The sequence below is a fragment of the Phalacrocorax carbo genome, chromosome 2 (assembly GCF_963921805.1).
Source record: "Phalacrocorax carbo chromosome 2, bPhaCar2.1, whole genome shotgun sequence".
NCBI lineage: Eukaryota > Metazoa > Chordata > Aves > Suliformes > Phalacrocoracidae > Phalacrocorax > Phalacrocorax carbo.
Window position 1 is genome coordinate 8,948,907 of NC_087514.1, and position 144,179 is coordinate 9,093,085.

At 44.8% G+C, this 144,179-nt stretch overlaps 1 protein-coding gene across 2 annotated transcripts; it reads left to right on the forward strand.

Annotated features, from left to right (window-relative positions):
• The first annotated feature begins 26,603 nt into the window (after positions 1–26,603).
• Positions 26,604–109,051, forward strand: ST3GAL1 (ST3 beta-galactoside alpha-2,3-sialyltransferase 1). 2 transcript variants are annotated; one of them, XM_064442052.1, is made up of 8 exons: positions 26,604–26,783; positions 26,967–27,057; positions 84,452–85,254; positions 94,344–94,540; positions 96,373–96,552; positions 101,015–101,060; positions 103,529–103,648; positions 105,525–109,051. In XM_064442052.1, exons 3-8 carry the CDS (start codon positions 84,886–84,888, stop codon positions 105,696–105,698), a joined length of 1,086 nt encoding a protein of 361 aa, XP_064298122.1. In that variant the 5' UTR covers positions 26,604–26,783; positions 26,967–27,057; positions 84,452–84,885; the 3' UTR covers positions 105,699–109,051. The 2 variants fall into 2 exon arrangements, with proteins under 2 accessions (XP_064298122.1, XP_064298121.1); XM_064442051.1 differs by lacking the exon at positions 26,967–27,057.
• Positions 109,052–144,179: the final 35,128 nt, after the last annotated feature.

Below are 144,179 nucleotides of genomic sequence, written 5' to 3' on the forward strand. Positions count from 1 at the left end.
ACATTTTAACTAGCACAGCAGCAAGAACCCAGATGGCTCACCTTCCAGGTGAGTCTCTGAGTATCTGACACTGTTGATCCCTCTCTTGCTTCTCATTCTCCTGTTTTCTAGCTCAGGAAATAGCTCAGGGAATAATTACTTAATCAGTGCAAAAGACAATATTATTAAGAAAAATAATAAGAGAAAAACAGATTGAGGATGCATGTACAGTGTCCTGGGAGCTGTGATCCAAGAAGCAGGTGAAACCCAAGACATTGCTTAAACTGGCTTCTTATATCACACCTGTCTGTAGATGGGCAAACTTACATTAAGGTGCAGGCTGTGCAGAAATTTGGGCTACTCCACAGTATGGGGGGTCAGGACACTGTTATGGACCCCATGGGGCCCATCTGAGGTCACTGGACATACTGGTGGAAAGGGAAGTGGTGGACTGGGAGTCTCTCCCAGAAGGACACATTGAGGGGCTGCACAAGTGCAGATGCTTGCTCCAGTTTTTCTGACATCTCCCTGCAATGAACTTTCATGTTTTCACTCACTCACTGCAGATACAGGGCAAACTGAAACCCTAACACAGGCTACAGCCATGTTGAACAAGCATCCTGGCTTGTATCAGGAATAGTGTGGCCAGCAGGACCAGGGCGGGGATGGTGCCCCTGTACTCGGCACTGGTGAGGCCACACATCACATACTGTGTTCAGTTTTGGGCCCCTCACTACAAGAAGGACATTGAGGTGCTGGAGCATGTCCAGAGAAGGGCAACAAAGCTGGTGAAGGGTCTGGAGGTCATGTCTTATGAGGAGCGGCTGATGGACTTGGGGTTGTTTAGTCTGGAGAAGAGGAGGCTGAGGGGAGGCCTTATCGCTCTCTACAACTACCTGAAAGTAGATTGTAGTAAGGTGGGTGTCGGTCTCTTCTCCCAAGTTACAAGTGACAGAATGAGAGAAAATGGCCTCAAGTTGCACCAGGGGAGGTTTAGGTTGGATATTAGGGAAAATGTCTTTCCTGAAAAAGTGGTCAAGCATTGGAACAGGCCGCTCAGGGAAGTGCCTGAGTCACCATCCCTGGAAGTATTTAAAAGACATATAGATGTGGTGCTTAAGGACATGGTTTAGCGGAGGACTTCGCAGATTATGGTTGGACTCGATGATCTTAAAGGTCTTTTCTAGTGCAAATGTAAAATACGTAAACAGCTGTGTTGGTTTCGGCTAGGATAGAGTTAATTTTCTTCATAGCAGCTTGTATGGTACTCTGTTTTGGATCTGTGACCAAAATAGTGTTGATAACACAGGGATGTTTTTGTTACTGCTGAGCAGGGCTTACACAGAGCCAAGGCATTTTCTGCTCCTCACCCCACCCCACCAGCGAGTGGGCTGGGGGTGCACAGGAAGCTGGGCGGGGACACAGCCAGAACAGTTGACCCCAACTGACCACAGGGATATTCCACACCATATGATGTCACGCTCAGCATATAAAACTGGGGGAAGAAGAAGGAAGGGGGAGACATTTGACGTGATGGGGTTTGTCTTCCCAAGTAAACATTACGTGTGATGGAGCCCTGCTTTCCTGGAGACGGCTGAACGCCTGCCTGCCCATGGGAAGTGGTGAATGAATTCCTTATTTTGTTTTGCTTGGGCATGCAGCTTTTGCTTTACCTATTAAACTGTCTTTATCTCAACCCATGAGTTTTCTCACTTCTATGCTTCCAATTCTCTCCCCCATCCCACTGGGGTGGAGTGAGCAAGGAGCGGTGTGGTGCTTAGTTGCTGACTGGGGTTAAACCACGACAAAAGCTAAAATGTTGCTGCTGATAATTTTCTCCTTACCCAAACATATCTCAGAGGCTAAGACAATATTTGGACAGTCCCTCTTATAAACTCCCAGAAGTGGTGTTAATACTTTACCTTCTTCCTCAGTTGCATGAGAAGAAAGAGACCGGAGACACAAAGAAGCTCTTCACACACTGCAAACTGCATTCTGAACTCCATTATGGGATTATGTCCTGGTAAAGTGCTACAGGTCATCCATTGTCAGCCTGTTCTTAAATCCTTCACCAACTTAGTTGATTAACCTCATACTAAACAAGAAAGGGAGAAAAAATCAAGGAGAGGAAAGTGAAAAGGTTTGTGAGAGGCAGCTGCCAGAGCGTCCTGGAGACACAGGACAAACCCCTCAGCACCACATGAATCACCCATACTTACCTGTTGCCACAGGCAAGAGACAGTTTTCCAGATTATTAGGTTGTGTTGTGAGGAGGGATGGTGATGGTATTTTCGTGACGTGCCAAATACTGTTAAATGAAGAAGACAAAATCTGGAGAAAGCAAAATAAATCAAGAAAAGATGGAAAAGGGACACAGCTGTTTTCTTATTAATTAGGCAGGGTCCGTTGTGTCTATGTGCTGACAGATGTATCCATGACCAGTCCTGATATTTTTTTTATAAAGAGAGAATGTAATGTGATATTTGCTAAAAATCACAGTAAGCAATATTTGAAGAGAGATTTTGGTCCCATAGCAACACCAACCAAGAATTATACTATAAAAGACATTAACATGGCTAACAATTTCTATCGTACTTAGGGTCATGTAAAAATTGCCCCAAGCACCATCACTTTAAGGTGTTTCTATGAAGAACTTGAATTTTATTTCCCCTCTTTGTGAAGACCAACCTAAAAAAAAGCCTGCTAAATCTTTGGGGTTGTGGGGGAATCTAAATGGGCATGAAAAGATAGATTATCCCTTCAGAGACATTCACTGTGCCAGCATACAGAGCAGCATGTGATTGAATAGTCCAGCTGTTGGGTAGCTAGAATATGCAAAGTTCGGTTGAGACCTCGCTCCCCCATATCATAATTAGTCAATTGTTTGTATGTGCTGAACCAGCGCTGAACACTTTCCCCAGCAGCCAGCTGGGGTGTGGAAGATATGGATTTTCAGTCCTGGACTTGAGTGAATTTGAAAATAAGGTGTGCAGGGCTGAGTCTCTCTGGCACTGACCACCGATTCCTCACTCACGAACTTCTCCAGCTGAAGGCATAATTTCATCCAAACAGTAGTTTCTGGAGATACGGTCAACTCAGTCAGTGGAACCAAGATGGCTTGTTAGCTGACCAATCTACTCTGGGGAGAACTAAGTGCTCCCTAGGCTCCACTGGATTTCCATTGACTATAATGGGAGTGTGGTGGGTTGACCCTGACTGGACGCCAGGTGCCCACCAAAGCCACTCTGTCACTCCCCCTCCTCAGCTGGAAAGGGGAGAGAAAATATAATGAAAGTCTTATGGGTCGAGATAAGGACAGGGAGAGATCATTCAGTAATTACTGTCACAGGCAAAACAGACCCAACTTGGGAAAAAAATTAACTTTATTTATTACCAGTCAAATCAGAGTAGGATAATAAGAAATAAAACCAAATCTTAAAAGCACCCCTCCCTTCTCAGGCTTATCTTTACTCCAGATTTCCTCTGCCTTCTCCCCTCCATGTGGCGCATGGGGACAGGGAATGGGGGTTGCAGTCAGTTCATCACATGTCGTTTCTGCTGATCCTCCTCACTCTCTTCCCCTGCTCTAACGTGGGGTCCCTCCCATGGGAGACAGCCTGCCATGAACTTCTTGAACCATGGGCTGCTGTTCTTCACGAACTGCTCCAACGTGGGTCCCTTCCATGGGGTGCAGTCCTTCAGGAACAGACTTCTCCAGCGCAGGCTTCCCATGGGGTCACAGCCTCCTTTGGGCATCCACCTGCTCTGCTGTGGGGTTGTCCACGGGCTGCAGGTGGATATCTGCTGCACTATAACCTCCATGGGCTGCAGAGGGACAGCCTGCCTCACCATGGCCTTCACCACAGGCTGCAGGGGAATCTGCGCTCTGGCACCTGGAGCACCTCCTCCCCCTCCTTCTTCACTGACCTTGGTATCTGCAGGGTTGTTTGTCTCATATATTGTCGCTCCTGTCTCCAGCTGCTATTGCTGTTGCTCAGTAACTTTCCCCTCTTCTTAACTATGTTATTCCAGAGGCACTACCACCATCGCTGATGGGCTCGGCCTTGGCCAGCAGGCAGGTCCATCTTGGAGCCAGCTGGATTTGGCTCTATCAGACATAGAGGAAGCTTCTGGCAGCTTCTCATAGAAGCCACCTCTGTAGCCTCTCCACTACCAACACCTTGTCACACAAATCCAATACAGGGAGTTAATTACCTACCGCATAAATAGATGCCTACGTTAGGTATCCTCACCTAGAGCTGATTTACACTCTAAAGGTCCACACTGCAGAGGTATGTATCTGAGCTAAGGACCTACACCCCGTTTAGTGTCAATAAGAGAGAAAAGGAAACATCTGTGGAGCTATTTGTCACCTCCTGATGTTTGTGTCTGAGCAAGTTTTTGTGTCTGAATGACCCTCTGCAGATGCCTCCACCAACTTCAAAGGGACTTTGGTTCAATGTGAATGACCTCACTAGAGATAACTAATGTAGCTGAGGTGAAACCCACCTCTGACCAGCTCTAACCCAGACCAGAGTGTCCCCTAATTGAGGCAAACTCCTGAGCTTTAGCTTCACCTAGGCACTGGAGGGTTCCTGATGCCAATTTTCCTGTTCATCATCCTCTTCCTTGTTTTTAATGCTTTTGCTTTTTTTTCCTTCTGACACCAAGGTTCCTGGATTAATCAGACTCTCCTTTTAATAACACTTCTGCAAACTTCTGACTAAAGGGGAAGTCAACATGCTGCCAGACACCAACGCATCTTTGCAGTAAGAGTGGACAACAAGCAATGTGCTTGTCTGATCCCCTCCCAGCAAGGCTACCTTTAAGTCAGCTTGGATGAATCAGAATTCCATACCTGTGTTTGCCACTGGTGAGTACATTTGTTTCATTTCTTAAAAAAAAACAAGGTGGGACTTTGGAAAGAGCAGCAAAATGAGGATCCCAGCTTATCGACCCTCTCATTTTCCCAAAAAAGAACAATTTTTCCCGTCTTTATCAATATGTAAAAGATGCTAAGCAAACCTTGCCAGTGAGAAGGCAAATACCAAAACCTGATAAATTCTTCTATCACAACCACATTTTTTGAAAATCTGTCCAGTACTGTAGAGGCTTTTTCGTACTTCTGGTTGGTCCTATATGGCTCAGGGCAGTGCTGTGCAGATACACCCAAGCAATATCTGAACACACCAGCTCAGATATTGAAAGCAGACTAACCTTGCTAATGAAGTCTTCCAACCAGGCAGTTAGCCCTCCTGAAAAGCAGGACAAACCAGACAGGAAAGGCTGGCTGTCTCATTCAGAATCATTGCAGTTTCTTTATGTGCTATTGCACTGCTCTGCATAGATACCCTTTGACTTACAAGCTTCATTTATTTCGCTGAAATTAATGCAACAGCATGCAGTTACTATGGTGATGTGGGCTACCTAACTATCTTAGGCTACATCCATACTCATGTGTGAACTGGTTCTTGCTGTGCCTGAAGTTTGCTGGCTCCTGACTACTACCAGACTGCAAACCAACATGTGAGAATGGCTGGATGATCAGGGAATGTGAATATAGCTTAAACAGAGATATTTGCTCTTCAGTAACTATGGGCTTGTTTGGGTGTCTCTATGTGCCTATAGGGGACAAGCACAAATGACCTGTGATCTTTATGAGGAAAGCGGTGACACAACCCATGTCTCCCAGCCTCATTGCTCATGTACCAGTGTATGTTGCTTTAATTTTGCCAGCCCCCTGCCTTAAACACAGCAGATAAGGGTACTTCTGAGTTATCCTCTTGACTCCAAAAGGCACGACTTCCCAGTAGGTGGAATTCACCCGGTGACAAGATCCTCAAAGTCTCTGAAATACCTTGGATGCTGGAATACCCTCTATATCCAGGGCTTCATGAGATTTAACAGATACACAGTACTTACATTGGTCCACTGCATAAAGGGCTCAATTTGTAATTACCATAAGCAAGTAGAGGACTTCCAAGAGCTTTAATGATTTGTCTGCAGCTAGGAGAAGGGAGAACTTAATCAAAACCATGATTTGCTGTGAGTTACCCACTCAGCTGTTGATGGTGTCTGGCTTTACCCTGCTGCTTGCTCATAATCTCTGGAGCCTCAGATACATGAACATTGCCATGGAGATTTTATCTCACTCAACCTTTTCTTCAGAAATAAGTCTTTGCGTCCACTGATGGCTCAGAAAGCAGATTTCTTTGCCTGGTGCAGCTCACCGTGGCATAAAAAGTTGTACTGTGACATCTTATGAAAATGAACAGAGTTGCTGTCATATACTTTAACAGGGACTGTCTCCCTGCCTGGGTGGCACAGAAATGTTTACTCTGTTCAGAGATTAGAGAACATCTGTAGAGCTTTCCACTGATAGGAATGCGTCACTTCACAGCAGGCTGTTTGCTGAAGCACCCTATCATTGCCCTAACTGCTCTGTCCGCAGCCTTGTGCTGCCCAGAGGAGGAAACAGGAGTGGGGCCTATTGCATGGTTGCTGTTGCAAGAAAGCAAAAAAGCGAAAGCATAGCTCTGGGTAATGGTAGTGGTGACGGGGAGATGCTGAGTCTTCCTAGCAGGTCTGCTTCTGACTTACCTGCTCCTTGGTGCACTCACCAGTGTCAGACCAATACAGACTACCAGTGCAGAAACATATTTATGGCCAGATCTTAAAAAGTGTCTGTAGATGCAGAAATCTTGCCAAAATTAGGAAAAAAAAAAAAAGAAAAAAAAAAAAGAGAGGCTAGGGGGATCAATGTAAGTTGGATGCCTAAGTAGCTGGGGATCTTAAAAATCGCACTTCCTTTCTGTATTTGTAGGTATTAAGTAACTTTGAAAACTAAGCTGAGATTTATAGATGTATTTGAAAACTTTATCTATGGAGGGTTATATCTTTGGATGTTCTTCCAATTCCCAATGAGTCTGAAGCTCTTCAGGTGCTCTCCAACAGCCAGCGCAGAGAGCAGAGGGAGCTCTGAGCTGCAGAGACAGTTCTCTGTGGGGACCTATCAGGGTGACAAAATGTTCACCCACAGTTATGGGAAAGAAGACAAATGAGTGTCTCAAGCTGTTTCAAACGTGCTTCCTAAAGAGGGGACGGGGGTGAGAAAATGGAAAGCGTGCCGAGAGGGGAGGCTTCAACACATCAAGTTCTCTAGCAACACAAAGCCAACAACTTCAGGCTAAATTCGCAGATTGTTTTAGCTGGTCTAAAAAAGCGCAGTGATCATGCAACAACAAGCCCACTGGGACATGCACTGATGTATCTGAGCTTTCGACTCTGTCACACCTCTGCTTTTTGAAGTGAACTGTCTCTCATGAACCCCCTCCTTGCACAGAACAGAACGGCCCTGCTGGTTAACATGCTGTGCTCCCTCACACAGACTTTCCTCTTATTCTCCTTTGTTTTATTTTTCCCTCAGTGAAAGAATTTATTTTAATGCCATTTAAGCTGAAGGAGTCTAGTGGCTGTTACTGTGCGCTGTAAATGTGCTGCCCTCCTGGTGCAGCTCAGCCTTCCCCCACCCGTGGCAGCAAAAGAAACCAAGAGAGAGATGGGAATGAGATCTGAGCTACACTAAGAGGTGATTATTTTAAAAAGCTCATTGAACAGTCCATTTGGCAGTACATGTGTCACCTGCCAATAAAACTGGAAAGGAATTTTCTCTTTTATCTAGCACACAGCAGTGATTTTTGTCTTAGTGAAATGTAATATAGGTGACTGCCCAGTTCAGGGTGTGCTTGCCTGCTCCCAACACTGCAGACCAGGAGTTACTGCTGTATTTTGCTTCTTAGGCAAAGAAAGAGAAAAAAAAATGCTCTCCAAAATAAAGAAGAAGAAGACTGGACCTCTAGGCAAAAAGAAATCCAGTGGAACCACACAACGCCTCTCCCCTTATCTCTGTATGTCCACACTGTCTCGGCGTGAGTTGCACAATGGCCAGTTCATGTCCCTAGTACAGCAAATTAGCTTTGTCATGTACACTGACCAGTCCGACCCACCCACATCGGAGCAGAACCAAAGTGAGGGTTTGGTTATTCAAAACACTTCGTAGCCATAAAAGTCTGAAACATAAATGGAAATCCCCATTTTTGAGGTACAGGAACTAGGCTACAGCTAGAAGGCAAAGTATTTAAAACCCAGACCCAAGCAGTCCTAAATTTTTCTCAAGGCTGATAGTACTGTGATGCTTGAGACACCAAGAACACCTGAGGTCCCATGAGTCAATGAAAGCTTAGCTGGAAGCAAGCACTATGTGGGGCAAAAAGAAGAGTAAGAGTGGCAGTAAGGCCAGCAGGAGTCATCACGGTCATGTCTGCTGAACTGCTACATAATGTACACCAGTGTTTCACCAATGCTTCCCATATCATGGCTGAGCATGCCTGTCTTTGGGTTGGCACAGTGCCAGCCTAAACTCTAAGCCTTCAGTAAAGATGTCAAGTGATGGTCAACACCCCAGTGCCCTCAGGAAGGAGATGTTAGAGGGTGGGCATGACTTTGGCCTGGAAAACCTCTCAACCCGCTGCTTTCATGTTCTAACTAGGACTAACCACCTCTTGGCACAAGGAGCATACTTCCCTGATGTTTTCTACTTACTCATTAGCTTGGTTGTGACAAGCTTTCTCCTTATTTATGTTGTAAATACATTTAGATTCAGTTTCCAGACACTGGTCCTCACTGGGTACGGTGAAGTTGGAGTTATACATAAGAAGTATAAGGTGAGCTCTGCCTCCAAAGTCTACACCTGCTTAAGGAGTGGTGCAGAAAGAGTGGTTTAAGGTGAATTCAAGAGCTCCAAGGCAAAATCTGGTTTGGCTGGCAGGATATGTAAGGTATTCAGAACCCTGCACTTTGACAAGGTTTCTGCTTCTCACCTGCAAGCTGAGCATCCGAAATCTCTCCTCAGATCCTCAGTGTGCTGTGATCTGCAGGCACGGAGCACTGCCCCCTCCACGAGAGCTCTGTGCAGCACTGTGCGGGGTTACCAGTCACCTCACATGGCTGCGAAGTGGTAGCCAGGGCCCCGAGTCAACCTGCACTGGGGCAGTTTTGCTGCGGGGTGGGGAGGAAGCTTTGCTGTGTGTTGGTTTTTCTCTTGAGTTTAATGTAACCAAATGCACTCAAGAGTTTCTTACCATTTCACAATAATTCCAAATTCAAAAAGGGTGAACTAGGTTATCCCAAAATCTCCACACGAATGTTAAAATAACTCTATATTCAAAGTGATAATAAATATTGGAGTGGTTTTGCTTGTCTTCTGCTTTCTGAACCTTCAGAGCACATTCAGTACGTGTTCTTATCAAAAATTAGAAATGGTATGTATAAATAAAAATACAGTTAATGTATATTTATATTATGTATAAGAATTATATATATATATAATTTTAAATACATAACTATTAATATAACTATATATAATATTATGTATATTACATACACTTTATTATATAACTATATATATAACATGAAAGATAAAAATATTATTTTTCTAAATTATGAGATATTGCTCTGTAGAGCATTTTGCTGGGATAGTGTTAATTTTCTTCATAGCAGCTCACATGGGGCTGTGTTTTGGATCTGTGACCAAAACAGTGGTGATAACACAGGGATGTTTTTGTTGCTGCTGAGCAGGGCTTACACAGAGCCAAGGCCTTTTCTGCTTCTCACCCCACCCCACCAGTGAGTGGGCTGGGGGTGCACAAGGAGCTGGGAGGGGACACGGCTGGGACAGCTGACCCCAACTGACCACAGGGATATTCCACACCATGTAACGTTATGCTCAGTATATAAAGCTGGGGGAAAGAGCAGGAAGGGGGACATTTGGAGTTACGACATTTGTCTTCCCAAGTAAAGTGTGATGGAGCCCTGCTTTCCTGGAGACGGCTGAACACCTGCCTGCCCATGGGAAGCAGTGAATGAATTCCTTATTTTGTTTTGCTTGGGCACGCAGCTTTTGCTTTACCTATTAAACTGTTCTTATCTCAACCCACAAGTTTTCTCACTTTTACTCTTCCGATTCTCTCCCCCAACCCACTGAGAGGGGCTAAGCTGCCTACTGGGGTTAAACCACAACACCCGCAAATCAGCTATTTACAGAAATGGGGGATTTCAGTGAAACACTGATGAGAAGCCCAAGATAGACAGCAGTTCTACGCACTGTTTGCTCAAATAGTGGCAGTGATTTTTCTCCCCTTCAGATTTTATTATAGATGAAGCCATAGCACGGACCAGTTCTAAAACTGCTGCATAAATATTGTGTGTTACATCAGCAGTTTGAATGCTGGGCATTCAGAAATGACAATTCAGCTTTCTAATCTGAGCATGAAAAGTAAAAACTATTTCCAAAAGTCTGTTTGTAACTGGTGTATGCAACGACATCCAGAAATCCAGTGTCAGTGTTAAAATTTGGACTCCATAGTCTTTAATTTGCAGAAACACATTCAGTCTCTGCATATGCTACCTTGGGAGATGAAGGTCCATCTGAAAAAGACTATAAATTTGAAAAATAACTCTCATAAAAACTAATGTGATTTATGTAAGCACATTAAGGGGAAAATACCCTGAACAGTTGGTTTAAGTACTTAGACTTCCTAACTTAATATTTCCATATGGTTACATTGTAATTTTAGATTTTTAGTGGCTTCATACTCTTCTTTGTTAAATTTGAGAAACAAATCAAGGCACTGGCACAGAGAAATTAAGGAACAAATACTCCTGCAATGAGTATTTGATTGTTCCCACATGAACCAATGATTCTTTCTACAAATTCCCCTAATCCTCTAGGAAACATTATTCCAATTGTCACAGGGTTGTTTGTGTGATGTTGTGAACATATGATTATAAAAATCTTCTGATATAAATAGCAGAAAAATAAGGGAAGAAATGAGAAACCTACATTTTATATTTTTTTAAAAAAAGCAGGATTATATTAGCTAAGAAAGATTAGTTTCAAAATACCAGAGATGGTTTGAATTCTTGCTGAATTATTTCTTGCCTCTAACACTTTCACATTTATCCCACAAGATTTTCACTTTTGCCTAGTCTTTACTACCACCACTAAAAAAACTTGTTTTATCTGTAGCTTTCAAACTGGCTTATGTGCCAGTTTTTAAATGTACCAAACATTTTGAAAATGATTATTTAAACCAAGAGAACCCATTGTGTGAACCTTCTTAAATCAATGGAAGCCCACAATATATTGGTTTAACTGAAGGTGATCACTACCAAGTAAAATTAAATAGTTACAAATCACTTTCAGAGCAATGTGGAGGGAGCTGCAGGGGGGTTTTGTGGTCTCACTGGAATCATCTCGGCTCGCTGACCAAAATAGCGTGCAGCAAAATTTAACAAGAAAAATCAATTCTTTGGAGGAATCTCTTCTCTACCATGATCCATTCTTGCTTTCCTAAAAAGAAAGCCATGTGAGAAGGCAACATCATAAACAGCCAGTACAATCTGCCTTCATTATCTGTATTGGACCAGTTAATAGGTAAAGATGAGGTTGACATGAGATGATAGAGTAAGTGTAGGCTGAAACTTGGTTCTCTGCCATGGCCTGTACATCTTCGGGGACACAACCACGAGTAAGAAAAAATGGCAACACTTGTCCAACAGTGCTGTTCATTTTCCTGAAAGTGGCTGCAGTCAGAACTAGTAAACATGATGGAGTGAAGAAGACAGTGGTGGAGAGTGGGCAAGACAGAGGGAAGAGAGAGACAGACAGGGATGAGATGCCTGAGCTGTCCCTACAGTCCCTCAAAGAGAACAGCAGGACTCTAAAGGGAAAAGGGAACCTGGTCAGATAGATGAATCCTTTGCCTTTTGTTGCAGAGATTGCGCAATTCTTAGCTTGTCTTCTTCAAGAGGCAGAGAAAAAAAAAGCCATTGAGAATGGATTCATTGCGTTCTGCTTTATAACTCAACAGATGTAAGTATTTACTTAAAAATAAAAACATCTGGCAGCTGTCTGGCTGGGCTAGTGGCTGAGCCTGGTATGATTAGATGCAGCTGAATGGCTAATGCTAGAAAACCAAGCTGGATGGAAGGAGCTGAAGTCTGTGATGCTGTAGTGGATGTTAGTATCAGAAAAATGGAAAACAGATATGGAGCAAAAATATCAGGTTTAAGAGTTTCATAACGTGCTCTTTTTGCAGAAGGACCACAGTTATTAAGGCATTTTCTCATCAGTGCCACATGTATCTCATTACAAAGGTACAATCAATAGAAAGTACAGACTATAGACAATATATATATCGAAATCCAGCTATCGCCCTAACCAGATTTTCAGTGAACTGCTCCAGTGGGCACTCCCAGCACATAAGAGTGAGGCCTCCTCATACATAGGCATTAAAGCCATGCATCTGCTGGAGATGCTGCAAAGCCTCATCAGTGTGATGTGCAGAGGATAAAGCCAAGGAATTGATTCAAAGCTGGGAAAGTAACTTCGCCAGAGAGTCAGATTCATCTTGCCTAAGTCCAGAGGTCTATAATGCAGGCAGTGACATGAGAGGTAGTCAGCACTGGCTTCCTTGACTGTTGCTAGAGAGAAATAGAAATGCTGCAAAGTACATTTATCTAGTCTGTTTTAAACATCCACTTTAAGATGAGATGAGCTTCACCCTGGAAAGACTCATTTCTCTGTGCTGTCTCCAAAGGGAAATGATGGTGACTAGTGCTGCACAGCCATCTGTTGGGTAGAAGTTCACATCTGGTCAGATATATCCCACGTGAGAGATTAAAAAAGCTCAATCTACTTAATTCATCAGAAGCAGATCACAGTACTAACTCGATTATAGCATGGAGGACCTTCAAACAAAGACAATTCTCTTTCCAGTGGGCATTGTTATCCAGCAGAGAGAAACAAAAATTAACAGTTGTAGGCTCAAGCCAGATATATGCAAAGAAAATACAAAATGAGGCTTTTTGTACAATGAATGAAACAAACCATTGTCAAACAGCAGCAAGAGAAGAGGTGGCTTCTTTGCCCCTGGGAGCCTCTGATGTCTTTCTGGAGTGTCTGTTCAGACTTTGCAGGAGCACCTTCTTCCACTTTACAACGGTTAACCGAATAAAAGCCCTATGGACTGTGTTACTCCAGAAATCAGATCAGATACCTTGTCTGTATCTTCTGGCTGATTTCTGTCTTAAATTTATTTTAAAGCTTACATACTTCCTTATACCTAAATGTCCACAATCTCCTCTGTTCTCCAGGGGAAGTAAGTAAATAAAAAATACAGCAGGTTATTTTGTTTGCTAAAAAAGAGGGCTAATCCTTTTTGAACATAGCTACATTCTACATAGCTATGGAATGATCACAAGGATTTGGTCTGCACAGATAGGAACAATTTTGCAAGCAAAATAGGACAAGCCTTCTGACCAGCTATGCCTAGAAGCAATGGTTCCTCAGTCTTGCACTTCCTTCAAGTGACAAATAGCGATTAGAGGGATTGAGTTTTTTTCAGCCCCTTTCAGATAGCACCAGTGTCCATAACCTTCTAGTTTCTAAGATAAAGAGAAATCGTTGACCTGCATTTCAGGCTCAGTTCAGATCTTGGAGAATTCAGTAGACCATGTCCTACTGCCTCATGTAAATTGCTGCCAACCAGCTCTTCTGACTCTGTTGTGGAGCAGGGTTAAGGCATCATGGGAGCATCAGGGAGGTGGTGCATGTGCTCTGTCCTGGTGTCTTTATACATATTGTTTCCTGCTTTGCTCATTTTCCTTGGTGTAAAACAAGAAATAGTTTTGCATGAAGCTGTATCTCTCTTCTCAGTGCTCAGAGACACAAGAGAAGCCCATAAAGATGGTATAGCAGCTCCTAACGCAACTGCTCTTCAGGGAGGAGTGGCTGGAGTATAAGTTGCAGTAGGTAATATGTATTTCTTTTTAACTTGTAGTACAAGCCAGCTGCAGTAGACAATATGTGTTTGTACTAAATAGGTCCTTGACGCTTGACAGGGACTGCTCCGGATTATGACAGTGTAAATGATATCATCCAATGATGATGGTACCTAGTCTTTAATACAGTATAGAGATGGGAAGTGGAATAACAGAGAAACGTCATTTTGTATGCATTAGGATGGGTGTATTTCTGAAGAAAAGAAAGGCAGGTTGTTATATCACTGAGAAGATCTATGAAGATACCATGGGAAAAATTGGTATGTAACAGCCCAGTACTTTATTTCTTAGACATGTTCCTATGATGTGCACTTTACGGTTAATACTGGGATGGAACTTTTAATGATGTGAGTGGTAGAAGAAGGGAAAGACACAATAAGTGTCCTGCAAAAGAAAAGGTGAAGGTAGATCCCTGGATGATACATATCATCATAGATCTATGGAAGGTGACAAAAAGGTGATTTGTGCTAGCTGAGGGTGGAGCCTTTGCATCTGAAGTTATTGATAGACCAAGTTTTAATGCTCAGGCGCACAGTGGGAGAGTTCACCACCAGGGAAAAATGTCTTCTTGGGGAAATAGAAGACTGGGACAATTGCAAAGGCATTCCAATCTTGGATGAATTCATGAAGCTTACTTTGAAATGCATCCTTATTTTAATTAACGGTACAATTACATGTTAGGTTTTCTTACAATTTTTTTTACAATTACAGCCTGTACCACAGCAGGTGTTTTCCCCCCACGTATCACTTTTTTTGACTTCTCAAACTGCTCAAAGTATGGTGCAAGTAAGGAAAGAGATAAAAGGTACATTTGATAACACAAACTATCAGTAACAAAGGAAACGGAACCATAGCTCGTGTTATGCTGTGGAAAAACTACTGTGCTGTACAGGCTAGCTTCTTTTTTTTTTTTTTAATGAAAAATCCTTCCTCCACCCAAACATAAACACTTAGAAACTGCATTTTGGAATAATTTATCTGTGGAAAACTTTAACATTGCAGTCAGTATGTGACTGACTCAACAGCACTTCCCAAGACAAGCAGGTCCCTATTTTCAGCCTTCTTTGGGCTGGTCATAACCTCAGCACTCTTGTAGGGGCAAACCAGGCATCCCGTTGTCCATCAGAGAGGTCAAGAAGGGGTCCTGGATGGTGGCCTTTGCTAGGGCCAGCAGAATCTCTGCCAAGCTGTTTAATATCTTTGTTTCTCACTACTTTTAGTGCAATATAACTGATGCCACCTGCTAGAGATCTATATCTTTAAGCATATGCGATATCAAGCTACGCTTGATAAGGAGATATGGGTCTAATTCATTAAAGCAGGCTGTTTTCTCATACAGGAAACCATATAAAATATTCCCCAGGAATGCATCAAACCCCATATGTAAACATTGGAGAATTTGCACTCCCTTCTCAAATGGAGGCTTTCCTGCATCTTCTTGCCTTTTGTATGATAGTTAGTAACATTATATCAATTTACAACCGGAATACATCCCTCTCCAGCTAATACTCATTCCTCCTTTAGCTCTTATGCATTCCTGCCTTTCCTGATATTTACTTCCCAATCAATCGACAGCAATTGGATTCCTCTTCAGCTTTCATTTTGCAAGGCTGAGCAAATCTCGTTTGCCCATTTCACGGCTTTGTCCTTCTGGCAGCTTAGAGTCATCTTGTATACCACAATCTTTCCCCTCTTTAATTGGAAGTACGTAAAGAGCTCTTATCTCAAGGCAGATGGTTTTATTCATTCCTAAGGATGAGGTTCACCTCACTTACCTTCCCTTAAAGGGCACCTTGACAACTCCCTCAGATTTGCTGACTGCTTTCCAGCCATGAAGCAGGTAACCCCCCAGCCCAGGTAACTCATCCTACACACCCAAGAGCTGTGCTTTAGCTGGCTACCTCCTCTTTCTGAGTGGTGGGCTTATCTTTTGACCTGGCTTGGACGACAAGACAACCTTCTGCCTCTGCGATAACATGGAGATGTGCTATGTAGCATTTTTAACTACAATGGACATGCACCCTGCTCCACGGCTCGGGGAGAGACCCATTTCTGAACCCTGGCTGCATGCAGAGCCTTGTAGATCAGCTGAACTGCTGCAGTGGTGAAGGTGAGCTTTAAACTGAAAGAGGGTAGATTTAGATTTGATTTTAGATTTGAATTTAGATTAAATTTGGTATAAGGAAGAAATTCTTCACTCTGAGGATGCTGAGGCACTGGCACAGGTTGCCCAGAGAAGCTGCAGATGCCCCATCCCTGGAAGTGCTCAAGGCCAGGCTGGATGGGCTTTGAAAACCTGGTTTAGTGGAAGGTGTCCCTGCCCATGGCAGGGGGGTTGGAACAAAATGATCTTTAAGATCCCTTCCAACCCAAACCATTCTATGATTCTATGGTAAGATAAACAATAACAAGACTACAAAAACAGTTCCCCAGTTGCAGAAGAGAGAAGTTGGGTAAACTAAGGAATTGCTTTAATGACTAGAGATGAGAGCTGGACAAAAGATTTCAAAGGCTTGAAAATAGACTTTCTATAAACTAGACAGGTGCTATATGCAGAACATAGCCTACATATAAAAACTGAAAAAAAAGTGATTTAGAAAACAATTAATGTAAGCTTACACAGTGTGATTTCTTAGAGTAAATTTAGAAGAAAAAATGTTTTAAGATCTGGAGATAAATACAAAATGGAATAAAAGGCAAAACTGTGTTTATCAGAGAGAGATTAAACAAGATTAATTTGTAAGTTTATTTGAGATAAGGAGTGATTCTCAGGAAAAGATTAATGTAGTAGATTGGGTTTATCTGGTCTTTGATGAAGCAGATGAAACAATGCTACTTAGACAATAGGCTGTTTTCTTGGAATCTAAGGGTGGAACAAGGCTGGTGGTCCAAAGCCCATGTGCACTGAGCATGAACTATGAGAAGTTACAGACAGAGCCTTTGATGTTTTATGTAAAAGTAGATCCAAAATAGCTTCTTAAGAAGATATGGGAACTTTTGCACTTTTCTCAGTCTCCTACCATCTCATTGGATGTACTGGTTTTGCCTGGTGTTGAGGTGCTCACCTTCACTACTGCAGCAGTTCAGCTGATCTACAACCTAGCATAGGAACTCAATGTAGGTCCTCTCCTCATTGGCTCCTCTATCACTTGGAGATGGAAGTTATTATCAGTGTATTCCAGGAACCTCCTAGATTGCCTATGCTGTACTGTGCTGTCCCTCCAACAGATATCAGGGAGGTTGAAGTCCCCCATGAGGATCAGAGCCTGTGAACGTGAGACGGCTCCTATCTATTTATAGAAGGCCTCATCTGCTTGGTCTTGCTGGTTGGGTGCCCGGTAGCAGACTCCACTATAATGTCACCTGTCCCTGCCCTCCCTTTAATCCTGACCTGTAAGATCTCAGTCAGCTCCTCACCCATCCCCAGGCAGACCTCCATGCACTCCAGCTGGTCCCTGACACAGAGGGCAACACCCCTTCCTCATCTCCCCTGCCTGCTCTTCCTAAAGAGCCTGTATCCTTCCATTCCAACACTCCAGTCATAGAAGCTCTCCCACCACATCTCTGTGATGCCAGTAAGAACTTAGCCCTATAGGCATGTGCACGTCTCTAACTCCTCTCGTGTATTCCCAATGCTATGTGCCTTTGCATAGAGGTATTTAAGCTGGACCCCTGGTGAAGCTGGCTTACTGGCTGGAGTGGCTGGAATTCCTTTGTGCTGCTCTTCAGGTGCTTTCCTGCTGACTTGTGATCCTTCTCCAGGCTCTGGTCATCTATTGCTGGCACTGGCATCAAACTGGTAGGAGTGGGATGGATTGAGGTTGCCTTTCCCTGGCAACTTTAGTCTAAAGCCCTCTTCACCAACTTGACAAGCCTATGACCAAAGATGCTCTTCCCCTTCTCTGACAAATGGACCCCATCTGCCCCTAGTAGACAAGGTTTCTAAAAGCAAGTCCCATGGTCTAAGTAGCCAAACCCTTGGCTGTGGCACCAGTCCTGTAACCATTTGTTGATTCACCAGATTCCACCGGCCCTTTCAAACCCCTTCCCTTTGACCGGGAGGATTGATGAAAATACCACCTGCACTCCAGAGTCCCTTACCATGGCCCCCAGCACTCTGTAATCCTTGATACTCCTCAGGCTGCTCCTGGCTGTATCACTGGTGCCCAGATGAAACAACAGCAGCAGATAATAGTCAGTGGACTGTACGAGGCTTCGGTAGTCTCTCAATGACATCCCTGACATGATGTCCTGGTCAGCAGCACACCTCTAGAGAGTGTATCAGGTTGGCAAATGGGTGCCTCCGTACCTCTCAGAGGAGAGTCACCTACTACTATCACCTCTTAGTTGCGCTGGTTATTATACGGGGAGCAGATCAGGATGCCTTACTCAGCTTCAGCATCTCTCTTAGTGACAGGTCTTTCCTCTTCAGGCTGCAGAGAGGTGAGACGGTTCTGTAAGGGCAGCTCAGGCTGCAGGGGAATCTTCCTCCTGCTGGTCTTTGCTGTTGCAACCATCCATTCTTCTGCATCATTGGCCCCCCTCCCTTTTGTGTGTGCCAGTGGGAGAGTTTTTGGCTGTTTGGCTGTGGTCCCACTGCAGACTGCACTTGGAACCAGCTAGCTATCTCCTTCTCAGCCTCCCTGATATTACGCAGCATTCTCACCACCTCCTGCAGCTCAGCCACCTGCTGCAGGAGCTTCTCCACCTGGGCACACCTTCTGCAGGCAGGACTGCCGGCTGTCCCTGCCCCAGGAGGAAGGTGTAGGCAATTTCTGCAACCTGAGGTCTTCACTGCAGCAGCTCCATCAGGGTGGAGGCATCGTCCACCGCTGGGGTAGGTGGTGCAGACCCCCTAGCCAGAGCTGCAGTCTGTGCTCTCAGACGAGGGCCCACCATTCTGCCTTGAGGGTCAGGTAAGATGAGTGCCCTTGACCTGTGCAGGTGGTCACAGAACAATGCCCGGTTGCTGTGTTATGTGTACTTCAAGTCTCCCACTCAGCAAGTGGAATGTTGCTCCTTCAAAGAGGCACCCTCCCTACTTGCCCTTCCATGCAAATAGCCATGCCATGCCCTGTTTGCCCACCCTGTTCTCAGTGCGCCTGGTCGCAGCACTCCCTGGGGCTGTTTTTTGTGGAAGTGGGGAGTGTCCGCCCTTAGTTCTGTCCCCACCCAGGCCACGTCAGCCACTCTCATGGGAGCTGCCATCTCCTGAAGTGTCTCTGCACGCCCCTGGGGTTTCCCCTGCTGAGGAAACCACCCTGTACACCATGTTCCCCTGCTCCACGGTGGAATGTGACTGCACTGGAGCTGATCACCTCTACCATGCTACTTAAGTGGAAAAAAGTCATGATCAGTTACTCCAAAGCCATCTTTGATGACAAGCTCTTCTCTAATCGCTGATTTGTTAATACCAGATCTAAACCAGCTGACTTAGTGATGCTTTAGTGAAGAATTCTGCTAGCTTTTGCACACAGAAATAATACGACCTCAGTATTTTCTAGTCTACATCTGGGAAATTTATTTCTAGACCTATTTTTTTTTCTCAGATACTCTATCCTACACCAAGCTCCAGGCTGTGGGTTAACAGCAGATTTTCAGCACAACCTCTCATGATCCCTCCCTGGAGGGATCCTGGCCACACCATTTATCCCTGCCCAGCCCATCCCACCAGCTGGAAGGGACTGCAAAATGTTATTTTAACCTATATATCTGGCAAGAAAAAAAACTTTTCTATCCTATATTGCTTTTCTACCATTCAACATAAATGCCTTTTCGTACCAAATTAGGCTATGTGACTAACATCTGTCAGGTGTGGTTCATTGTTTTACGCATAATTTTCCCAGGGGATGACTTCCACATGCAATTAGTGTTTTGTTTTGTTAGTGTGTTTAACTTAATGCAGCATGTACAGCCCTCGGTATGTGTGCGATGTCCTTTGAGGAAAAGCATTTATCTTGAAAACTGCATGGTGGCACAGCCTGCGTGCTTCTGTGACATTCAAGAGAGATGAAATGGTTAGCTGGTGCTGATCAGACAAGCACGTAAGCCTGACTTTGAAAGGGTTCTTCTGCGTTACTACATTTATTTTGTTTGAGCCACAGAAAAAATGCATTCTTGTCAAAATGTTTCTTTAACAGGCTTTGCTTGCCATTCTTCTTGTGGGCTGAAAACTCAAACATAAGCCTAATAGACACTTCAACCTAATCAACAACATTTATTTTCTGAGTCTAAGCCTAATTTCACCTTCCGGTTTATTCCTGACTATCCTGGGGGATAGCTGAAATTAAAGAAAATGAAATGATGCTAATAACTTCACAATCAGTTAACGCAAACATTTTCAAGTCTTTGCTAGAGAAAAGCTGAGGATTTTCAGCTAAAGCGACTGGGAATAGAAGGTGCTCAAAGAGCTGTGGGATCAAGATGCATGAAGGTAAATCAGGTGAATTTTACTGTTGTGACTTTCCATAGGTGATGCCTGAATTGCCAAGAAGGGTCATTTATGTTGGGGAGACTGGACATGCTACATGTGTATGAAGCACCTAAAAAGGATAACGTATCTGTCTCTGCCATATATTTACTTAACTTTGTCTCCATTTTATGTGCTTATGCCATTCATTTGTTCTGCAGTAAATTATTGATGGCTGATGAATGTTCCTACGTTAGTTTAACTTCCTGTATACTGACACAGGTACTACAGTTTTATCTATTTTAATATACTCACAGTGTTTTATTCTTCTTTAGTGTTTACTATTCCTTTCAGGCTTTATGTTGTCCTTATAGCAAAAATGGTATTTATCTAAGAGTACGAAAGCAAAGAAGTATTTCATGGCTAGGACTGGTTTTTATATGAGTTTGCTTGAGCTCCAGATCTGCTGAATGGTTCTGCAAATGCAGCTGTGCTGTTTACCGTGTGGTTGTACGTGCCGCAATACCGAAAGGTTTTTCTGACTTTCTCAGGTATTTATTGAGAGGAGGTTGTGCCATATCACAACCTTCACACACAGCAGATGCTCCCGTATACAGCACTAATGAGTCCTAGAAGGTAAAAACATGTCTCCGTGTAATAGTTTGGCCTCAGAAGAAATCCTGCTTTGATGTCAAAGCTGTCCCAGATGCAGTTCTGCACCTAGGTGCTGTGAAGCAGGTGCTGAGAGCACCGGCTGTATGTCAGCAGCACCGAGCTCTTGCAGCTCCTTGCCATTTGAACTCCAAGAGCAACCAGGGAAGGATGTTGGATGTTTTTTGTTTCTTTCCTCTTTGCTTTCAACACACCTCAGGTCAGAGTCTGATTCTGTGAAGTGTGGAAGCTGAGGATGTGATCTAAAAGCCCGTTTTAAACTTCTGAGCTCTTACCAGTTGCCTTTAGTGGGCTTTGGATCAGGGGAGGCTATCTGAAGTATCTGTCAGAAGTGCAGGGTGTTGTTTGCAAAAAAAAAAAGAAAAGACGACCAATCCAGACAAGATAAAAACTGTCTCTCTGTTATCATGAAGTCAGTTGCCATTGGTTAGCGTTATAAAGTTTGTTCTCACTGTGTATAATGTGCTACTGGAACAAGTTATGTAAAATAAGGGCAGTACCTCTTATACATTCACATACAGAACATATTTTATCTCTTCAGTGGAGGTAAGATATAACATATATGGCATATGTAGACCATCTGTCTCTCTTACCAATCAGACTAAACAAATTGTGCAAAGTCCGTTTGTGGTCAATATTCTTTGTTTCATGTCATTAAGTTTTGTTGGAAGCATTTAATCTCTTTCACAGATAGCCATGCTGATCAATAGGGGCATCTCTGTACAATACATAGCAAACATGAATCATTAGCTACCCAAAAATATATAGACTTACCAGTAAATCACTTTGCCCTATAAAGGCATCCACCTGTGTAGAGCTTGGTCCTGGACTGGGGACATAACTGGCAAGGTCAGTAACCACTCCCGCTCTGTTCAATTGTGAGAGCAATTATCCAGCGACACTTTGGCTTGCGCAAAGAATGGTCCCCTTCGACAGAACTAGCAGGGGAAGCTGGGAATGGGGCATTAGTTGGCCACTCTCCTGGATCCTCTCCTCTTCCCTCCCGTTGGGAGCACAGTGCAGCGGTAGCACTTAGCACATCTTTTAGAGCAAGCCAACCATTTCTGAAACACAATTTATCTACACAGGAGAGGAGAAATAGCTTCTTGGCAACCGCATACACACCAAATGCTGATTTTCTGTTTTAACTTCTTCTTCTTGGCCTGGACACAATAGCAGTTGGCTTGTTTGAAAGACGACAGATTACCTACTGAAGGGAGAGCAAATGAGAGGAGAGCAAACACAAGCCCAAATCGGCACTGCCCCCGTGCAGTGCCTAACCTTACATCTTGCTGAAATCCTTGAAACTGGTTTGGTGCCCTGTCCTGGTTTTGGCTGGGATAGAGATGATTTTCTTCCTTGTAGCTGGTAGAGTGCGATGTTTTGGACTTAGTATGATAATAATGTTGATAACACACTGTTGTTTTAGTTGTTGCTAAGTAATGCTTAAACTAGTCAAGGACTTTTCAGCTTCTCATGCCCTGCAAGTGATAAGCTGGGAGGGGGCACAGCCAGGACAGCTGACCCAAACTGGCCAAAGGGATACTCCATACCATATGACGTGATGCTCAGTATATTAACTGGGAGGACTTGGCCTAGGGGCAGTGACCGCTGCTTGGGGATGGACTGGGCATCAGTCAGCAGGTGGTGAGCAATGGCATGGTGCATCACTTATTTTGTATATTCTATTATCATTGTTGTTGTTGTTGTTATTATTATTTTCCCTTCCTTTTCTGTCCTGTTAAACTGCCTTTAACTCAACCCATGAATTTTACTTTTTCTCTCCCCCATCGCCCTGGGGCAGGGCAGGGAGTGAGCAAATGGCCGGATGGTGTTTAGCTGCCTGGTGGATTAAACTACAACACACCCAAAGAGCTTTTAAAATAATCAAAATTATTTATTTTTAATTGTAAATCTGGGATAACTATAAAATAGAAATGAAAAGCTGGATAATACGGAAAAACATGGAAGAGTGTGGAAACCAGTCCTTAAAGCTGAAACCCAGACTTATTTTGAACGCCCACAGAGTAGGTGCCTCCTCCCTTTGCTGTTGCGAGGAGTTAGGAAGGGACAAGAAATTAAATGCATAAAAGGTGAATCTCTGGTTATTTACTAGCAAGGTGACTAAGCTGGTGTTCCTGGGCACTACATTGTTTAAGAAGTTAACAGGAGATTAGCAAAATCAACATTAAAAAAATAGCCAAAAGCCAACATGTTGTGACATCACAGGCTCATGCCTCCTTCTCCAACACCACCGGGGTCCAGCCCTTTTGTGGTATCAGGTTAAACAAATTAGAGCTCCCCTGTCTCTACCTCGGGATGAGGCTTTCTGAGATAGGACAGCCAGACTTTCGCCCACATCTGTTTTGCCTATGTGTGTTAAGAGGAAGAAGCAGTGAAATTGCTTCATTCCTCCTCTTTCCTGATCAATGCTGGTGATAAAGATTTCCTTCTTATGGCTTTTAGACTCCAGCACACCGCTGTGTAGAGGCATAGGAGGACTCAAATCTGAGTCTTCAATAAAAAAGAGGTTTGGTTCCAGCACAGCATGTTTGTAAAATATCTACTAACAAGACAAAAAAATATTGGTCTGCATGGCCTGTAAAACATATGTTAAAAATTCTGCATCATAGACCAGCTTTAAATTATTCATTTTTAATTCCTTCAGCCTTGAAGGGCCTTTAAACACTGACTATGAGAAACAATCCTACCACTGAGGGAACAGCCATAAAATAAAATACTGGCTACTTAAAAATATAGAGAAAAATGCTTTACTTAGACACAGTTTCTGAATTTTAAAATATGAATAAAGGGTTGGATCCCCACTCGGTGAAAGCTGATACGGCTCCTTTGATGTCTGCATAGCTATTCCCCATCAGCAGCTGAAAGCCCTGGCCCAGAGTTTAGAATAGCTATCGTTTCTCTACATAAGAAGACAAGCGAGATTTGCATCGTTAGTTCAAACTATTTCATATTCACTGAGCTGTTGAGGAAATACTGTCTGTGAAACAAAACCTGGACTTTTTCCCAAAAACATCTAAATGACACTTGTTAGGGAAATGCTGCACTATAAAGGGGAGTGGATCCAACCCTCCAGGTTGGACCCTGCTGTAATTACTATGGCATTATCAGGGAGCACTCGCTACCTGCTCACTCCTTGGGGTGCGTCGGTGAAATTTAGAGCATCCAAAGGAGTTAACTGAGTGCAACACTGGTATAACAAAGAAAAATAGGTTCCACACTTGCTGTTTCGGGAGGATTCATTCTTGTTCTCTCCTTGGCTCAGCCGAGCACTGGCAGAGACTTGAGGAACTTCTCCATGCTCCATCTGTATCTCTGTGTCATGCCTCCCCGGGGCAGCCCTGGGGCAAGCACACTCCTATTCTGCCTTGCTCTACAGAAAGGAGCTTTTCTGACCAAAAACAGCCACTACAGAGCTCTCTTCCATATCTCCTCCTTGCAGCTTGTAACCAACGTGGGTGTGGTTGCTCGGACGGGTGCACCATGCCTTACCCCTTGTGTACTCCAGAGAAGCAATGCACAGATAGGACGCAGAATGCAGAGAACACTTCATGTTATTCCCTGCTCCCTTTCTTCAGTCATAGAATCATAGAATGATTCGGGTTGGAAGTTCCAACCCCCCTGCCATGGGCAAGAACACCTTCCACGAGATCAGGTTGCTCAAAACCTCATCCAGCCTGGCCTCCACAACTTCTCTGGGCAACCTGTTCCAGTGTCATCTTGATTAACTATCATTAATTAGGACAACCTTGACTGCAGGGTGCTTTCCTTCATACAACTGCTAGACACACTACTAAAACTTTATATACTGCATATATATATCACCTGTTCTACTAGAATCATCCTTTTCCTCAGTTAAACTCATGGACAGACCGGGTGTGTTACAACAGGTAGTGAAATGCAGAGTGCTCAGCCTTTTCCTTCCCCCGTCACTGTTGCTTTTATAGGATATTTTTCAGAGATCTCACCAGCCTCTCACTCCCTCCATCACCTCAAAAATGCTGGGAGATCTCCGAACCTGATGCACAGCCTTCTTGCTGGTGAGCTGTTCCCCAGCGATTTCTTCATAAACAGACCCACTCACCCACAATCATCAGGAAGAAAATGAAGCAGCAAATTCAACCAATTAGCCTGAAGGTATGAGAGTATAAGTCGAGAGGGTTACAGAAGCTGTCACAGGTGATCAAGCTGCAGGTCCTCAGGGTCGTATCCCACCTCCAGCAAAGAAGCAAGCAGCTCCTGGGAAAAAGCAGTGAAAAGCTATTGAATGCACTGTTTCCCCCACACAGTAATTCCTTGTGTTGATACATTCTTTGTAAAAAAAGTCTAGCTTTTTTTTTTCACCCTCATTACTTCAGATTAAATCCCTTCCAAGCCCTGTTTATGAAGGATATAATACTTTGTTGCTCTGCAGTATCCACAGGCAGGATTTAGTGATGGGCTGAGTCCCTTAAAGGTTTTGCATGGGCTCAAGCTCCTAAGCAGAAGGCTCAGCCTGTCACAGGTACTCACACCCGAATGCAAATATCTGCACAGTGCGGTACGCGATGTGACACCGGTCTAAATTCACACTTAAGCTTTTACTAATATAACTCTATGGAAACAAGCTCAGTGATGATTGATGACTTACAGCTCCTACGTAGTGCGTTACAGTTTCCAGTGGAAGTATGTTGTGCTGCATGTAATAAACCAACAACGTGGGCAGTTTCGCTAAGTAGATTAATAACCTCTAAACTCATCTGCTTCACAAAGGGAGTTATGCACCGGCTGTCCAGCGTTAAGGAACATGTTTTTCAGAGCTCAGGAGTACGTTCTCCCCTCTGTCTTGTGCTGTGGATGTTTACTGTGCGTGTTACACTGCCCACGGGGAGGGGGGGGATGACTGGAAAGAAGACCAGAGAGATCTTTTGCTGCTTTGGAGGTGCTATAACCTCCCCGCTTCTCCTCTTGGCTCCAGTCTTTACACATCGACACTAAAAAAGCCAGCATTATGTTGTTAAATAGTTTTAGCAGACACTTTATCAGTTGAATGCATCTGTCTGGGGGATTCTTTAATGATGCTGTATTCTTTTTAATTCTGCAGCGTTTTATAGTCACCTTAAAAATGTCTGATGCTGGACCGAAAGGTGTTATTTACTGTGCGCTATTTTTTTTTTTTATTATTATTAATGATGGAACATACGTTTTCTCCTCCGAGGAGCACTGCATTTCGTTTCACTTTCCCTGCTGTGACCACCTCTGGGATCCATACAGCCCAATTCGGATACAGGAGTTGCGGGGGGGTGCGGGGGGTGGGGGGATGAGAACGCAGGCTTTTCTGGGCGCTGACCCTCTAGGGAGGGCTTGTTGGGAGCAGGAATTTCATGCCGGCGCAGCCCAGGGGGAAGTTTGGGTCGGCGGCCGGGACATCCCCGCCCTCCCCACGCCCCCGGGGACGGCCGCGGCCCCGACGGGCTCCGCCGCGCTCCGCCGCGCAGCCCCGGGGGGCGGGCGGGCGGGAGGGAAGGGAAGGGAAGGGAAGGGGGGCCGCCCCGGCACCGCCCTGCCCGGCTCCGAGGAGGAGCCGCCGGGGCCCCCGGCGCCGTCCACGTGGCTGGGGGCGCGCTATATGAGCGGGCAGGAAGGCCTGGCGCGGAGGGGAGGGAGGGACGGGGCGCCCGGAGCCGCTCCGCGGGCAGCGCCGGCGGACGCCGAGGCGGCGGCGGCGGCGGCGGCGGCGGCGGCGGCAGCAGCGGGGACTGACCCACCGCCCTTCCCTGGCCATGGGGCTTGGCGGCCCGCCGGCCCCCCGCGCCCCGCCGTGAGTACCGCGGGACCCCCCACCCCGCCGCCACCCCCTTCTTCCTCCTCCTCCTGCCGCCTCTTCGCTTACCTGCAAATCCTCCCGCTACCCGCCGCTGCAGAAGGCGCGGCGGGAGCCTCCCCCTCCCTTCCAGTGCCTCATTCGGCTGTTAAGTTCTTTTTATTTTTATTTTTTTTAAAGTATTATTAATATTACTTAGAAGCAGGGGGTGGCCCCGGCGCGGGCGGAGCTGGCAGCGTCCTCCGGCGGGTGCCCCGGCGCTCCCGAGCGGGTAAGCTTCGCCCCATCCAGCCGGGATCTCCCCGGCGCCGGGGGGCAGAGGGGGGCTGCGGCTGCAGGGGTGGGCGCCGGGGCGAGGCGCGGCTCCGCGCGGTGCGGGGGGACGCGCCCCGCAGGCTGCCCCGCGGCATCCCCCGCTCCACCGGGGACCGGGTCTGCCCCGTGCCCTGCGTGGAGGGGCCGCTCCGCTGCAGGGTGGGCGCTGGCAGGCGGGGAGCAGCCGGAGGGACCGGCCCGGCGGAGTCCTGATTTTTTTTGTGTTTATTTTTCTCCCCCTTGGGTAGGCTGTGGGGGGAGAGAGGAAAGCCAGCATTACTCCCTTAGAGGGGAAAAAAAGCAGACTAGCGGTCTTAGGTACCCGCTCGCACATCTCTGCTTGGAGAATTAATTTCCATTGGAGTATAAATAACTAATCTTCGAGGTCAGCAGTTTAGTTGTTGGCTGTGCTTTTATTACACTTCATATATTTGTCTCTATAGCAAGCATACATCCCAGGTCCTCGCTGTGATTAATTTTAATCTTGGCATAAATGAAAACAAACTGGTAAAAAAAATGCCTTGATGCGTATTTACTCATTTGAGACACACAAGATTTTTCAACTCTTTGTAACGGTAGGGCTCGTATGTATCCAATACGCTGAAATAACTCATTGTATACATAATTGTAAGTCTGAATTATATATTTGCCCACTGGGCACACATGTTAAAGGAAAAACCTCCCTAATTATGGATCTTGCAGAGAGATTGGAAGGGTGACAAAGCCCTTGTAATCTTTTGGGTCAATTTTCATAAGCTCCAAAAGCTCTTTTTGAAAAGGAAATTAAATTTCAGTGTGGAAAGGGGACAGGAAATTCAAGGATATAAAAAAGAAAGTCCCTATTCTACTTTGATCCTGTTCTCAGGAGTTCATTTATGTTGGAGCTCTTCAGTGACAGGAGTAAAAATGAAGAGTTGCCTTTAACTGGACTCTTCCTGCCTCTTGGCAGTTCGGAAGATACTCGATTAGCAGCACACTCCTCCCGTATATTATTTACACGGTTTTAGCTGGAGGGGTGGCTCTGTGTGAAGCATCTGCTTTGAAATATTTGGATCACTACATCCATAGCGTCCCGTGCAGTCTGTGCCAGCCAGTGCCTTCTGCAGCTGATATGTTCACCCCTCCTTGATTTTTACCGCTCGATCCAAAGCTGGTGGTGCTTTGCCCGCTGTTCGTAATGCCTCGACAGAGCTGCTCTCATGTTAGGAGAAGTTGCGGTTGGCCCTGGGTGGTCTTTCCTCCTTTTGGCAATGGCACAATGGTTATCTGCAGGGCATGGCTGCGCTTCAGTCCTTTCTGGCCCCATCTGAGAAACTGATAGTTTTTAATCTGTTGAACACATGTTCAGGCAGTGGCTGGGTATAGAGGGAGGGAATGGTTGGATGTAAATAAAAAAAGTGTATTTGCTTATTGTTAAAGGCACTTGTTTTCTTGATTATCCTGGAAACAACAAAACCCCAGCGTAGGTCTACGGTGGACTTGGCGCTCTGTACCTCTGCCAATTTCTCACTTCATTTACTCTGTTTTGGTGCTGCTGTAGGGTAGCATTTCAGTGGCAGCAGGCTTAAATCCTGTGCCTCAACAAAGTCCCGGTCTACGATCCTGCCAAACCAGCTTTAAAGCTACCACTAGATTTTTAAAGTGCACTTCTGCCTGACACACATTTGTTTTACCTTTCTGTTAGTAGCATGTAAGGGCATAGTCTCCGAAAGAGCAAAAGAAGACAAAAATCCAATTCCTTATTCATTTGGCTCGCTCGCTGGTTGCACAGTCTGATTGTGCAGTGGAGACAGCGAGTTGCCCTGTTTGTATGAATTTTTCACACATCCCAGCCAGAAATGAACTTGCAGCCTTATTTGCAGCTTTTCTTCCCAACTTGATGATATTAATAACGATAACGGCATCTCACTTGAGGAAGGTAGCTTTTAAAGTGAAACATCATTCCGTATAAGAGTTTGTGTCAATTTGCTTTTTTGTTTATGTAAAACTGGGAGTAGTTTGAGGGGAAGTTAGGGTCATGCAGATGGCAGTTCCATGTTCTAGCTTATAACAGCATCTTTTATGCCAAGTGCATTGCAAACGCTACTGTTAAATGATAGCAGTAATACGTTTTTATTAGGAACTTCTTTTAGAAGTATTTTCAAAAGTGTGGTGAAGCAGAAGTGTGCTTTAAAAAGCAACGGAGTAAGAGCAAATCGAGCTTCACAGTAAATTTATAGTGCTGTTAATCCCACCACCTGGTGGAGCTTTTCATGGCACCGGCTGAGGGAACGCTGAATAAGGATGCATTTTTTTGTCTTGTTTCAACACTGTCAGACACTACATGAAGAGTTAACTTTTTTCTCATACCAGACTTAATTAATTTTCTATATCTTCTATATATATTCTACACTTCACAGAAGGCAGCACAGGACTATCAATGTCTCATCTGAAAAAGCACTCCTCTATAGATAGGTGAATCAGTGAAGGAGATAAATTTCTTCCTTCCTGTCCTTGTCTCCCACCTTTCCCCACCTTTCCCCACCTTTCCCCACCTTTCCCCACCTTTCCCCACCTTTCCCCACCTTTCCCCACCTTTCCCCACCTTTCCCCACCTTTCCCCACCTTTCCCCACCTTTCCCCACCTTTCCCCACCTTTCCCCACCTTTCCCCACCTTTCCCCACCTTTCCCCACCTTTCCCCACCTTTCCCCACCTTTCCCCACCTTTCCCCACCTTTCCCCACCTTTCCCCACCTTTCCCCACCTTTCCCCACCTTTCCCCACCTTTCCCCTTCAATATGATGCATAGAGCATGACTAGAACCTGAGCATCCAGATGCTATTAATTTTCACCTAGGACCAATTCTTAAATGGAAGAATAATTTTTAATAGCCAGCCCCTCTTCCAAGATAATCTGATGAAACAGAATCACAGAATGGCAGGGGTTGGAAGGGACCTCTGGAGATCACCTTGTCCAACCCCCCTGCTTGAGCAGGCACACCCAGAGCAGGGGCACAGGAACGCGTCCAGGCGGGGTGTGAATGTCTCCAGGGAAGGGACTCCACAGCCTCCCTGGGCAGCCTGTGCCCCTGCTCTGGCACCTGCACAGGGAAGGAGTTTTTCCTCATATTCATGTGGAACTTCCTGTGATCCAGCTTGTGCCCATTGCCCCTTGGCCTGTCATTGGGTACTATTGAAAAAGAGCCCAGTCCCATTGTCCTGACACCCACCCTTCAGATATTTATAAGCATAGATAAGATTACCCCTCAGTCATCTTTTCTCCAGGCTGAACAAACCCAAGTCTCTCAGCCTTTCCTCACAAGGGAGATGTTCCAGCCCTCTGATCATCTTCATAGCTCTCCGCTAGACTCTTTCCAGTAGTTCCCTGCCTTTCTTGTACTGGTAAGCCCAGAACTGGACTCAGCACTCCAGATGTGGTCTCACTAGGGCAGAGTAGAGGGGGAGGATAACCACCCTTGACCTGCTGGCCACACTCCTTTAAATGCATCCCAGGATACCGTTGGCCTTCTTGGCCACAAGGGCACATTGTTGGCTCATGATCATCCTACTGCTCACCAGCACTCCCAGGTCCTTCTCAACAGAGCCGCTCTGCAGCAGGTCAGCCCCCAGCCTGTACTGGTGCCTGGGGTTGTTCCTCCCCAGGGGCAGGACCTTGCACTTGCTCTTGTTGAATTTCATGAGGTTCCCCTCGGCCCAGCTCTCCAGCCTGTCCAGGTCTCGCTGGATGGCAGCCCAGCCTTCTGGTGTATCAGCCACTCCTCCCAGCTTGGGATCATCAGCCAACTTGCTGAGGTTACACTCTGTCCCTTCATCCAGGTCATTGATGAATATGTTGAACAGGCCTGGACCCAGCACAGACCCCTGGGGAACACCACTAGTGACAGGCCTCCAACCAGACTCTGTACCATTGATTATAGCCCTCTGGGCTCTGAAGTTCAGCCAGTTCTTAATCCACCTCACTGTACACTCATCCAACCCACACTTCCTTAGCTTGCCTATGAGGAGGTTATGGGAGACAGTGTCAAAAGCCTTGCTGAAGTCAACATAAGCAATATCCTCTGCTCTCCCTTCATCTACCCAGCCAGTCACGCCATCACAGAAGGCTATCAGGTTGGTCAAGCATGATCTCCCCTTGGTGAATCCATGCTGACTACATGCCTGCAGGTAGTCAGAAGCAGAAGAAGAGAAGATGACCTCCAGGATGAACTGCTTTATCACCTTTCCAGGGACGTAGGTGAGGCTGACTGGCTTATAGTTTCCCGTGTCCTCCTTCTGCCCTTTTTGAAGATTGGAGTGACATTTGCTTTCCTCCAGTCCTCGGGCACCTCTCCTGTCCTCCATGACCTTTCAAAGATGATGGAGAGTGGCTTAGTGACAGCATCCACCAGCTCCCTCAACACTCATGGCTGCATCCCATCAGGCCCCACGGGTTTGCAAGGATCCAGTATGCATAAGTGATCTCTAACCCAATCCTCAACCAAGGGGAAGTCTTCCTTTCTGCCAATTTTCTCTCACCCCTGGGGCTGAGATGCCTGAGGGCCAGCCTTAGCAGTAAAGACTGAAACAAAGAGGGCATTCAGTAACTCTGCCTTCTCTGCATCCTGCATCACTGAGACACCCACCTCGTTCAGCAGCAGGCCCATGGTTTCCCCAGTCTTCTTTTTACTGCTATTGTATTTGAAGAAGCTCTTCTTGTTATCCTTGACATCCCTTGCCAGGCTTAGTTCCAAGTGGGCCTTGGCCTTCCTCTTTGCATCTCTGCACACCCTGACAACATTCCTATATTCCTCCCAAGTGGCCAGCCCCTTTTTCCACATACTGTGAACCTCCTTCTTCCATTTGAGTTTCTCTAGAAGCTCTTTGCTCATCCATGTGGGTCTCCTGGCTCCTCTGCTTGACTTCTTCCTCCTGGAGATGCACTGATCTTGAGCTTGGAGGAAGTGGTACTTGAATGTTGACCAGCTCTCTGGACCCCGCTACCTTCCAGAGCCCTAGCCCATGGGATTCCTCCTAGCAGGTCTTTGAAGAGGCCAAAGTTGGCTCTTCTGAAGTCCAAGGTTGTAATCCTACTTGCTGCCCTGATTCCACCATGCAGGATCCTGAGCTCCACCATCTCATGGTCACTGTGGCTACCCCCAACTGTCACATCCTCAGACAGACCTTTGCTTTTTAGTATAAGGTCCATCAACATGTCTCACCTTGTTGGCTCCTCTATCACCTGTGTCAGAATTTATCCTCGATGCTCTGCAGGAGCCTCCTGCATTTTGCACACCTCACCTTTCAGTGCAAGCTCAGTTAGCTTTGGACTAATAATTTTGATATAAATATTGCTATAAAATATTTGCTAAACAGCCTGTGTACAGGAGAGAAGCAGCCACAGTTTTCACTGCTCTGAGATTACTAGTATGGGTTAAAACATGGGTGTAAATTCCACTGAATTAGGTAAGATGTGGCAGAGATACTTTTGGCCCTCTCTAAAGAATGCAGTCCTCCCTAACTGCATCAAAACCTGTCGCATTTATGTTACACCTATTAACTGCTAAATGAAAATATAAGTCAGAGGTATGGAATCTAAAAATAACTTTAGGAGTATCTGTCAGCTCATACTTCAGAGCAGAATTACTTAAAACAGTGAGAAACTTCATCGTTCCATACAGGTGTTTCCTGTGCACTGTGATTAATGTAAGAGACACATAGTGCCTGTGTCAGCAGACAACAGACTAATGGAGGCTTTGGCTAGCCTAGGAAGGTTTCATGGCAGGCACAGTACACCTGATCCCACCACTGAGATGGATAAATGCCTTTGCAGTCCATCTGGAACAGGTCTGCATCCCTCTCTGGGCTAGCCTGGTGTTTGAAGATTGATCCAACTCATCTTCCAGTAGGTATCTGTTCTGTATCCCCCTGGAGGTATCTGCTCCAGGGAGCTGTGAATCATGAACCAGGTTCAGGGGTCTTTGCTTCTTAACCATCGTCACCTAGTGTCTTTTGAACTGTGCTGAACTATCTGTACTGGCCTTCTGGAGCTGGTCCAGAAAGGTGTGAGTCTCTGACTCCTTTTGTCATATTTGCGACCTCTGGAAGAAGGTGGCTTTGATGTCTAGGGAATCTCTAGTGGGATCTGAAACCTGCGTTTGGCAGCTGAATTGACCCTGTGGCAGCTATGTGTGCTTACTGGGCACTAACCTTGAAGTTATGAAATGGATAACATTATCAACATAAGTGGCCTCTATTTAGGAGGAAAGTTTGTTGCAGAGAAGTTGCCTCCTGCCTCATATGACTCCTCTTGTTCTGATAAGGGTTCTGGGCCGTCCTGGCTCTCATTAACAGCAGCCACAGAGGAACTGCCATCACCCTTCTGGTCACCTTTCCCACTCTTACCCCACCCTCTTCTGTCCACTGGTGCTGAGCATCCTGTGCTTTGGTTTGTAAGCAGCGAACTCAAGTCACTTCACAGAAAATGTCCTGTAAGGCTTTGAAAAGCTCCTATAAGTCAGGGCTGCACAACACCACAGCTGTGAAATAGACATGGAATGTGGAAAAAAGGGGCCTTGGGGGACAGAGAGCTCTTTTCAAAAGAAACTCCCAATACCGTGGGTAGAAGTTTGCTTTAAAGCATGAGTTAAGATTAGGGGTGTCATCAATTGTAAAGACTGTAGTAATTGTTAAATGTAGTTTTGGGGGGGTGGGGAAAGGACGGTGGAAAGCAATTCGTTCCTGGCTCTGCTGCACTTTGAAGTACTCTCAGTTAAGTTGCTTCATCTGGACGGACTTGTGCGTCCTTCCTCTGGGAGAAGACAACTTGTGCCCTGCGTACGAGATGACAAAGCCTTTGGGCAGAGGCGGGGTGTATTACTTCAGGAAACCTGTAAACCTCATAAAACCACAGCTGTTTCTGTTGGCCGATCATGAGGTATCACAGCGTGCAAAAGAGGCACAACATAAATGGCTGTATTCTGTGTCTGGTGACAAATATTCTTGCTCTAAGGACATCATCACCACAGAGCCTTTTGTTTTTGTAGTAGCTTTTCCGTTTCTTTGGAAGACTTCCTTCCCATCAGTAGTTTTTGATGCAGGCTCAGCCATCCATAGCTTGCAGCCCTGAAGGATTTGGGTGAAGGAGGGAGTGGCTGTGGTCGGACCCCACAGGGTCCAAACATGACCACCTTCACCTTGCTGGTGCCTGACACAGGACTGCTGCTGGCATGGAGGTGACCACCCATATTCTGGGTATCCCTAAAACTCCGCCAAGCCAGATCAGTCCTTATCCATCCCTTTGGAGGATCGCTCTGCAGAGCAACAACCAGCACAGTGAAGCCGAGGTACTAAATTGCTGCAATTTTAAAATGTCTCTGGACTAGATAATTGCTGCTGACATTTTCGCAGGATCAGTGGATATTTTATTTTTTTCTGGCTGTGGTACACCAACACAAACCAAAGGTTGTTCCTTTTAAAGGACACTAACTTATTTCTGGAGGCTGGATCTTCAATCAATGACTTAATCTTACGTATCTGAAATGCTGTGTGTGCTGACACACCACAGTGCTGTACCAGCTCGACAAAAAAAATTAATTCTATCAAATCTGCAAGCTCAGTTACTATGACCCTGCTAGGGAAGTATAAGGCATCACCTCCATTTTTTTTTTAAGTAGGAATCAGGTTCCCTATCTCCAGATCAAATTCGATGCACAATGCACATGTCCAGATCTGGATTTTTTTCTACGGTACCTGCTTACATCCTGCATGCAAAATCATAGATCTAATTGGAAGATGTCATCTGAACATTTGGGTTGAAACATACTGGTTTGAGTCCTGCAGTCAGTCCTTTGGGATTAGTCTTGAAGCAGAGACCTGTGTTACTTCATCCTGAAAGTTCGACAGTCATATGTAAAGAGCACAGTGTAGGGCCTGCAACTTCAACAGGAGCTGACCTTACAGCATTTGTCGCTTTTATCACAGAATCACAGAATGGCGGGGGTTGGAAGGGACCTCTGGAGATCGTCTTGTCCAACCCCACTGCTTGAGCAGGCACACCCAGAGCAGGGGGCACAGGAACGCGTCCAGGTGGGGTTTGCATGTCTCCAAGGAAGGGACTCCACAGCCTCCCTGGGCAGCCTGTGCCACTGCTCTGGCACCTGCACAGGGAAGGGGTTTTTCCTCATATTCATGTGGAACTTCCTGTGATCCAGCTTGTGCCCATTGCCCCTTGGCCTGTCATTGGGCACTATTGAAAAAGAGCCCAGTCCCATTGTCCTGACACCCACCCTTCAGATATTTATAAGCATAGATAAGATTACCCCTCAGTCATCTTTTCTCCAGGCTGAACAAACCCAAGTCTCTCAGCCTTTCCTCACAAGGGAGATGTTCCAGCCCTCTGATCACCTTCATAGCTCTCCGCTGGACTTGCTCAAGCAGTTCCAAATCCTTCTCAAAATGGGGGGCCCAAACCTGGACTCAGTACTCCACATGAGCTCTCATGAGGGCAGAGTAGAGGGGGAGGATAACCACCCTTGACCTGCTGGCCACACTCCTTTAAATGCATCCCAGGATACCGTTGGCCTTCTTGGCCACAAGGGCACATTGTTGGCTCATGATCATCCTACTGCCCACCAGCACTCCCAGGTCCTTCTCAACAGAGCCGCTCTGCAGCAGGTCAGCCCCCAGCCTGTACTGGTGCCTGGGGTTGTTCCTCCCCAGGGGCAGGACCTTGCACTTGCTCTTGTTGAATTTCATGAGGTTCCCCTCGGTCCAGCTCTCCAGCCTGTCCAGGTCTCGCTGGATGGCAGCCCAGCCTTCTGGTGTATCAGCCACTCCTCCCAGCTTGGGATCATCAGCCAACTTGCTGAGGTTACACTCTGTCCCTTCATCCAGGTCATTGATGAATATGTTGAACAGGACTGGACCCAGCACAGACCCCTGGGGAACACCACTAGTGACAGGCCTCCATCCAGACTCTGCTCCACTGATCACGACAATGACAACTTACATTGCATCTGAAGCTGTCAGGGTGTGATAAGGGCATCCATGCCTATATCTTAATTTCTTTTAGTGTGATGGGATATGGTGATGCCTTTTACATGACCTGCCTTTGGGCAGTATATAGGCTGCAGCCTGCATTAGTGCGAGACTTCAGCTATAACAATATTGCTCCATGCATCTAACGCTTTTTCTTACTAGATCTTGATTTAAACCAGTTTGTGCAGATGATCTGACTTAGATTTTTTGGTGACAAAGTTGAGAAAAATACTGGTTTACACTGAATCAAAGAAAACCTTAATTATATAAAGGCAGGTCAAGATAATTATGGTTTTGATCAAGGATGCATTCTTGCTTTTGGGGTTACTTAATTCCAAGTCCATTACAAACTCTCAGGTGGTCAGAATGACTCATTTTGAAAGAGCCAAGAAGAAAGCTTTCCTTCAGAAATGTCAGAATGATTCCTCTGAATTTGATGTGACCTTCATCGACACAGTTTATGTTGGCCAACGGCGGTACTGATATTATACCTGAATTTGGTGTTTTGTTTCTTGTCTCTTTGAGACTATTTTTGTATTGAAGTTATTATTCTTCAGAAGGTTCACCCAACTTTTCTTTTCAGGGGCAATTCTGTGCATTTCAAATAAAGGAAGGTTCTTTCCGGCTTCTTGGCCTAATGCTTATTAGAAGAATTAGAAATCTTCGTTCTTAATCTCTCTTTTCTCTTTCTTCCTCCACATCCTTTGCTTCAGCTAAAACTTGCTCTTGTTGAGAAGCAGTGACTGTATGATCAGGTCTCCTGTGGCTTCACTCTGTCTTGCAAACAGACCTGCTTAATTAAGCCAAATAGTTGGCTTAATTCTAGCCTAAAATTTCATCCTGAAAAGTAAAAATGAGCTTTTGCTTGCCCTGTATCCCATTAACAAAAGTTCAGCATCAAACTTCAAATGTTAATGCTGAGGGCTACCTAATATCTCTGGGTGATCAAGCAGTAGCACCAGTGGAAACACAAAGCAGGTAGATACTAAGTTGGCAGACAGGACATGGAGGCACATACAGTTCAGCAGCTGAGAATGCCATAACCTTTGAAATGAAGTTATGATGAAGTTCTCTCTCATGCTCTGGAGATTATGCTGTAATGGCAACACAGAAATGCAAGGAAAATTGCATTAGCCTTTTTAAAAGGTTAGTAGTTAAACAGACCTTTGCAAAAACTTCTCTTTTTTAGGAAGGCAATATTCAAATGTAAACTGACTGATAAAATATCACATGGAAATCAAAATCTTATTTTATGGTGCTAAGAGGAGGAAAACAGTTTGGAAGGGTAGTGTGGGGATGTTTTATAAATTTGGCAAAAGGCAGCTCCTTTCTTTTTGGGCTGCCAGAAATGCCTGTGGTGTGGCTTACCTGTGTAATTGGGGACCCTGTAATGGATTCACAGGGAGTGCCCAGGCAGGAGGTGCAGCTGTGGGGCCAGAGGATACACCTTTGCTTAAAGATCTCAGGTGGAAAAACTGATCTCCAATGATATTATTCTGCTGGCTGCAGTGCAGCTACATGAGGTGCCCATAGAAATGCAAAGTGTGTGTGAGATACTGACAGCTTCTTCAGAGCTTCAAGGAGAGTTTTCCTATCTCCATTTCTCTCCTTCCTGAGTAGACACTGACATGTCCTTCAGTCCTGCTGTTCTGGCACCCTTCTGTGGTTTTTGTCCCTGTTTTACCTGTGTTCTACCTCTCATCCGTCCTGTTTCCACAACTGCTCCTTGCTACAGGAGAGCAGACTATTTCTGTGGCTCCCACCACTCCCTTACCTCTGCCGTGCTTTGTTCTCTGTGTGCCAAGTCAGAGGGAACCAAGACATAGGGAGGACCGGGGACACTTAAACTTTGCATCTGAGGACAAGCGTGTGGCAGTGGGAGGGCATACTTGTTGCTGAGAACCTGGCGTTGGCTTGGAGAGATGAGCCCTGTTCTGTCTCAGCTCTCTGTTCCAGTCTTGCCAGCTGTAAATGAGAGTGTTTCAGTTTCCTGCAGGTTGAGTTCAACCTGAAAAATGCATGGAGACTCCAGTAAAGTTACAAATGTTGCCCTTTTGACCAACAGCTTGATTTTGAATCAGGAAAGTAATAGGAAATCTTCAACTGCTTGGACAGAAGAGTTTTAGAGATGGGATGGTGGCTTTAGCTGTTCACTGAATGCCACTCCATTGAGTAGTGCAGTCATCAGAGATGTGCAAAAGCAGTGCTGATGCAACAAAAATCACCTATATTTCTGCTTTGTCTACTACAATGAAGTTATCACCGTAGCGCTGCAAGGCTGTGCAATTCGGTGCCTTTTCCATGTGGCTGTTGGTGTGCTGCTTTTCATTGCTTGGTTCCTGAGCCCTTACAGAGAGATATAAAGTGTTATTGACTCACTGTGGCTGTCGCAGCAGATTTCCTGTGAATATTGCAAAAATATGCAAAAATAGATATGCAAAATTAAAAATGGCTTCCGACCAGAAATGGTAGAGGGAAAGCATGTATCGTGGTAACAGGATGCGTGAAATAGCAGCAGCTACACAACCCTGATAAAACTGTGGGGACGCTGGAGCATAGCCGTGCTGCCGTCTCAAATGGCCACTTCATTAGCTTGCTAGGGCAGCGAGATGTATGTGTAGTCTGGGAGACAACCTAATAAAGCAAACCCATTAAAAAGAGTACTGATTACGGTCAAAATTTGCCCCAGGCTACCAGATTAGGTTTGATAGGACTTGTTTAAGTATATATGTAGTTCTGTGCTTTTTTGGCCCCTTTGAGAAACTGGAAGTGTTTCATTCACCGGTAGAATATGTGCACTGTAATATTTGAGGACAGTGGAGAATTGTGATGCATATTCTAGCCTGGGGAAAAATGGGGTGGTTTACATCTCCTACAAGTCAGAATTTCACTCAAGTTACAGGAAATTAGCATGATAGAAATTGAGACACCTACATCTACTTTTTTTTTTTTTTTAATGGTCCTTTAAAATGATGGAAGTTTTCAGAAAAAAAAACATATATTGATCAATATATATGTTGGTCCTCCAAGTGTTTTTGTGAGTTGACACAATGCTTACAGTTCAGACAGTTTAATTACACCAACAAGAGTTGGGTGTAAATGCCAAGTTAAGATGCTGATTTGTGCCCTACCTGGGCTTCTCCTAAAGCTCTGTAACTCTGCTCTGTAAAATGGCCAATGCTTCAAAGAGAAACAAGCCTCGGGCAGCGACATAAGTGGTTGTGAGGCTAAAGAGTGAAGGAGCAGGAGATGGATGCTGGTTGTTGAAAAAAAACAAGGCTGTTAAAAAATACAAGGTGATACAGTAATTGCAGAAGTGCCTAAAACATTTGCCAGTAGCAATGAAACAGAGGACGTTAGAATAAGTTGCTTCTCTGCAAGGCGAGAGTCTCCTGTCAATACCAAGTTGAGTGTAAGTATTGTATTGGCAGAGGATGTTGCTGTGTAACTGCAGTTCATTTTTGGGATATTTTTAATAAGGGAAAAAAATGGAAAAGATGGAAAAGAATTGATAGGTTAGAATTACCATCCCAGCTCGTTTGGAGGGGGGTGTCTGTGTTTCATGCAGCACTGGGCGAAGAGGCTGCTCGTTTCTTCCTCTGCTGCTATCTGACCTGCTGCCAGCATAGGGAAGAGGCTTGTTTATTGTGCTTTGTTTCTGCTGCCTTAAAAGGAGGACATACGCTTTTCTTTTACCTATAAAAGCTCTGGCTGAAGAATGTTATTTAAAGCTAAAATTTTACCAGATTAAGCCAGAAGTGCCCAGTGTGGTCACTGCCTCTATTGTTTCTTGGAGAAGAGCTTCCCCCACCCTAGTTTAGAGAATAGCCCTTTGTCCCTGTGGCTTAAAATACCCAAGTCCTGTCTGTGGGGACTGTCGTCACACTAATTGACCGACAGTCCTAAGAAATTTGCCCCATTTAAAGTAATTACTTTGGAAAAGGGACAGTTGTCCTGTGGGAGCAAGCCTGACCACGAGTTAGATGTTAGTGCAGCAGAAAGCGATCCTTAGATCCTCCTCAGGCAAGCTGTCAGGGGCACACACATCCCAGTTTTCTTATTTTGTCTATGCGTGAATTTCTTAAAGAAGCTTTGCTCAGAATGTCATTTTCCTGATTTATCTTACCACACACAAACTTAGAGGTTCTCTGTGTTTTATGAAAAAACCCAGCACAGCTTCATTTTGGAAAGCTGCGTTTCATCAAGGTGTAACTCTTCCCTGAGGTTGTTCTCAGAACCACCAACCACACTTTTGGCATGTCTCTGAATTTGGAAAATAATGTTATGAGTCTGGCTGTTGTCTGCCAGTAAAAATTTTATGCACTTACTGTCTTGCTTGGAAATTTACTGGCTGTGATACGCAGAAGATACTGGTGTGTGTCCTCAGTGAGGAGCTTCTCATGGAACACGCTGGAGGTGGAACAAGAGACCCTGAGGCAACCTGCTGCCGTTCCTATGGGAGTTTCAGGCTTGCTTGGCAGAGGCGCACATGCCGAGGGTGAGATTACCAGGGTGGGTGTGTAACCCTTCCCACTCTCAGAAGAAACAATCTGGCTTTTCAAGACAGCTCTTCTGTGTGGTGAAACTTGGCACCGTTGAAACAGGTGCTGCCAGTTGCTGTGCTGCTGACATGCTCCTCACTTGAATTTGAAATGTGGCATTCTGCCGTTGGTGCCCGAGGGTCAAGTTGAGGGTAAAACCAGGTGAGACTTGCTTGGTTTGAAAAGCATCTCCTTCACAGTCCCTCACCTCTACAAAGGGAATTGTTCTGAATTTGTCAAAGCTCAGATACTTTTTTTTACTTTTGTATCTAATCAGGTTTCATTTGACAAGTGTATCTTTTAGACATGGAAATTCTGTTATTAGGGCACTGACACATTGCTGAATATTAAAAACCCTCTTGCTTTTATAGCTGTCAGAATCAATCTTTCCAATCTCCCCTTCCAGCTGCCATGCTCTCTTCTGAGCTGATTGCTACTCCTGAGCAGGTGTGGCAGCATCGCTTTGGCTGGCGCTGACAATATTGACTTCCAAGGAAATTAAGGTGATTCCGCGTCTCGGACCAAGTGCTGTGTTTTGTTTTTAATCCTCTCTTCCATCAGTAACAAATGCTGCATGACAGTTTCACCTTTTTCTGAGAGAGAATACGGTCGTGCACAGTAACCTTGAGTATAGACTTGTCATATATAATAAGCTTATTAGGGCTTGATCTGCTCATTACCTGGAGAATATTGAAGGCAAGACCAAAATATCTCACAGAGGCAGAGTGGGTAGCATGCGTCCCTCTGAGTCAGCACAGGGATGTTGCTCAGCACGTGTGTTTGAATCGACTGCTGAAGCTGTCGTCTGCTTAATGAGACTTACAAAGCTTGTGACTCCTCATAATCCTGAAAACACATGGAACTTGTATGAACAGGCTTTTTGATGGCAGTTTCTTACCCAAAGCCAACAGGATTCTTTTCAATCTGATAGCAGACCACTTCTCTTAGAACCACCAGTCATCACTGTCCAAGAGTCCAGTTGATAGTATATAAAGGTAAAATTTTCTTTTTTACAAAGTTATTCTCCCCTTCCTAAAGGCAATTCTTTCATGGGTGGGACAGGCCTTATCAGTCGACTTACAGCTCCTATTGAATTTCAACTTCCTGTCCAAAATTCTTGGGACATGAGTTTGTTACAAGACTTTTTTTTTTTTTCCCTTTCCAAGGCCACAGTGTAAGGGATCCTTGTCAGCCACACATGGTAAAAAGATTTCAGATCTGATGAGTGAACCTTAAGGCATACAGTGGGAACCTGTAGAGTAACTTGGGTGTTGGGAGAGTTAAAATTTGTAGGTTTTTTTTTATGTTTGTTTGGGTTTGTTGGTTTTTTTCTGTTTGTTTGTTTGGGTGTTGGTTTTTTTTTCAGGAGGAGCAGGACAAAGCAACACAGTTGGCATCTAGAATTAAAGGTGTCCTTCAGTCTGCTCAGTAGGCTATTTTGGGAGGCATAAAGGATGAAGCATCATGGCAGAGAGACTAAACTACTCTATATCAAATGAGAATAATATTTATGCAGGCTCATGCTATCATTAGGAGGTAACTTCATAGTTCCCCATGACTTGTAGATTTGTATCTTGATCTTAAATAGGATGGAGATTTAGATCTGAGCCTCTTTCACCAGGATTCTTTAGGTCCACACTCAAACTGGTGTGTTAGCAGGAAGGTACGGCAAACACAATGAATGGCAAAGCCTGTATCCTTTTGGTATAGTTGTACAGTGATGCACAGTTTTATCAAGGTTTTTGACCTTACCTAAATATAAGGAAGGTACTCACTGGCATGTTAGTCTTTTCACTGCCTGACCCTTCAGAGGACATGCTGGCAGGAGAAGGATACAAGTGACTTTCAGATGACATTTTATTCATTCATAAAAATGATGGAATTCCTGTTGAGATGCTTCCTAAGGATGTTACATGCATCTGGCAAGAGCTCTGCTTGCGTTTTCCTTTGATATATGCCCAGAACCAGAGACAGATGCTGTAAATCAAAGTAATTAAATGTGTTGGTTTCTTGTAAAAGATAGTTGCTCTAGTTTATTTCATGGTTCGGGGGTCAGGAGGGATCTTTAAACACAAATTTTCTCTGCCTGTGTAATTTGAAGGTGTTTTTTGTTTGTTTGTTTTATATTTTAATTGCAAGGCTTATTTAATAACTTTGTAGGCAAAGCATTTTGCAATGACAAACATTTTCTGTTGGATGTTATCAGCAGCACGTCCTTCACTCCTCAGTTCAGAGTGCTTTAGGCAGAATGGGAAAGGGACGTGCTGAAGGAGAACCGCTTTGTACTTAGCAGAATTAGAATAAGCCCAGCAAGCACATGGTTTGTGCTTAATTCCAAGAGCCTGAAGCTGATCTCACTCCTACTAATCTCGAAAGGGATTATTCCTGATTTACATCATGCTGAATGAAATCAGAATCTGGCCCTGAAAGCCTATTTGTACTTCAGACATTGTCTCAAGGCAGCTGAGCTGCAAATATAAAAAAGAAGCTTGGCTTCCTGCAGGTTAATTGTTTAAATTTGTCAAGCTAAGTGGACTATAGCTTTTAGCAGGGTTTATATTAAACTAAAGACTCTTTATACAGGTAACTGTTGCAAAAACTCAGGCTAGAATCCATTTACCTCTACTGAACTAATAAAAGATGGTAATCAGAGGACCCTCTTTGGTACAACACAGTGCTCTTTATTTGCATAGTACCTTTCATCTGAGGATATTAAATAACTACTTCATTGCAATTCTGGAAGCTGTTCAGCCAGACAAGTCTCTTTAATAACCTGCAGTGACTCTAGTTGCTAGCAGTGAAGTAAAAATAAGCTAGTACACTAGGTCTCTGGTCCTGAGTGGCATCTGTAAGAAAAGGTTTGCAACCTAGAACAGCGTGAGGCTGTTAGCTGAAAATACTGGGATTTCTGGAGTAAAGTCTATGGCATACCTATCTGCTGTGAAGAAAATTGATCTTTATTAGCACAAGTTCAGCTAGTGATCACTGAGGCAAGTACCAAAGGCAAATGTCCACTTTTGGGGTGGGAAATCACAGGTTGCCTTTAGACCATCATGGCCAACTCCTTTACAAACTGATATACTTCTTGCTTACATCCTGATTGTCTACATGCTCTTTTTAAAGGCTGTGTTTATATCATACCTGTTTGTATCATGATAAAAAGAAAGAGCACCTTTTCACAGGACTGCTCTAAAGGAAACTAGTATGTTATTATATACCCATGCATATTCCTAAATGAACAAGTCACATTTGTCGTTGCTGCAAAGCACAATTTTGGGGTAGTGACACACTTGCACAGTGTTTGAACTACCTAAACACAGACATATAATGTCAGGGAGCAAGGTGGGTGGCCTCATGCGATGGCCTGCCTTATTCCCTTTGAAGATTTTGTTCTTGAATTGTATTGTCAGCTTTGATTTCCCAATAACTGTCTCTTTGCCATGACTATTTGATATGCTCCAAACTTTAAACTACAGTAGTGCTATATAGCAATCAGGGTTGTTAATATTTATAAACACTAAAAGCATGGGGGACATGAGTGACTGAATCAAATGTCTTAATTACTGGCTTTGGGAAGAGACTGTAAAAGGCTGTCTCAGCAGACTAGCAAAGGGAAACGGCTGGGCACATACCAGGTTGTTTAGATGACCATGGAGGGTGCTGCGTTTATGAGCCATAGGGTACATACAGCCCATAACTCACCCGTGTAGTGAAAAAATACTTAATTCTGGGATACTTGTCCAAAAGGCACAGTGAAGGAAGATTTTATTCACACTGGTTCAGTTATCCCATACAAACATCTGCCTCTGCTGTGGAGCTGAGCCACCTTTTCCTGGCTGAAAGTGTGGCTACGTTGTTAAATATATTGAACCAAATTTGATGTACACAGCCATTTGACTGGAGAATACCCTTAATTTTCTTTACAATGAGTAAGAAAGTCTGCTACTTCATCAGAGGCGTAATTTAGCTTTATTGCTAGCTGCTCCCAAGTTGTTAGCCATGACTAATGTAAGCCCTGCCTGTCTATCAGTGGAGACCGGAGGAGCTAATGACTGTATTCCTGGAGAAGAGACTTCATTGATTCAAACTGAAATAGCTGGTGAGCGATGCTGTGAGGAGTTTGCATTAAGAATAAAAGCCTGGTTGTCTGTGCTGGTTTGTCTGAGAAGGGGTTAATTCTTCTCACTGCGGTGCCTGTGGTGGTCAGGGCCCTTTCCAGCTTCCCGCGCTCGCGTCGGCGGGGGGCTGGGGGGGGCGGGGCCACGGCCGGGGCAGCTGACCCCGACTGGCCAGTGGCAGGTTCATTCCACACCATGTGACACCATGGCCGGTATATTAATGGGGCGGTTGGCGCGTGGCGGGGCAGTTGTGGCTTGGGGAATGGCGGTGTTGGATTGGTGGGCGGTGAGTTGTTGGTACTGAAGCACAGCCCTCCTGGCACCCCGACTGCCAGTGCCGGGCTGGATGTTCAAAGGAAACGTCCCCTCTACACACCATGCAACTGATGCTACGTGGAGTTAATGGGTTGCACTGATCACCCGGTGGGCTCGAGTAGGAAACCCCAGTCGCCCAGGAATCTTGGAAGTGATCATGGACTGGCCAGAAGGCAAAGACTTTGGAATATCACTGGAGGAGGTGACACGTGCTGAAGAAGCCCCACTGTATAGCAAACTGCCAGAAAATGAGAAGTGATATGCCCTGTTCACTGATGAGTCCTGTCGCCTTGTGGGAAAGCACCGGAGATGGAAGGCTGCTGTATGGACTCCTACACGACAAGTAGCAGAAACTGCTAAAGGAGAAGGTGAATCGAGCCAGTTTGCAGAGGTAAAGGCCATCCAGCTGGCCTTAGACATCGCTGAACGGGAAAAGTGGCCAGTGCTCTATCTCTATACTGACTCCTGGGTGGTGGCAAATGCCTTGTGAGGCTGGTTACATCAGTGGAAGAAGAGCAACTGGCAGCGCAGGGACAAACCCATCTGGGCTGCCACATTGTGGCAAGATATTGCTGCCCGGGTAGAGATCCTGGTTGTGAAGGTACATCATGTGGATGCTCACGTCCCCAAGAGTCGGGCCACTGAAGAACATCAGAACAACCAGTAGGTAGATCAGGCTGCCAAGATTGTTTTGGTGGTTCATTCCCTTTCCCCCTCCCCGCTCTGGGTTTCACGCCTCTCATTGTTTTCCTTTCTGTTGCATTTTTGTTGTTGTTGTTTAATTTTAATTATTAAACTGTTCTTATCTCAAACCACGAGCTCTCCCCTGTCCCACCAGCGGGGGAGTGAGCGAGCAGCTGTGTTGGGCTGAGTTTCCGGCTAAACTACAACATTGGCTTTGTATAAAGAACCCAGAAAACCATGTAGTGAACTCTTAGTATTTTTCTCTGTTTTCCACAAAAAAACCCATCATTGTTGTCTTTGCAGATCCATGCTTCTCTACTTTTTCTTTATTCTTTATCAACAATCTGGATGAGGGGATTGAGTGCACCCTCAGTAAGTTTGCAGGTGACACCAAGTTGGGTGGGAGTGTTGATCTGCTCAAGAGTAGGAAGGCTCTGCAGAGGGACCTGGACAAGCTGGATGGATGGGCTGAGGCCAACTGTATGAGGTTTAACAAGACCAAGTGCCGGGTCCTGCACTTGGGTCACAACAACCCCATGTAACCCTATAGGCTTGGGGAAGAGTGGCTGGAAAGCTGCCCCGTGGAGAAAGACCTGGGGGTGTTGGTTGACAGGCAGCTGAACATGAGCCAGCAGTGTGCCCAGGTGGCCAAGAAGGCCAATGGCATCCTGGCTTGTATCAGGAATAGTGTGGCCAGCAGGAGCAGGGAGGTGATTGTGCCCCTGTGCTTGCCAGTGGTGAGGCCGCACCTTGATTACTGTGTTCAGTTTTGGGGCCCTCATTACAAGGAAGATGTTGAGCTGCTGGAGCGTGTCCAGAGAAGAGAAATGAGGCTGTTGAAGGGTCTGGAGCACAAGTCTTCTGAGGAGCAGCTGAGGGACCTGGGGTTGTTTAGTCTGGAGAATAGTAGGCTGTCTAAAACTACCTGGAAGGAGGTTTATATTGGATATTAGGAAAAATTTCTTTACTGAAAGGGTGGTCAGACATTGGAACAGGCTGCCCAGAGAGGTGGTTGAGTCACCATCCCTGGAGATGTTCAAAAAACATGGAGACATGGCACTTAGGGACATGGTTTAGTGGTGGACTTGGCAGTGTTAGTTTTATGGTTGGAGTTGATGATCTTAAAGGTCTTTTCCAATCTAAGTGAGTCTACGATTCTGTGATCACCTGATAGAAACCAGCATGAGCGGCACAGCCATGTAAGCAAATGTACAATTTAGTGGTGGAATGAAACCGCCTGGTTAACTCTAATGCTCAGCAAAACTCTCCCCTCCTGCGTCCTCTCCTCTGCGGCAACATGTGCATCAACCTTTGGAGCTTTTGCCTTTTGATTGAATCAAATTGCTCTTAAAATTTTCTCCATTCATATCCGCACTATAGGGTGAGAGACATTTTTTCCCTGTTCATCTCTGCTCTCAACTGGTCCCACTAAGGCTGTTGTCACAGCAGGTGTAGAGGTGGGGAAACTTCCAGATACACCACATGCCAGATATCAACTATACTGCCTTACCGAACCGGTTAATGTTGTTTAGCTGACAATTCTGTAATGTAGGAAAGGCTGCATATTACTGGCCAAGCGCTTCATAATTTTCTGGTATTTCTAAAATGGATGCCAGCACTTGGAAATATTGAGTAATTTTTAATTGAAGGGATATGATTAGTAGGTGATTAGTTTGTGAAGTGCCTTGGATGTATGCTGTGTTGTAGAGACAAGCCATCTGGAGTGAGCCTGTGGTTTAGCTTCTGTAATGAGTACCCATAGACTAGGATGCCAAAACGATCAGCTTTTTTACGTAGATAAAGATCTTGAGTAATTCAATCCATTTTCACAGGTCTAAATGAACTAAAATAGGAACATAATTTGGCCCAAAGTTTTAGTTACATGTTCTTAATTATTAAGCCAGAATCATCAATGCATCTTCCAATATCCTTAATATAACCAGCCACCACAAATCAGACTCTTGAGTTCCTTCCTCTGCCTGCAGCTTTTACCAAATTTGCTGTGGCCAGGATTTTGCCCTGTTTTGCCTGGACAATCACTATGGCTCCTTTAGGTGTTTCTTGTATTTGCTGCTCCTCTAACCTGCAAGCATAGTCCTCTGCCTCTGATCTCGAGGGTAGGCTGGCAGGATATAAGAATCACAGAACAGTTTGGGTTGGAAGGTACCTTTAGAGGTCATCTAGTCCAACCCCCCTGCAGTGAGCAGGGACAGCTTCAACTAGATCTGGTTGCTCAGAGTCCTGTCCAGCCTGACCTTGAAGGTTTCCAGGGATGGGGCATCTACCAGCTCTCTGGGCAACCAGCTGCAGTGGTACTGTCTCACTGGTGGGGGTTACTGGGCAGAAGGAGTCCCATCACAAATCTTAGTTACAAAGCCCTTGGCTTGCATTGCTGCAGGGTACCTGGGCGGTACTGTTACTGGGTACCTGCAACAGTACCGTCTGTGTTGCCAGTCTTGTAGCTGCTGGAATTAATTACTCTAAAATGGAGATTGATTAGCAGTATCACACCAAAATTAATCCTCCCTCTTTCTGAAGTTATCATTACATCTTGCTGAAGTCTGATCAATCATGGTGATGTACAGCATTAAAACTTAATTCTGAAGTGTTGCCCTGTATCCAATGTATCAAGGGGTGTAGGAAGGAGTGAGGGTGACTGGAGGGAGTGACTGGAAGTAGCTAAAAGAAAAAAATCCTTGGGAAGGCTTTGATCCGAAGTTGGATATCTGCACCGAGGGGGGAGTGTACTTCTAGAAGGGCACAGTCTGCATATAAGTAGATGTATTCTATTTGATGTGCCGAGATCAAGGTGTTGGAGCCTTTCACTGCTCATCAGGCCGTCTTATCTTGCATTTTTCCTCACAATTTTTCCCTTGTGTTTAAGAATCATTTTTCCTTCTTGTTCTGTGAAGCATTCTTATGCAAAGCCAACTGTCCTGCAACCAAAGCAGGCAGTTTGTAGCACAACAAGAGCGAAGGGATGCAGTTTTGGCTTTGCATAAAAACACATCACTTGTTTTTCTTTTTTTTTCTTTTTTTTTTTTTCTCCCCAAACTTGAACTTTAATGAATCATTTGATGGAGGGGAGAAAAAAACCCAACTGCTGTGCCCTGTAGATTTTTCCCAGATCCCTGAAGGAATGAGTACTTACAGATTAAAGCCCTTACTGCTTCCTGTGTCATTGTAAAGCAAATAATGAGCAGGACTTGAAAAGCTCTGGTATCTCCTGGTTTGGAGTACCAGCCCCTCTCAGAACATCAAACAATCATGCCAGCACTTTTTCATGGTACCAGATGACTAAATTTCATAGCAGATTCTCCCCCAATTTAATGCTTCTAATGACTATGTGAACAAGACTTAAAATGTAAGCACAAGTTTAAAATCTCAGCTTCAGCATATGAATTTAAACAAGTCTGTACAGGAAGAGTCTGTTGGGAAGGGAAGCATCATAAATTTGCCAAGTTTTCCAGTTTTTATTGCGATTTCCCCAAAGCCATGCAATCCACAACAGACCCAGGAATAAACTGCAGGAACCAGGTTTTTGCTGTAAGCACAGAGAAGCAGCGTGCTCTGAACGCTGGCTTGTGACGAACGAGCCAGTGGTCTCTCTCTCAGCAAGAGGTGAGCCACTTGGTTAATTCCTTTTTTAAACCAGAGAACTGGTTTAAAGTTCTCTGTTTAAGTAAAATTACTTAAAAGAAAAAAAAGTAAAAAATAAAAAGCAGAACTGGACTCATGCTTCAAGCAGCTTCAGGCAGCCAAAGAGGAATGAACTTCAAGTTAAAACCTTGTGTTTCATGTTATTACCTTTTTCTTCTTCCTTTTTCCCCTGCAGTGACAATGTGTCAGCGGATAACAACAGGAAGGGGAACTTTGCCACATGTGGGAATAATAAAAGCTAGCAAGGTCTAGGTGAAGTCCCAAACCACAAGAAAAATGGGAGCATCTCTCTTGCCTTCCAATATATAGGAAAGAAAGATTGAGGCAGGTTTAGATGGAGTATTTGGGCAAGCTAGGCAGGTTTTCCCTACACAAGGTACATCCTGGAGCAGGTGAGGAGATAGATACATACATAGATATATATATACACACACACATATAAAAATATATACAACTATCCGTCCTTGATCAAGGGAAACCACTTCAGGCTGACCGAAATCTGTTATTTATGAAATATCCAGACTATATCTATAACATTCTGCTGGTACAAGCCCGAATCACTGGCCTCCCAACTCCACTTTCCAACAACGTCTGGTAACACTTGGTCCCTCTACCTGCAGTGCCGCTACAGCCACTGCTTTGAAAAGATGGGTTTCAATGACAATATTGACCTGAGATTATTCTTAACTACTGTATAATCACAGGCTGAGCACTGGTGACCTACAGTTTCTGGGAAACAAGATAACATTTACTTTATCTTTGTTCCAACAAGAGTCTGTGATATCATCTCTTATTCTAGCCTTTGAAGGGATGCTGTTTGTAGGGATTAGGTAAACAGAGATTCTGCTTATTTTTAAAGGGAGCAAAGGGGCTTTGGGTGGGACACTGGATTGAAAACAGGGTTTCATTTCTTTGTCTGCCATACAGGAGCTGGGAACTCCTCTTTGGCTGGTGTGGTTTTGCCAGCTATAGACTGTAACTGCTACTTTGCACCTCTCTCAGAGCTTGCCAGGTTTTAATTATAATTTCTTTTCTATCCCTTTCTTAGATGTGTTATCATACTAAAAATTTTTGGAACAGAGCTGGTTGGGTCTGCACAGTACACTGAAGTATTGACAATCCTTAGACATCTCCTGTTGGAAGAGTTGATGTCTTATTCTGTGGGGTAGTCACAGATGCCAAAAGTTTCAAGTAATGAAGACATATGGGGAACCTTTGAATTTGCAGTATAATGAGACTCTGGTAGCATAAATAACACGATGGGCTCTTTTTTTTCTCTAAAGGTTCTCCATATCCCAGGTTGTGCAAACATGACTGATGAGATGTTAAGATGTGCCAGAGTAATATTCCTAGGGACTCCACTGTTGTGGATGGGGAACGGAGAATTTAATGCTTACTTGATCCTAAATACACCTATTTATACAGTAAAAGTGTGCTTCCTTTTGCTGGGCAGGTATTTTATGGTACCTGAGCTCTCAATATACGAGTGTTTTAAGTAAATGTTTTTGGTTTGTAACCTACAGCCTTGAAACCCTTAATACACAAGATGAGAAGAATGAATGTGGCTCATTAATAGCTCTTGATAGGTAGTAGGCATGGTTGCAAATGATAGCACGTGGTTGGCAGTGTGTTGAGGGTACGTGTCCCTCAGCAGGATTTGGTGGCCCTATTTGGTAAAGAGGTGGAACATTCCTGGAGGGGGTATCAAAGTGGGCTGCTGCTGGCTGCCTGCCTGTGAAAGCAGAGGTGAAATCCAGCCGCGATGACCCCCGAGTAGTGAAAGGTACAAGAGGCTGCCCAGAGAAGGTGTGGAGTCACCTTCTCCAGAAATATTCAAAACCTCCCTGGATGCGTTCCTGTGCCCCCTGCTCTGGGTGTGCCTGCTCAAGCAGGGGGTTGGACGAGAAGATCTCCAGAGGTCCCTTCCAACCCCTGCCATTCTGTGAATGGATCAGTCCACATGCACAGTAGTGCCCCATGGGATGATAGTTTGGAGGGCTGCCAGGCCTAAAGTAGCTGCAAAGGTGTCAGCCTTTCAAGGAGAAAACCTTGGTGGGTGGAGGAATTACTGCCATCCAGGCAACTCCATAATCTGGGGTGCCATGTGGACTGAAATTACTCTGGTGCCTACTCAGGGATGTTACTGTAATACTTCACTTGACGTGCAGTAATGGGGAATGGAGGGAACCGCTACCACAGCATTTGTCTTTTCTTCTCTGGCAGAATGAAACCTGGAACAGTGTTATCTCTGTCTTGTCTTGGCCACAGCACTGGGAGGGGGGATGGAGAGGTGGTAGTTGTACCCATGCCAGGGAAGGTGTTTTCAGGTTTGCAGGGCAAACAGTACATTTTGTTCCAACTCCAGTACATTTTGTTCCCAGGTATGCCTTTATTCTTAATTTCTGTGGCTTTTCATGCACTGACAGCCCTGTCCTCCTGAGTGTCATAGGCTAGCAGTGAGGACAAAAAGGGTCAAGGGGAAGCCATTGAGCAGAGTTGGTGCTCGGAGAGACCAAGAAAACAAACAGCTGGAAAAAAAAGCCTGGCTTCTAGGATTTATTTCCTTAGGAAGTACAGCAGAGAGAACAACCATGTAGGAGACTAAGATATGAAGGAAAAACATGTTTGTGTTTGGCAACAAGCCCTGCCCTTCAGCGCTAAGGATAGGGCTTAGTTTCCACCTCTCTGTCCAGGTCTAGCACACGTGTGTCTCTCACCGGCAAGACTTCTGCTCCATCTGCCCCCTTTCAGTGCTGCTGGCTGACAGTGCTATTGGCAGAATCGATACTGGGAATAATATGCTGCTGTGACCTCGTAATTTAGAAATGACCTTGCAGAAGGAAGTACATTCTCTGGCGTCGCCAAGGGAACTGGAGCTTCATTTTCTTTTAAGAATACTCTTGTTTCTTTTAATTGGGAGAAAACTACTTGGCTTATGAAATGAAAGGGAGTGCGTGGAAGACAGGCATGGGCAAGGGGGAAGCAGTTCATACTCCTTCTGGACCAGAGAGCATTTTCCTGTTTTGGGACCTTGCTTAGAGGGCAGGAGATCACTGTGGGATGCATCTGACCAAGTGTAAGCATTGCAACACATGCGCTGCTCTCAGAGCTGGTTATTCATCCTTTCATAGGTTGCAAAGAGAAATAGGCACTTTGGCATGTGATTCATCCCTTTCTAGAGGAAACATCTTAAAAACAGGCTCTGGAGGTGAGACTTCATCCCTGTTGACAGTTAAGGAAGCCATGATGACTTGCTCAGGCATTGAGGTGTAAAGTTAGAACAGATGGGTCCTGCTCTGGCATGGCTAGGAGTTAGACCCCATTAACCTCTTTGCTAGGGATGTAAGTGGCATAGGGTAGAGGCTGGAGCATCTAAACTGAGGGAGCTAATGTTGGTTTTGTGGTTTTCTTGTTCTGTGGACAGTTTAAGCCCTAAAGCTGGGTCCATCAGGTAAGATGATGGGAGGCTTTCAGAGCCCAAACAGCACTGAGTTGACTGCACCTTACTGAAAGGCAGTGAGAGCTGTGCCTGCCTGCTTCTTTTATGCCATTTAAATATATATATGTGTGTGTGTGTTATCTATTGAAAATACATGCAGCGCATAGGTGTTGTCCCTTGTAGGTGAATGTCAAAGAGACGGATAAGCTTCTTTATGGTCAAAAATTAAAAGGATCTGCTCTTCTTTCTGTAGGAAGGAAAAAAATTTCCTGGTCTGGTTGACTCAGGGCTGCCCTGCAGACCCCAGACTCTTTTTCATAAAAGCCTACTTGATATAAACAATCAAACCCCAAATAATCGATCATGCTAAGATACATGGCTTAGCTGAAAACTAACCCAGCTGGTGTCTTCCCATTGCGTGACCCCCCTTGTACCTCATCACAGATGAGAGGTCCAGACTGACCCGATCCCAGACACCCACACATGCAATGAGTGAAGCCTTTTGCAAAGTGTTTGTGTTCCACATGAGAAAAGAACTTCCTCAAGTATTTAATAATTGGCCTTGTCCTCTGCTTAAAAGGATGCTGTGAGCCCTCTGCCACAGGGCAAATATGAGCATTTTTTGAGTGTGTGAAAGGAAATAGCAGCAACATTTAAGTTCCAGTGAGGCAATGCTGCTTTGTCAAAATCTAGTTGTCTCTGAAACTTGCCACTGCGGTACAGTTTTGAGTAAGCCAGAAAAGCAGGGCTCCTGATACGCCTGACATTGAATCTCATGCTTTGGGCTGTATTGTGTACAAAAGGTTGAGAAGAAGATGGCTTTTGCTATCTTAAAGAGTCTTTCACAACTTTCTGGTGGTCTTCTGAAGCACTAATTGCTGCTGATAATCTGGGGAATGAATTTCTCCTGCACAAATACCTGATCAGTTGTAATTTCTGTGGCAATTTCCCTTCGCTCACACTGTTCAGATGCTGTTGTCTGATGTTTTGCAACATAGGATTCATGAGCTCTTTTCGCAGTACGATAGCTCTGCTGTGTATGCAGTCACCGTTGATATTATAACACGTTTGCCTTTAATTTGATACCCCTATTGTTCTTACACATGTTCACTGTCATTGCAAGAAAGTGCTTTTATTGGCTTTTCTCGGGAAGGGACGGGGGATGCAGATGAGAAATTTCTTTAGTAGAGAAATGTCATTTCTGCTTCCTGCTAATAACTAAATATATAAAAGAGTAAAGCTAAAAATATTGTTCATTCTGTAGAGAAGTAAAAGGACCACTGCCTTGCAAATGCACCTGTGGGATGTGAAAACATGATTCTCATTCAGAAGATTTTGGATTGTAATTCTGCGTCACACCTCTGCCACCCTGCGCTCTGCTCTGTGTCTCTCTGTGTGTTCAGCTCATAATATTTTGAGTATTTGTGACGAGTTGGACAGCTATAGCCTTAGCTATGATGTGATCTAAAATCCTCTGAGACACTGAAATACTTAGAGGCAAGGGAAGATGTTGCTAAAGTACACATGATGTAACTGGAAAGTCTGACCACAGAAAGCCCAAATGTCTGTTAGAGGCACTATTTACTTAATTACCAAATTTTGGACATTTAAGGAACTATGTAAAAAACCCAAACAAACAAACAACTAAGTTACGGGCAGTTTAATTGAGGTCTAAAATGACAGTGATGGATGATCCTTAGACTTTCAAAATACAGATGCTTCCAGAAAATCAACCAACCAACTAACCAAACCTCTACTATTTGCCATTCTAGCAAGCTGATTATTTTTTTTTTAATTTTGGTAGCTTTTAAATCAAAAGTTCAATTTCAGGTTCCTGGGAATGCCAAGTCTGCTTCACAATGATGCTTCCCTTATTTCCAAGGTTTGTGCTGAACCATTCGTGAAAATCTGGTTTCGCAGAGTCCCCCAAATTACCATCCGCCCGCGTGCAGCTTTGTACCGGCACGGCTCTCTGGTGCTCTGGCTGCTGCCATTTCTCAATGCCAGACCTCAGGGAGTGACAATTTCCCAGCACAAAGCACTTGTCCCGGTAGTTCTGCTTCTGCATTGCCATATTCCAATTTTTAAAAATATTTTTTCCTTTCGACCTGCTGCTTCTGACCATGCTGAACCTGTGTCCCAATATGCATCCTATGCTACCCTGAAATTTCATGCACAGGAAGCATCTGGCTGTTCCCCTGATGTATGGGGAATTCTTTCAGCAGATTATCTCTGTTTCATTCTGCTTCATGCTGGCACAAAGCCCTAAAAAAATCATTTGGCTAACCCAGGCTCTCTGCAAATCCAGATCACCCATCTCTCGCCGCTCTTGAGATGCAAGTGATTCCTGCTGTGTGTCGTGGGCATTTGTCAGGTTTGCTTTTCCCCTTTCCTATGCTTTACCATTCATATCCCCTGGAAGAGGAATGGCAAGTTGCCAGGATAAGGTGAATCAAAATATGCTCAAATTCAGGAACTGAAGTTTGGGGTGGGATTTTTAAATATCCGCTTTAAGTATTCAGAGTGCAGAGGGTGGTTTTCTCCCAGGGCCCTGCATTTGCAGGTTTTCCATTGAGAGAAAAGAGAAGTTAGCTTTGGCTTTGCGGGTATAAGAGAAAACAAGTGTTTGTGGCTTCCTTTTGATTTTGCACTGATTTGGGGTTGTTGGGTTTTTTTGCATTTGGCGCAAATGCTCTGTACAGGCTTGGCAAGTACTCAGCTCTTTGTGCTTTCTTTTGTTGAATCAACAATAAATCCAGCCAGAGGAGAACAGCTTAATGGTTTATAATAATCATCTAGCCAAAATACTGGCTAAAATATCCTCATCCATCCAACCTGTGTAGCTCCTGGGTTTGCCTCCTTTCATCCCAAAGGGGACAGCTTTTGTGTGTGCGATGGGGTCTTGGAGGGTTCTTGTTATGCCTCGTCATGTGTTCGAGGCCAGGTTGGATGAGGCTTTGAGCAACCTGATCTAGTGGAAGGTGTCGCTGACCATAGCAGGGGGGTGGAACTGTATGATCTTTAAGGTCCCTTCCTACCCAAACCATTCTGTGATTCTATGCCATGAGTTGGGCAGGGGATGGTGGTGCATCAAGAAGTGGCCAGGACCCCTGGCTTCCCCACATCCCTCGTGAAGTACCTGCCTGACATGGCCCCTTTAGGAGAATCTTCAGTTGGGATGTAGTGCCTTTCCCCAGGATAAAAAATATTCTACTCGGTTCCCAACAAATGTGTTTCACACTAACATCGGAGCTGCAGGCTTTAGTCTTGTGGATTGTTGCTGTGTTGATAGGATTAATGATGATGTCGTGGTCATCTTAATGGTGTTTCACCAAAGTGCCCCCTCTTCCGGTTGGGTAGGGATGTGGGAATCTGTCCCTTCAGATTTGAAGTTGTTTTCTAACTTTCCTATTAGCAGGAGAAGCTTTGAGGTGTGATTCTCAGTGCTGAGACCAGGTCTATTGAAACAATGCAAGACCTCATGATTTCTGAGGCCTGACTGAATGATGTTTAATGGTTGGAGCTGCTGACATGCAGCAAACCCCTCAAAGCATGCCTGCAAGGAACAAAAGCCTGCGAGAGACATACTTATTCGTTACTGTGTACACTCATAGGTTATAAAGCTTAATGTTTACCTGAAGCCTGGGTGGCAGGGTCTCCATTTACACTGTGTTTGGCTCTTATTCATTATGATAATTTATTATACATCATCTCTAAAAGGTAGATGAAGTCCAAGCAAGACAAAACCTCCTATTGTGTTGCTGCTGAGATCTGCCCAATAAAACCAGCATTAGGTTTATTTTATTTTTTTAAAAGCAAAGCTCTTATTTACCTGTTACCAAGCCATGCAGTTACTTAAAGGCATTATTTTTCTGCTCAGTGATGAAGTAAGCCCCGAAGTCATATCAGTGGGGTCACCCGGATACCTGCAGATGAAGTCTCTGAGCTTAGCAGCCGTCTGCTAATTACCGCTGCTGACACGGTGCCCTGTGAGCAGCAATCGTTAGCGAGACGCAGTCCGGCTGCCGGCAGCTCCCAGCCCGGTTGCACAGCCCACCGGCGGCTGTGCTGTTCTCAGCGTTACGGAAATCCTGAAGTAAGCGATAACTGTGCCCTCAGCATGGCCAAGCGTAAGCAGAGTGGACATCCCGATGGAGGACAGGCAGTGGTGTTTACTTCACAGCGCAATCTTTTCAAATGGCAGGAATTTATTTTCCCATTTGGGGCCCCTGGGCTTGACTTTCAAAATAAGAACCGTATTCTGAGCTTTTTGTTCCAGCAGAAAATCAGCTCGCTTGTTCCTGCCGAAGCTCTCCTAGTGCTGCAAAGGTGTAAAAAGAAATCAGGTTCTGGCTCATGCCTTAAATTTAACTTTTTGCATTTGCCAGATAGGCTCTTTTTGTTGGCCCTGTGTTCCCTGTGCAGGCTGTGGCTTGCAGGGAGGATCCCGCGGGATTAGCACATGCTGCCGAATGCAGATCTGCTCCTCGTGTGCGGCTGCTCTCGCTGCCTACAACTGTTTCAGCTCACTTTGTGTGAGATGTCTCTCTTCCAAGTGAGTAAACCACAGATGCAACTTCCCTCATGATTATCAGCTTTTATGGAAAGCTTATTGCTCCCTATGAGGTCTCCTCCTTCAATCCCACTGTGCTGCTGTTTTTCTGGAGGCAAATTAAACGGGTCTATTCCTATCTGATTGCAGCCATTGAATTACTTAAACAGATTGACCTGATTTAGGCTTATCAATTTCTTTAATGAGGTATCCTCTGCAACTCCTGCTTGGCTTTTCGCCATCCTTCTCATTAAAAACGTTTATTTTGGAATCTCTTTGTTCTAGGTGGTGTCATTGCCAGATAGTTGGCTGGGCATGTGCCTCGCCCTCAGCCCCTAATAATGCTTTAATTTTCATTTTTTAAATCTAGCAAAGACACTGAGAAGTTGCCTTGCTTATAAATGTATGATTTGGAGAGCATTTTAACTCGTACCTGAGGAGCAGCAGTGGAGAGGGTGCTTCTTACCTCTGGCTCCATGGAAATAATCCCGCAGAACAGAAAGAGATTCAAGATTAAGATGCTGTTTCTTGCAGCCTGGGTGAGAGGCCTTCTCACGATTTTAAAATGGCACCAGTGACAGATTCCACCCAGGCTAGAGGATAACCATTTCCCACTGCAACTTCTTTACAAAGTCAAACCTTCAGGATCAAATGGAAGCACTTACCTGAAGTGTAGGAAAAATATCATTAACGATGCATAGAGAAGCTGGTGTGTTCCTCTGGGATGAATATGTGCCAAAAATGGCTGAATTAATCCAGATTTACCCTGATAAAACTGCGCTCTGCCCTGGAGCATCTCTCCATGGCTCCGTTTTTCTTGAGGCTGATGGTCCAGCTCCTAAAGCTATTAATTGGTCAGGGGGTTGTTTTGGTTTTTTCCCCTGCAGCCACTAAGTATCATTTGTATACTGAACCCCACTCAGGGCCAGATCCTCCACAGGACATGTATGTGCATGAAGTCATGCCTTTATGAAGGCCTTATTCCAGGCTGCAAGGAGGCTTCCTTTCTTGTGCTCCAGATCTTCATCTTGCAGCTTCACCCGAAAGTACCTCCCAAGCTCTTCCTCCCAACCCACCAAGCCATACTGGATATCTTAGGGCACAAATTATTAATCCTGCTGGTGAGATCCAGAGCAGGGCGCTTGGTGGTGGGAAAGGAGGATGTCTCTCAGTCTCCTTCTCAACAAAACTGATGCTTGTGGCTGACTTTTCTGCAGAAGCCTGCCTTGTCCACGTGTGTTGGGCACAACACATACAATGTGGAGATCCCAGAGAAGCACAGGCAGAGGAATGCCTGATTTTTGGGTGCCTTTTGTGTGCAGCCGTGAGATAGATGGCAAATACTCTCTCCTGCCAAGAGGCAATGTGCAGGGACACCACCCCAGGTACCTCTGGACACATTATCATCACTGCTACTACTACTCTGCTACTACTATTGTTATTACTTTTTTTCCTTTAAGAAAAAGTCCCTGCAGTTTAGGTGTCAGGCCGGGAAGAGGGCTGCTAACCAGAAGGGTTTAGATGTGCAAGTCGGCACTCGGGCATCCTTTTTAGTCTCTTGTTGTTGCCTCTCTGACCCTTTCCTGGAGCAGAGTCTATCAGAGCTGACCAGGTTTAGCAGGGACCAGTTTCACCTTTGTCTTTGGCCTACTCCATATATACTGTTAGTGGGGGCAGGTTCCCAAGTCCAGTGAAGCGTCAGTTTGCTCTTTTATCCCGGTAGAAATAAACCCAATTTAATACAAAGTTGCTGCAGAAGAAAAGCCTGCTCTGGCAAATAAACCACCTCTGTTTCTGCCCCTCCTGCTTCGGACACCCAGCCTAGGCTCTGACACTATTTTCATTGCAAATGCACGCTTAGAAGAGCGGGGCAGGGAAACCCAAGATAAATCTTGCATAATAGATAGTTTCTATATAGAGACATATCTTATTCCCAGACAGGGAGAGGAGGAGGAGTGTGTGTGGCTCTCGGCCCAGGGAATAGAGCCGGATGCGGGGAAGTGGAGGCAATCCCATGGCACTAGTGAGGACACTGCATTACAGATCCCAGCAGCACGCTCCAACCTCCTGGCTGCAAAGCGGAGATTTCTGGATGTCACACTATTTATTACTGACTGCTATTGGATTTTTATAGACCTGATTCAGCAGAGCATTTGCATCTGCATTATTTAAGTGAGTGGGAAACCCACTCTGTCTTTATAAAGTTAGATGTGCGCTTAAGCGTCTTGCTGAGCTGGGATTAATTTAGGGAAAATAAATAGCTGCTTCCTGGCTTGGATAGCAAGCAATCTGGGGCCAGTGTTTGCAACCTGATTAGATTTAGGATGTTTCAGTTCCGAGTGCCTAACATGAGATACCTCAGAACACAAGTTTATCAAAAAATACCAGCACCCATGAGAAAAGCAGAGCCTTAACCGCACTGAACCACATTCAACAGCCCAAACACTAATTTACAGAGTGTTTTCCAAAGTGTGCAGTCCAAACAGTTGGATAATGAATGTAAAGCCGTTCAGAGGGCCATGTATATTGGATTTGCAGACAGTATTATCGAGCTGTGGTCAAACTGACCACAGATAGACCCGTTCTGACTCAAATAATCGGGTAGCAGTCTGCGTGTGAGCGACAGGAGTTTGGAGAAGGTGTTTCTTGTGTCTTTGTGTGTGCCTGGTGGGCCTGATCCTGTCTTCCTGTGCTGCTCTCTGAGAAACTGCCTGTTAAAATCAAAGAGGTTTTTGAGTGAATAAGAAGTTCAGGCTGTATCGCTGCAGATTTTAGTTCCTTCCATTCATTTTCCTTTGATTATCAGTACAACACTTTATTTTTGCACAGCGTAATATTTTATTAAAGGCGCATTTGTAGCTAATAACATTTATGAAGAGGCAGCTTTGACTGAAACTGCGTCTGAATGTCACTTAAATAATGAATGGGAATGCCATATATTCATTAAAATTTGAACAATGATAACTGTATGTCTGTTAGAGTCCCCTTTTTGATGGATATGGCCAGCAGCCATTAAAATACAGTGGGAATTCTTGTTCACAGACTCACAATGGCTGATAATAACACTCTTGATAAGTATTTGCAGCTCAAGACACTGAATTTACAAAAAGGATTCATTGCAGTTAACAGTGGCACTGAAGGTTGAAATATTACCATCATTCAGCTCTACTTTTTTTTTCTTTAGTTTCATATATATAAAGAAAGGATTTTACTTCCCCATCAGTCTGTAGAGTTGATTTTCTGATGGCCCCTATGAGAAGCTACTCACTTTTTGAATTTAAAATATTAGCCAGTATCCCCAGCCGGTGCAAACTGGTCCAGCACCACAGTGGGAGAAGTGGAGTCTCGGCACAATGAAGGTACGCACCTTTTGTAGGTTTTTCCGCCCATCTTCCTTTCACAGCAAACCACGCGTAGGCAGAAGAAAACATGGCATGTGGGTAACATTGGGATGTTGTTTCAAATGACTTGGCACCTGATTTCTGACCACTGTGACTAAGGTGATCTTTAATATAAATAAAGCCATCCAACAGATCTTTAAAACATGCCCATTCTTGCCCTGAAGACAAGGCAGTGTTTAGCACCATGTCCCAGATGCATTCTCTCTACACAGAGTGTATATAGTTACTTGTGACCCTCTAATTACACATGACCCTCTCAATTTATAGCATCAGTACTGGTTTACAGAAAAAAAATCTACTTTTTATCCTGTTTTTAGCCTGGAAGGTTTGTAGAATTTGGAAAATGAAGGGACCTACTAGGTTGTTGAGTCCATTTTCTACACCCTGCCACTCTCGTCCAAGCCTCCCATGTTTCTGGGCTTTTTAATGTTTATAAATGCATTGCTGCTGCCACTATTTCTCCAGCTCAGTGATGTGTGGATGTCACTTGGCTCTAACAAGGACACTCAAGCATCACTTTGAAGTTGGAGGAAAATATGGAAAATCCTCTTAACAGCATCTGTCCCAGAAAGTGACTTTGCTTAGCTTACAGTAAATATGAGGTACTTCAAAAAATTTATTAACTACAGAGCCTTGTAACTTTTTGCTTAGACCTACAAAGCTGACCCAACAAGGCAGTGTAGTATAGTGGCAAAGATGACTGACAGATTTATATCCTTCATTTTGATGTTGAAAAATTCACTTAATAGAGCTTTTCCTTTCTGCCCTTGTCCATTCTGCAGGGCAAGGGCAAGGGCAGCAAAAAGTGTTTGCTAAGTAAGCATCAGCAGAGCACCTACTATGTCAGGATGTTGAGCTTTATCTCTCAAGCCTGGTCAAATAGAAAATAGTAAGCTGGTCTTCTGAAGAAATAGATCTTGGAAAGATCTACTCTGTGAAATAAAATAGAATCTTTGAAAGAATCTTGTAGGGTTGGGTTTTTGACTGGTGCAAAATGCCACAGTTCTCAAGGATTTGGCAAGCTGTCTGAGTTTAGGTTTTCATTTATCATCAAGGATATAGTCTGACTTCTCTGATTCTTTTCCCCATTCCTGTGTTCAGTTCCGTTCTGGCAGCAGGAGCTAGAAGAGTCACATCCTTGTGCATTAAACAGGATGCAGTGCCTAATTATTATCTTGATTAGATTTTGTGATTAAGTGGTCTGTAACTGTCTGTAGGCTCAGACTTTCCAACATATTACTCAGAGCTGTGTTGACTGACGGTCTGGTCAGGGTTGAGGTGGCACTGCGTTGCTTAAATCTTACTTTAAGCGGAAATGGCACACATCTTTGCGTGTGCTTAAGCTCTGTGGAATTTTGTTCTATTTCTCTTTGCTGAGCAATATGTAAAAGTCTATCAAGTGCAAGGCTAGATAGGTAATACATGTCGAGAAAATGTCTATAGAGAGATGTATGTATAAAATATATTAATGACTCCTTGTTTAATTGCAGGAGTGAAACATACCCGATTCCTGATAAATTTCCAAAGTATGTACAAAAAACTGAGAAAATAAATATATGATAGCAACATAATTTCCTCTTGATGACTAAAGCTACAGCATTTTTAAAGCTAGGGAAGAAGCAATTTCAGGGATTATTAAATTGAAATCTCTGTCTTTCCCTGTCCTCTCAGAATGAACCATCCATGCTTTTTAATTTTTACTCCTTTAATATGCTATGGTGTATTGATTATTATTATTATTATTATTAATAATAATAATAATAATAAAGCAATGCTCCTTTTAAGAAAGAAAGGGCAGCCTGGAAGCCAAATGTTGTTTTTCAAGCTTGGTGCAACTTGGACTTAAAGACTTGAATATCACCCAGCAATAAGAGTGTGGAGATGAAATCCACTTGAATAAAAAGTACAAAGCAATGCAACTTGACAGGCTGAGTCCTAAAGGGCAGCAGTCTTGTATCCAATAGTCCCTCTCATTTTGAATAATTGCTGTGCAACACGGAATCAAACATTTATTGCTGAGTACAGCCGCATTTGCTCTCCCTGGTGACCCTCTGTAAGCAAATGTGCAATACGATTTTATTACCAGGAGTGCTTTTCACACAAACTGTTTGCTTTACAGAATTAAATAAACCCGGACAAAGGACAAGGTCAATACTATTGTTTTGCCTTCTTGCATTTAAATGCTGTCTCCTAGACAGTTCAATAGCAAGCCAGGAGAGAGAATGGTTCTGTCTAAATGATTCACATAGAGAAATTCACCTTTGAGGAAAAGCTCACAAGAGCACCAAAATCAAGGCGTTACTGCTCTATAGACAAAGCATTCAGACTATTGCCTTCATCTAAGTGGACTGTTGCGACTGATGGCTAGTGGGAATTAGGTTGACTGGAGAAATCTTAGCCAAAAAATTCGTTTCCAAACTGGAACGGCTGAGCAGTGGTGAAGCTTTGATTTTGCTGCCAATGCAGCACTTGAAGAGTGAAACCATATTTGTGGTTATGGCTGAAAGAGCTTCTGGGAGACATTTGAACCCATGCCATGGAATTATGAACTAGAAACATTTTTCACTGTGCAGGAGAAGGACACCTCAGAGCAACACTTGCCTGGGGAGGGGCTATGATCAGTCTTACCTTTGAGCAGAGTCTTCAGTGCATCTCTTCAGTGCAATTAAAAATAAAGGCATCTGGTGCCTGGCTTGTCATGATGACAGCACATTGTACTGTAGTGGAGGGACATTAGGAGCCACTTAAAGTTCCAACCAGTGCCTTATTTGTTGTGCTAATGTATTCCTGCAGTGTTGACTCTCCCTTGCTAGGACAAAACAACACTAAGCAGAGTCAGAAAGGTTAACGCGTTTAGTCTTTTTCTTTCTATCAGCTTCACTAGCACCAGAGGCCTAAGGCATCCCAAGGCGTGGAGCAGGGGCTTTGCTGTCTTCATAAAACCTTGAGAACTCCACTGGGAGATACAGATCCAGCACAACACCCTAAACTCTAAAATCTTGTGATTGTTCATATTCAGACACGTGCTGGTGTTCTCTCCGCCAACGTGATGCTTTGTACAATGATAAGGTTAAGTCAAAGGGGAACGCTGTAAGATACATATTGGATGTGATTGATAGCACTGCATGGAATCATGAGTAAATTCTGAACTGCAGAGTTATCGTTCCAAGCCCAACAATTGGGCATTTTGTGAGACTTGAACTAAGGATGGCAGGCAGTGGGACTGGCTGTTCAGGCTACAGCACCAGTAGCCACTGAGAGCCACCACAGAGCAGCAGAGAGAAGCCTTCAAAACTTTGCAAGAAGTCCTCAGCTGTTGCAGATCTGTTGGTGCAGGGATGAGATGTCCTGGGGCCCAAACCCAATCAGGGTATTCTGGGGGGCGGTTTCGCCTTCTGCACGATCAGGGTCAAGCCTCCAGCACCAGGGAGCAGAACCGGCACAGGGTGCAGGATGATAGCCATCGTTGACCATTTTCTGAGGGTCTAACCCCAGGTTTGGAGCAAAAGATTTTGTCCTGAGCAAACAAAGGTAGGAGATGTGCGACCTCAGCACTCTGAGTGTGTGATCTGGCAGAGCAGTCCTCTCCGCACAAATTTTCTTTGTAATCATTTGGGAGATAAATAAACTGCAAACGTCACACACAGCTAAGCTACAGCAAAGTGTGTTGAGTGGACAATAACAAGGAGACTTTTAAGTCAAGGGGACTTTTTCTCTAAAGAAGCTGGGTAATCGGTAGCCCAGAATTTCAGGATGAAATTTTTGACAAGTGAGTTTGATCTGAAGAAATTCTCTAATTCACTCAAAAGCTCCTGCATCCTGCCAACTCAGTAATGTGCTGTTGGGGCAGGTAGAAAGGGCTGCTTTCCAAAAATAAGCATATATTATGTAATAAGCTTAGTTATGTTAATAACTAAAAGATGGATGTACTATTTATTATCTGCTTTCTAATCCAAGTAGGCAGTCATACTGATGATTACTGATTTTTTTTTCCTTTTATAAAGGGAAATGTGTGGAGAAGGGCAGAACTTGGTATTTAGCGTTCTATTTTTGATTCTGTATTGCAGCTTAGTAATTGATGAAAGGTCCTGGCACATGTTGCTAGAAGCTTTTCTGTTGGCTTTATGCTTTGAACCAGGTCTGACAGGAGTCCTTCACAGGACCCTTGCTCTAGCTAGAGTAAGATCCTTCTTGCAGGACCTGCTTCTGGAATTATTATTGAAGCAAATGGAGTAGATCTGGATAGAAAACACCTATCCCCATTCTGTTACTTTGCATTTTTTTGTCCTGATTCTATTGAAACTGGGAGCGTCCACTGTTGTAAACAGGAGCAATCTTAAAATTCATCCTGAAGTTTTAAAAAAGAGACTTTGGATAAAATGGCTGGTGAAAATCATCTGGAAGACTTGGCTGTCTTTACATGAACTTGGAGCAGGCTCAAAATACACTGACAAGTCCAGCAGTGAAAAAAAATCTCTGTGTGTGTTGTCAGCTAATATATCCTTCCCCTGCACTCTGGGTTATTCACACTGCCTTTCCTTAGGCACTTAATTGTGATGTCTAAATTAGAAGCCCAGTGAATGAGAAGGTGAGGCTCCCCACGTTGCCAGTGGAGGGAGTGAGCCTCTGTGCCATGGTCGCTGAGTGGAGGAATTTAACTTCAAAATTACAAGTATGAGTTGAAAGTGTGAGATCGATGCGTGCATCCCAGTGCTGGGCTGGAGCTGCACATCCCAGCTGTTCGTGGGGAGCGACCCGAGAGCTTATCCACCTCCATTCACCTGCTCCATCACCCCTAGGTGACTTACATTGCTCTCTGCAGGAGCACCGCTGTCTGCGTAAGGAATCTGTGGGTGATACCACACTCAGCACCAGATTCACATCTCTCTAACCTCAGTGACCTAAAAGGAGCTGCGAAAATGTGAGCAGATGCACATGGCTTCTCTGCCCCTGAGAAAGGCAGTATGTGAAATTCGGGCTAGTATGCTTACATGGAGATACGTAGCTAGAAAATAAACAAATAAAAACCTTGAGTTGATAATATGTACCCATGTCACACTCAAAAATGCTTGTGAATAGGGTGGATGAGAATAGCATGGTGTCTCCTAGATGCAGGTGGAGGCAGCAGATCACTGCAGTGGCTGGTGCCAGGCAAATCAGTTCCTGCCGCTAGGACCCAGCCTGGGACCCTGCGGCTCCTTTGCAGGCGTCGCCTTGGGTCACGGAATCGCAGCCAGAGCGCCAGCTGCTAGCGCGCTCTCTGTCTGCAGTTTACTTTATCCCATAAAGTGTTTCAAAGGCTTTTTTTCCTTCTCTCTCCCTCCTTGCTTCTTAACAGATGGCACTGAAGGACTTTTATCTTTTTTAGGCTCTTCCTGCCTCTCAACATGTCATGGGTGATGCCCCTGACAGCTGACTGCCAACTTCTGCGCCAGCAAGCTTTTCCCTTGTCCAGAAACCGATATGTTACGAGGCTGCCTAATAATCCCCTCCTCCTGCCGCAGGCACAAAGCCCTCACCCCCTGAGTGGCTGCTCCATCCTTCTTCTGGAGGCATCAGGGATCGGGCCCATAAAGACTGTGGGAACAGCAATCCCTGCCTCCCCACTCAGCTCCCACGACGCTGCCTTTGCCAAGCAGCACGGCAATCCGGGCTAAATTACCGAAGCAAAAGCCAGCTGAAGCGGTGCAGTGTTACCCTCTTCGGAGAGTGGCTGCTCTCACCTGGCGTCTCGCAGCTAATCATATTGACAGGAGCCATTGTTTATTTTCCTCTGTCCTTGTCTTCCTTGTTTTATGGTAAATTAGAGCAGTCAGGCAAGCCATCCGTCAGCCTATAAATGCTGTGGAGTATTTTGGCTTTGTGCTAAATAATTGGGCATTTTATTGCTATTTACACATTCATTTTCCTAGGCAATAAAATGCAAACTGCAGTCCCCAATACTTTTTATATTTCGTATCTATATTGGGGCAGCTGTACAGGCTTCAGCTGCAGTGTGGAGCTTGCTGCTGTAATTTCACTCTCTTATTTTAGTAGGTCTAACATTTATTTATAATTAATGTCAGGGACCTTACACAGTAATACCAATTATTGATTTTTATTTTTTTTTAAGAAAAATAAATTACTTTTTTTCTTATTACTGCCATAGCAACACAATCAAGTTACAGTGGCTAATCTTGTCCAGAACAGTGGAAGAAAACGTTCTTAAAAACTGAGTTGGTAAAGTTATAGGAAGCAGCATGTGACCCCTTAACTCTTAACTCATGTAGATGGAGATTATTTTATAGGGGGCTTGGGGCAGGGACTCAGATTATCAGCTCTGTTGGTGTCAGCGAAGGCGGGTGGGAATGGGGAAGCTCTGCAGCAGGAGCTGTTGTAGCCACTGCAAAATGAGCACCTTTGGCAATGCAGCTGGGGACAGGGGCCATCCGCGGGCTCTCCGGTGGATGGGGGATCCCCCACGCCCATCAGTGGTGACGGCGGGGTGATCGTTGCGGCTGCAGGTTGTGCACTGCCAGCAGCGCTGAAGGGGTGCAACACTCCCCGTGCAATGGATGTAAACAAAACTCAGCCTGAGTCACCACAAACACATGCACAAGGATGTGAATTGGACCAAAGAAGCCTCAAAATACATTTTTATACTTTGAATCTCCTAATACCTTCTTGTTGTTAAGATAGCTGGCCATACATCTGCAAACTAAATTGCCCTTATCAGTAGCCCTTGTGTGGCTTGTGCTTCTTTTTCAGGCCAACTGTGGCCCATTATGCCAGAAAATTTGCTGAGGGCAGCATCGGACTTGGCAAAGAGTGATAGGAACAGCAGCCAAATCCGTCTTAAACTAATTTTTACCTCTGCCAGGGATGGCTGCCTAACAAGTGCTGGGAGGACCCAGGCTGAAACACAGCCCCGAAGAGGTTGTGGGTTGGGGCTGCAGAGAGGAAAGTAACATTGCTGTTACTGCTCCAGCCTCCTGCTCCTAATGATTTACCTTCAAAATGCTGAGTAGCAGCGAGGAAGGGAAGGAGCAGAGTCTCAGACCAAAGCTGGATGTTGCTGAAAAAAGGGGTGAATTGGGGGGGTCTCAATTTAAGGAAGAGCAATCCTGAGGGATTCTGCTGTGGCTTCTTGGGGGTGTTGAGTGGCTAAAATTGTGGAAACCAGTGAAGGGTGGACGCTTAACATCTCTGGAAACTCAGTCCCCAGACGTCTCAAGTGGAGTACCCCACATGAAAGCAGTGAGTGCTTTGGCTGTTACTTGTTTGTCGTCGTGCAACCACAGGTGCCACCTGCATTTTGTCATTTCAGGTCTGGCATTGCCAGGGATTTATTTTTGTTTTTAACTTCTTTTTTTGGTCTATGACTATTAGGATTTTTCCTTTTTCACTTGCTCATCAGGAAGACAGCTCTATTTTAATTTCTTAATTAGCTTGCTATTTCTACAGTCATTTAAAGATGTCTGGCCAACTTGAAGTTACATGCGACACCTGTCAAGCCCCAAGGGTTTTACACATCAGGGCTAGATGGCCTGGAGTTGGGAGAACATGTACACGCCATGTGTGCTCTGATAAACTGTATTGTCTGGGCTTGGGGCAGGTATTACCCACAGGAACCTCCCCTGCATGCAGGGGAACATTGTTGATGGGCATCTGGGCAGCAAAGGGGCTTTACTCCTCCCCAGTAGCACTGGTGGGGCTGCAAAAACTTCATTCCCTCCATCTTCTGTGACAATGCTGTGGAGCCCAGGCACTGAACATGCAGATCACCTCCATCATTTTTGTAAAGCTGCTGTTGAAAACAAATCCCATTTTTATCCTGCCTGTGTTGAGCAGGTTGAGCTGCAAATCATGTTTCACTCCATGGATGCTTTGCAGTCCCAGCCCTGCTTTGCAGAGGATGAATTGGAGAGGGTGCCAGTAATACCCTATGGCCTGTAGCAATAGGAAAAGAGGTGAAGGTTTTAAACTAAAAGAAGGGAGATTCAGACTAGATATAAGGAAACATTCTTTAATGTGGGGGTGGTGAAACACTGGCACAGGTTGCCCAGAGAGGTGGTCGATGCCCCATCCCTGGAAACCTTCAATGTCAGGGTGGACGGGGCTCTGAGCAACCTGATCTAGTTGCAGATGTCCCTGCTCACTGCAGGGGGGTTGGACTAGATGATCTCTAAAGGTCCCTCCCAACCCAAACTGTTCTATGATTCTACTACAAGCCATGGGGAAGAAGAGGGGCAATGTTCCTCTCATTTATTTCAGCCCTTGTTGTAGAAGAGGCTTTTTGTTATGGTGGGAGGTTGGTTTGGTTCAGACCACCAGAAATTTGGACAGTGGCTAGATCCTTGTGTGCCCCCACCCTCCTTGCACGCAGCGGTATGACCCATATTGGAATTAACTGGGTTAATTCCAGCTGTAAGCCCTGTCAGCTGGGCAGTGAACCTGCTCCCAGACCCCTCCTGCTCCCAGCTAATCCAGGTAAATCCGCTTTCCTTGTACCTTTTCCTCTTTCTTCCACTACCTTGGGGTAAAAAGATGAGGACAAAGGAAAGTTATGGAAGCACACTAACCGTTTTGGTATGCGCATGAGCACAAAATCAGTCTCCCCCAGGTACAGCATGGCCCCTGCTGTCCCTATGGGCTACATGCATACTGCTGTGTGCAGTCTGCTCAGCCCACCTGGTCCTCCCGACTTGGGCACCTGGCCCGCAGCATCCCAGGATTTTTCCTGTCATTCCCAGCATAGTGTCATGTCCTGTGAGGTTTGGGATCACAGGCTGAAGCTGTTTCCCAGGACGCCTGTATCTGGAAGCAGGGGACCAGTCCGCCTGGAGAAGAGGAGGCTGAGGGGAGACCTTATCGCTCTCTACAACTACCTGAAAGGAGGTTGTAGTGAGGTGGGTGTTGGTCTCTTCTCCCAAGTAACAAGTGATAGGACAAGAAGAAATGGCCTCAAGCTGTGCCAGGGGAGGTTTAGATTGGATATTAGGAAACATGTCTTCACCAAAAGGGTTGTCAAGCACCAGAACAGGCTGCCCAGGGAAGTGGTTGAGTCACCATCCCTGGAGGTATTTAAAAGACATGTAGATGTGGTACTTAGGGATGTGGTTTAGTGGTGGAGTTGGCAATGCTGGGTTAGTGGTTGGACTTGATGATCTTAAAGGTCTTTTCCAACCTAAATGATTCTATGATTCTTGCCCGCCTTCATGCCGCATACCCCCTTGCAGCTGCTGTGCAAGCTGGGGTGCAGCTTCAGCAGTGGGTGGATGCTTGCAGATGCTACAGGGTGATGCTGTGAGGTGTTCCCAAAGAATTTGGGGTTGATTCAGGGTTGAAATGTTCACAGCATAGTGTTTCATCTGAAGGCTGGGCTTGTTTCAATTTATTTCTTTGACAGTGTTAACTCAGTCTTAAAGAGAGTTTGGGGAAGGGCTTTTTTGCTATTGTCAGAGCCAGGGATGGTCTTTTACTGATAACAAATTGCTTGAAGGGGCAGGAGAATGTCCTTTACTGGCTGTTTTCAGGAGTTAGATAAACTGCTATTAAAATAGTTATGTGTAACTGGTTGGTGCCGCCTTTGCATGGGAGGAAACCTCTCAGCACCTCACCCAGCTGAGCCTCCTATGATTCTATGAACGAATGTCCAGAATTAAAGCCAAACCACCTCAGTTTTGGGTGTCAGCCAGGAGCTGCACCTCGCTGAGTGGCTGCGAGGGGTAAGCAGTCCTCTCCTCATCTGCCTTTCTGGCCGTTAGCCCCCTGAACAGAAATGACTGCATATCTCTGTAAAACTCAGACGAGATCTTTTTGCCTCTGTATGCCATGTGCTGTCACTGTGAGCCCTGTTGCTGTCTGTCTCCCACACTTTCCTCACTGATTCTCATACAAATTAGCGATGCTCCAAATCTGCCATGCACATAAATCAGAGCAGGGTCAATGAAATTCAGAAGTAAGAAATACAGGAGGCTGTAAAATGAGAGTTATTTCCATCAGCTGCAAGTTTGGAAATGTCTCTTGCAGCAGTGACGCTCGTCCCTGGAAACTTCATCTTTTAAACAAAGATCTAGGAGCGATCCAGCTACCTGCTAAGGCACAGGATCCCCTGATAACCATCTATCATTTCCTAAGAAAGGGAACAGCTCAGCAACAACTACCATGTACTGGATCAACCCCTTGTAGCTGAGTGTGACAATACTTCTGGGTCTGGGAACTCTTGTCCCTTAAAACAATGATGCCCTTCAGCCGATGCTACGTTTGCTCCATGAGAAGTCATAGGTCAATTCTCCTCTGGGTACATTTAAGCTCTATAACTCTATTTCTGATGACTTCCTTTTGGATGCAGTCATTATTTTTCAGCTTTCTTTTTTTTTTTTGAGCAAGAGAGATGTAATAAAAGAGGCTAAAAACTCATCTTACCCTGTTTAAAACCAAGCCAAGCAGAACAGCGTATTTTCGAGAGTTTCTTGGTATACAGTTCCTAGCAAATCCTTGAGAAGTTTTAATTAAAGGCAAAATGACTTTTCTTTTTCCTTTGCTTAATAAAGACAAAACAAAACCAAAAAATCCTGCAGCTCCCACTTGCAAAGCAAACTTTTTGACACAAATCTGTGACTCATTTAAAAGAAAACCAAAACCCCAGGGCTGTGCTGCCTGCGGTCAGTGGGGACTGTTAGTTTTTATCTCTGTGCCCATTAAAACTTGCCAGGAGCTTTATTGCTAGAGCAAGCGGTGACATTTTTGTAAGCCCCGTTTTAAAAATTACCATGAAACTTTTCATTGGAGTGAGAACGGGATCCCACATTCATTGCAATAGTAATATGCACAAAAGCTTGCAACAGAAAGAAAAATCTTCCCTGTCCCACCAAAAAATGGAGGGATGTTTTAGATGGGGAAAGCGTATTGCAGTGAATGTGGGAGCATGTTCTAGGTGTTTGGATGGGAGACATGATCTTGAACCCAAAGACAGGATTTAGCTTTAGATGTTGTTCCTCTGTGGGGTTTGTGCTGACGTAGTGCTGAGACGGTTATGGTCACCTAAGGATAGCGACCCCAAGGCTGAAGCTGGGGTTTCTGACCAGCACCAAATCCGCCCGTGTAGGACTGATGTTTATCTTTCACTGAAGCAGGAGAAAAAGTTTTTGTGTTCCTCATGCACCACCAATTGGGCAGATGTTCAAAGTTATTGTTGGGAAAAATAAGTATCAGGGGCTTCCCCATCCTGGTTCAATAATCAGAGCCCAAGGACAGAGATCTTCCCTCTGCCACTCTTTGTCCTAGGTGAAAGAGTAAACCAGGCTGCTGTTTCCAGCATCTGGCCTGTATGGTTTGATTTCTACATAGGATGTGGTTGGCAGCACTGCAGAGGGCCAAGACCAAGACCAAAGCAATACTGAATTGATGGTCACTTTGTTGTGTTAAAGTTTCTGCTTTTACAAAATCGATGGCTGATAGTATGATGCCATTTTAGAACTGGAAATTTTGATACTAAATAAATTAAATCTTCCTCTGCTAATTATTTCTGTATGGATAAGTGATACTTTGAATTTCTCTTTGAACCAGATAGCCCTTAAATATTCAGGGATTGCTGGCTACCTTAGCAGTCTCCCTTTTTATATTTTAACCATCTAAGTCAGACAAGTGGAGAAGATGCCATAGTTTTGTGCATGTCTGTGTGTGTTTCTCCAGCATTCAATTATCAGCATTCATACAATTCACTATTAACATTTTTAATGCACTTCAGGATGCCCAGTTGAGTGGCTATATGTGCAGCTCTGATATATGCAAATCCATTTTGTATGCAGCTCTTGATGTGTTTTCATATTCAGGATTATGGGAAGCCTTTTCTGTGCCACTCTGATGTACATTAATCTTTGTTTCTCTAAAAACATTTTAAAAGTCCAGACAAAAAGGCAAAGTTTCTTCTTCACTGAAATCCTGCGTTTTTTCTGTACCCAGGCTGCCACATAGTCCCAAGCAAAGCTTCCACCGATGGAGCACAAAAGGGCCATACTGCCGCACCTCGAGTACTGTGTGCAGTTTTGGGCCCCTCACTACAAGAAGGACATTGAGGTGCTGGAGCGTGTCCAGGGAAGGGCAAAGAAGCTGGTGATGGGTCTAGAGAACAAGTCTTATGAGGAGCAGCTGAGGGAGCTGGGGTTGTTTAGCCTGGAGAAGCGGAGGCTGAGGGGAGACCTTATCACTCTCTACAACTACCTGAAAGGAGGTTGTAGCGAGGTGGGTGTTGGTCTCTTCTCCCAGGTCACTAGCGATAGGATGACAGTAAACGGCTTCAAGCTGCATCAGGGGAGGTTTAGGTTGGATATTAGGAAAAATGTCTTTCCTGAAAGAGTGGTCAGGTATTGGCACAGGCTGCCCAGCGAGGTGGTGGAGTCACCACGCCTGGAGATGTTCAAAAACCATGTAGATGTGGCACTTTAGGACATGGTTTAGGAGGCCTGGGGGTGGTTGATGGTTGGACTTGATGATCCTAGAGGTCTTTTCCAAACTTAACGATTCTATGATCAACCAATTAAAGTAGCTGCCTAATGGCTTTGTAATTCTGGCTTGTAACACTGTATTAATTATCGAATGTGTTACTTATATCTGTGATATATTTTTAGTTTATTATTTATTGACTTCTTATAAAGTTACTGTGGCTGCCAAACTCTCAGAAGTGTGCGCACTAAATGGGAAACTCGGCGTATTATTTTGTACTTGTCATAACTTGCACTGATTGCCACGTCCAGACTACTCACTGATGCTAAAAGAATTCTGAATTTAATTGTGGGCAATTTGACACCTTTGTAGCACAAGAAGGACTAAATGTAAATCCCAGGTTAATGAAGGAGAAAATCCCTGCGGTGTCATTAAACCTTCCCCAGAGTGAATTCAGTCTGTCTGACGAATAAATGTTTAATGGTTTAATGCAGAGCCATATCAGTTGGTGTCATCGATTGTAAGAGAAATCCTGTTGGTTTAACAAGGATCCCATCAGTGTGAACACAAGTTAACAACCTCTTGGTGCCAACAACTGCTTGGTATTGCTTCAGGGCAGGAACCCTAGTGAAGAGAGTCAGAGATGCTCACACAGGCACGGAAACATGTTTCTTAGATTTTAGAGATTATTGACAATACCGTCAATATTATCATTATAGGCTAATCTTTCTCTGTATTATAACGGCTCATGGCATAATGCCATGAGAGTCCCTGTGGTGTTTTAATCACTATCTTAACATCAGAAATCAGGGTTCCTCACAACATATTTTTTGAAGTCTGTTCCACATGAACAACTGTATTTATAGTCACATACGTTTCCTTACAATTTTAACCAAGAAATAGATTGGTGAATATTTTTGAGCTGGATACTCATAGGCAGGATAGCAAAACACCTGCTGCCAATGTGATTCAGTTCCACCTTTAGTTTAGAGTGTCCTATAATCTGAAATAATCCTATATCCTTACTTGTAATCCTATAAAACTGAAACTAATGCATGTACAGGAATTTGCTTCTACAATACTTTTAGCTTGCCTCTATTTCTGCTACTGCTGTTGCCACCATTAATTTGTCTTTCTGTATTTGGATTACCTGGAAGTAACATTCTTACTGTCTCAGGGGAATTAGCAAGATTTTAAAAAAAGCCATAATCAGCCCAATATGAAGTAAAACCAAAAAGAAAAGGTGATAGTTTTTTCAGCCTCCTAGTAACAAGAGTTAAAGTAGGGCTTTTTCCTTTTTCCCATTTTTGAGCTTCTAAATATTTTGCTTTCATTTAATTGCTGAAAATTACACATTTTTAGAATAAGTATTTTTGCAAAATGAAAACTAGAATTTTTCATTTAAATTGCCAAAGATCCTTCTTTTTTGAAACTTTCTTGAAATAGAAAATCAAGGTGAAAAATAGTTTTACCCACAGAAAGATGCAATTTTGACAAACTGATTAAAAAAAAAAAAAAAAAGAAAGAAAGAAAAGCCAACTGCATAGCAAATGTCCTTTCCAGCTACTGTTGTCCTATTGTGAACCATTAAAGAAATATGTGAGGTGCAAACACATGTGGGTGCCTTGGAAATCTCTTTGACAGCTCCTTTTCTGAAGCAACAGGTAGCAGAGCTTTGATCCCAGCCTACAAATCACCAAATGGCATGGGAGGGATTTGAGGGTACAACGACACTCTGTCCACCATGGACTCTCTGCCATCGAAGGTGTCAACAGGAATCAAACAGCAATTTTATGTGTCCAGTTGTCTGCTTGGATGTTTTTGAAGAACTCTTCAAAGTAGAGCAATTTACAGAGATAGACTGAGTGAATTTTAGTTTAGGATTTTCACCGTAATTATTTTCATTGCCCCAGCTTTGGGTTCTCGGCATGACAGCCTATGTAGAGACAACAACAAAAGTCCCTTCCCAACCCATCAGTGGATATTGGCCCACCACAGAAAAGCTCTTATAGTCCTGCAGGTTAAACCTATGTGTCTGTCCAGCATTGCAAACGACAAGATGAGGAAGGAAAAGTATATTTATTAAGAGCTTGTAGCGATATATTTACTATTTAAAACATCAATGTGTCTGTGGGGAAGGGTATTTAGAATATATGAAAGAAAATGAAGTACACCAAGGAAGCAGAGATGACATTTCTTGATTTATAGAGTGTGTATAAAGAGGTAGGACTCTTCCAAAATCACTTTCTAGCAAGACAGAGGCTGCGGAAGATGTTATTATTAGCAGCTTATTTTTCCACTGTTTGTTTTCAGCACATCCCTGGTGAGACGTGGCAGCCTCCAGCCTCCTGGCCATAATCACTACGGTTCAAGGCTTGGCTGGACAGTGCTTTTTTTCTGGTGGTCCTATATTGTCCTGAAAATACTTGACCTGAGTGTTGAGCCAAAGGAACGGACCATAAACAGGTCAGCAGTTAAATTTGAATTAATCACCCTTTTCACTGGTTTCTACCAGTTCATCCTATGAAGAAGACACCGAGGGGACAGTTTGCAAGGGGTGGCTGGTTCACCGTGTGCAGATGTGGCTGAGTGCTCTCTTGGCACTGTAATAACCTGGAAAAGTTAGGTTGAGGCTTACACTGGCAAGTTTTGGTACAATATCAGTGGGCTTTTTCACCAAGCCTGGCATGATAACCAAGCCTGGCCGCAGTAACAAAGGACTTTTTATATGATAATAAAAAGTAATTTACTTACATTATAGCTCCCACTGGAAATAAATTGATCATGAGTTTATCTCCACAGTCACAATCATCCATGTGTTTCCCAATGATAAGTGGTACCCAGGTGAGTGTTGTCCTTGCATAGCTGGTGCCACCAGGGGAGAAAGCTGGCCCCCCCCCAGCCTTGTCTTTCACCCCAAACCCAGTTTTGCTCCTCTCTCAAAGCTGAACATCAGGTAGTGTATGAAAAAATGTCAGCAGGGGACACATTTATTAAAAAGGTGGCAGTTTGAATGGTCTCCTGGAATGAATTTACAGCATCAGAATTTTTTATTCATAGATTCGTAGAATAGTTTGGGTTGGAAGGAACCTTTAGAGGTCATCTAGCCCAACCCCCCTGCAGTGAGCAGGGACAGCTTCAACTAGGTCATGTTGCTCAGAGCCCCGTCCAGCCTGACCTGGAATGTTTCCAGGGATGGGGCATCGACCACCTCTCTGGGCAACCTGTGCCAGTGCCTCACCACCCTCATTGTAAAAAATTTCTTCCTTATATCTAGTCTAAATCTACCCTTTTTTAGTTTAAAACCATTACCCATTGTCCTGTCACTACAAGCCCTACTAAAAAGTCTGTCCCAACCTTTCTTATAAGCTCCCTTTAAGTATTGAAAGGCTGCCATAAGGTCTCCCTGCAGCCTTCTCTTCTCCAGGCTGAACAACCCCAACTCTCTCAGCCTGTCCTCACAGGAGAGGTGCTCCAGCCCTCGGATCATTTTTGTGGCCTCCTCTGGACCCGCTCCAACAGGTCCATGCCCTTCCTGTGCTGGGGGCTCCAGAGCTGGACGCAGCCCTGCAGGTGGGGTCTCACCAGAGCGGAGCAGAGGGGCAGAATCCCCTCCCTCGCCCTGCTGGCCGCGCTGCTTTTGGTGCAGCCCAGGGTACAGTTGGCCTTCTGGGCTGTGAGCGCACATTGTTGGCTCATGTCCAGCTTTTCATCCCCCAGTACCCCCAAGTCCTTCTCCACAGGGCTGCTCTCAGTGCCTTCATCCCCCAGCCTGTGTTGATATTGGGTGTTGCCCCAACCCAGGTGCAGGACCTTGCACTTGGCCTTGTTGAACCTCATGAGGTTCTCACAGGCCCACCTCTCCAGCTCGTCCAGGTCTCTTTGGATGACATCCTGTCCTTTTGGCATGTGATCTGTACCACTCAGCTTAGTGTCATCTGCAAACTTGCTGAGGGTGCAGTTGTTCCCACTGCCTATGTCATTGATAAAGGTATTAAACAGTACTTGTCCCAGTATGGACTCCTGCAGGACACCACTTGTCACTGATCTCCATCTAGGCTATTCATCAAGGTGAGCTTTGAGATCAACCAGGAGACCAAAGGCTTAAGCCCAGGCTGTCACATTTTCCTGGGGGGTTCTTCATTTAGAGTGTGATGCAAGCTCTGTTGGTCTGAGCAAACTTTGTTTCAGACACATTTCTGGCTGCACTGGCTGCCCAGGGGTGAAGTGAAGTTGTCCTGTAACCCCACAAGAGAGGTGGTTGGAGCGTCCACCTTTTTGCATGCTCAACAAATAAGACAACTTCTGCCACAGACATGGTGGACAGGCGAAGGCAAAGATTTTGGAGCCAGACCATCTTTCATGGCACCTCCAGGCCAAAAAGTCCCCTTTGGCCTGAATACGTAAGCAGGAATTGTAGTGCATGGGAGACAGCACAATTATTCCTGGATATTAACACTGCAATTTCTCTAGACCAAACATGCCTTCCAGGAATCGACTCTTGGTATGCACAGGAGGAGGAAGCTTTTGCTTCTGCAAACCCCTCCACAGCATTGGAGGGCAAAATGTCTTCACCCCGGTGGGAGAAGGCAGGGGTAGCAGCTCTCAGCACCCAAGGGTACAGGTAGGATCATGACTCTTTCTGAGCCAGAGCCTCCAGCCCTTTCCCCAAGCATTGCGAGGGAGTTTTCATTCCCAGACTGCTCAGCAACATGCCTGATAAAGTCTGCCAAGATAAAGATTTGTTTTGAGGAAACAGAAAGCAACTTCCCCACCCAAGTTTCTGTTAATCTTATACACATCTTGCACAAAAAGCTCTCTGCTTACCCTGACTGCACAGACCTATTATGCGTGTAGGCAGAGCAGGCTGTGTTAGAGCACCAGGGAGATCTCCTATCTACCTGGCCAGTCTAAGCCTGCCTGTGAATGTGCTTACTGATAAAACGCAAGTATGTAATGATTTTTTTTCAGATCACTGGCACCTAAAATGCCATGCAGTTACGCTCCATAAAGCACCTCCAGTTTTTCTTCTATTCACTGTGATGGATGAAACACTGCCCAACAGCTGGCTCCAAATTCAAGAAGCATGGAGGAGCGACTGCCTTCAAATTTGTCTAAAGCTACTTTTTCTTATGCCTTAAATGGTCCTGAATGGTTTTGTTTTCTAGGCAGTATTGATAAGATTAGCTGGAGTTGCTTGGGGTGAGCATTTTAATAAATCCAAGAGCGATATACCTATTGGCTTGCCCGACTTCGATACTGCGACCCCGTTTGACAGTGGCAGTCAGATTTATGCTTCACAGCATGGTCAGGTATGGGGCGGAAGAGTTACAGATCATTTTCTCACTGATTAATGGCAGAAGGGACTTGCTTTTCTGTGGCTGTGGGCACATGGGAGAGCAGCACCTGTGTCATCCCTTTGAGGATGTAAAGATGGACAGGAGAGGGGAGACAGTTAGCTCTGAGAAACAAAATGCAGCCTGATTTTAACCGTTATGGGTGGAAAAGGAGGAAGTCAAGGCAGCTGGTGCTTTTCTGAAATGGCATCCTGTGGTGCCTTTTGGTGCCTGAGGAGGGGGCTCCCCCTTTGCCTGCCAGCGCTGTGGGGCTCATGGGAATCACACCACGAACAGGCTGAAGTCACAGAGGTTATGCTGGGGCACAGGCAGCATCCCCCACCCCACGTCTCCAGCCCTCATGTGGCCTTCGATGCTTAGTGAGACTGATCTCCTGGAGCTGCACGAGATGGACCAAAGGTCTTGCATGGGCTCCCAGCATCATCTGCTTAAGGGAGATTCAGGTTTCTGCCCTGTGTTTAACTCTGACAGGCTGCCAGGCTGTCTCATAATTGCACAATCTATCTCACGTAGCAAAAGCCTCATGCTCAGAGGTCTCTGGCAAGGTGTCAGACCAATGAAGTGTTTCTTTCTAAATGTCAGCCAGCTCTGGGCAGTGGGGGTAGCCAACAATGAGCTGGGCAGAGCAGACAAGCCTGTGGTTTGGAGCGAAACAGTCCCCTCCGTTGTTTCTCTCCAGGCCTAAGCACAGACCTGGGGCTGAAATTTATGTGTATTTTTCCAGGGGCATGCTTTTTCTGCCCCAGGATGACGTCTTCTGAGACCGCTTTGGGCCTTCGTGGGTACAGTAAAGCAAGATTTAACCTTCTATCCTCTCCCAGGCCAGGGCTTTGAGACCGAGGGTTGCTCAAGTAGTTACTCGCGAGGAGTGCAGATGGGAAGAAAGTCCCAAAACAGCAGGAAGGATGCTTGAGGACATGCTGTCTGTGTTGCCAAAAGGCTTCATAACAATATAGCTGTCAGTGGCTTAGCTGGGAAACTAATTCATCTTTGAAGGTTTTGCAGGGTGGGAATCTGAGCTGTGCTTCTGAAAATGGGTACTTGCAGTTCTGCCGCCGAGACCTTTCTAGCACAGCACAGCCTCTTGAAGTCAAATTGCAGCAAACCCCTACTCCTTGAAGTATACATATTCCAGCTGTAAAATACGCTCTAGAAGGGTTGCACAATGACCACCATCAGACATGAGAACTCCGCAGCAGGTCACGTTGTCTTTCTCCATCTTCCGCCAGGGTGGGTGGGTATGCGAGTTTTGAGTTTAAAGGACTTCAGGACCTTTGAACTATCTAAGCAGTGAATGGAAAGCTGGAAATATCTCTGTACAGGGATGGTGTTCCTTGTTGCCCTTGTGCTGTTCTGCCCGACACGCTGCGTCTGGAGAATGCTGGCAACTTCAAACTAGGGAAGCATGTTTCACACCAGGGTTTTAATGTGAGTTACAGACCAGAAGAGAAAAAAGCTGGATCCTGAACTGTCAGCATCTAAGGCAAGCTAACAAAGATCTCCTCAAAGTGGTGCCGGTACAAAGTACTCTTTGCTAGCAAAGTAGGCATCAAAAAGGGGTCAAACTCTACCTTAGTGTAGTGGGACATTTACAACTTGGGGGGATGAGAAGTGCAGCGATTATTTCTCAATGATTTGTCATGATTTTCTACATTCTTTTTGTTTAAGACCCATCTTTAAAAAAAAAATAATCAAGAAATGAAGCATGCTGCTAGTATTGCGTGGCCAACCACACAGATCTTGTGCATTCCCCAAATGCTCTTCCCCTGGACCCAGTAAGGTGTCCCATGCCCCCAGGCAGCAACCTATCTCAGTCCCAAAGGTGCTCTGGTGTTGACTTATCTGGGTGAGTTTCATGCCTGGGACTGAGGCTATCCTGGGCCATCCCTGGGAGGGACCCAGACAGGGGCTCCCATCTTCTGAGTCCTTATTTCAGGTTCCCACATGCCTTTGTGCCCCTGTGCTCCTCTGGGCTGGTGCGGAAGGGCCTTTGATGGGCTGACGGCTCCTGGGATGGACCTAGGAGCCTTTGGGGTGGGGTATTATTTGGGATGCCCCTTCTGCCCTTGTCTCCCTATGCTCCTTTGTGGGTCTGCAGATGAGCTTTTATCACATAGCCTAAGTGCAGTGAGAATACATTGCATTTGGAGGTGTATTTGTCAAAAAGGTATTTCCTGAAGGTGTTAAGAATTGCTTTATATTAGTCCATTGAATTGCTGTGCTTTTATCCTTGTCTGTTAATTGCCAAATTGTCAAGGGACCAGGGACATTCTTCAGATTGTGAGTTTACAATACAAGAAAGGTCTACCCTGGGGGGAAAAAAAAAAGGTCTTTCCGTTCTTTCTTTCTAAAATGCAAGAAGACAATGAAGACAAACAATTAATTGCAATGGATCGATCCTAGTGTATTTTATAATACAAAATGTAAACAAAAGATTAAGCTCTGCTCTCCTTTATGACCATTTAATCAAGTGGACCCCCTCCTACGCTCAGGACAGAGCTTGGAGCAACCTGCCCCTCTCTGCTCTTGCCTGGGACACATCATTTCACGTTTTCCCTGCATTGCATGTCACTGGGTGTTGGCAGCGTAAATAAGTTATCCCGGGGTGTACAGGGGTGTCTTACTTGGGGACAGGGGTATATGTAGGAAGGGGGAGGGGGTGGGAAGGTAGCAGGAGAAATCCAGACCACTAATAAGACCTAAAGCACCCAATCACTTAGGGTAGCTTAACCTGCTGCTTGCATGAGCAGAGCTGGGATGGCTGCCCACAGGCACGGCCGCATGCACCCTGTACTTGCTGTACTTAAACTCTGTTTAACTCTTAGGGGACCTGTAGCTGGACTGAGGGTTGGGCACGTAATTTAAATTGCATACCTGAAATTCCCAGAAATTGTTTCTGGGTCTGAGGCCAAAATAGCCTGTTCACAGCTGTACTAATGGGAAGGTCATGCCGAGGTGTGTTGATAAGGACTGTGGCTGCTATCACACTACTTACTTGTAACGGTTTAAATAATAGTATCAGGAGGTAAAACATTTGCAACAGCTGGGGTTGGCAGCCTTGCGTGGTTTCCTACACCAGCTGCTGCTTCGGCATCGTCCCTGCCCTTCCCGCTTCCCGGCACCTTGGCAAATCCTGTGGAAACGCTGTGAAGATTTATGACTATATGTGGGCAGAGGGAGGTGCAGGATGGTCTGAGCTGTGGTGCAAGATGCTGGGAAGCCTGAAAGTACTGATGTCTGGGTTGGATCTAATGTGTGTTTTAAGAAAGGAAAAAAATGGTCCCGGTAAAAGTTACAGTGAACTCGAAAGCGTTTTCCATTCATTTCAGCCTTCCTTTTCCTCAGACCCTAAATCACACTTCTAGTCCCCAGAGCCTTTCTGTCAGGTTATATATACACATTTGGTTTTCTAATCTTGAATATCTATAGGAAACATGAGCATTCATAGGAAACTAAGTAGCCAGAATTAAAATAGAGGATGTTGTGTTTATTTCCACACTGGAAATGAGCCTTGGGAGTTCTTCTGGTTTCTCACCTTCCCATCACGTACTATAAAAGACAGGATGATTAGGCGTTTGGAGGCACTGCAGTCCACTGCATAAACAGTGGTTTGGGTTGTTGGGTTTTTTTTTTTTCAAATCTAAATATAAGTTTAATGTTAGCTCAGTTAAAAAAAAATATATATATATCTGGTGAAACAGATGTTTGTTCTGAAGGCCAGAACTGCTTCTTTTATGAAAAAGACTCCATTTTATTTGCTTTTCCAAGAAAGACTGGATAATCCCCCTCCCTCTTCCACTTAAAAAAAAATAATAGAAGAGCAGGAACTGTGTTTACAAATACTGAATTATCTGACTGTTACTAGCAGTAGGGGTTCAACCCATCAGCATTGCAGCGCTTGAATTATCCTGTCCATAAATGGAGAATCAATCTGTTTCTGGGTTCTGGCATATTTTGGGGGGTTTAGACACTATGTTTTTGTTTAGACTAACAACTACATCCAGGCTAGTAAAGCAAATGTGTTTAAGGCTGCTCTCTGGCACAGAAGCCAGCTGGCACGGACGGCGCCGTGCTGGGGGGCCGTGATCTTAAGCCCTTTCTAACTCTCCAAAGCACAGTGGCAGCACCTCCACTGCCTTTTGGGTTGCTATTTCTAAACTGTACCCGGGAATAGTTTGGAAGATTTCTGGCTAGCCCCAAAACTTCCCTCTAAAAAGTTAAAGCAAACACAGGCTTGTTCCCTGGTGCTGTTTAATTTACTGGTGCAGGCAAGCCCGAGCAGCTGGGGTTAATAAAGCCTTTTGTTATCGAGCCTGACCCACTTGTCAGCCCTTGAGCTCCTGTAAATGCATTTGTAGGGGCCAGACTTAAAATAAATCTTGAGGCATTTGGCAAACAGCAGCTAATTGAATGGCACACACTACCTATCACGTGCTGCAGATGAGAAACCTGAAGCAGAGCAAAGGCTTAAGACCACAGTCTGAGGCTCCTGTCTTCAGATTTGACTTTATGGGACTTGGTAAACATTTACACACCACTTCTAAACACCAAGCCTGTGCTGACTCTAAGGCACCATGTCAAACCCCTTGGAAAAGCAGTTTGGCCTTGGGCAGCTCCTTACAGATCCCCAGGAGAAAAGCCATCAGCAAAGCTGGGGATGCTGTGCTCAGCCCAGACGTGTGGCCACCAGAAGCGCTTCCCCCATGTCTGAATAAGCATTGGATTTGGGTGATGAAATGAGAGGGATCCTGCATCAATGTGGCACACAGAATGGGTTAAAAGAATGGATTTTAACAGGTAACAGTTGCAGTTTTGGTCTTTCTTTGCCGTCCTGAAGCCTGCAGCTGAATGGTGGATGAGGCTTTACTTGCTGAGCTTTTGCTTGTTTATAAATTGCACATATTCTGACACAGTTGCTTCCCTGATTTTTTTTTTTTTTTTTTTTTAATCAAAAGACCATTATTTAAGCAATGGCACTTTTGGGGCTTTTTGCAAACATCCCAAGTTTTAAAAACCACAACACTTTTTTCTTCTCACAAAACAATGGCATTGTGGGAGGAAGCAATCCATTTTTCAACTTTTAAAAACTTTTTAAAATCACTGTTGCCAGGCAGGGGACACCAGGAGGGGAACAGAGAGCAGCTCTGGGTCCCTCTGTATCCCCTGACTTGCTGTTTGGTTCAGGATCTCACAGGAACTCTCTGAGATCACAGGCTGACCTCACCCACCCTTCCTTGGCAGGGAAAGCAGCAATAATCCATGCAAAATAAAGGCCATTTATACTTTGATTTCCCCTGTTTGTCCCAGGACGTATAAGCTGTTCTTGCTTGGCTTTCTCTGAATCACGAGTTCAGCCTCGATCCTTAAGAATTTAAGCCGGTTCAAGGGAGGAAGAGAAAGGAACTGATTCTTCTTCCTCCCTGTCCTGCTCCTCCCTCCTTTGCCGACTGCTTTTTGTGGAGCTGCTTTGAGTTATGAATACTTTGCTGCCGTACTTTGTGGTTACCAAGGTCAGCCTGAGGGAAGGAGGTGAGTCATTGCCATTCGAATGGCTACAAACTGTAGCTCAAATAAGGCCGGAGCACCACCGGGGCTGATTCAATACAAAGGGACTCAATGTCCACAGGTCGATGCTCTGCCCTTTCAGAAATTTCACGCTGAAACTTCTCAGTATGCAAATACCGCAGCAGAAATTGCAGCTGGTGCTGCTGTGCTGAGAGCGCTGAGCTGATCACAAGTTGGGGATGGGATGGGATGGGCAGAGAAAAGCAGAGAAATTAGGTTGGGAGGAATGCGAAAAACTTTCTGACAATAATTTTTCTTTCTTTTTGCATGTCTCCAGGCTGCAAACTGCTCTCTGTGGCTTAAATGGACATCAAAGCACGGCTCTCTCCTGGAACATACATCCCCGGATGATCTGATCCTTTGTGAACTAACTTCCAAGAATTTGCTTGCTTTAATTTATGGCTTGCTCCCACACAGAAAACCTACATTTTAACGCTGATATTGCTCCCATCTTCTGGTAGGCAGAAGGGCAAAGGGCTGCCTTCAACGAATCCTCGGTGGGAGGGGTTAGCAGCAGGCCACAGAGAGGTGGAAGAGACTTGGAAGCACTGTGAGAAGGTGAAAGGAAATACTCAGCTTTGCCTTTTTAAAGCATATTTGGGGGAAATGAAGCTTCTTCTCTTATGGATGGAGGTAGTGGAGTTGGTATGCTCAGCCTAAGCCCGAGGTGGTAACTGGCAGGTTCCTGCAGCGCCCCTTCCTTTTTGCCTTATGTTGGACCCTACATCATACTTGGTCAGCGGCAACGGCAGGACCCGAGCGGGAAAGATGGTCGTCGTAAGGAGGAGGAACGTGAAAGTGTTTACCTTCGCCTTCTTGCTCATCACGGTAACGTCATTTCTGCTCAACTACACACACCAGGTGACCATGACCACCTGGGATCTGAGACATCTCGTCATGCAGTTTTCAAAGCAAGCCCAAAAACTCTTCAAGTACCCCAGGAGACCATGCAGCTGTCACACATGCATTTCTGAGCTGGGACATTCCCTCTGGTTCAATCAGAGATTTAATTCAACTATGCAACCTTTCCTGACCTCACAAAATGCCTTGATCCCAGAAGACAGCTACAGGTGGTGGCTGGTAAGTGGGAGGTGTGATACAGCCCAGCGTTCGCGCAACGGTTGCGGTGTCGGGCTTCGAGCAATGCTGAGCAGATTGCTAGAGACGGTTCCTGCCAAAAGCATTTGCCGTCTCAGCTGACAAGGCAGGCAGAGGTGGAAGAAAGTGGGCGTTTGTGGTGCTATGTAGCTCACGGGCACTTGGAGTGCGTGTTCACTTGCTGCAAGCTCAAAAAGTCCCAGGAAGAGTTAGGCGGTGAATCCAGACTTTGCAAATGTCAATATTACCTTTTTCTTCCTTCTCTTCAAAAAACTAGGCTTCGTAAACCAGCTTGTTTTGCTTCAGATGGTAAAAAGGGCTTTTGCTGTCCATCAAGGTAGCAAAGCAAACATGTTGTGAAGTGTGTAGGGCTCTCCCTACAGTAAAACATGTAAACAATTAGCAGGATTAAATGGAAAATTATTAATTCCATGTGTATGAGAACAGTTTCTGTTGTGGCTGGTGATGTAAAATGTGTCTGTAAAGCGCACAGGTGACCATGGGTTGTTGGGAAGGAGCAGCCTCTGCGTGTCCTCTGAGTAGGGTGGTCCAAAGAGCCCAGTCCAAGCATCATGAAAGCTGTGATACCTTGTCTGAAAAGCACAGAAGGGAAGAAGGTGTATCCTGATGTTTTGCCCCTTTTAGCTTCTCTTGAAACAAGACATTGATTAAATGAATTGCTCATGGCCTGCACAGCCGAACTATCAAATCGCAGTTTCATTATGAGTTGCTTTTTCCCCCTTCGGAAAAAATAGCCTCGCTGTGCCTCTCTTTGAACACCCAGCAGCCTGCAGCCTGGTGTCCTCACTGAGCACAGCCCTTGGGGCTGATGAATCTGGGGCTTTCAGCCCTTCCCCGGTGCCCTGGGGAGGCCCCTCCAACAGGCGCTCGCTTTTGCAGCGGGGTCGTCAGGTTTCGGAGATGTTAAGTGCAGTGGAAATGAGGCTGTATCTGATTTATCCGCTGGCTGTTGTGTTTGCCGATGAAAAAGAGATGCCACTGAACTCTGATGTCTTTAACTGTTGCATAAATGATACCCTCATTTTCTGATGAAACCCTCCCTTTTGCTATGAGTCTCACATATTCCAGGCGTTCCATCCTTTCACATGCCCTTTGGCCATGACTCAGATTTCCCATTGCTTATGTGTTTTCTTGCAGCCCCCAGACACTTTTCCTTCTGGGGCCCGTATTTTGTAGCTGGGCTTTGCTGGAGCTATGAGAAGGGAAGATGGCAAGCTCAGGTCCTAGTTCCCCTTGGCCTGGGGTAAGGTTTCACCAGGAACCTGAGCTGATCCAAAAACTGGCAGTTTTTGGAAGGGGGGGGGTACCCCAAATTGAGCTCAGTAGATGAGAGGTGGTTAATGGACGCCGTGAGTGTTGAGGCTGGTTGTGAAGTGCCTCCTGATTGCCTCTGAACACAGAAACCAGCAGCACTCAGCACCTCGAGGAGGTGCCAAGGAAAGGGTGGAACGATCAGTCCTAAATCCTGGCATCAGCGTGGGGGCTGCGCTCCTGCAGCACCCAAGATGAGGAGGAGTCCTATGAGACATGGCTGGGTGGGCAGGGGCCTCTGCTAAGGGGGCTCTGTCCCTGAGGGCTTGCACATTGCCCCCAAGAAAAGCCACGCTCCATTCTGCACTCAGATCCCCTTCTGATTTAACCATGAGGTTTCAAAGCATTCTCTTTAAAAAAAAAAAAAAAAAAGGAAGAAAAAGCTTGGGACTTCCAGTACAGAAGTCTGAATTTCCGATTCTTCTTCTTGCAGTGAAACTGGAAAAAAAAAAAAAGCACAAAGATCTCACTTCAGCTCAACCTGAAATAGATTTTTTGGGGGAGGGTTGTTTCTTCTTCAGCTAAATTAAAAAATAGTGACTTTCAGAACAGCCAATAGTTTTTCCCCCCCAACTTCCTACCCTCCCCCCCCCCCCAAATAAAAGCTGTCCATTAATTTGCAGGGCTCTCTAACCCTATTTTTAATATTTTCATTCATTTCTTGAATTCAGGTCAAGTTCAAAGGGAATACACCGCTTTAGAACACAAAATCAAAGCGGTTTTTTTCTTAGATGGTAAAAATAAATCTTTTAAGATTTCTACACTTTTTCCAGCATACTTTCTTCAGCCAGAACTTATCTTCAACTAGAATGTGTGAAATATTTTGGTGTCCCCCAAAACTGCATTGGTTGTTAGAAATCAGTTACCAAAAATACTTACCTTAATCTATGCTGGATGGAGAAGGTGCCCTGACTCCTCTGAAAAATGCTTCTGAGTACACCCAGGCATGATGTGGTCTCAGTTCCTCATTGCAACCTATTCCCTATGTGCATGTTGCTGTGGGTAAGACTTTCCAAGACAATCAGTGTCATTTCTACAGCATGGAATTCCCAGGTGCATCCTGACTCCACTCCTTATTCGCTGTTCATTCTTAGGCTCATCTTCAAAGCGATTCTGAGATTTCTGCCAGTCTTAAAGAAAACATTGCTCATGGCCATGTTTTACTGCCGTTTACTTTGCCAACTCAATAATTTGTGACTTTTTATCATACTTGCACTTAAAAGATGAGGCATGAGGACATTGCAGATTGCTTAAACCTCATCTCAGGGGAGAAATGACTGTACATTCTTTCTCAGGAACTGACTTCAGACAGCATGGTGGTTTTGTTACGCTGTAACTGAGACAACGGTGACTGCACTGGAGCTATTTATTATACGGCTGTGACTTTCCTGTCACAGGGAGACCCATGTGATGTGCTCGGACTAAACACAGGCAGAGCCCTCGCTGGAGAGCTGTCTGCCTACCAAGCTCATGCTGCACCCCCTTTCCATTAACCCTGTTGTTATACATGTGAATAAGGATTATTCATCCAAATAGTCCTGTAGCATTAATATCCCTCCACTTCTAGGAAAGCAAGAACTGATTTCAGAGACTAATGACCAGTATTTGAGATGAAGTGACATTTGGGGCTAAAGGATGGGGTGGTCTCACTGGCTTACAGTTCTTCACAGGTCTGTTAGGCTGCTTCATGGTTTATTTGGAGAATATATTATTTAAACTCTTCCAGCGTGGTAGGATGTGGCCTTTTGGAAGGAAACAGTCCTGCTGCTGTGAATAAATTGTGTTGTTCATACTGGAGTTAGCAGAACCACCCGTGCGGGTAGGAAGGAGCAGGTAAGAGAAGGGCAGTGCCACCATCCCTGCAGCAGCTTGTCCTGCTGCACGGGGCAGCGCTGCTTCTGGAGAAGGTACCTGAAAACGTACCCGGCTGGTTTTTGTGTTCACGGAAACAAGGGGGCTGTTGTCAGGGCTGTTACTTGCTTTTCATTTGTTTAAATCTACCCAGCTGACAAACTCTCCCTTAGTTACTGTAGTTGGGTAACAACAACGGCCCAAATTCCCCTTCTGTGTACACGCCTGCGGCTGCCCTGTGGTTTTTGTGACTTAAAGTTGAATAGGAGTCCTCCTCTCTGGGGTGATCTGGGCATTAATAATACCCCAGAATGTAACCAGCTTGTTAGAAATTCCTTCCTCCCTCCCTCCCTCCCTCCCTCCTCCTCTCTATCCCTCTCTCCTCCTCTACCTGTGGGTCTCTGTCCGTCCTTCTGCCTTCCATCATTTTACGCTCAGGGACTGTGAGAGTGTCAGTGTTTTGGAATTTGGCACTTTATGTTATGTGATGCATTTCTTTCTGTTTATATTTTCTTTCCCACCTCCCTGAGCTGCTTTACCTGCGAGTTTTCCATTGTTGTTCCATAACACAAATGCTGTGGATATTTCCAGTAAATTTAGTAACTTTTGTATAAGGAAACAGGGCAAGAATTATATGCTGTAACAGAGCATAGCATTTATTTATGGTTTTCTTATTTTATTCTCAGGGGTTTTGACATTATTTTTGTTGGTCAGAAAGTATAAAAAATACGAGACCAGAACCTGCTCTTCTAAGTCCAAAATAACCCTGTTGAGGTTGATGGATAAAGCTGTGATAAGTCAAATGAGGCTCCGAGTTCCCTCGTAATCTTATCTGCAGCACATTGTTCATTAACTACCATGTTATAACAATTTTTATCTCAAGTCTTATGATATTTGAAGGTTTTGTTTTCTTTTTTTTTGGAAGAAAGCTCAGCTCTTGGGGCCGTGTGATTAGCTTATCTAAATGAAAATGTTAGCTTTTAGTCCTTACTTTTGTAGGAAAAGATGTAATATGTGGCTTAAAGTGTTTCCAACAAAACGGCGAACAAAAGGGCATCCCCAACACATGAGCTGGGGGAACTCGTGGAAGCTGCACTTACTTTTAAGAGAGTGGCAGAGCTACTTGGCACCTGAGCCATGCATTTTGAATGCTCTTTGTGGAAAAATTGCCCAAATACTTTGATCACCAGAAGTTTCCTTTAGAACTGGGACACTGTGATACTTTGAAAGCAATACAAAGGGCTCAGCGCTCTGGAGGTAGTGTGTTCACAGGAGAAGGTGCTACCAAATCCAGCGCGGGTCCCAGGCTTTAGTCCCAGTGCCTGCTACATGACAGTCCCGCCTGGTGGTGTACTGCTTGGGTGAAAGTGTGACATTCAGATCAGCCTCGGACATACTGGGAGAGGGAACCTGACCCCGGGCTATCCACTATCCCCGCTGGCAGCCCCGCATACGCCTGGCTGGGCTGCAGCTCCAGGGTCTCCTACAGCGAGGACAGATGGATCTGAAGGTGGTCCAAGCTCATGGGTCCCTCCAAGCACTGCGCTCTGCCAAGCTGCAAGCATCCTGCAGCCAGAAATGAGGGCACACAGAGCCGGTGGAGGCAGGGTCTTTGCTACTTAGAGTAGCATGGAGGTGACCTGTACCAACCATGGAAGTCAGAAATCATACAATTTGGCATAGGCATACTAGTGTGTGTTATTTACATAATATATGCACATTACATTCATATTTGAGAATGCGTATTTTTTGACAGACACAAATCAATAAACAAAACCTGAACTCTTGAAAGCTCCTGTATTCTTCCCCTTAATCTCTTTGATGCATAGTAATTGCAGGACATTAAATATAACAATAATAATGCCATATTTTCCAGACCAAGGAGGCACTTTTAAAATTGATCGTTTCCTTTTAACCTCTCCTTCAGTCTGCAAAATGGAGATTACCTGGATTTGCCCCACCAGGCTGTTGCTAGGATTATTCTTTGTACAATGTTTTATAGCTGGGAAGAGCTGCATGAGTGTTGATGCCTCCGAACTGCTGCAGCGAGGCAATTAGTAGCTGTGCAAAAGAGATTCTCATGGGGCTTTATTCCCTCTTTATCTTCTAAAAACAGTTTAAAAAAATTAGAAAAATCATGAAAAATAGTATTGCTACACGAACTTCCCCAGGCTGCCAGGCTGTGTGCTTGCGGGAGGGCTGCCCTGGCAGCGCTGGCTGCTGCCAGACCCACACCCATACCTGCCTGTCTTGATCCATACTCTGTCTGCATCCACATCACACTAGTGATATTACAGGTTAAGCAGGATATTTTCTACTCGCTAATAAATTGGGATTTTGAAGGTGTATTTAATACGCTGTCAAACATGTCCATGGCTGTGGGATGCACAGGCACCAGGCGAGCTTTCCTCTGAGGCTGTCCTGACTGCAGCTGTGTCCTCACCACTCCAGGCTACTAGCTCGGAGCAGCCCTGGCTGAATTCACATCCTCCCCCTCACCCCCTTAGCTGAGTTTTGGATATTGCTGTGTGGCAATCGCTGGCGATGTGGTGGTACTGGCAAGCCCAGGGAAGTTTATAAAAGTAGCGAAGTCCCTTGGAATGAAGGTGTGCACGCCATGGTGTGAGCTGGAGCAAGAGAGCAACAGGCTTTTCCTCAGAAAGCCGTTCATGGTAAAGGAAGGAAGCGCATGTGTTTTGAGGTTTTTTTTTTTTCTTGCTCTTTTTATTTTTTTTTCTTTTTTAAAATAAGCAGATGCAAAACCAGCTAGTAAATTTCCGTATGTGAGGTGGGGAGTTTCTAAGGCTAGGAGGGCAGGGTTAGTCTGTCTTCCCTATGAAGATGATTAGGAAACTTCTCAAGCTGGACTTACGATTATAGTTTTTAACAATCTAAGGTGAAGAGTTGACTCTCAAGTGCCAGACAAATATTTTACGGAGGGGAGCTGGAGTGTTAAGTAACCTAGTGGTATTTTATACGTGGACACATGGCGCGCTAAGATACATTTTGGACTTGGGCAAAAGGTTAAGCTGCATCATTAGGCACGACTGTTGCTTCACAAACTTCTGAGAAAAGCAGCCACTTCACTCAGGACACAGAGGTCAGGTATTTCAGTGTATTTAACCCCACTTCTGGCAGCTATATCCATACACATATCCCTGGCACACCCCTACGGCACTCGGAGGGAGGATGCCATCCCAGCACGGCATGGAGACACTTTCACCCAGTGCTTCTGTTGATTCATGGGAAAGGCCAGACTGGTGGGAGCTTGTTAAAAAAAGGAAAAAAAGACAGCATTACCCCCAAAAAAAGGACAAGGTGTGGGAAAGTGAACTATAATTGCTTGTAACTGTAATGCTATTAAAATGGTCTTTTTCAAGAAGTCAAGTAAACATTGTGCAATGAGGAACTGGCTGCACATTAAGTCTGAACTTTTAAAAACTATCTGCCTTGGAGTTAACTATCGTCATTGCCCGCTCTGCTCTGTTTTGCTAAAATGTCAAAGACTAACCAGTGCTGATTGAAGATTAGGCCTGAAAAGTGCAGTCCACCCAGATAATCACCGAGGAAGTTAAAAGAGAGCACTTTTAATGAGTTAAGGATGGATGTCTTATTGTATGGATGTTCAGCACACAGTGCAATAAGGTCATCATCCTATTTAAGGTCATTGAGGGGGTCTCTAATGCAAGGAATAACGTCTGCTGCGGAAAGGGTGTACAACTGAGGGATCGTAGGAAGGTGGTGTCCTGCTTCCAGGCTGGTGTCGGTGCCCATGTTTTAACTTGGTTGCTGTACAGTTGCTCTAGACCAATAGCGGCATAACAGACAGAAAAGGCAGATCCCCGTTCTGTGTAAATGGAGGTGCCTATCCATGACAATGTTTCTGACCATTTTTTAATGCATCAAACAGAAGTCAATACTCCGGGTTCTTTTCTTTACTGATGCTCTCAATCTGGCTGAGAAGGCAATTTAATTTAGAAAGGGGCTTTGGTACCTAGAATTTCCTGAAAATTACCTTCCCCATCTGAATTTTCTCAGGCAAAATGAGTTCAAGAATAAGTTTTTTGTTCGTTTGTTTGTTTGTTATTTCCTCAAAATAACAATGTTCTTAAAGATTTTTTGGTGAGTGTTTGGTGGTTTTCCCTTTCATTCCTTAAAGATAGTTAAAGTCAGTTCAGCTTTACAGAGAGAGAGTATACATGGGTGTATGCACATACATGTTCAAATAACTCAAAATAAGTTCCCTTTTAAAAAAGGTTGGATTTTTCTGCATTATACACCAGATACTACACTCTAAGACATCTATGAACTCACCATTTATTTTGAAGGCCTGAGGCTTCCTAACATTAAGTGGTTTTCATATATTCAGAGTAAGAACAGGTTAGATTGGATTAATGAAGAATACACAAGAGTTTAGATATGTGAACATGTGTTTGAGCATCACACACAAATTTAGAATGAGATAACCTTTTTCACGTAAATAACTGAGCCATCCGCTGAATAGTGACATGCGTGGTAATAATGACAGCGTTTGTCTGGACAACCTAATTACCTCGCATCCTAATCACCTTGTGCAGTCCATATATGAGTATATAGGCTAGCAAAGATTAACAGGGAGATTAATCTATGTATGCAACATTTCTTTGTCTTCTTTGTTTCAAGTTCTTGGCCCCAATATGTCTTGTAGCTCTGAGTTCCACAGACCTGTTGTTCAGTTCAGTACAGGTAAGGTTGCTTTACACAGGTCTGCAAAGAGACAGCACAAAAGTTAAACAAAAGTTGCAGTGTTACGTCTGTTTGTGTATCTGAGAGAGAGATGGCAGGACAAATTAACAGTCCCTGGTGCAGTCAAGGGAAAGACATTGGAAACTAAAGCCAAATTACCCCAGGCCATTGATGGAGTCGTGGGAAAAGGTGTTTCTCCTCCCTCCCTCCCTGTCTCTCCTTGCTCTGAGTTGGCAGAGCAAGGGCAGAGTCTTTTGGCAGATTTTGTGTTAGGAGCCGTTCTTCCTTTGTGGACTTGCAAGCAAGCGGCACCACAAGGGCGGGCAATGCTTTTTGTGAGCCTGCCAGCACTCCCAACCTCTTTAGTAGCCCTCAGAGAGCAGAGCCTCAGAAAGGGAGTGTCTGAGCATCACCTGCCCTGCACCTTGCCTGTACCTTCCCACTCCAGCCATTGTTTCCACCATGCACCACAGAGCTGCTACAAAAGGGTTTCCCTCCATGGCAACAGACACAATGACCAAGGTCCGGGTGGTTTCCTTCATCCTGGAGAATTTTTAAAGATTATTTTACATCCCAACCCTCAGGGCTAACTCTACCATAGTTTCCTATTGCACTGGCAGCTGTTTCTTCCACAGTCCTGAACAGCAGCAATAAGATCTCCCACTCCCACTTCTGGCGTGTGCCAAAATCTCTGGAAGGGTTGTTGGCCACTTCGGTCTGTGCTCTATCAGGTTCCCTGAGACTCTTCTGCCCTTCATAGGAGAGTTAAAAGAACTCTTACATGTGTCCTAACAGAATATATGTGGCTCAAGGAGGGATTAGGTTCATAGACACAAGAGGAACATTTATTCTGCTGAGGTCAGCCTTGGGGAGAACACATGACCTGTTCCACCATGCCTAGACAGAGACTGAAGAGATGAGGGAATGCAAGGAAAAGGGAAGAAAAAGGGGAACCAAGATAAAAAAGTTAATGGGATGGGATTTTCCACTTTTTTTTTTCTTCACACTTCTGCTCCTAACCTGAAGCCTTGTAACACATACTGCAGGAGACAGTATCTGCAGGTAGATGCAAGAGTGGTCTTTGAGAATACATTTGAAGCCACATCTTGCTCACAGAAAAGCTAGCTATATCAGTAACCTAGAGTGGTTTTTCTCCCCAACAGAAATTGCAAGGAGAGAAAACTCCGAAGAATATTAATGATACTCTCAAGGAATTGTTTGGATTAATTCCTGGGGATGGGGATCCACTGCAGGAGCGAGGCACTCACTCATGCAGGCGGTGCGCTGTTGTGGGCAACTCTGGGAACCTTCTGCAGTCTCAGTATGGCCAAGATATTGACTCCCATGACTTTGTGCTCAGGTGAGTAGGCAACACCTCAAATCCAGATGTCTCTGTTGTTTAAAATTCACTGGTATTTTGGGGGACAAGTGAGCAAACAAGATTTCAGGGGCTATCTAGTGAATCTGGTACTTAGGTCAAATATGAGTTCCAGGGGTGTAATCTATGTGTGTTGGAGAGCCAGGGAGTCTGAGGCGACACCTTTCCTTCCAAACACTGTTCCAGCCCACTTTTATTTGTTCAACTGTCTACTTTCATGCTGCTTGGCCCTTCCTGCTCAGACTGGGTGTGAACACTGCCTTCTGCCGTGCCATGCAGGCATCCCCACCATGGATGGTGGGGAAGGTAAACAGACCCAAAGGCAGGGTGCGAGTAAGATAACTAAGATACTACCTTTGGCGTTGTCCTGACGGACAAATATGTCCCTATTTTATACGTGACTAACTAATCTCAGGATAAAACATAGTAAGTCTTGTGCTTTACGGGGTATTTCTACACAGTGCAATGTGGATCTCTGGCAGGGAAGAAGCTAACTCAATAACAAGTTGTCACAGGCTGGCAGGATAGACTGCCTATGCAGTCTAACTAATTCACCTGGGGGACCACTGCAATAACACAGCATGGCATAGATTTGATAAACAGATTTTACCTTCCCCCTTATCAGTGACCAGGGCAACACCCTGCCTGGCAATGTACAATGCTCATCATCATCTCGTCAGCTACATCTTTCCTTGTCCTCCCTACATTCCTGCCGGGAGCTGAGCTAATGTCTCTGCAGGAGACTCCACTGGGCTGCAGAGAAACCCCATTCTGCTCAGAGCCAGCTTGGGAGTTTCTCTGTGGTGTTGCACAGCACCATGCATTCATGCAAGGTCAGTCAGAGCCACTTTGGGGATCTCTAGTCTGCACTACGCTGCTCCACAGAAACATAGAAATCTCTGCCAGCAGCGAGCTAATGCATCAGGGAGGGAATTGCTGATGTGTCCCCAGATTTGTTTTCGGGAGGGAACACATGCATAGAGGTGTTTCTGCAGCCCTGAGTTCAGACCCCTCTCTGTTCCCTGTCCCCTGATACACCCAACATAAGGTAGCCCGGCTTGGCCAACACGTTTTGGCTGAGCCCTGGTGGGCCCTGGGTAGATCTCCATGCGCTGACCCCAGGGTTACTGGAAGCACACCACATGTGTGCAGAGCGAACTTAAGTAGGTGTGTCGAAGTTTGGGGACATAATACAAAGTACAGTTTGAGTAAATTAAGTGTCAGCAGAAGGGCCTGCATTTGTCACTGTGCTTTTGGTGCCTTTTCGTGGGAGATAAGGGAGATAAGAAATATTTACTGCTGCTTATCACAAATAACATGGTTTGTTACCTTGACCCTAGACATCCAAATACACCTGTACAGATGGGGGGAATGAAACTGCAATAAGTCAAGCTGACAGACTTCAGGGAAATGTTTTTCTCACCCACTGGAGGCTTCAGCTTTAGGATGATAGATGTCCTCATGGACTCACTGATTTTTTTACCAGGTCTATTTTGACTGTAAGGGGAACCAAGGGATGCGCTCGGAAATACGCTTGCCTGGCAGAAACTCCCACTCAGTCCAAGAAATCCCACGCTAAAGCTGAGCTTTCATTTACTTTTAATTTATCCACTATGGGTGATGGTCACTTCAGCCTGCTTGAGGATCATTACACTCTGCCAAGGCTGTCTGAAGAGCCTGCATATAGCACTTCCTTAACCATGGCAGCATTTTCCTGCCACCTCAAGCAAATGATCTGGGGAAGAATCACATTTGTGTGCACCTACTTAATCCCTCTCCCACTTCCTCACTCTCTCACTTCTTTTGGGCTGCAGAATGAACCGTGCCCCCACCACTGGCTACGAATCAGATGTTGGGAGCAAGACCACTCACCACTTTGTTTACCCTGAGAGCTACAAAGAACTGGCAGAAAACGTGAGCATGATCCTGATCCCCTTCAAAACCCTGGACCTGCGCTGGGTTGTCACTGCTCTCACCACAGGCACCATCAACTTGTGAGTAAGGGCAGCCCTGAGCGGGCAGGCTGAAGGGGTGGGAGCCCCCACATGTTGCTGTAGGACAGAAACGCTCACACTGGGCAAATCCCCTCTTCTCATAAGGCCTAGGGGGGCTTTACAGACCCTCTGAGATCAGGGTTCAGTCCTGAACAGTTGCTCTGTAGGAAAAGTTCAATGTTATGGTGCAGTCTTTGAGGCAACAACCCAGATCCAGCTCTTTGCAGCCCCACACAGTGGTCTCAGAGAAATGAAAGGAGGTTTTTTGGCTGCTGGAGGAGGCCAGTTTGAGCAGTGGCTTCCTGGGCTTTGAGGTTCAGTGCCTCATTTTGGGCTTCTGCTTATCCTTCGTCCTCTCCAGTCCCTTGGAGGTACAGCGGGTGCAGCCAGCATGCCTGTACTCAGACGTACCCATCAGAAAGCCATCTGCAGAATCAGGTGTTTGGCGGATTATTAATTCAGCAGTGGTCCTAGATACCTGGATTATTCCACCTGAGACACTCGGGTGGCCAAGTGGTCCTCCAACATATATATTATACTACTTGCAGAAGAGGACAAGGAGGCAGAGAGCGATGTGCAGGCTGCTCACAGAGGGCAGTGACAGCAGAAGCAGACTGGACTGAGACACTTAGGTCCCCATCCACAGCACCCTCCCCTGGACAGGTTGGTCAGGAGTTTTGTCCATCTTTCCTGGCAGAAGGTGACTGAGAGCTGTGCAGGGGAAACAGCGTTGTTTCATGTGTGACCTGTGTGCCTTAGCTTTAAATTAACGTGCTTTACCCAGCAATAATGGGCCACGCTGGTATTTATTCTCCATTTCTTCTTTGTGCTTTCAGTAGTAAATGTTGGCCTGCTTAATACATTTATGGCAGCACTAGAATTAGAAATGTGAACAAAACATGTTTCTTCTGGACGCCTGCTAGCAGATTCTTTCCTCCTATAAGCTGGCTTTTCCTAATCCAGAGAATGAAATACGTGACATTTGTACTGTGTGTGAGGTTATCTGCTGGATGTAAAGCCACAGCCTGGTGGGATTGCTCAGTGGTACCCTGCTACACATAGACAGCAACAGCAGATCAGATTACTTTATTCCAGAGAGAAGTATTTCAAGACATGTCAACTTTTTTCCCCAATTTCAGAGTCTCAGAAGATTAAAAACTCATAAAAGTATGTCCCTGTTGACTGGGAATAAGACCCACTTTGCATTTTTAAGGAAAACTTTTTGATGGGACAACAAATGGAGTTTTATTTCTTGTTTTCTTTTTCTTTTCTCTCTTTTCAAACACATTTTTGATTCTTTTCACTTTTTATTAAGATTCTCTTAGCTTGTAACAAATCTGATTTAGTCTCTCTTTACCTTTTTTTTTGCCACCAGCACTTAGTAGATACAGTCATAAGTTGTCTTGAAAAAGTCCACCTTCAGGACACACTTGTATCTCGGAAAAATCAACCCGCTTAGAAAATTGGCTTAAAAATATAATCTTTTTTGCAAGGCTTAGGGTTCTTTTTTTTCCTTTAGAAGCTGTATTGATAAAACAGGTTGAGAACCTTTGCCCTTAAGCGTGGATCCAAATCCTATCAGAAGCAATGGAAACCTCCCAGCTGCCTTCAGTGGCCTTTGAATGAAGCCCCTTGCTGCATCTTTGTCAAATCCATCCCTGTGCTAGGAAGAGGCACCCGCAGAGGGCCTGTTGCTGCCACCATCACCCATCTATGTTTCCATCACTGCCACTGCTCTGAGCCCAGATTGCAAAGCTGTTCACTATTTTTTGTTGAGTACCTTCAGAAGTGGCAGCAGGTGGGTTGCAGCAGTAAAGTTGAGTAAGCCCTTGGCTTGTCAGGAAGATGTAACTGGTTGACTACAAGGCAGTCACAGCACATGAAAGGAAAAACACCTTTGCTTAATAAATTACAGGACATATTATAAATTTATAATTAGATTTTATATATGGGCTTGGTAAGCAACTGGTATAAATTAGTGTGTGAATCTTTAACCCCATGGAAGAAGTACAGGTATTTTAGGATTTTTGCCATACTCAAAGCAAGGAAATTGCGTAATTAATAAGCTGGCACATGCTGGAGCAATAAAACCAGAAAATCATAAGCACACAAATCATAACAATACATTTAACTTAATTTTAGACTAGCAGAAATAAAGCTATGAATATGCATTAAACACACAGTGTCAGATACAGTGTATAAGGAAACCATTGACTGCACATTTATAAAGGCGAGAAGGCATCAAATAAAAATAAAACCCATCCAAAAGTTGGTATTTTAGAAGAGAAGGAATACTCACCTTAGTGCATTCATAGGTAAAAAAGATAAGCATCCTGTATTATGGTTCTAAAGAAAAGCCAGACTGAGATGGCCTTAATATAAGACTGAACTGATAGCTGATTCTCTCAGATGTGTCTCATTTGACTGTCGCTCTCTAAGACTGAGCATTGTCCCAGAAAAGACTAAGAAAAAGTCTTCTGGGACAGCAAACCTGCAGACCCTCATCAGTCATGTATTTAGCGTAGTTGCCTTAGCTTGCCTTCTGCAAGTCTTCTGGGAATTCCCATAGTGAAAAACGCTCCACGTGTCCCCGCGTGGTTTGGCAAAGAGCAATTTTTGTATTCCTTACAATGTTCCACAAATTCCATTTGGGTCAACGGTACAGTAAATATCCTGGACAAGGTGGCCAGAGATGCCAGCAGACTTCACTGGAGCCTTGCCAAGTGGCTCATAGAAGATATTTTCTAGATTATATGAATTCCACCTGTACCCACCTTCATCACAGGCTTCACTCTTTGTCCCGCTCCTGTGTGGTATTTACTAGGTCACTAACTCCCTGGCTGCTATGTGGCCCGGTTTTTACATGGTCATAATGATGTAGGTCTCCATTCGGTCTTAATCAGCGTGCCAATACTTTCCATGCAGTTGTATGAAATTCTGCAGCCAAGTGGCAGCAGGACTTTGGTATTGCTTCGGAAAAAATGAAATAGCCCATGATTAAAATGAATAACATGTCATCTGACAAGAGCTACAGTAGTCTCCTGGCTGGATTAGAGCTGTCTGCAAATACTGTCTCGAATAGTGCATATCATTCTCTTTAGTCTTCTACTGCACCTGGCTAGAGGACCATGAAATAGGGCCCTCTTGTTTCCTCCAAGTCACCTTTTCAAAAAGGACTGGTTGTTTATTTATAAAATAACAAGGAGTTTTTACCAGCAAAAAAGCCCTTTATGTCTCCAAAACCACAAGAAGGACATGGGATCACCAAGCCTACTTCTACAGACTTTGCTAACCACGGGAAGCAGATGCAAGGGCAGACTTGCTGAGGACAGATTAAGAAGTCTGCATGGGTGTGCTTTTCCCTGTTAGCATCTCGCGTCACATCTCGGGGGGTTGGAACCCACCCGTCATATCTTCCACTGAACCCAGCCTGGGGCAAGGACCTAAGGTCAGGGATGCCTAGAAGCACCTATGGGATGACGACATTGCCAGGTCACCACTGGTTTGGGAAGACTTAGACTAATGTTTCAAAGTGCTGATGATCCATGGTTCAAAGAGAAGTAAAAAATTAATCACAGGAATCTTGTTGTTACCAAAAATCAAGCAAAAATATTTAGATTGAACTACTGGAAGGTTTTGGTGATTTATCACAACCTACCTAAAGAGCATGCAAGGTATATTTTGGGATATAGACCAGTTCCAAGGCCAGTTCAGAATTTTCTCACTTGAAACAAACTCGGGGAGGTTTTTGTTTTACAGCACTCCTGATGAGCTGCGTAATGCCAGCGCGCACAGTTCATGAGATATGAGGCAGAAAGATTTTTTTGTTTTCAAGACATGACTTGTGATTTCAACCCAGTCATAAGGGTATGACTTGGAAGTTTTGTGCTGGGAACTGCAGGAAGCCTTCAGCATCCCCAGGGCTGGTGAGGGGCTGTGTACTGGGAATGCTGAAGTTGCACATGACCACAGAAGTTATGAACTCTGTTACCACCTACTCTGAAAGTCATGCAGTATCTACAAGTATTAGGAGGGTAGAAGTCTCCCCCTGGTGGGAAAAGGTTTTTCTGCCATTAAATTAAATGGAAAGCCCTTCCCATCATCAATGTGCAAAGACTGCAACAGTCTTGGTCCAAGAATTAGAAGTCATGAATTCCACATAATGTTGACATTACAATATATTGTCAATTAAATCTTTGGTGTCCTACTGTCAATAATTAACTTGAAAATTTAAAAATGTAATGGTTTCCTATAAACTTGCTTCAGTGAAACCTCAGTTCTTTTCATGCTGTATTACTTAGTTGCAGCCTCATTTTCCAACAATTTCTTGAATTTATTGCTCTCAAATAATTTGAATTTATTCCTGTACGTGAAGAATATTCTTTCTTTCTTTGGAAAGACAGGAAAATATTAATATGTTGGGCTTTCACTAATCTTGGTGTTGTGTTGTTTCTTCTAACAGCACATATGTTCCAGTTCCACGGAAAATCAAAGTCAAAAAAGAAAAGGTAAGAAATGCTGATTTATGAATTTGTTCTGCTAATCTATTTGTAGGTCTTTTGCCTCTTTGGGAGACTGCAAGAATCTAAGGAACCCCTTGACATTCATAAAAAATGCAACCAGAATACACACACTGTACAAGGCTCAGCTAAACTAAATGTTTAGTTCCTGCGTGCCATTCAGGCCATAGAGCAACCACTAAATAACTGAGGTTGGAAAGAAACTGCTCTTGTGACTATGCCATTGCATTACCGCTCTTCTGAAGGTTGCCTTCCTTCCTCTGGTGCTGTTCAGGGAGATTTTAAGGTGCACCGTTGGCCAACTGTGCTCACCCTCCACAGCAGCTGCTCTGTTCCCACTTGTTGCGGTCATTTGGGTGTAACGGCACTTTGACCTGTGGAGAGCCTGTGGAGTTCTTAAAAAATAATTTTACTCTTTCAACATCAAGGGTGTTGCTCACGCCCAGGTCAGTTCCTTGCAATAAAGAACTAAGTGAACTCTGAACAAATAAAGCTGTGTGTTTTAAGTCAGTGGAGAATCCAAGATAGTATCAGTGGCTCCTGGGGAAGGCTCTTAGCCCACAGCTGTAATAACTGCCTGTACCTAATTAAACAAGCCTGGAGACTGGGCTCAGGCCAAGTCCATGCTGTTTTCGTCCCAGGTGTATTAATACACTCCCAGGCAATGTTCAAGCAAGGTTTGCAAGATAGCACAGACCAGGGAATACTCCCTGTTTCGCACAGGGACAGAATTGAGCAATGTGGACATGGCCTGTGCCATGTCGCTTCCCTCAAGGTTCACAAAACATCACTGACCCATTTTATTTCATAGTGGGGATGTGTAGAAGGCAATCGGTCAAGGGGCCTGACTGGTCAGACCTGGTGCCCACCCTACAGTGGTCAGCAGACAGTTCATCCCATGCATTGCCCAAGTGTGCTGTGGTTTAAGAGGCATGTCCTGCTGTTGGAGGCAGGATTTCCCATGGGGCAGGATGGTCATTCCCATGTTGCACCTTTAGCTACCGTGCAAAGACTTTTGTTGTAGCTTCATGGTTTGAGGACATAACCAAAGCAGGCTTTGTACGGAGAAGCAAAAGACATTTCCTCTTCCACAGACCTTCCAGCAAAATAGAAGTCTCTCTTTCAGCCTTTGGAGAGGCTGATTTTCAGAGGAGCTCAGGCTTCTAATGTCTCAAGGGTTGGTAACGTATGACATTAGCCTCAGAGAATTAAAATTACAGGTTAAAGCACATGTCCTTCATTCGGGAGGCCAGGTTTTGCCAAAGGCTTCAGATGAGATCTTTAACCAGTATCAGTTTATACCCCCGTACTTCAAACCATGGACCTCTGGGGGTATTAAATAATCACTTAGCTCATCCCTACCTGTTGTAAGGAACACATTAACCTCTGCAAAACCCTTGTGAGATGCACTACGGCAGGTTGTTAAACTTGCGTCACAGTTGAGCAGCTCCAGCCCAGGGTACGGCTGTGGCAGGGAGATGAGAAGCTTGTATTTCTTCCCACACCGCGTAATGCAAAACACCCTGTGAGACGCGATTACACACAGATACAATATCAGCAATTAACCTCTGACTTTGTAAAAAGGAAAGCCCTGCAGCTAACCAGATAGCACCGAAACGCTGCCACTCTAATTACAAACGCAGCATGGAGGGAAAAAACCTCTCTTTGCCTGATTCAGGGAAGAGGGTTGAAACCAAGGACTCCCACCAGTTCTTGGATTTACTGTACACTCAGGACTGATCTTAAGTGCTGTGTCTATATTAGATGGCCCCATAATTTCCCCAGGAGATAACCAAGTGCAATTTATGTCTTAAAAAAATGTATAGAAAAATAAGAGGTTTGGGAAACAGAAATGCAGCTGATGCAACCTGATAGGTTTCCTGACAGTTTACACCTGACCCCTGGTTTCCTTAGATCTGTGCCTGTAGAGATACAAAGACATGGTTGGCATATTGTGCAGAATATGCAGTTTCTTCTACGTTCCCACCCAAATTACAGTTGGACTCAATGATCTTAAGGGCCTTTTCCAACCTAAATGATTCTGTGACTCTGTGAGATCTGGCATGGCATCTTACACTTGCTTTGCTCAGGCCTACAACTCCCCAGAGCTTGTGTGTGTTACAGCAGGATGCTGCAGGGAGAGCTGAATGCCGTATTTTTTTTCTCACTTTTGCCATTTCATACCCATTAGTTTCAGTAGGAATCACCCAGGATTTATATTAGTGTAAGCAGGTGGGGTATCAAGACCAAGAATAGTCACATTCATGTGCACATAGGAAATATTCTTGAATGCACTTAACTATGGTTTATTTTTTCCTTTCACCTGCCTCAAGAATAACTATTATTCCTTTCTCCCCCACCCCACTACCCCAATGTACTTTAGCGATGACATGCTACTGTTGGGTTTTTTTCCCAGGGTATTTTACTAATGAGTCTTTCTCTCCAATTTTGCCTAGATCCTGGTTTATAATCCAGCTTTTATGAAATACGTCTATGAAAACTGGCTCCAGCATCATGGGAGATACCCCTCTACAGGCCTTCTGTCTTTGATATTTGCACTCCACGTATGCGATGAGGTCTGGCTGTGTTTGGATATATAGATAAAAAATCAGGACATTCACACTGAAGTGCCAGGAACATGTCCTAGCCACTCACTCAGCCTTTATTTCCCCCTCTCCTTATTCTCAGCCATTAGCCTCTTCAAACAGATGCAGAGTCCTCGGTAACATGCAGATATGCTCAACTGACAGGGACTGATTTTTTTTTTAATATCAGCAAGTGGGAGGGTTTAAAATGCATCCTAGAGGAATATAATTAAACAAAAATAGTGAGATTCCACTTGGCGTTAAAAGAAATCTAAATACAGATGGTGTCCGTGCCCATTTTGTTAGCGGAAGCCCAAATTATATTTTGTCTCACTGTTTAAGCACCTGGAGCCATTGGTGTTGCCCTGGGCATGCCTTCTGCCGCCAGCTGCCACACCAGAAAAGTACAATACTCTTGGCCTGGCCTTGTGTGACATCTGCCTGCCTTGAGTAGATGTACTGAGTACACAAGGACATCTCAAATGGCACTTATGTTTGGGCAACTACACTGAGGTTTTATCTGGCTAATCGGTGGAGCCAGAGGCTGATTCAGCAAACCAACCTCCTGGTAAGACATTAGGGGAGCAGGATCCCTGCCTTGTTTCCAGTGACTGTGCTCCCTGCATCGCCACTGACTGTAATGGATGCTCAAGCACCTTCATTTGGATATCTAAACCTTAAACATAATCCCACCTGAAGAACTTCAATGATCAGCTCATACATAAGCCAATTTGGGGAGTACAGATGGTCTATTTTCAAACCCAAGCTTGTGGGTTTATACAGTAGGTTATGGTAAATGCTTCAGCTCCAGCAGTTACTTGAGGAAATTCCCTGGCTTGCTTGATGTGAGGTGCTCCTAGGTGATAAGAGACTTAGCTAGTTAGCGTAAAGCCAGGTCAGCTCTACAAAATCCTGCAGGCATGGGCTTGTCAGCATGGGGGATAAAATCACTATGCTGACAAAATCCCTGGCCTGGACACAGGTCTGATGACGAAAGAGAGCTTTTATCACCCAGGCCTGCGTTGCTCAGAGAAGTGATAGAAATACTCCTAATGATGCTGGCAGAAACTACAACACTCAAGGCAGACAGGACGGGTGGCTTGGGTGGAGCCTGTTTTCTGGTAAGCAGGCAATGAGCAAGGCTTTGACATTACGAGAAATAACTTAAAACGAGCTTCTATTTGGGTGGATCCAGGTGGGTAGGTTAGGGCACTTGCTTTGTGGGCTATGGCCCATTCAAACCCAGCCATATCACCACTCCGTTTAAATAAGCCAACTGTGATGCTTGGACTTTTGCCACCAGAGGAGACAGGCACAGCCATCAATAAATGAACTGTTGGGAGAGGAAAGGCCACAGCAGTATACACACGAAGAACATAATTTCCATCTGCCTCTGAAGTGACTGCAAATGTCATATAATTAAGCATATAAGTAGGGGTAGATATGGGTCATCATTTGGAAGACTAGGAGCAAAACCAAAATTTTTCCACGCTTTGTGGCCTTAATCAGCTAAAGAGGAGATTCCCATCCCAAGCCACTGACCTCCTGAGGTCAAACATCATGCTTAGGGGACAGGAATGTGTTTTTCATATTGCTAAACAGGAATTCATGGGTAGAAATGTCTTTTTCTGTCTGGATTCAGGTGTGGTGGTGGTGTCAGCATAGCTTAGGATGTAAGGTCTCTTGAGTAGGCCTTGGGCTGTTATTCTATGGTTGCATCATCTCATGCAGCAGAATAGCTTGGCCGCCACCGAGGTCCTTGGAGCTGCTGCCTAGAGATAAACAGAGTCAAGAAAGTTTCTTCAACATTTCAGATGAAGACCAGTTGATCTCCAGGCCATAACTCTAGTTCTTTCTTACTTCCTAGGTGAATGTGTACGGTTTTGGAGCAGACAGCAAAGGACACTGGCATCATTACTGGGAAAACAACGCTTCAGCTGGAGCTTTCCGGAAGACAGGTGTCCATGATGGGGATTTTGAGTTCAATGTAACTTTGACTCTTGCCTCCATTGAAAAAATAAATTTTTTCAAGGGCAGATGACCCTGGCCACGGGAAGAAGTGGGGGCTGCAATTTCCAACATGCAGCAGAACAAAGCTCAGTGAGGATGATCTGAGCACCAGCCAGGTTTGAATGCGTGAATCTGCAGCGGATTCGGAGCATCTCACTGCTGCAATGCTCACCGCAGGGAGCTCGGCTGAGGACCGCCTCTGCGCTGCACGTGATTTCCTATCTACAGATAGCTGGGAACTACCAATCAGTTGTGGGAAAAAATGAATCTCTGCTTAGGCTCTACGGCTTGATTCTCGAATTACTGATGAAAGATCTACCTGTTGCAATTAGGGGAAACCTGGGCACAGGGACTGCTGTTTGTGTGTCCATTCTTTCCTTGAGTAAGGCAGGCGATCCTTGAAGAAGAGTGAAAACAACTTCTGGGACTTAAGACCCGCTAGGGCAGCTGTGAACATCATAGTAAGGATTACCTCAAAGAAATTAATTCACTTCTGCTGTTGATCTTGTTTTTGAACTATCTCTTCTTTTTTATCTATTACTTCTGGTTTCATACCGTGTTAAGCAAAAACATGAAGAAGTTGCCTGGAGTAGTAAATTTTTCAGCCATTGCCTCATTCTGCATTGATAGCATCTAGAAAATAGGGATCGAATCATCTCTGATCATATATTATTTAACATTGCTTCCTATAGAGCCATAATGAGCAAGAAAACAATACTGAAAACTCCAGCAAAAAAAAAAGAGAAAAAGGCCTTTTTAGCTACTTGTATGTCTGTCTTGTTGCATTATACATAATTTTTATTTCTTTTTTTTTTGGTGGAAAATTCTCTGGAATGCTCATTTTTATTTTACCAGTTTACGGTTGGAAAATTGACTTTTTTTCTTTCAGTCTTTTATATGTATGTGCCTTTTATAATTGTGCAACAGATGCGATTTTTTTTTTAAAGATGACAAACCCTAAATTAAACTTTTTTTATAAAAGGGGGGGAAATTAGCCAAAGTCTAGCCTCCACGTGGCGTACTTTTGTAGTCAGAAACTATAATAACAGCTCCTATATTGTATTTGAGCAAACACAAACAAAACTAATTTTTAAAGGTAGCTTTTACCTTTTTTATGGGAAAATATCCAAAAGTTCCAAGGAAACTTTTCCTCTTATTTTTTTACAAATCTCTTTGCCAGGTCTCTATCTGAAATGGAAGAAATATCATGGGTTGGGTTATCAGCTAGCAATACAACAGGAATCTTTTGCCCTGTAGCAGCATCTACAAGGACACAATCTAAGCAAGCTGATCCTATAGTATAAGCCAGACTTCAAAATTATGGACACCTCTGGAGGAATGAGTGTATTAACGTCAGTACCTCTAGGCAGCGAGGGGAGGGAAATGACGGTGGAGATTTTATATCCACAGATTTTTGCTGGAATCAACACATTTAATCCTCGAAGACAGATAAAGTATGAATCCAAGAACAAAGTTCAGGTAGTGAAGAATGGGGAACAGTGTTTTTTTTTTCTTCCCGATGTCATGAATATAGGATTAATGGATTATTGACCCATTTTCAGCTCTGGTGAAGCCAATGGAGTTCTTGCCACAGACTTCAAGGGACTTCAGATCAGGCCTGGAAAAAATGGCACATTTAATTTTTAATGGATTTTGATGGTTGGTGTTTGTGGCAATTTAGAAATCATCTAAATGACTCGTCTTTCATGCACTAGTTCTGGCAGCATGTCCAAGTGGATGAGTATTTGAGTTCAGCGAAAGCCTAGCCCTTCAACCAGTGATGTGCTTCAGTCCAAGATTTATCCCCTGGATTTTCCATGCCAGTTGTTAACAGTGAGCTCCCCTCCAAGGCAGCAATTCACAGTACAAGGGCACGGTTGGCTGTAATATACATATTTTGGGCCACAGCACCACTCTCCAGCATGAACTGCTTTACCTGCCTGAGTAACTGGACTCACAGCTTACAAAAGAGATGAGGATGCCAAACATCTATGCGGAGAACTGAGCTCCCTCTGCTGTACACACATGACCCTTCAGTTTAGCAACATTGAAAGGGCAGGATTTTCAAATCCTTGTGTTGAGTCCTGTTGACGAACCTCATGTCAAGAAGCCCTTTCCTAGCATGGTGGCCAGCAGAACTCACCTGCATGTCACGGGCGCAGCAAATGCAATGGGCTTACTGTCTTCTCCATGTCCTTTGTAAAACTATGGAACGTTTCTACCTGAACTATGTTCGTTTGTTTTAAGCATTTCCACTCTTTCAATTGTTAGACAATATGCTTCTGGTGAGATGTCACAATAATAGAAGCAAAGCAACTTTAAGAGGAAAAAGACTCCGCGGATGACCCCAGTGGTATCTTCACCCTATGGCTGGATTTTGGAGATACTTTTTCTTCATCATGAACTTCAAATATTTTTTTTTTCTCATGCAAGGATGTCAGTAATTCAGAAACACTTCATTGCTGTTTCAGTCATTTTTAGAAAGACTTGGAAGAAAGCTCATAGTTTGGTCCTCAGTTCACATTGATATTTTTTATCACAGGTGTCAGTATGAGATCAAAGAAAGTGGTAAAAAAAACCAGCTATTTTCTCATCTGTGTTGTTCTGAAAGTTTTCTTTTGCTGTCCATACTAATTTTCCAATTTTCCCCTGAGTATTCTGCCTCTGACAGCACGTATGAAACATCACGGCTCATACAATCGTGGATAGATTTAGTGTCTTTGTCATGGAACAAGCTGCATCTCCCATTTAATTTTCCTGCCACAGATTTCCATTTTTCAGAGCGTGAGGAGAGTGGAGAGTGGAGAGAGCGGACCTTTCTAGCTGTAGGATGAGGGGTAGTCTGTGCCATCACATTTCTACTCTAGAGGAACTTTTTCTGGAGTCCTTTAGGCAACTGACGGTTGTGTTTAGATCTTTGTCTCAGTTTCTCCACAATTTTGCTGCTCTTTCAAATGCCTTCAGAATAAGGAGATACCAACAGATGATGCTGAGGGAAGAATTAATTCCCGCTGCCAATGTTGAAGACTCTCTGTTCCTGCTAGAAACTTTCTGGGTTTATTTTGTTTAAAAGAACAACAAAGGAAAACAGTTCACAACATGTCAAGGCTTCAGACTCTTGGACTGTTTTTGCCACCACTGCAAAGGCTCTGAGGCACTCCTTAAGTGTGTGTTGTGTTTTTTACCAAAGCCAAATCTCTTGAGCACTTTTTTTCTCCCATGATCAGATTTTCTTCCTATTTTCCTTTGACTACAAGATTGATTATGTTAATAGTTTTTTTCTTGTTCTGGTGGTGGGGAGTCTCATTCAATCATTCTTTGACATTTTATTTATTTAATTTTTAGTATGATATGAATCAAAATAAATTTTTTATTGTAATCAAAGATGTTTCTCTCTGTGCACACTTCTTCTTCCCATGATATTTTCATTTGCTCCTAGAACCTCCTCTGCAACATAACAGTGGAATGAAGCCTTATTCCATTTCCCTCCCACCCATCTCTTGGGTGACATCGGCAGAGGAATGCATGCTTCAGGCTGCTGGAAGCCTTGTGGTTGTGGGTATCACATTGCTCAGCTTATGGCAGCTCTAGACCTCTCTGGAGTATAAACTTAAACTTTATATGCCTGCGGTGTCCTGATGGATCTATGCTGTATATAGGTTATACATTAGGGAAATTAAGGTAGACTCAGAAATCAGTGACTTGAGAAGAGATTTAACTCACCTGTTCTCTGGGGCTGACAGACCTGGCTCCCCCCATAGGAGAAATGCTGATGATCCACCCCAGGTCCCTATTTTAAGTGCCTAATTATCTGCTGTGATCACACAAGCACTTTAGTCATGGATGGACTGGGCTGTCCATTAGAAGAACCCCACCTAGAGGACAGACATCTTTGGCCAGGTATCACTTCAGCATGTCACACCACCTCATCTGCACGACCATGGCTTTATGTGGGGAGCCTCCACCTTACCTATATCTTGTGGACCTCATAAGCTGCTCGGTTTCCTTTTGCACCATTTCCATTCATTGTTTAAGGGAGTGAGTAGGGTAGACAGCTTAGCAGCAATGCAGGCTGCTCACTGAAATGCAACCAACCTAGCTGCTTAGCTGTAGAAGCTCAAGAAGTCACCACAGGGCAGCTCAGGAAGCTCCTGTTCAGATCAAGGCAGTGGTCTAATGGTCACAGTAAGAGCTGTTTTCTAGTGGGATCTTCAGAGGACCACATTCTCAAAAGCTGTTTCATACTTTGCTTTCCAACCCAGGCCCTAGACATGCTGCACCAGTGAGATGTTAACCACCATTAATGGATACAGCCCAGCCAGCATCACAGTTGTTGAGAATGAGTGGGAAGTAGAGGCGCAGAATTCTGAGGAGCTATCCCAGCCATTTCAGGTCCCAATGCCTGCTTTCTGCCCAGAGCTTCTATAAACAGTCTGATCACAGGGTTGTTCCAAACAGAGAAATTGGGAGTATTAACCTGGGATGGCTATCAAACTGGACTGTCCTTCACAGTGGCTCTGTATCTTCCTACTTGCCCCTGTGCACAGGAGATGCAAAGCATTTGCTCCTCTTGTCATCCTCACCAAGTGAAATAACACTGGGGAACAGCTTGCCCTCGAAAATCGTTTTGTATTTTGTTTCATGTCCACTCACAAGAAGAGCACTGCAATGCAGCTTCCAGGGCTGAAATGATTCTGTCAGGAAAGTAATTTGCATAAAATTACAGTCGGAAGACCCCCTGAGACCAGTAAGAAATGCAGCAACAACCACAGCAACATACAGACAGATGGATCTACCACAGGAGTTGGACAAAGGACTTTGCTTGTACCATCAAATGAAAAAAGAAAGTACCCACAGGGGAACAATATGGCTTCAGTTCATGGCACAGGTTCCTTTGATGGCTCACATTCAGGATAGCAATTAAACCCAACAAATGAAAAGGCAAGGGAGTCTTTGCCATTTTTAACATCTCTGTTTTTACTTGTCTTTCTTACAGATTGTCAAGAAGCAGATCTCATTACACTTTGTTATCTTCAGGCAATGTGAAATAAAATGTGGTTCACATAGTGAAAAGTTTTCCAAGGTTAGGTACTTTTAGGCAGAGGTAAATCTCTGTGTTTTAATTTTACTTTTCTCCTCTAGGAAATTCACCATGTTGCTTTACTCCTTAGTTTCTAAGGTAACCTTTGGCTGGCAGAATATAAATATATCCATATGGGAACTTGTCTGGACCTGTGACATAAACACTCCCACTAAGACAGGACATTTTGCAGAATAGTTACTTTTTCCACATAATCAGAGACTCCAGAGTTACACAGTGACTACCAGATGCCTCCCTGTCCACCCAGACACTAAATCAATAAGAAAAGCATCCTGGCCTATGCCACTAATGCTGCATCCTGCAGCACCATGACATTCCTCCAAGGATGCCCCAACCAAGCATCCAAGTCAAGTGTAACATTAAGAAGCCCCTTACAGCGGTTTCTCCCTGTGTGGGTTTTTGTGTTCCCCTGCTTGCTTTCCTGCGGCTGGCCACAAAGAGCTGTCACCATCCAGGGGAGCTTCACATTGCTTCCCCAGCCCCGGCCCAAACCCACAGTCTGGGGCTGGGTGTTTGAATGGACTGGCTGTACTTGAACTGTGCTTGGAAGCATTTCCAGTTTGCAGCCACATCACGTGTTCAGCCTGCACACACGCGTGAATGGGCTTCGTATGGTAGAAAATAATGGAAAGAGTGATTTCCACTCCTGTTTCTTCTTTGAGTGTTGGAGGATTTTGTATAACACATCCACGCGTTCAGATATCAGAGGGTGGGTATGTGTGAGCAGGTTCCCCAAGATGCTGATGAGGCACCGAGCTTCTGCCTGCAGCGGTGGAGTCACAGGCAAAGTCATGGGAACGACCGATGATTCGTTGCTGGGGACATCAAAGAGCTGGCTGTGGGGAGAAGTTCTGCCAGCTGACGGGCTGTCATTCGGGGGTTTGATTTGAATAGGTACGTAAGGAAATAGAAATAGAAGTAAAGGTCAGGATAGACTAAATAAAGTCAATGTAACTTCTAGAAAACCTTTGGAAACAATGTAGTATTATCCATTTGTTTGGTCTGTCAAAAGTAGGTGGGCCAGGAATTAATTAGGCTGGGGACACTTTTGGGCAACAGATGCTGTTGCGATTTCACCCTGGCCAGCAGCTAAGTACCCACACAGCCGGTCACTCACTTACTTTTCTGGCTCCCCTCCATGGGACAGGGGAGAGAATAGGAAGAGCAAAAGCAAGAAAACTCATGCGTGGAGTTTAATCAGTTTAATCAGTAAAGGAAGAGGAAACCCAAGCTATGTAAAAGCAGTCAATCACTCACCACCTCCCACCAGCAGACCAATGCCCTGCCAGTGTCTGAGCAACTCCCCATTTCCTCATCTCTTTCTCCCTCTGTCCCAGTTTATTGCCAATGTTGATGTTACATGGGATGGAATAACCCTCTGGGCAATTCGGGTCAGCTTTTCTGCCTGTGTCCCCTCCCAGACACTTGCTCACCCCAGCCAAGTTGCTGGCGGGGGCAGAGTGAGAATCAGAGAAGGCCACGACACTGTGCAAAGACTGTTCAGCAAGAGCCAAAACTCTGGTGTGTTATCAGCAGTGTTACAGCCACCAAACCAAAGCACAGCACTGTATGGGCTGCTGTGAGGAAAGTTAACTCCATTCCAGGCAGACTAGAATAAACTAGAGACTTAAAGAAGTCTGTGGATTCAAGGTGTGCTAAGACTCTTCCTGAAGTCAGAGAGCAGGTAATACCAACAACACCTGAGATAAAACTTTAGGTCAAATTTACACCAAACTACCTCAGTTACTAGTTGTTCCAAATTAGTCACCCATCCCACTGATAACCCACTGGAATCAGGTGAGATTTCTACTCACCACTAGCAGGAATGATGTGATCCAAACAAAAAAAAACCACAGGAGATGCTTCAAGGAGGAGTGCAGCCAGGGGCACTGGTGGCAGTTCAGTTCTTGTTACTGTAGGAGCTGGAATATAATTTTAAACCAACAGCCAGGGGCAATAAGAAATCACTGTTTTATGTGGTTGTGTGCATGTTGTTTTCTTCCCTCCCTGGGTTGGCAAAACGCTTCCTTCCCTGAAGGTGTGTGCCATTCCACCAGGAACAGTCCTCTCTGTGGTGGCTTCCTGGGGGGACAAGGCAACTTCGCCGCTTGTCACCAGTTGCAAGTCTGGCCCACAGCTAGAAGACTTTACAGCTTAGCAAAGAGATCCAGCAGATGCAAGTAAATGAAGCTGGAACAATGTTCTTATTTCCTATAATAAGCAAAGGAACGGAAAACATCGGCATGCATGCAGATTAATGGGTCTCTGAGCAGTGAGATGTGATTAACTTCTTTCAGTCAGCACCGGGGATCTCAGCACCTCATTAGCTTTTTCATTAATGGTTACAACTAATATCTGATTAGTGCCTCTGTTTCCCCAGAAATGAGTTCTCCTTCTTAATGGAGATGGAGTTTTCCACTGGGTGGTGGCGAAAGGGAGAGAGAGGGAAGGAGCCCTTTAATTACTGTCCTAGTGGGGCCCCTCACCACCGCTCCCACTGACCCAGCTGTCCTCCCTGCCCCCTTGTAACTGGCCCTGCCACACTGGCATGGGCACCTGCGTGGTGCGCCAAGCACACGCAGCAAGCCAGAGGGAGAGGACCCAGTTCTGGCTCTTGAAAAAGAAATCAGCGCAAGCTGAATGACAGTAGATGGGACATCCTTGGAGTTACCGTCCCCCTCCCTGGGCTGGTGGGTATGAGGGGCAATGAGTGACCAGAGATGCACAGGGAAGGGAGAAGAAATGCTGGGTAGGGATATGAAGCAACAGCTGCTTTCACATGGAGCACTCAGTGCAGCGATTTGCTTTCTAATAGATTTTAATAATTTCCCCACTAGAGAGTGCTATTTTCCCATTCCCATGAGTTATCTGGTGGCTGCGGGAGCACACAGCTCTCTCACACCAGTGTGTGTCACATCACGCGCTCAGAGCTCGTTCCCTCCTGATACCACTAGCTTCACAGCTATAAGGCTTGGGGTTTATTTGCTAAATCTATGTATTTTGGCATCTGGATGAGAGCTGAATGTGGGAGCCCGCTGGCCATGAAAGGGATGGGGGAGCACAAGATAGAAGGCCTGCAAAGCTTCACACCCTGAGGATTTACATCAGTGCTGTGATACGTGTAGGTTTCCTTTCCTGCTGTGAAAGGGGATGATGCCCCCAGATATGTGTGTGTTGCCTTTTGTACTGACCCTTCAGAAATGCTCATAACCGAAAAAAAAAAAAATTATTCTTCCTTTGAAACTTAATTCCCTGACCAGGGACCAATATTTGTGACTCCTGGCTATGTGGTAATGCTCAAATCTTTTTAGTTGGGGATGTAAAATGCTTTAGTTATAGCAGATCAAAATGTCCTTTGTGAACCATAAGAGCAACTCAGTTGTTTCTAATAGGACTTGTGTGTTATGTTATCAGTATAATCAACTTGTGTAGTTTTGGATTTGTTTGTTCTCAGCTATAGCGCCCATATGTTAAATGAGGGGCAGATATATTGTAAAAAGCAATCAATGCTGCAAAATAATTAGCTGGGTTCAATGAAAGCAGAAGCCTTATCTGGCTGCTGACTGCCAGCAGTGCATATGCTTGTGACTCAGTTGTGCCCCACAGCCAAGGCACTGGGGAGCGCCCCATGGGGATCACTGGCGACCACTTGGCAGAGCACCGGGCAGGGACCTCAGGGTCCTGGCTCCAGCCTTGGGCTCTGGGATGGCTCTGCTGGGTGACCACACCAAGTCCTATTGCTTCTCTGCTGCAGGGGAAAGTGCACCCATCCCAGGTAATCCCAGGGATGGTGCTGGCTGGTGTGCACTGGCATCACCCATCATACCCCCACGTGCACGCAAAGCTGCCTCCCACCCACCTCGTGGGAGGATATGCTTGTGCCAAGCCTGAGAGACCCACAAAACAGACTGACCTGCTGCTGCACACTCAGCCTGCATGGGAAAGAGGTACCTCCCATGGCAATGCTGAGCCCTTCCTGAGGCCTGGGGCAGTAAACCCCCCGGTTTAAAATTGTGCTATTTGAACAGCTGCTGCCTTCAGTTTTAAATTTCCTATCCGAATACTTCATTAGGCCCCCAGGTTTTCAATACTGTGATATCAGCACAGTGAACAATTGTTCTACTTCATCTCTTCTGCTTCCTCTTCCTTCACCTCTTCACCTTCCATAGTCCACTCGTCATTTCAAACTGTAGAGTTTTTATTTGTTATTCTTTGCCCATATCTGAGATGGGTGTGAAGTCCTCCACTAAACCCAGTAACTCGCATTTCATTGATCAGATCCTCACCACTGACCACAGGTGATGCAGGATTACAGCCCAAGGCAAAATTGGCCAGCCTGGTTTGTGGATGCTCTAGCCGCTGTTGCTTTGCTCAGCTTTTAGTTGTTTTCAGTGCCAGGGTAGCTCATCCTTACTCATAGCCCATGAGTAGCAAAACCCCAGAGCAGGCAGGGAAAGGATGTGCTAAGGTTTGTGATGGGACTTCTCCTTCTTGAGTGTATACCTCATTGGGAATAATCCTTCCCTGCGTCATCTGCATTTAGGGGCAGCTAGGATGCATTACAGCAACTATGCTCACCTGCATTTGCAAGAGTAAGGCTGAGCTGTGTGCCCAGCGTTTCCTTCATGGTAATGGAAAGCACAGTAAGGTTCAACTCGCCAATTCTAGATAGCTTTCCATGATTAACCCTCTATTCGTTCCTGTGGCTACACTGGCACTGCTCATACATCATCTCCTGAGGACTAATTCTCTCCAGTTGACTGACCATACTTGTGCTGCTTAGCACCTAATCCTGCATCTCCTGGCTGCCCCATGTACTGTCTCTGTGACCTAAAAAAGAATTAATGCTAAAACATATATATATATTTTAAATAAAAGTATGTGGAATAATATGAAAGTGCTGCAGCAGCACCATCAGAGTGGGATTTCTATGACACAAAGCTGAACATTTCTGTTGTGTTCCCAGAGGTGGCATGAGGGGAGTGCTGGAGAGTGCGAAGGGTGAGCGGGCACCTGGTGTTTAATGACAGGCATGTTTTATGAGATGTTTATGTATGTAGATATAGAAACAGAAAAATAGGATATAATAAAATAGGTCAAGTCCCATTCTTGCAACCGGGGGCTTCATCTGTACTGCCTTTTGGCAACAGTCCTTGGCCTATGCTGTGGCCTAGGGAGTGAATGAGATTCCATGGGCTAAAACAGTGGCAGGGAGCAGGCTGTGGACTAAACAGTATGGATGATCTCAGGACACATCTTGGTCCTAAGTAGTCCCTAACTGCATGCATACCCCGTGCCTTCTTTTCTACAATAAGAGCAAGCAATATATAATGATGCTGAGATGTACTGTCTGGCTTGATGTCCTTGCCCTTGTGTCAAGTAGTGGTGAAGATGTCTGAGACAGGCTCATTTCAGTAGCACCAAATGGCAGCAAAAGCAACAGGCATTGCAGCTTAGGAGGTTCAGGCTTGACAGTAAGAAAAATGTCTTTCTCACTAAGAAGGTAGTAGGTCAGCCAAGGGAAGAAATGTCCTTGGAAGACATCAAGATTTAGCTAGACAAAGCTATGGCTGATCTGATCCAGCACTGGGGCTTAGATTAGAGACCACTTGGATTAGAGACCTTCAGAGAGCCCTTTCATTCAGAGCTTCTAGGAATCTCTGGTGAACTGCAGGTCTGCAGCATTTTTTTCTGTTGATTTGCAAGGATGGGGTTACGTCGGGGCAGAGTGCCTCTCCAGGAGTGGGATGGCTCTGGTGAACCAGCTGAAACTGCAGAGTTGTGAAAAGAAGACAGAAAGATTTCTTTAAACCCATCAGCAAAGTTTCCCTGCCATCCAGCTGTTTTGGGAGAGACTGTATTTTGCAGGAAGGACAGAAATGTTACTGTGCTGCAACAGCAAGGGTTTGCCTCACAGCTGGTACAGAACAGCTTTAGCTCTTTGTGTTTCAGGTATTCACCTCCTTTGGCAACAGTTCCCTTCAGATCCTCCTCTCCTGTGCAATCGTACAGCACACCCAAACCAACCCGCTAAACAAACCAAACGCATCAGCTTTGCAAACCTGCTTAGTGCAGAGCTCGAGGCAGCATGTTATTACTTGGCCATGTTCTCAATGGATGTAGATCAGCCCCACTTCTCAGGTATCAAAGCTACACCGGTTTAAACCAGTCAGCAGGATTTTTCACTACATCCCAGAAGAAAAAAAAAAAAGTGAAAAAAAATTTGCCATTTTTCTCATCACCTGAACACTCTGTCTGTGAATTTAACTTTCTGGGTCTTATGTTTTGGATTTATGGAAATGCCATATGGTATTTATAGGTATGCCATACCCTGGCATCTCTCCATTCAACTCTTTGATCTTGTCTTTGTCACACCTCTGCAGTGTTTAGCACAGGAGGGTGTAGGCCTTGATCAGAGACTTGATCTCTCAGTAGCCACAAAAACGAATGCCCAGCAATACCTGTCTGCCAGTCAAACTTCTTGCTGCACCTCAACAGGTTCCTAAAAATCATATCACTTAATGCCATGCAGCAGGTTCACAAGTTGTCCCTAAAATGATAGTGACATGGTGAGTCCTCGTTGCTGTAGCACAAGTGTCCAGGAGCTTCAGTAACACAGTGTCTGTCCTCAATACCAGATGTACAAACTTGGAACAAAAAATTATTCCTATCCCCAAGATATACAGGCTAGGTAAGTAAATTAATAGAATCATAGAATCGTTAAAAGACCTCTAAGATCATCAAGTCCAACTGTCAACCCAACTCCACCATGTCTCCTAAACCATGTCCCAAAAGAAAACAAATATTTCCACTGTGTTACCAAGAATAACCAAGAAACAGCATTTATGACAAGATAAATTGCAAAACTATCTTACACCTAATGTATATGTATATATAGAGTGAGACACATAGATATACACATGTATTTACACATCAAATGTCCACCTATCCTTTGGGATTGATTTTTTTTTTACACATTGTCCCAACCTTTTTTTCCCCCTTCCAAATTTTTAGGAGTTGTGGAAGAATTTTAGAAGTTGGAGAAAAATAAAAAGCACCTGCTTTTAAAACTTAGCAAAAGCACTGGAGCAAAGTGAAAATTTTCCTTGAAAAATAAATGATTTATGAAGTCCCATCCCCTTTTGAAAGAATCGACATCCGTGGAGGGAGAGTACAGCAAGGCTTTAAGCATCGGGTTAACAGATTTCATGCTACAATAATTTATCCTTGCTCTGTAGGTGAGTCATTAACCATTATCCAAGCCTCATTTCTAAAACTTAGCTTGACTGGACTGCGTCATGCTCAGTTATAAATTCATAGACCTGACATAAGATGTGCAGGCTCGGCTTTCAGGAAGCCCTCAGCCCGCAACACTAACCCCACTATTGAAAATTGGTATCAACAGCTCCACTGACATCAGTCTAAAGCTGCTTATGTGAAGTTGGTCTGATCCTGTGTTGGCCTGAATTCAGTTTAGGACATGTCACAGCCACTATTGAAGTCACTGGGGGATCTTTCCGTTTTCTTTAGTGGGTTTGGATGAACGCTGCAAGAGATGTCCATGCCGGCAAACAGAAGTCACTTTCCCTGGTGTTGGTGTTACAGGACAGCACAGCTTGCATCCACCCAGCCAGCTGTGTTTAGACCCACTTTCCAGGTGTTGCCTCATGGGAATGGCTCCCAAAACTGGGCCAGCAAGTTTGCAAGCAGAAGGGACAACTAGGGGATAGGGTTCCAGTCTGTCCTTCGTTTTATTTATCAGCATGGGCCCAACCTGAGGCAGCTCAAACCCAAATCCCACCAACATACTCCCGAGCAGTGGGAAAGGCCACTCTGCCAGGGACAGGTAAAGCCTCCCCCATGTTCTTTGCCGTCACCATCACTGTTCGCCCCCACTGCAGAGCAGGTGTTGGCCATCTACTGTTAGCTTTGGCTCAGAGACCAGGTTTTGCATTTCTCCTTTACCAGCAAGAGAGATGAAAATCAAAGCCTGTGCATGTTTGCTTTTCCACTGGGTGGTTGGACTGGAACAATGGAAAGCGATTCATGCTGGAAAATAGTTGTAGAAAGAAAAAGATACCACGAATGCCGTCCCTACGAAAATGGGAATGGGAAAGGGAAGGGAGTTCACAGTACACAGATTAGTAAAGTAGCTTGACTGGGTTAAAATGTTCGTAGAGGTGTGGGTCTCGATGCGGTATTAAAGGTCACTTCATGGCTCCGTTCACTCTTTCCTATGGAAAGGACTACTTCTCTCAGGAAACTGTCTGTTCATTTCACAGCCCATTTAGCTGTGGTAAGACATCCCTGAACTGCCCTGGGGAAGGGGGAGAGAGAGGTCAAGTCCCCCATCCTACCCGTGACCCCATCCCCAGTTAAAGCCTATGGCCGATATCAACCTGATGTCAGGAGGTGACAGGTCCACCATCCCCACCCCATATCTCCTCTTCCCTGTCACCTCCAGTGTGGCCAGCTTAGCCCAGCAGAGCTGCAGGGTTGCTCCCAGGCTCAGAGGAAAGCAGGCAGCAGCCCCAGTGGGAGGTACCTGCTGAGTCAGCCTTTGCCTGTGTCTGATTTTGGGTCTTCACTGACCTTGGCTAGACAGGAAGAAAAGCTGGAAAGCTCCCTCCTCCATTCCTCATCCCCTGCTCCGTGCAGTAGCCCCAGGAAAGGCTGTTGCTTATCAGTTTGTTATTGATCCGCATCACTTACAGCAGCTATAATTGCAGAGATGGGAGTTGCAATTAGGGCAGGGGGAACAGCGTAACCTGCCACCCTGAGGTGGTGGTTACCAGAAGAGGCACTTCTCCCATGCAGGGGTGGGCAGAGGTGGTCCAGAGACCACATGGTCAAGAGCAGCGTACTTGGCCTCTGTTTTCCACTTTGCAAGCCATGCCTGCACAGAGCCCACCCTATTTTCCTCCCCCCACGCTTTGGCGCATGGGTGCCCCACCTCATTTCTCCTGGCCTGCACAGAACAAAGAAAACCCTTGAACCCCTGAGGACTGACCAAAAGCCTGGGAGATAGGACTGAGCATCTCTGACAGCCACTTTGGACAAGAAGACCCTGCTTAACACAAGAAGACCCTGTCCCAGCGTACGCCTCACTAACCCTGAGATGAGCTGGGTAGTCCATTAGACCTGATGCTCTGTGCTGGATAAGAAAGCTTAGCATCCTAAGATCCTCCCTTTTAAGGGATAAAGATGCAGGTTTTAAGTCAGAGCCGTCTTACTGAACAAGAACAGTCTAGGGTCTTCACTGTTAAGAGCTAAAAAAGCAGGTTTTAACCAGAAGTCTTACTGAACAAAAAAAAATATATTTTACAGAAGCTGGTAGAGTCCAGACCACACTGATGCTTATCTTTTCCCCTTCGCACCGAAGCAGAGACAGAGCTGGTGCAAGAGACTAGTAGGACTGCACTGCTGCAACTATGGGCAGGGAAGGGAGAAAAGTGACAAGAGAAGGAGTGGGACCTGCCCCTTCCAGCAGCCAAGAGATGCCAGACTGGCTCTCCCATTTTGTGTAACTTCATCCTAATAGCAAGGAAGAGGCTGTGCTGCTGCATAACCACATCATTTGACACAAGGGCAAACAGCAGCGGCCATTGCCCATAAGGACCCCATATCTCCTTATTTTTCCCCTGGTTAATCTATGCCCATGACAGAGCTGCTCTGGAGTGGCCATCCCACACAGCTATAAGGGGCCAGCAATAACTAAATAGATGTATGGTCACAAACGATGAACAGATTGTGTCGTCCTGCTTCCAGCACAGAAACCTCTCAGCTCTTTATGGTCTTCTCCCAGAAGGGTAAACAAGGACACATGACATATGTACAGCTTCATTTATCCTGTCCCTGGCCTGCATTTTCATCCTGATTCTAGTCTCTCCTCTGCTAACAGCTAATGAAATCCCAACGTGTGCTTGTTCTGATTTTCCCGCCCCTCCCCTCCCCTTGCTCCCATTTCTGATTTCTGAGATGTCCTGAAAATAATTCTGTTAGCAGGAAAATAAACAGGACATTACTCTTGATGGCTTTCAATTGTATTTTCTCTTTTCCTGATGTCAGCTTCTGGCAGAGGGGGGTAAAGAGGAACTCGGGGCCATCAGAGAAACTTTTCTGGCACAGGCAAGGAACCTGCATGCTGCCAAACTCTTCACTATTGTTTGGCGTGCACCCTGCTGTTTGTTTGGGACCTGGAAAATAGAGCCTTACTGTGAAATTGTTAAAGAAAAAAATTAAAGCTGAGCATAGCAAAGGCAGGTCAAGCAGCAGAATGAGCTGGTCCCAGCAAATGGGCATTTTTTGCCTTCTGTGACAGCTGATGGTAACGAACAAGAGTTGGTATTTTTAAATGGCTATTGTTGTTTTTGGCTTAGTAATGAGGGGTATTATTAGAGACCGAGCAGAAGTAAGACAAAACCCAAACAAGACTTGCATCCTTTCAGGCTCCATTCACAGGGCAGCCTTTATCCCCAGAGACACAGCTAGGCCCTGCTTGGCTCTGCTCCCCATGGTCTATCATCCACTCCCAGCCTGCTGGGCCCCTGGCTCCCACCAGCACTGGGCATCCTGCTCATCCGGCAAGCCTGTGCCCATCATACTGATGGTGCTGAGCGCTTCCGCTCATTTCTTCACATTCACCTCCTCTGAGTGAAGAAAAGATTGGGGTGTTGCAGGGTCAGTTTCTTGCCAGGGCAACTTTGTTAAAGCACAAGTTATATTACTTAAAAACATAGCTATTAAACTTTGCAAGGACTTCCTCTGCACCACAGGGCAGAGATGTCCTTCTTCAGGAACACACATCTTCAGATGTTCCCTCACACCCCTGTGAGAGCTCAGGGTACTCCAGTCAGCCATCATAAGGGAAATCCAGCTTCTGAGGTGGCTCAGCTGAACCCCTAGTTGCAGTGAGTATTGGCACCTTACTTCTCAGTCTTTCCTGCAGATGGCCACCAGCGTGGTCTCAGTTAAACCAAGTGACAGGCTGCAATAACAACTGACAACATCAAGAATGACAGTGAGGGAGAGATATTGCTTGAGGTGACACTCCAGACTGGATGGAGCTGGTTGGGTGCAGGAGGGCAAGCAAGCCGTTCGAAATGGAAGAAGCCGAAGAAGACATCTGAAATCACCCTTTCCTTACAGACGAGCATCAGCCTGTTCTGCATTCTGTTGAGCGTGTTGCATTGCTTTCACTAACAGTGATTGCTCCCAAAACATCTAAGTCTCCTCTTTCCCTTCCAGCCCAGATTCTACCCTGAGACCATAAGCTTGGCCACAGTGTGTTGCACCAAAGGCTCAGCCACCCCGGTATCCCAGCTGTAACGAATGTCCTGGAGGTGATAACGGAGGATGTGCACACAGAGCAAGTCCATTATTCCTCCTCTGGTCTCTCAACCTCTGACCGTCGATACACCAAGGAAGAGGTTATATTTCAATCTGTCCTGTCCTACCTGGATTTCTCTTGCTTTTTTGACTCTATACTTCAATGTTGCAGGCATTGAAACAGGTCTGAATTCTTCCCATCTATAGAGGGCAGTGCTGTCCTCACTGTTGCAGCCCAGGGACATGTGTTGTGAGGAGAGATAAAGTGTGCTGTTTGCTAATAAAGGCTGAGGCCTTTTTGGCACAGCTCTATATGTTTTGGTCTCCTAGTAAACTGATTTAAGAACTGCTGGGTTACAAAAGCCAGGAGTTAATCAGTAACTCAGATGTTTATCATCTGCATGTTTAACTATTTATTCCTCCCTTGCAATACCTGCCTGTTTTTTTATAACCTTCATTTAATGAGTAACTACTGGGAAGGGGATTAAATACACCTGTTCTCTCAACGTATTGGGACTTTTCAGTGGTGGCCATTTTGACTGCAAGTAGCTATATCCCATGTTCATTGACACAGATAAAGGAAAATTCAAGTATTTCTAGAGAAAAACAATTCAGCACTTCAGAACAGACTGGTCCCTCCCACAGCTTCGTCTGGCATGTTCCCAGCTGCAGGTAGGCTGCAGGCATGTGTCTCCAGGTACACCCTGGTATGACTTTACCCCTTGCATGCCCTCTCAACAGCTCCTGTTGCGCTTTCCTTCCCACCTGTTCACATAGAACCAAAGGAAAATTTGGAGCAGAGAGATGTCTGGAGGTTATCTGGTCCATATATCTTCCCTCTGCTCTATGCCGGTGCTGCCATTTACTGGGAGAGGAGCAAGGAGGTGATCAAATCTTGTTTCAGAGTGAATTTTGGATTAGGTACTTTCTGTAGGGGAGGACTCAGGACTGTTGTTCCCAGCTTTGTCATTGCTACCTGTGTGAATGTGGGCAAGCCAACAACTCTACCTGTTCACATGTAATCTGAAGCAGTGTGGTCTGTGAGCACTGCAATGATAAATCAGCTGAGTATGAAGTTTTTGGACATCTATAAAAGAGCGTTAGCAAGGCAATATAAATATTACTATCCTTTCATGCAATTTTTCCTGTACAAGGGATGTGCTGACCTCTCTGTGTCCCTTCCCACCCTATTGCTGTGATTTCTTCTTGTGTTTCATTTCTCCCCAGTCCTCACCTTGGTGGCTTTTTTCTGTGCGTGTGTGTTCAAAATGCAAGCTCTTAAACCAACTGCTAAAAAAGTTCACATGTCAAAACTCTGTGCGTATTCATAATCCACACTTCTCACTACTGATAATGACATGCTTTACTAGTTTTAACTCCTTTTTGCCCAGCAGAAGTGCTACAGCTGCTCTCTTAACTTACATCTTCCTGGTTAGGGCTGTCTTGGCCTCAAAACCCCCGTTCACCCACATCACCTCCAGCAGAGAAGTAGGCTGTGAATATGGGCCTGAGCACACTCAAAATAAAAGCCAGGGGCATAAAAGTAAATGAGGGCAGCAATGCTCACTCCTGGTGATGTTGGCTGAGCCTGAAAGCACACAGCTGGACACCAACAACCCAAGGCAGAGTTTAAAGGAGCGGTACTGGGAAAGGAAGGATGGATTGACAGACATATGCTTCCTGTAAACCGAAAAAGTCTGACTACGGACAACCAGAGACAACAAATCTGGAACTCCACAGGGTAAATTTCATGGCTGCTTTTGAGAGAAGAAACTCTTTTGACCCAGCAATGATGTTATTAGCTTCCTAGTATTGATTCTGAAATTCCCCTCTCTCTTTGCAGCCTAAATTAAACACTAATTAAAGCCACCTATTGCAAAAACAGCCCTAGGTTCATAGAACTATTTATTAAGCTGCCTGAAAAGCCCCAGCTTCTCAGTGAGACAAGATGGAGTAATATTTGATATGTTATCATTTTTTTTTTAACAACTCTGTCAGTTATATGCAGCGAGGTGAAGGAGGCAAAAGAAAAGTGTAACCAAGAGGGAGAGATCCCACCAAATAAAGGGGGTCAGTAATTTTCCATTTCTCATTTGCTGGAGGTAGAGTAGTAATTTGGTCACAGACAACAGAATAAAGAATCAACAAAGCTCCATGTTTTGCAGCATGAACAGAAATCGGTCTCCACAGAACATGCCAAGAAAACCTGTGACCACAGTGAAAGACTAATGGTGTTGCATGGATTGCTCTTCCTTACCATGTCTCCTGTTGAGGACCCAAATGCCATACAACGTCATTGATCACGTTGAAGAGCTTTGATCTTGGAAAATGCAAGCTTCATATGAAAGACAAAGTCATCTCTGGATGCAAAGTTTTCTTCAGCATTTTCCATAAGGCTTCAGGCAATCAAGGGAACCAGGCTTCTGCAGGTGCAAAGTGCTCGACTATAAAATACTGCATTCTCTGCTGAAGCATTGTCCAGGCGTAAAATGCTACATGGGCTCTCCAAAGTGTTAAACCTTAAAAACTTTGCTCTGTCTTCACATGTTTACCAACAGATTTGAATTTTTCATGGTAAGAGACAACGGTGAGTGCACGCACATTTATATGAAGTGCAGTATTTTGTATGCCACCGACAGCACCACAAAGTTTCTTATACAGCTCAACTGTGTTTTCTAATTATATATACCCAGGTGGCACCTCACTGAACTGAGGCAACCAAGCTCGAATTGGCAATTACCTTATTGTTTGCATGTGCCCAAAAACACAGTGAAAGGCAGATCTCTTGCCTTACCGTGGTGGTGCAAGTGACTGCCTGCCACTTTGCTCTGGCCCCTGGAAAATAAGTCACGGTGAATGCAAGACAGCACCAAAGGCCAACAAGCACTGCTGGGAGAAGGCTGGGAGGTAGCACGCTGACCTGTTTGGGTCAGTCACCTCATTCCTGCAACTACAGAAGTTGCTTGGTAGCAGAAACTGAGGTTCTTGGGAAGTCACTGGTGCCTGCCTACACCCCAGTGCAGACCACTTGCAGCCCACATCCCAAGCAGCTGCTGCTGGTGGTGTGTTTATTGTGGAGGTTTCCAGGTCTGTCCTCCTTGTCCAAGATAGAAATCACTGCAAAGAAATCTACAGAGCATCTGAAGAGAAGGTGATGGTGCACCAGCCACCCTCACAGCGCTGTAGCTTACTTGCTCCTCAGGGGCTTGGACGGAGAAGGGGAGGCTGCACTTTGGTGCAGGGATGGTGGAGAACCGGTCACGCATTCTCCTTTCCCATAGTAAAACCTGCAGGAGGAAATGAGAGAAGCAGCAGTGAGGGGAGAACCTGGCACAAGACGCAGGGAAATTCCAGGTTGTAACTATAGAGACCTTCCAGGTGCCCAGATCCCGAGCACGTAACATCAGCATTCCTGATGGCTGGGAAAGGCTAGCAGTTAAACTACCATGTTGCCCTCTTTAGTGATTGTTAATAAGCTAGTGATGACTTTGTACATTTCTATCAGCCAGTGCTTGTGCAACCAATTCATCTTTTCTCCTCAATTGCTGATATGTCATTTTTTCGGATGGGTACCTTCAATCAAGTGATTGCAGGTGAGATAAGCACATACAGACTGTATGCTGTCAGTGGAGGCAGGAGAATGGCTAGATAGCTGCAACAGCCAAGGGTCAAGACAGTAAATTCCCTGTATCTTAGTTACCAATTAATTTCCCACTGTTTTCCCAAATAAATATCCTTACACTGTAATATGTTCTGAAATCCTCTGATAAACAGTGCTCATGGCAGAAACAGGTGTTATAGGCACATATTACCTACAAATCAGGAAAGTTAATCTGCTGTGTTTGGGAAGTTTTGCTTCATAGCTTGCCTTGCCTGAATACAGGTGTTCCTTTTATGTGCATTTCAAGAAAAGACATTCTCTTCCAGAGACATATCAATGTGTGCGCATGGAAACAAATCACACCCAGACCCATAGTCAACAGATTTGAGCAGAAGCACCTTTTATGGCCATAGATCTTAGTTCTCAAAAACAAGAAGGGAAGAGGGAGGATGAAAGAGAACAGTTCATCAGAGGCAATGATGTGCTCAGAGCTTCTGCAGGTCAAAACACGCCAGGCAGCATTGTTGTTCTTTTAGCACTGAACTCAGAAACATCACATGAAAGGTGTGTGTCCCAGGAAAGGGTATTACCCACTCCTCTGAGACATGATGGACGTGCTTGCAGAGATGTTTTAGATGGATGTGCTTGCAACGTGATTTTAGAGAATCAGTTGCTCATTCACCACTGGGATTTTTTGTCTGGGTTAAAATTTAGCTTTACTTTCCTGACACTACAGAGCTCAGCCTGGACCTCACCAAGCCTAGCAAGGTTTATAATCTGCTCACCTTCAACTTTGCCTGCACTTTTCTCCTTTCTTCCTTTCCTGTGCTACTAATTATTGCTTTATTTCTGGAAAGCTGAAACCAGATGTGGGGAAAACTGATCAGTCAAGCAACAAGTTTCCAGTTCCTGCCAATGCCAGACACAGAACTCCCCAACTGTGCATCTACAGTTACAAGGACTAGGAGTCCAAGAGCAGGAGTCCAGGGGTGACTGCTCCTGATAACCACCTGAAAGGCATTTTTTTCCCTAGGTCCAGTTTTCATCCTCTTCCCCAGATCAGACACTCACAAGATCAAAGGCATCCCCAAGCCTCACTTGGGTTTAAGCAAAACTGAATTCTCAGCAGAAAGTCAGCATTAACCTTGCCTTGGACTCCAGGCATGCTCACAAAAGCCTAATATAATCTGGCTATTTGTACATGTGCCATCTCCTGTGCCTGGTGAGGACCCCTCAGATCGCCCTGTACATCAGTACAGCTTTTACAGCCATTGCCATTCTGGGAGGTGCATGGGGGAGCATGCAACACACATGCACATGCACCAACACACAGGGCTTTCACACTAGGTTTCTGAAGTTGTCCTGTCTCCTCATGTATCAGTATGATGAAAACCACAAACTAAGACCCAAAAGAAAACAAAAAATAGAGGAGCTTCAGGTTGTGTCCTCCATGACAGTTCTTTGAATTCCCAGATGCCTTTCACCGTCTCTAATATTAGTTCTTTATCTCGATACAACATCCATCTCTTCTCCCTCCTGCTAAGTTGTTCCTATTAACCTCTGTAGGTTCCTTCTCTTTTCTGGTTTAAAACTCCCTGTACTCATGTGGGAGACCTTTCACCCTCCAAACTGCCTTCCAGCACAGAAGGAGGTGAAAAGACATGTGATCACTTCACACTGCCTCGTGTGTGGGTAGAATGAAGTCATCACATTTGATGACTCACCTGGCTCCTTTAGCCAAGCCACGCCGCTCTTTTGTCACCAAGGGTGGCTACAGAGAAAAATCTTGATTTACATATCAGGATCCTCATACCAGAATCATGCCTATAATCTATGTGGTGCACAGGTACTGATACTCAAAACATCATAGTATGCTGCACCTCAGAGCTAAGAGATTAAGAGAGTTAGGATTATTCGAGGCAGAAATTCTTTTAAGTTGCTTCTGAAAATCCATTCCTTGAGACGCAAGAAAAAAAAATCTGTCTGAGCACTTGACAAAGGGGAACAGAGGTAATGATTTTCTTAAAAAAATGAGTGTAGGCCGGAATATAGGTCTTTTAGCTACACAGGGGTTGTACAGGTACCAGCAGCAAACAGAGACACACATAGACACAGTAGTACCATCTCCTCTTTTGCTGCTATTTATAATATCAAAATATCAATATAATGTTAAAAAAAAATAAAATAGAAAAGCTTGTCTTTAATGGTCTAAACATTCCTGCCATTAGAAGCTAAGCTTGGATCTGCCCAGGTTTTGAATGGGAAATCCCTGCTGCAGCTTCACACCAAAGAACTACCGTTGATCACTGGGTAGAAAAACAGTTGAGCAAAACTCAATAAACTGAAATATTCTGTTTGGCACCATCTTCACAGAACACGACAAAGAAGAAAATTTTGAGGAAAGACATGAACCCCCTGCCCAGACAATGCTTCCTGATGGGTCTAGCTAGGAAGAAGGTCTTGCTTTAGCAGGAGGGAGACTGAGTATGGCAGAGAAGAGCAGTAGGGGATTTCTGAAGAGCATGAGGCATTAGTAACACATTGTAGATTTGATTTTAGATTGAGTGGGGCTCTCTGAGTTTGGAGTGGATCATCTGTGATTCCCCATGCCAAGAAAATATCTTCTTGGCTTCTCTAAATCTTGAATATGCTCCATCCCCAAACAGAGCATAACAAAATTATTGACACTGTGGACGTTGAGCAAGAGGATGTGTCTGTTCTCACATCTCCAGCTCTATGTCTTTGTGGGCTGAGAGGAAAAGAGATGTTCTCTGGATGAAACTCATGTTGTCACCACTCTTGCTGCTGTCCTGCACTAAAAATCTTTTTTACTGAAAAGCAGAGATCCTGCGAGAGTTAGGGTGGGAAGCCTTGGCCTTGCGACCAGACTAGTTGAGTAACTGGATGTTACTGTAATTCAGAAATGACAATATAAAACTGAATAGCAGTCTGGAGCCCATGCTGAAGCCCAAGTTTCCCCTTTGATATACAAGTGTCCAAACACATAACTATAGCATGAACTCTGTTGAAGAAAAGCTAAACTCAGTTAAACCCAAGACAACAAATTGTATTAATTCGGCTATTGGCATAAAACATTTGTTTTAACAACTTATGTCTGAGGAGCTTATCAGTTGCCAAGTGTTTTCTTCCCTTTTGTTTCTTTGCTAAAGCACTGCAGGGCCCAGCTCAGACTGGCTCCCCAACCAGACAAACCCTACCAAAGGCTGTAAATCAGCAGTTGTTCTGGAAGCCAGTGACGGAAAAGGCACCGTTACACAGCAGTCTGTTTTCTTTTAAATATGCAAATAGTTTCAGTCTAAATTATGACTGAAAAAGGTTTACTGGAGAGGAAAAACACTTAACTAGGTTTTGGAGAGCATCACTCTGTGTCAGCATTGCCAACCCTGCTTCGGGATGCCAGATTCTCCCAAGACAGCTGCAGACTTAATACCACCTAGCTCCTAACAAAGTACTTTACATACTCCTTCTACTCCATCCTCCAAAAAGTCCCTTCAAGAGGACAGAGTTAGGAAGATCTTTCAAAGTATGTCTGGCTGAGGTGTCTTTAACATATTCCATATTCCACTGACATGCATATGAGATATACTCTTCATCTACAGCAGAATTCAGGAAATATTAGGATGCAAAGATCTATACATGTAGACTGGGATCCTCTAAAGAACCTATGAATATGGAGGAACAGATGCTTCAGGGAATTACCATATGAATCCACGGTATGCACAATACCATACAAAAAACACTATTTATGATGATTATGTCATTTTTGTGGAAACAAAACCTGCAGCAAATGGGCTAGAATAGCACTATTCAAACACTTCAGAAATGCAAAGCTTCCCCAGTGTTAGTTGTTAGACTCCTGACCTTTTTGCAATGTAAATAATCTCTGGGAGGATAAAAGATATAAAATATGGCCCCAAGTCTCTCAGTTTGCATTTAGAGTCCCAGCTAGGATTAACTGGCGTTCCTGTAAATTGAATTTCAGTGACAGACAGAAATGTTTAACCTTCAGTGTAAGGAAGGCTGCAGGTTACCTGCACTAGATGTTACATAGCAAATAAATCTAGTCTACAGCAAGCTTTCTCACAAGTTTTCTGGCAGCCATGCTGTTTTCATCCGTCCTAAGAGTTCCACTCAAAGAAACAGAAAAGCTGTGCCAGGGGAAGAAGAAATCTTTCTTCCCCACCCTTCTCTGCACGTTTGCCTTCCATCCTGGCTCTTGGGAGTCCCCCACATCCCCATCCAGCTCAGCACCATGCACTGTGGGTGCCGAGTACAACCAAGTAGGTCCTGCTACCCCTGTCAGCATGGAGCATCCAACCAAGCCCAGCTGTGACGGAACAAATCACATCTGTGGACACTGCATAGCACACTAAAATTGATGCTGTGATATGAAATCCTGGCTTTTTGCCCTCCCTGACAAGACTCCAAGAGACTTCAAGAGTTTTTGGTTCTCTGCAGTGAGGCAAGAATGCAGTACCTTATCCAGCTTTTTGTGAAATATATAGCAAGAAGGTAAACTCCTAGAAGACATTTAAAAACCGCCTTTCAGGTGTATAATTTTCCATCAGACCTTGCAAGATTTATTCGCCGAAAGCAATCCTTTGCAATTCAGCGCAATGTTTTCTTCAGGCTCCAGTGCCTTGGCCTCCCACCCAGGGTCTCTGTCTCATGATTTTTCCCATTAAAACCAGGCTGGGCCTCACCTGCTGAGGGCTGGGCTATTCCCTGCAGGATCCCAAGTGCGTTCCTGAAATACTTTTGGGTGGATCAAACTTATCCCGGGGTTCATCCTGCTTGAATATGTAAAGGATTCCAGTGTTATCTGGTATGGTATCTGTAGGATATTGGCCTGTGCTCTCCTCCCATACCTTATCTAGGATTTCCTACTCTTTGAGAGCAGCCAGGAAGATGCTGTTGGTTCCATATTACTGAGAGTACTGCCTCCCTCCAGTGACTCCTCCAAATGAATCCCATTAGGGTGGGTTGTGTCCCCTATCATAGACTCCTAATCCAGCCTACCGCAAGCAGTCTACCAAGAACATGGCATTAAACATTAATTATTATTAAGTTAATACTAATAATAACTTTCTTTGCACTGTATAGGAGAAATATCCTTTTTGGGGGGATGGTGGTGGAAAAGGGAGCGTGTATGTATCTGCATGCACATTGTGGGAACTGTGCATATACTCTGCACATGCAAAAGGCCTCAGGTACTGTGGGGTTTTGATTACAGCCTGCTGGTAATCTTCTGAGAAATCTTCATCTTTCATGGGAAAATGCAGATGCAAATAAATTGCAAAACGTATCCTAGGAAGGGGTGATTAAAGAATTTATAGTTCCAGACAGAAGTGCCAAGAAAAAAAAACTCAAATGAAAAATTTTGTTTGTTTTTCCAATGAAAAAATCAGGATTCCCGGTTCAAAATGGTCTTTTCTTTCATAATTCAGAGTCATTTCATGGAGCTGGGGTTGCTTTGTGGAACACCTGGGCAGGAAGCAGCCCTCAAAGATCAAGAAACCCTTGTCTCAGGAGATCCAGGGACCTTTTCCTCTGCTGAATTTTGACCAATGTCACAGCACTGAGACTTTAGCAGAGACTTTCCAACCTGCGGGGGGACACACCTCTGGGTGGAAACTGTGTCAGAAGGGTGAGGAAGGGAAGCATTTTTCGGCCCATTAGTCTGGAACAAGCACAAACAGGCAATTGGTGTGGAGCTGGAGGAAGAGCAGTCAGGACTGCCACTGGTGACATGGGGAGTTCCTGTCTCAGCCTGCCCTGCCCTGTGGAGCAGGACGTCTCTGGGCAGGAGTGTGAAGATGGGATGAGGGATGGTGGAAAAGGGCAGGCAGGACAGGGATCAGTATGCAGAGAGGATCAGCCTCTCAGCTGTGTTTAAAGGATGCTGGAACAACAAAACTAGACTGTGAAATGAGGATATAAGGGGGCATGCCTTTATCAGGTTAGTTGGTACAGCTGGAAAAGGCAGAGGGTGCTTCAGGACTGCAAGCCCTTCTCCAGGTTGGCATGGTTTACCCAATTGCAGCAGGTGGAAATACTACCTCTTCATACAACTTTGTCTCACTCATATTCAAAGACCTCCATGGATGTCACGGCACTTCTGAAATGACACTGGGACATTTGTAGCCACAGAAACTCCTAAAAGCACATCTCCTACCTAGCAGTGAACATTCCAGCATGGCCATTGATGAAGTCTTCAGCTGGTTTGTTTGCTTCCCACATTCTGTATTTATTTGTTTGTCTGTTTGGTTTTGTCTTTCTAAACTCTAAAATACACCTGAAAAATCAAATGGTGGAGGCACACTTTAAAACATAAAACATACTCCTGGTCCTGTGCCTTTGTGGGAGACAAGGCAAAAAGGGTAATCCTCTGGACCCAGGGATGACCCATCCATCTGTCCATCAGTGCAAGTGATAATTCCTCTTCTACAGAAATGCAAAACCTGCATTGCATAGCTCTGGCTGCAGCTTTGCTCTCCTAGCTTTGGGGGTGCTCTTAAGAGGCAATCAAAAATCCATCTAGTAAGTAAAACTTGTGTCTTGATTTCTCCCACTCACACTTACCAGAGCCAACAAAGGGTATAATAGTGTTCATTGTTTTGCTTAAAAATAACGTGGGGGAAGTAATACTTCCCCTTAACTGAGTCAGTCTGAGGCAGCTTTTCTAAAAGAATGGTGAATCATGTTACAGGACATTTCATCTTCTGAGAAATGCGGTGCAAGGACTCAATAAATGTGCGTCTGCTCCCAACAGGCCTCTCAGCAAAGGTCAGTGGGCAGAGCGAGCAGCTGTCTAAGGTTTCAAAATACCGGTGTCCTTCAGGAAGAGTTATCTTTGGTCAGACCTTGACAGTTTGGACAGGAGGATGGAGCCCCTGGAGGCAGGGCTGTCCCAGTAAACGGTGCAGCTGAGCAGTTTGGTTGGGTAAGCGGTGCGAGCTTTCGACTACAGGCTGATATTTGTTTGCATTGTGGCGGGGATACTGGCCAATGCACACCTGGCTTCTGCTCAGACTGGAGTTCATCTGACCTTGTTTCCTCTCTCATCCCATCCCAGCTCATGTCCTGGGGTGACAGGGCCAAGCTGCAGGACCAGAAGCTGAACGGTGTCATTTTAAATCCATCCTCGAGTTTTAATTTTCTGCTATCTTGTTCATCCCTCTCAATGTTGCAGTTGCACAACCATGTGTGTTTCAGCACTGAACAATGTGTTCCCTGCATGCAGCTCTTTGCAGAAAGCTGTGTGGTTACTATCATGGCCATTATTAAAACATAAAGGAGAGATAAAGACCTATATTTCAAAGCAACAAAGGAACAGGACGACAGGTGCACACGAATGGCTGAGTAGTTATCATATATTTCTGGATAGATCTTCTTATCTGAAGTCAAATTTTCATGTTTACATTTTGAACTCTCATAAACACCTGCTGAGCAAAAAGCAAAGTACAATAGAGCAGTACTTAACTTCAGGATTGTGTTGACCAAGCTTTGCCATATCCCCACACAAATCGCATCAAGTGTGCCTGAGAGCTCCCGTAGCTCACCAATCTATTACGAACAATAACGAAAATTTAATCAATAACTGATTTTCAAGGGGCTTTCAGCAGCCGTCACAAACCACCACTGATCTTTGCTCAAGCACATGACTGCTCTGAATAAACACATGCAAGAAAGTGAGTCCAAGCGTGCTAGTAAACAGTGTCTCCTGAACAGCAGCAGGAACGGTAGTTTGTCTCCTGGTGGGTATTAAGATGGCAGCTCTAATTTTGGAGATATGCAAGGCGAATTCAGCAGACATTGGTCCCAAAAGGAGGAGGCTCAAGTCTGTAGTTATCATAGTTTCCTTCACAGGTTCATTCATGACCTCAGTCAGTTCCTATTCCTATTGCACAGATCCTTTGAGTTGTGGCTACAAACACACATCTAGTGAAAGAGCAGCTTTCCTTCCCCATGTACACATGGAGTACATTTTGGGTCCACCAGTGCTGTTAATTTTTCTCATTGATGAAGCCCTGGTTTCTTGGGTTTTTTTGTGTGCTATTTTTAATACGTCCCACCTCTCTTCCCACAGTGTTAAAGCTGCGATCACCATAAACAGACAATGTTTAATCTGTCACCGTGATGCAGTGGAAGGAGCACCAGGCTGGGGTCAAGGAGGCACGGGGAGTTGCTGGAAGCAGCTTGGAGCTGTAACTATATGTGAAAGTCCCAGTGGCTGCCATTGCTTGTGAAGGTAGGGCTGGAGATTTGCAATGATGAGCACAGCAACCAGAAAGGAGTGGAGAGATCCTGTAAAGCCCCCACCTGCAGTCTGCACCCTGGAGGCCTCAGCAGTGTGGGAGTTTCTGAGCTCTTCCAGTACAAAATAACTGACACCACCAAGTAAAAAAGGGTTTAGTCTTACAAATGCGCAAAATAAAAGGAACTTCAGATATAAGTGACCTTTTCTCCCCAAAACAAATATATACTTCCATAATGCTGAAGTGTTTTCTGCATTTCTTTACCTTGCATTAAAACAAAACAAGACAAAAAAAAAAAAAACCAACCAAACAGGCAACATGTTATGTAAAGCACTTCTTGCATATCCAGTGACTCACCATCCTGGTGAACATCACATTCCCAAATATTATCCTCCAACACCAGGAAGCCTGGTAAGCTCAGTAAGATAATTTGCAGTAGTACCTTGCTACTCCTTTTAAGACATTTCTTGCATAACTGAATCTTTCGATGGAATGTTTACTTTGAAAAAGAAAACATATGTATACATATATTCATATATACATATATTTTTGCCCCCCGTACTTGGCACTGGTGAGGCCACACCTCAAATATTGTGTTCCATTTTGGGCCCCTCAGTACAAGAAGGACATCGAGGTGCTGTCCAGAGAAGGACAACGAAGCTGGTGAAGGGTCTGGAGAGCAGGTCTTATGAGGAGAGGTTGAAGGAACTGGGGGTGTTTATTCTGGAGAAGAGGAGGCTGAGGGGAGACCTTATTGCTCTCTACAACTACCTGAAAGGAGGCTGTAGCGAAGTGGGTGTTGGTCTCTTCTCCCAAGTTACTAGCGATAGGATGAGAGTAAATGTCTTCAAGATGTGTCAGGGGAGGTTTAGGCTGGATATTAGGAAAAATGCCTTTCCTGAAAGAGTGTTAAGGCATTGGCATGGGCTGCCCAGAGAGGTGGTGGAGTCACCATCCCTGGGGGTATTTAAAAGATGTGTAGATGTGGCACTTTAGAGCATGGTTTAGGAGACGTGGAGGTAGTTGATGGTTGGACTTGATCCTAGAGGTCTTTTCCAACCTTAATGAGTCTATGATTCTGTTGAGAGGTTGTGATATGTTGCTACCAGCTTTACTTGAGACATTTGGCCAAATGGGGGATGTGCTTCATCTCATTGATGGTGGAACAAGATACTCACCAGAGGTGATCCTACTTATCAAAGTAAGAGGAATCAAAAAAGAAGGGGTGCAGACCCACATTTGCATTTCCAGTCCATCATTCTGCTAAAAGCGTCTGTCTCCTGCATCTTCTTTGAGCCACTGTGTTTGGAGCTGTAGACCTGCTTCTCTTTCATCTTCTTCACACCTTTTTTTTCCCTCATACAGCAGAGCCAGGATACCCCTACGCACCTTTGCCCAGTGCTGCACACATACCAGCCTGTCCTGGTTTCAGCTGGGATGGAGCTAAATTTCTTTGTAGTAGCTACTACAGGGCTATGTTTTGGAGTTTTGCTGGAAACAGCGGTGATAATGTGGAGATGTTTTAGTTGTTGCTAAGTCGCGCTTACACTGGTCAAGGACTTTTCCAGCTCCCCGTGCTCTGCCGGGTGCACAAGAAGCTGGGAGGGGACACAGCCAGGACAGCTGACCCCAACTGACCACAGGGATATTCCATACCATATGACATCATGCTCAGCATATAAAGCTGGGGGAAGAAGAAGGAAGGGGGGACGTTTGGAGTGCTGGTGTTTGTCTTCCCAAGTAACTGTTATGTGTGATGGAGCCCTGCTTTCCTGGAGACGGCTGAACACCTGCCTGCCCATGGGAAGCAGTGGATGAGTTCCTTGTTTTGCTTTGCTTCCACGAGCAGCTTTTGCTTTACCTGTTAAACTGTCTTTATCTCAGCCCATGAGTTACCTCACTTTTACACTTCTGATTCTCTCCCCCATCCCGCCACAGGGGGTAGGTGAGCGAGCGGCTGGGTGGTGCTTGGTTGCTGACTGGGGCTAAACCACGACATAGCCACACAGAGGAAGGTCCCCATTTCAGTTATTTAAAGTCATAGGACAGCAAGTCCCTCATGGGACTTCCCCGACCTGATTGGCAAATCCATATGGAAGAGAGTCAGTTCTCAGGTTGCTAGGAGAAAATTGGGGATGCATGAACGAGGCTGGTTGCTATTTTCCAAACCTTTATATTTCAGATGATACTTTTGGCCTTGAAAGGTCCCTGGGAATGGCACTGATAAGGCTGCAAGGGCTGGGGAAGGAACCCCCCACCTATTCTCCTGTAGGAGTACAACCACTTCTTACTGCTATCTTGAATGAGTTCTGCCCTGCCCACTACACTACAAGTTCTCTGACACGTTGGGCCAAATCTTGCTCAATTCAAACACTCAGCATAACTCCTCCTGTGAGTGGCAGTCCCCCACCAGCACCAAGGTCATTACTGAAGCTATTTAAACACTTTCCACTCCCTTCCCTTCTCCTCCTCCTTCTCCTCCTACCCACCTCTCCACTCTCCAAACCAAACAATATCCCCTTCCCATGCTATATTAAGATCATATGCAGAAAATCCAATACTTTATCCTCAGGATTAAGTAGCATTAGCAGAGCGTATTAACATGTTGCTGCTGTGTTTGTAGCAGGGGCATGTTTATTCTCAGCAGGCACTAAATGTTCTCAGCGATTCCCTGTGCAGGGAAGGTGGGTAGCATACCAAAGCCATGCGTTTAGAGGCTCTGGAACAGTTTAACTACAGATAGATTAAGGAATTTGCCTCAGGAATGTAAACAGATCCAGAAGGTTTTGTGAGCCATGGTAATTAATCTTGAGTTCTTTTGCATGCACACACATGTGTACACACACATACCTGCTCACGCCCTTCTGCCTCTACCCCTATGTAAATATATGACAAAAGCAATATTTCTAAGGCACTAATAATAGTAGGTGCTCTTGCCACAGAGATGAAAATTTCATACGTATTTGGGATGGAGTGCAAGGCCATTCACTGGTCAAACAAGGAGGTATCCATTCATGATACAATATTAAAGGATGACCAGGGCTTAGTCACAGTGCATGGAAACGACACATAATATATATCACTGAGGAGGTTAATATGGTTAAATAAATTTGCCAGAACAAAGAATGGCTTGACCTCAGGAAAGAAAAATCAAACCTAATCTTTTCAGGCATTTATTGGAGCCTTGGGTCATAGTAATCTTCAGGTGCAAATTATTTACTCTCTGTATTTCTGTGCAGCTCTCAGACACCCAAAAGACATGTTTTTGCATGTCCTGGTCAATCAGTTCTAGCCTTAAGCTCTGCCATGCTCTCCTTTTAGGCTTGGACTGCTTCAAGGATACGCTCAAAACACTGCATCTAAAATTTTTGCATGACCCTTTGGCAAAAAAGGATCAAGGCATATAAATCTGGACTTCAACATCTGTAGATGTTCAATAACCCTTGAGCACCACCTCGTTAAATGGTGTACTCATCACCTTTTGCACATGTGCTCAGCTGCTCTGCCAAAGAATCAGATACCTATTCCCCCATGTCCACTCAGTCTCTAAACTATGTTGGGCACCTGCTCAGTTCTCCTGCTCCATTTTGTGTGCCAGGCTAGGCCTTCATCATCCTGGAAAAATCAGGCTCCTCTTAAAATTGAAATATGGCCACTCCTTTTAAAAAGTGATGCTGTTTGTGTCCACCTTTTACATAACAGTCAATGGTTAAAGCATTTGCTCAAGAAATGGGAGCTCACAAGTCCCAACTGAGGCTTGACCTTGGATGGTTCAAACCAGCAAATGCCAAGACAACATGGGATAGTACATTGAGACAGAGTCTTAGTGTCAAAGGACAGAGTACTAGGAGCATGTCTAACCCGTGTGGTCATGGCACTCCAACAGTAAGGATTATTCAGTGCTTGGGTCAAAATGTGCAGACCACCCCACCAAGAAAGATATCCCCAATTCAATTTTGTGGGAGACTTGCTGCATTGTATGTGCTCTGAGGGTACCTACAGGACTGGGTCTTGCAGGCAAGCCTCTGCTGAGCCCCTAAATCCTTGCGGGTTTAGGAATGACTGACTCAGCCTGGACAGCTCTGCATAGGCACCTTAGTCACAGGAAAAGACACCGGAGTACACGTAGCCAGAAGGGGAAGGCTGGAGGATATGGCCTCAGCCATAATACCTGATCCAAAGCAGACATGCCATCCCAGCTGGTGCTTTCTGGTGTGCCTTCAGTCACCAAGAATTCATGCCTGAAAAGCCTAATAAGCTTAAGTGCCCCAAAAGTAGAAAGTCTTTTTGGTTGATTTTGGAGCCTTATCTGTTTCTAGCCCACACGTCCTTTATTGGATAGAGTGGGATTGGACAGGATTGGATTGGATAGGATCAACAGCAAAGTCTCAGTTTATTTTTATATAAGCTGTACTGACACCTAAGCAACAACCACAGGTAGGAAAGGTGCTCATTTATGAAGTTCTGCTCTGGGAATAAACTCTCCATCTTCAAAGGGTAGCTCAAATCCAATTTTCCTTCAGTCTAAGTGTCTGAGGTATGAGGGTTTTTCAAATGTGTTTAGATCAAGGAATTCAAATTTCAGAATATTTGTTCTGATGTTTCTCAATTGAAATAAGGGGTCAAAATACTTAGTTACAGTTCATTACATAGAGATCCAAGATTTCAGTTCATGTTCATCTTAAATTTTAACTTGGCCACTTGGATTCTTACCAAGCTTTAATTTTAGTTGTTTGTTTGTTTGTTTTTAATCTAGTAGACTAGAGAATTCTGTGTTTAATAGACTTTAAATTAAACAAATTAGCTCTTAAAACAACATGTACTTAAAAGACTAAATCTATTGTAAAGTAAAAAAAATTGTTTTTGATAACAGTTGTTTGGAGACTGTTCCTAAAACATTACACATCACAGATGACCAAACTACCATTCTTTCTTGCTCAAACTTGTTCATCTTGTTAAAAGCGTTAAGTTAAGAAAGTCCTCGTTTATTTACAACCTGAGATAAGGAAGAAGAACATCTTACTCTGATTTTGTCCAGGTGGCGGCTTACAATTTTCTTCTCTTTTTTAAACTTTATTGACTTTATAAGTAGTGTTGGGTGTATCCTTGCAAATACCATAGACAGAGAGTGGGAGAGGAAGGGAATTCTGTGCTCCCTGCAAAAAGGAGGGACAGAAAAATACTTCTGAAGGGTTCTCAGCAGCCTAATTTTAGCCACTTATCTCAATGTGACTGTGGTGGGAGATTTCCCTAACACAACCCTCCCAAGAGGGACCACACCAAATTCTTAGCAGCCCTTCACACCTAGGTCCTGTGCAATACCTGGCCCAGCAGCAGCCATGAGCTCAGGTGGGCACATGAGGCTGGTACTTAGAATCATAGAATCATTAAGGTTGGAAAAGACCTCTAGGATTTTCAAGTCCAACTGTCAACCCAACACCCCCAGGCCTCCTAAACCATGCCCTGAAGTGCCACATCTACACATCTTTTAAATACCCCCAGGGATGGTGACTCCACCGCCTCTCTGGGCAGCCTGTTCCAATGCCTGACCACTCTTTCAGAAAAGACATTTTTCCTAATATCCAATCTAAACCTCCCCTGGTGCAGCTTGAAGCTGTTTCCTCTTGTTCTATTGCTAGTGGCCTGGGAGAAGAGACCAACACTACTTTGCTATAACCTCCTTTCAGGTACCTGTAGAGAGCAATAAGGTCTCCCCTCAGCCTCCTCTTCTCCAGACTAAACAACCCCAGCTCCTTCAACCTCTCCTCATAAGACTTGGAGGCACATGTAGGTGTGAGCTGATGATGCAACTCAAGCACCTCCAAGACAAGTAGATGGAGACTCTTTATTCCATGGTCAATATTCAGAAGCTCATCTACTTTTTCCTGAGTGGGAGGCAGTATTGAACTTAGAAGAGCAACTGAAATAGGCTGAGGATTTTTGAGAGTAAAGTTGAGTTTACATGCAGAGACACAAAAAATCCACACACCTCCCTGCTGCACAAAGACAAAACAGTCCAACTTCTGGCAGCCTCATTCAGGCAGATCCTGGGTTTTTTTGGCAGTAGCAATACAGGCACAAACAAGTATTAGTAACATCACTGGGGCTTCCCCCCACCCCCACCCCCCTTTATGAAAAATGTGCTTGGTTTCTTTATGAGGTACTTGAAGCCCGTGGCTAATTGGATCTTAATTTTGTGTCAAAAATGCTGAAGAATTACACCCTTTGGCTGGCATGGGGTGATTCTTCACTGTGGACATGCAGAGCAGGACTTGGAGTTCTCACCATGTGGGATGCTCAGACATTTTAAATGAGAGTAGGCAAAGGCTTTCCACACACCCCTTATAAGCTAGCTGCTAGGTCTCACTATAATACCTGCTCTCATAAAAGGGGTTCAGATTATCTTCCCCTGTAGTTCACAGAAGGACTGTCAAGGATGGGATTACCTAATTTTGCCTATCTAAGCTTGTGATAGCTAATGCAAACTAATCTTGTACTCTCCCTCTGTAATCAGGGGAGAAAGTAAACACATGGGGCAACGATTGAACCCTTCTTAGACACTCCTTTAAGGATGGGATGGATTATCTTGCATAGGTGCTTCTGCATTTCCTGCAAATGACTGACCTGCCTCTTGGCAGAGGTGAATTCCACTTTTAAATCACGTAGATGAGGTCCAAAAAAGACAGTGCCCAGCTACTCTTGCTCCTCCCAACACTGCACTGCAGCTCGGCTGTCACAGCAGTATATGGGAAAAACATTTGACCCTGTGTCAGTTGTCAACATTACAACTCCCCCACTGCCTCTGCCCTGAGAAGGGTGAAGCCCTTTGCCTTTTTGTGAAATTTTGCTGAGTGTATATTTATAGCTGTTATTCATTAAATAGATTCACCTGACCAGAAGGCTGCCACAAAAAGTTCATTCTTGGTACTGTTTTGTAAAAGGAGGGTTTATAGTTAGCAAAGCTGTTTATTTCATCTACAGTAAAAGCTTGCCTTCAGGATTGTGCAACCACAGTTTAGGGTGGCTACTGATATTTTTTAAAGCTTTGATGTCCTTTCAATTTATTGTTTATAAACACAGTCTAAGCACCAGGAGACACTCAAAATAATTTTTGTGTGTCTGAAGATACCTAGAATTTCTGGCACTTGATGCTTTCCATGGTGTATCTGCTGTCCCATTTAAACTTCTGCACAGAAGCAGGTCAGTGTCATTTTAAACCTAAGCCCCATCAAGACGCACAATGTGGCAACTCTGCTTTCCTCAGCTGTGGGGTTTGGCCATGCAGGAGAAAGCCATACACTGGCAGATGCAGTGGGACTTGCCCAGCCAGGGTCCCTGGCCTCACAGAATCCCACAGAATCACAGAATGGCAGGGGTTGGAAGCGACCTCTGGAGATCATCTCGTCCAACCCCCCTGCTTGAGCAGGCACACCCAGAGCAGGGGGCACAGGAACATGTCCAGGCAGGTTTTGAATGTCTCCAGGGAAGGAGACTCCATAACCTCCATGGCTGATCTTCCTACTTTGCTCTGTGATATTTTTAGAACATTGCAGCTTCCTACAGTTTGGTTCTGCTCCCTTCCTGATGTCCATTCCACTTTTTGCTACTGTGTTTTGCTCTTCCATCCCCTTCCATTTTGCACTCTGTTTGCTTTCCTCAAAAAAGCATCAATTATCACCTTGAAGTGTCACTCTCCTTTGGCTTGCTGTGGTGGTTCAACCCCAGCTGGCAACTAAGCACCACGCAGCCGCTCGCTCACCTACCCCCTGTGGCGGGATGGGGGAGAGAATCAGAAGTGTAAAAGTGAGGTAACTCATGGGCTGAGATAAAGACTGTTTAATAAGTAAAGCAAGAGCCACGCACACAAGCAAAGCAAAACAAGGAACTCATCCACTGCTTCCCATGGGCAGGCAGGTGTTCAGCCGTCTCCAGGAAAGCAGGGCTCCATCACACATAACGGTTACTTGGGAAGACAAACACCATCACTCCAAACGTCCCCCCTTCCCTCTTCTTCCCCCAGCTTTATATGCTGAGCATGATGTCATATGGTATGGAATATCCCATTGGTCAGTTGGGGTCAGCTGTCCCAGGTTCTCCCCTCCCGGCTTCTTGTGCACCCCAAGCCCACTCACTGGTGGGGCGGGGTGAGACGCAGAAAAGGCCTTGACCCTTTGTAAGCCCTGCTCAGCAGTAACAAAAACACCCCTGTGTTATCACTGCTATTTCCAGCGCAAATCCAAAACATTGCCCCATACTAGCTACAATGAAGAAAATTAACTCTATCCCAGCCAAACCAGCACACTTGTTTAGACTCATTGCCAGCATAAAAAGCTGGTCAAACACTGCTGAAATTAATCACATCCAAACTGCCGTTGGTCTTTAATCACAAGGCCACTGATTAGTGTGACCTAGTCTTGCGTCCCTGTTTTCTTCAGAAGAGTTCACCCCTGCCCAGAGAGCATTTTAATTAGTAGTCTACAGGATATTCCCTTGTACAACTGCTCCAATTATGTTTAATCAGTAACACTGTACATGCAATAATTAATTAACATTAAAACAAGAGGACCTGACATTATGATTCATTCATTTGGTAGTCTTTGGTCCACTATTCAGCTATTTTATCTTCTCTAGTCTATGGAGCAAATCATTTTGGGAAGCTGGTCCAGGGTGTCAGGACTCTTGGGTTCTGTTCTGGTGTTACTAGTACTTAGTTTAACACCCAAGATCTCCATTTACCAGCACCCCAAGTGCATTGTAAAGGTCTTCAGTGGGTGCTGAAGCCAAATGAGCTCATCGGGGGTAGAAGGCGACATTGTGCAATGTGGTTAAGCTGCTGACCAGCTGGAGGAGAGGTGAGGTTTGCCAGAGTGACAGTGTCATCAGTTCACCAAGGAGAGAATCAGGGACAGCATAGGGTGTGCAAGCACCCATCAAGCCAAGAAGCAACACTTTGTGTTGCTGCTGTATAGAAGACGACAGAAAACACACCCAAATATGGGCCAGTGACACAATAATCACCACATCTCAGCTCGGATAAGGGCCACTTTTTTGGCTGCTGTACACAAATACTGCTCCTGTATTTAAAATGAACCTGTCACTTGACAGGAGGCAAAGCAATGGACCTTGATTTTTTATGCCTGAGAAACTTCCACATCCTGTGCAATACAGTTTTTGCATAAAAATGTGAATTTCTTTCCATCAACAAACTAATTGATGCATGGAAAAGCATTCAGTAAAAGCTGAAGGTTTTCAATGGCACGTCCAAAACTTTTTTATCCTGTTTTGAGAAATGATGTATCAGAGGACAGATTTGTACTTTGAAAGAGGAAAAAGTGTCTAAGGCACCTGAAGTTCACTTTCTCCCTGAAACCTGCTATGCTACAACTCTCAGCATGTAGCGGGAAGGTAGAACAGAACAACAGGCTTTTGACACTTTCCAAAGATAGATATGAAGTGTAATAGGCTTTTTCCTTCTTTCATTAAAAAGAAAATTTAAATCAAATTTTGCCAGCAAAAATAATTGCAAAACTGTAGGGAGGACTTTGATAAAAATAAGCATCTCAGATTCCTTGTGGCCTGGCTAAAACAATATTCTTTCCTTCATCTTCATTATAAACAGTATGAGGAGCAAAATCCAAAAGAAACAGAATTATATATTGATGCTTCATGTAATAAATAGATTCGAGTGAGTGCTTCCAAGTCATGAGATCGCTGCAAAGGAGTTGGTCTTCTGGTCAATGCTGGACATTCTCTGGCCTGCTGCAGATCCTCTCCTGGCTATATTTTGATGATTAAGGTAAGTTCAACCATTTATATCTTTAAAAAGCTTAAGAGCAAAGAGCTCATAATGCTTCACGTCCTGTCGCACACACTATTTAGTGGCTGTTTGAGCCTTGCAATTTTTATTTCTGGTATGAAAAGAAATTGCCAGGAGTCAGATATTTCTTGCTGCTATTCTTGTTTATTTTTAATGGAGGCTCAAACATCTGATCCTCCAAACACAAGGAAACGACAGAAAAATCCCTTGCTCTGGGACCCCCTCACCCATCAGCCTCTGTGCAGGAGGAAGCCTATATCTGAGACACATGGAGCATCACCCAGCCAGGCCTCAGCCAGCAGCATCCTGGATCCATGTGGCAGAGCAAAACGCCATCAGAAACTGTCAGCACAAATTTACATGAAATTTTAATGTTAGCTGAGAGC

Excerpts from the sequence above, each read along its gene's own strand:
- ST3GAL1 (XM_064442052.1), top strand. The coding sequence starts at position 84,886 with ATGTTGGACCCTACATCATACTTGGTCAGCGGCAACGGCAGGACCCGA. Across the intron at positions 94,541-96,372 it reads TCCCATGACTTTGTGCTCAG|AATGAACCGTGCCCCCACCA; the intron begins GTGAGTAGGCAA and ends TTTGGGCTGCAG. Across the intron at positions 101,061-103,528 it reads TCAAAGTCAAAAAAGAAAAG|ATCCTGGTTTATAATCCAGC; the intron begins GTAAGAAATGCT and ends AATTTTGCCTAG.